The sequence below is a fragment of the Canis lupus genome, chromosome 10 (genome assembly GCF_011100685.1).
Source record: "Canis lupus familiaris isolate Mischka breed German Shepherd chromosome 10, alternate assembly UU_Cfam_GSD_1.0, whole genome shotgun sequence".
Lineage (NCBI taxonomy): Eukaryota > Metazoa > Chordata > Mammalia > Carnivora > Canidae > Canis > Canis lupus.
In genome coordinates this window covers 14,632,441-14,776,619 of record NC_049231.1, presented here as the reverse complement: position 1 = coordinate 14,776,619, position 144,179 = coordinate 14,632,441, and positions in this window count along the sequence as shown.

Genomic DNA, 144,179 nt, shown 5'->3' with positions numbered 1-144,179 from the left:
TTCAGTCTTTTGTTTACTAATGGAGAAACTGTTTTAGTTACCTTTTATGTCACTATTACAGAGGTTAAAAAATTAAACCACATTAGAACTGGGTCTTCCAAGAGCTAACATTCTTTGTTTCACGTAAATATATTAGGCAACTAAACAGATAGGATTTTTTTTTTGCTTTATTACTGAATTTGAAAAAGTGTAATTGTCTTAAAAAATAAAGAATTGTTTTAATTAAAGGAAATGAAAGTAAATATAATTTCTATGAGAAGTAAAATATTTAGCATTACTTTATAAATAATAGTGATGCAATTTTTAAAGCCTCAGCAATTAAAACATGACTAAATTAGGGGCGCCTGGGTGGCTCAGTCAGTTCAGCATCCAACTTTTGATCTCAGCTCAGGTCTTAGTCTAAGAGTTGTGAGTTGAAGCCCCATGTAGTGCTCCACATTGGGCTCCATGCTACATAGAGCCCACAAGAAAAAGAGGAGAAGAGAAGGAGAAGGAGAAGGAGATGGAGAAGGAAGGAAGGAAGGAAGGAAGGAAGGAAGGAAGGAAGGAAGGAAGGAAGGGAGGGAGGTCTTATTTCTTCCTTCCCGTTCTTCCTTCCCCTCTCCTCCCTCTCCCTCCCTCCCTCCCCCTCCCTCCCGCCCTCCCTCCCTCCCTCCCTCCCTCCCTCCCTCCCTCCCTCCCTTCCCTCCCTCCCTCCTCCTCCCCTCCCTCTCCCTCCCTCCCCCCTCCCCCTCCCCCTCCCCCTCCCCCTCCCCTCCCCCCTCCCCCTCCCTCCCGCCCTCCTCCCTCCCTCTCCCTCCCCCCCCTCCCTCCCCTCCCTCCCCCCTCCCTCCCTCCCTCCTCCCTCCTCCCTCCCTCCCTCCTCCCCTCCCCCCCCCCCTCCCTCCCTCCCCTCCCCCTAAAGAAAGAAAGAAAGAAAGAAAGAAAGAAAGAAAACTACATTATATGAACAGGAAATCCACAAAATAATAAATATAAATTGTTAAAATAACATGCTGGTGCGCCTACATAGCTCAGTCTGTTAAGTGTCTGACTCTTGGTTTTTTTTTTTTTTTTTTTTTTTTTTTTTTTTTTAAATTTTTTTTTTTTTTTTTTTTCTTTTATTTATTTATTTTTTTTTTATTGGTGTTCAATTTACTAACATACAGAATAACACCCAGTGCCCATCACCCATTCACTCCCACCCCCCGCCCTCCTCCCCTTCTACCACCTCTAGTTCGTTTCCCAGAGTTAGCAGTCTTTACGTTCTGTCTCCCTTTCTGATATTTCCCACACATTTCTTCTCCCTTCCCTTATATTCCCTTTCACTATTATTTATATTCCCCAAATGAATGAGAACATATAATGTTTGTCCTTCTCCGACTGACTTACTTCACTCAGCATAATACCCTCCAGTTCCATCCACGTTGAAGCAAATGGTGGGTATTTGTCATTTCTAATAGCTGAGTAATATTCCATTGTATACATAAACCACATCTTCTTTATCCATTCATCTTTCGTTGGACACCGAGGCTCCTTCCACAGTTTGGCTATCGTGGCCATTGCTGCTAGAAACATCGGGGTGCAGGTGTCCCGGCGTTTCATTGCATTTGTATCTTTGGGGTAAATCCCCAACAGTGCAGTTGCTGGGTCGTAGGGCAGGTATATTTTTAACTGTTTGAGGAACCTCCACACAGTTTTCCAGAGTGGCTGCACCAGTTCACATTCCCACCAACAGTGTAAGAGGGTTCCCTTTTCTCCGCATCCTCTCCAACATTTGTTGTTTCCTGCCTTGTTAATTTTCCCCATTCTCACTGGTGTGAGGTGGTATCTCATTGTGGTTTTGATTTGTATTTCCCTGATGGCAAGTGATGCAGAGCATTTTCTCATGTGCGTGTTGGCCGTGTCTATGTCTTCCTCTGTGAGATTTCTCTTCATGTCTTTTGCCCATTTCATGATTGGATTGTTTGTTTCTTTGGTGTTGAGTTTAATAAGTTCTTTATAGATCTTGGAAACTAGCCCTTTGTCTGATATGTCATTTGCAAATATCTTCTCCCATTCTGTAGGTTGTCTTTGAGTTTTGTTGACTGTATCCTTTGCTGTGCAAAAGCTTCTTATCTTGATGAAGTCCCAATAGTTCATTTTTGCTTTTGTTTCTTTTGCCTTCGTGGATGTATCTTGCAAGAAGTTACTATGGCTGAGTTCAAAAAGGGTGTTGCCTGTGTTCTTCTCTAGGATTTTGATGGAATCTTGTCTCACATTTAGATCTTTCATCCATTTTGAGTTTATCTTTGTGTATGGTGAAAGAGAGTGGTCTAGTTTCATTCTTCTGCATGTGGATGTCCAATTTTCCCAGCACCATTTATTGAAGAGACTGTCATTCTTCCAATGGATAGTCTTTCCTCCTTTATCGAATATTAGTTGCCCATAAAGTTCAGGGTCCACTTCTGGATTCTCTATTCTGTTCCACTGATCTATGTGTCTGTTTTTGTGCCAGTACCACACTGTCTTGATGACCACAGCTTTGTAGTACAACCTGAAATCTGGCATTGTGATGCCCCCAGATATGGTTTTCTTTTTTAAAATTCCCCTGGCTATTCGGGGTCTTTTCTGATTCCACACAAATCTTAAAATAATTTGTTCTAACTCTCTGAAGAAAGTCCATGGTATTTTGATAGGGATTGCATTAAACGTGTATATTGCCCTGGGTAACATTGACATTTTCACAATATTAATTCTGCCAATCCATGAGCATGGAATATTTTTCCATCTCTTTGTGTCTTCCTCAATTTCTTTCAGAAGTGTTCTATAGTTTTGAGGGTATAGATCCTTTACATCTTTGGTGAGGTTTATTCCTAGGTATCTTATGCTTTTGGGTGCAATTGTAAAAGGGATTGACTCCTTAATTTCTCTTTCTTCAGTCTCATTGTTAGTGTATAGAAATGCCACTGACTTCTGGGCATTGATTTTGTATCCTGCCACGCTACCGAATTGCTGTATGAGTTCTAGCAATCTTGGGGTGGAGACTTTTGGGTTTTCTACGTAGAGTATCATGTCATCGGCGAAGAGGGAGAGTTTGACTTCTTCTTTGCCAATTTGAATGCCTTTAATGTCTTTTTGTTGTCTGATTGCTGAGGCTAGGACTTCCAGTACTATGTTGAATAGCAGTGGTGAGAGTGGACATCCCTGTCTTGTTCCTGATCTTAGGGGAAAGGCTCCCAGTGCTTCCCCATTGAGAATGATATTTGCTGTGGGCTTTTCATAGATGGCTTTTAAGATGTCGAGGAATGTTCCCTCTATCCCTACACTCTGAAGAGTTTTGATCAGGAATGGATGCTGTATTTTGTCAAATGCTTTCTCTGCATCCAATGAGAGGATCATATGGTTCTTGGTTTTTCTCTTGCTGATATGATGAATCACATTGATTGTTTTACGGGTGTTGAACCAGCCTTGTGTCCCAGGGATAAATCCTACTTGGTCATGGTGAATAATTTTCTTAATGTACTGTTGGATCCTATTGGCCAGTATCTTGTTGAGAATTTTTGCATCCATGTTCATCAGGGATATTGGTCTGTAATTCTCCTTTTTGGCGGGGTCTTTGTCTGGCTTTGGAATTAAGGTGATGCTGGCTTCATAGAACGAATTTGGAAGTACTCCATCTCTTTCTATCTTTCCAAACAGCTTTAGGAGAATAGGTATGATTTCTTCTTTAAACGTTTGATAAAATTCTCCTGGGAAGCCATCTGGCCCTGGACTCTTGTGTCTTGGGAGGTTTTTGATGACTGCTTCAATTTCCTCCCTGGTTATTGGCCTGTTCAGGTTTTCTATTTCTTCCTGTTCCAGTTTTGGTAGTTTGTGGCTTTCCAGGAATGCGTCCATTTCTTCTAGATTGCCTAATTTATTGGCGTATAGCTGCTCATAATATGTTTTTAAAATCGTTTGTATTTCCTTGGTGTTGGTAGTGATCTCTCCTTTCTCATTCATGATTTTATTAATTTGAGTCTTCTCTCTCTTCTTTTTAATAAGGCTGGCTAATGGTTTATCTATCTTATTAATTCTTTCAAAGAACCAACTCCTGGTTCTGTTGATCTGTTCCACAGTTCTTCTGGTCTCGATTTCGTTGAGTTCTGCTCGAATCTTTATTAACTCCCTTCTTCTCTTGGGTGTAGGATCTATTTGCTGTTTTTTCTCTAGCTCCTTTATGTGTAAGGTTAGCTTTTGTATTTGAGTTCTTTCCAGTTTTTGAATGGATGCTTGTATTGCGATGTATTTCCCCCTTAGGACTGCTTTTGCTGCATCCCAAAGATTTTGAACGGTTGTATCTTCATTCTCATTAGTTTCCATGAATCTTTTTAATTCTTCCTTAATTTCCTGGTTGACCCTTTTATCTTTTAGCAGGATGGTCCTTAACCTCCATGTGTTTGAGGTCCTTCCAAACTTCTTGTTGTGATTTAGTTCTAATTTCAAGGCATTATGGTCCGAGAATATGCAGGGGACAATCCCAATCTTTTGGTATCGGTTCAGACCCGATTTGTGACCCAATATGTGGTCTATTCTGGAGAAAGTTCCATGTGCGCTTGAGAAGAATGTGTATTCAGTTGAGTTTGGATGTAAAGTTCTGTAGATATCTGTGAAATCCATCTGGTCCAGTGTATCATTTAAAGCTCTCGTTTCTTTGGAGATGTTTTGCTTAGAAGACCTATCGAGTATAGAAAGAGCTAGATTGAAGTCACCAAGTATAAGTGTATTATTATCTAAGTATTTCTTCACTTTGGTTAATAATTGATTTATATATTTGGCAGCTCCCACATTCGGAGCATATATATTGAGGATTGTTAAGTCCTCTTGTTGAATAGATCCTTTAAGTATGATATAGTGTCCCTCTTCATCTCTCACTACAGTCTTTGGGGTAAATTTTAGTTTATCTGATATAAGGATGGCTACCCCTGCTTTCTTTTGAGGACCATTCGAATGGTAAATGGTTCTCCAACCTTTTATTTTCAGGCTGTAGGTGTCCTTCTGTCTAAAATGAGTCTCTTGTAGACAGCAAATAGATGGGTCCTGCTTTTTTATCCAGTCTGAAACCCTGCGCCTTTTGATGGGGTCATTAAGCCCGTTCACATTCAGAGTTACTATTGACAGATATGAGTTTAGTGTCATCATGATATCTATTCAGTCTTTGTTTTTGTGGACTGTTCCACTGAACTTCTTCTTAAAGGGGAATTTTAAGAGGCCCCCTTAAAATTTCTTGCAGAGCTGGTTTGGAGGTCACATATTCTTTTAGTTGCTGCCTGTCTTGGAAGCTCTTTATCTCTCCTTCCATTTTGAATGAGAGCCTTGCTGGATAAAGTATTCTTGGTTGCATGTTCTTTTCATTTAGGACCCTGAATATATCCTGCCAGCCCTTTCTGGCCTGCCAGGTCTCTGTGGAGAGGTCTGCTGTTACCCTAATACTCCTCCCCATAAAAGTCAGGGATTTCTTGTCTCTTGCTGCTTTAAGGATCTTCTCCTTATCTTTGGAATTTGCAAGCTTCACAATTAAATGTCGAGGTGTTGAACGGTTTTTATTGATTTTAGGGGGGGATCTCTCTATTTCCTGGATCTGAATGCCTGTTTCCCTTCCCAGATTAGGAAAGTTTTCAGCTAGAATTTGTTCAAATACATATTCTGGCCCTCTGTCCCTTTCGGCGCCCTCGGGAACCCCAATTAAACGTAGGTTTTTCTTCCTCAGGCTGTCGTTTATTTCCCTTAATCTATCTTCATGGTCTTTTAATTGTTTGTCTCTTTTTTCCTCAGTTTCCCTCTTTGCTATCAACTTGTCTTCTAGGTCACTCACTCGTTCTTCCACCTCGTTAACCCTCGTCGTTAGGACTTCTAGTTTGGATTGCATCTCATTCAATTGATTTTTAATTTCTGCCTGATTAGCTCTAAATTCTGCAGTCATGAAGTCTCTTGAGTCCTTTATACTTTTTTCTAGAGCCACCAGTAGCTGTATAATAGTGCTTCTGAATTGGCTTTCTGACATTGAATTGTAATCCAGATTTTGTAACTCTGTGGGAGAGAGGACTGTTTCTGATTCTTTCTTTTGAGGTGAGGTTTTCCTTCTAGTCATTTTGCTCAGTGCAGAGTGGCCAAAAGCAAGTTGTATTGGGAAAAAGAGAAAAAGAGAGGAGAGAAAGAAGGAAAGAAAAGAGAAAGAGAAAAAAAAAAAGGGAAGAAAAAGAAAAAAAAAAACGAAAAAAAAAAAAAGAAGAAAAAGAGAAAGAAAAAGAAAGGAGAAAAAAAAAGGGGGTGGGGGAAGGAAACAAATCAAAAAGCAAAACAAAACAAAAACAAAAACAAAAACAAAAACAAAAACAAACAAAAAAAGAACCACCGGGGAGTATCTTCTGATTCTGTGTTCTTTAAGTCCCTTGGCTTCTCCTGGAAGTTGTCAGTCTAGCTGGTGTTCTGGGGGAGGGGCCTGTTGTGCTGATTTTCAGGTGTTAGCAGTTGGGGGAGCTGCTGTGCCCCTGCCTGGTGCAGGGCTCGGTGGGGGTTGTTTACCCCGTGAGGCCGCAGGAGGAACAGCCCCAGTGGCGGGGCAGCTCTGGAAACCTGGAGTCAGCTCCGGCAGGAACTCCGTCTGCAGGGCCTGGAGGCTCCGGGGCGGGGCCGCTGATCTGCTCAGCTGGGGCAGGAGCGTCCTCGCTGTCCTGGGCCCTCCCGGCCTCTGCCTGTCCCGGGGGAGGCGGGATCCTGGGCTGTGTCCCGGCGCCCTGTGCTCTGGAGCCTGCGCTGGTGGATTCGCGCTCCCGGGCCGCAGGCCCCTCCGCGGAGCCGCCGCCCGAGCCCCTCCGAGCTGCTCCTGGAACCGCGCAGGCCCCTCCGCACGGATCCTCTTCCTCTGCCCGAGCCCCTCCGAGCTGCTCCTGGAACCGCGCAGCCCCCTCCGCACGGAGCCTCTTCCTCTGCCCGAGCCCCTCCGAGCTGCTCCCGGGGCCGCGCAGCCCCCTCCGCGGAGCCGCCGCCCGAGCCCCCCCGAGCTGCTCCGGGTCCCGCCGGGTCCCGCCGTGCGCGCTGCAGCCCTTAGGGAGCTCGGCGCACTCTCCTGGGCGCGGAGTTGCTGTTACTGTCCCGGGGAGCCCGAGGGCATCCCCGCCCTCCTGGGTCCTGCTCCACCTCCCTGGAGCCCCTTTCCCCCGGGAAGGTCGGTGCAGCTCCTGCGTCTCCGGGACGGGGCTCTCCTGTCCTGGGGACACTCGCCCCGGCCTCAGCCCGGCTCCTCGCGGGCCCCTCCCCCTTGGAGGCCTTTGTTTCTTTACTTCTTTTTCCCCGTCTTCCTACCTTGATAGAAGCGCGAACTCTTCTCACTGTTGCATTCCAGCTGGTCTCTCTTTAATTCTCAGGCCGAATTCATAGATTTTCAGGATAATTTGAATGTTTTCTAGGTAGTTTGGTGGAGACTGGTGATTTGGAGACCCTACTCTTCCGCCATCTTGCTCCTCCCTCTCTTTTTTTTTTTATTTATTTATGATAGTCACAGATAGAGAGAGGCAGAGACACAGACAGAGGGAGAAGCAGGCTCCATGCACCGGGAGCCCGACGTGGGATTCGATCCCGGGTCTCCAGGATCGCGCCCTGGGCCAAAGGCAGGCGCCAAACCGCTGCGCCACCCAGGGATCCCTGACTCTTGGTTTTGGCACAGGTCATGATCTCAGGGTCTTAAAAAATACATGCCATATACAGATAAAGGAATATGCTCATAATAATCTTGAGTGATAAATAGGACAAAAATAGTGTATCCCTCTGATCTCCATTTTATTGTGTAGAGATTTATGAATATGTATACACAAATGGTAACAAAAGCAAAAAATTGAACAAAGATAACTCAGGGGGGAGCATAGATATAGATACTTTTTCAAATTTTTTTACAGCAAAATTTGGAAAACATCTTACTTTTATAAGAAGGAAATTTCCCCGTAAATATAGCCCCTTCATAAACATCTGAGAACTATGTGGTATATGTATAAAATGTAAGGACTCTGAAAGATAAATTAAATTGGTGTTATACCAAGAGATTGAGCTGAGTTTACAGGTTCTGAGATGGAATAATTATTTCCACTAAAATAATTCATCAACAAAGGTTTTATGTACAGTGTAGACTTTTAATTGAACCTTAAAATTTAAGACTGAGGCACACCATAGTCAAAAGCAACAAGGCATAAACATATGTATTTTGGGGTAAAGATCATAGCTATTTTTGTGAGGCTAGAGCAGAGCTTACATGAAGGAAGCCCTTCTTTCTAAGGAACCGGAAATTTTCCCAGCAAGTGATGGTAATCTTTCATTGTCCTATAAAATGAAATGAATAAATAAAGGCTGAGACTATCTTCCGTTACCCGGTGGTAAAGTGAGCCCATTCTCCTTAAGTTTCTCAAGTCAACTATCCACTCAGTGATTGGTTAAATGAGTCATTGTCCAACTTCCTCCCCCAAGACAGGGAAGTCATGTTCCATGGTTATACATAAAAATAAATAAACATGAAAATTGCAAAGATTTCTTGAGATTAATTTTACTTCGCTTTGGGTAAATTCTAAGGCTGCAAACACTTTACAACCTTTTCTCTAGAGTCCAACACTTTTCTTTTTTTTAGATGTCTCAAGACATCTTTCTTCAAAGGATGTCAATCTAGACTATTTTCCATGAAACTACTCAAAGTTGCATAGACACTCCCTAAGAAAGTATTTTAAAATGTTTTTCTTTTTCTCCAAGATTACAAATAGTTTCTCTTCTTTCAAATTCTGTGTCAGAGGTTTAAAGACTCTAATTTAGGGAAAGTTGTGTAATAAGCTTTTTTTAGAAAATTGAAATATTCATATTCTAAACTGCTTTAGTATTACGCTTTGACAAACTTCAAAGGAAATATCTTCCAAAATCAAATGAGTTTCTGAATATTATTTTTCAGAATAAAACACCGAGATCGTTTTTATGGTACTATAAGATAATCCCCACGTTTCTTAGTTAGACCAGTTGATCGACATCCTTGGACTTAAAATAGCAGCACTCGACTGTTGAATTGATATACTGCAGATGTGCATTATTTCATAGTTTGGGGCATATCTGTAACATTCAAGTGATAACCAGATAATTAAATCCTCTGTCTAGTGTATTTTCTAAATTTAGAAACTTACTAAAGAGCTAACTCTAGGTGTCTCCATCAACATTCTGGAACGTGAAGGGAGGACTTTACAATCCTGACACAGAAACCAGTGATAGGACTGAAAGGAAAACAGCAAGAAGTTTGGAAACTGGCTGTGGAATCACACTGATGTCGTTTAAAGCCCATGTCTGCCACTAACTACTTATGTGACTCTAGGCAAATTTCTTGATCTCTCTGTGCGACTATTTTCCTCATCAGTAAAATGAAGGTAGAAATATAATTTAATTTAGAAATTTTGAGAATTTAATATTATGATACCATCTAAGCAGCTAGACACATACCTGACATGGAATAAATGCCCAATAAAAATATACGCTATTATTTTATTTTAAATAGTGGTATACAGAGAAAACAATACCTAATTCCATTGTTTCAAAAGAACACATATCTCAATGCTGAGCAATTTCTTATGAGACCTTACAGATATACTTATAGCTTTTTTTTTTCTCTATTGTTTCCTCTAGAGTTATTCAGAAATGCATTTCCTTTAAGCAAGTTCTAATGGCTGTCACTATGATTTAAAGCTTTCTGCAGAATCTTTCACATAGGGTATGGCTGCCTAAATTACTTTGGACCTAATTTTAGATAAACTGCCATAGCAAGTGTTGAATAAATGCATGAGTAAGCAAAGTAAAGCAAAACAGATATTTAACATTTGTGACTGGTGTTATCTTCCTGGAGTGTTTGAATAGAAGTAGTTTAAGTTGGTTAATTAGGTCCCCTCCCCCGCAATACACACACAAAACTTCACGTTCAGAGACATTACATTACATTCATCATCTTTCTGAAGGGCTTGTCACTGAATTACCTCTGGAAGAAAGAGAGAGGAAGAGAGAGAGAGAGAGAAATCAGATCAATTCCAGATGCATTTCCCTCCAAGACACCTCTCGTCTTCTAACACAATAACACTGAAGTAGAAGGAAAAACTCCATATTAAAGTACATTTAGTCCAGCAGGGATTTTTTTTTTTTTTAGCAGAAAAGCTCCATAATGTAAATTATGTTGTCTTGGTAAAATGAATTTCTATTCTATCATCACGATGTACATTTTGATTATACACATTAGTTACTGAACTGAATGAACATCTTAAAAATAACATGAATTTGATACAATTAATTTGACAAGGTGAAAAATGGAAAGAATGACAAAATTCTACAACTTGTAGTTGACTTTTAAAGACAGCTGAATATATCATGGTGATGAAAGCATGGACTACGCAGGCAGAAACTGAGGCCCCTGCCTCCCTTACAATTCTTCCCCCTGGACTACCAACAAGCATGGAGCTCTCCTTACAGAGCTGTAGCTAGAAATGTAGTATAAAATAATTTCATCTGAGCAATATTATCTTCAAAATCATTACTTAAATAACCTTTAATTAGTGTATGTGAATGATTTCCTCTTCATCAGCTATGATTTTCTGTAGGCGGCCCTAGCAGGTAACACCAGACATCAGTCTCCAAAACTTCTCCTTAATACTCAGTATTACAAGTGTTTCTACTGAACTGAATGCAAACTTCAAATGCAGAATTGACCACATGGTGAAATCAATAACGTGCACCCAAATGCTAAATGAGATCAAAGAAAAAAGCCATAAGAAAATAGACAAATCAATAAACTGATGAAAGATGGCTAAATGCAAAGTTATTATTATCAATCATAAGCGCCAAACTCACTTTTGAAATGTCAAGAGGAAAGTTGAACGTCTAAAAAAAAAAAGAAAAAGAAAATAAGTGCTTTATTAATTAAAAAAGCATAGTTCTCTTGTCTGAAAAATTGAATACTTGCAACTTTAGGGTATTCTCATAATTACGAAAAGGCCTTTATTGATAGTTGAATCATTTAAAATTCTTCCTACGTCTCTTTAGTTTATATTCAATCACTGCAGATTTAGTGGACTTCCAACACGGTGAATATTTTCATACAGTTTTGGGAAAATGTTGTTCTGAGCCCTTGGAAAGTCAACTACTATGAAAAAGCGTGTGTCCTGACAACCCACCTGGGTATTAAACCACACTTAACGTGACAAAATCAAAGATATTTTAAATCCGGCCCTCTGGCTCGCAACCACGCATTTTCAGACCATCAGAGCCAACTGCTGCCACACAGTCGAGGTAATTCAAAAGGATGCTCTCTGCCAACACAGTTTGCTAAGACTGTATCGCTACTCTTGTTTGGCCGCCCAGTCTTCTCCAGGCCTTGTGACTGGTGGCAGCCTTAGTAGATGAGCTGCAGATTTTCTGCATGAGCACGGACACCAGTGTTTTCCCAAAGCATCCCACAGTTCCAGTTTCTGTCCTGGCACTTGTAGCGGCATCCTTCCTGGCTCTTGCTCCTCTTGGTAACTTTCTATGTGCATGTGGATTCCACTCTACAAGAATGCCTGCATCCTTTTCACTCACCAGGCAGCAGCTACCACAGTCTTAGAACCATTGCGCGCAGGGTGAGGGTCACCGTGGCAGCTGGGGTAAAACATTTTGGTTGTTCAGTTCCTTGCTCCATGAGAACTTGTTAGAAATGCAGGTGTATCCCACCTGGACCCACTGAATTAGGATCTGCCTTTTAAAAACCCCCCTGGTGATTCAGATACACACATTACATGTTTTTGAAATGGTCAAGCTGACCCAGTTCGTTCAGCTGGGAAAGTAAGATGGTTCCCTCTCTTTATTCCCTCGTGTTGGTGTAGTTGGAGGGAGGTGGATGGAGAGAGCATGAGTGAGTCAAGGTAGGCCATTCCCCTCCACTGCCCAGACCACAGATGAAAAGGGCTACACGAACACAGGCCGTTGAAGCACACTAGCTACCAAGCAGTCCAGCTCTCCAAAACAGGTCTCCAACAGTGGGGTTTTATCTCCCATGACCCATGTTATTATAATACATAAATATATGAAGCCGATATGATACTAAAATCTTCTATAAAATGTGTGGTAAGTAAGCATTCCTAAAAACAAGCTTCATTTTGGGAAAACCTACCAAACTATATTTCACCATTAACAGTACAGAAATCGTGCTCTCCAGCCAAGTGAACCCAGAAGACCCAGGATAAAGGAGAGAAACATATTTTTAGAAATAAAAAAGCTGGGAATAAACACACTTCTTTTTTTTTTTTTTTTCAGGAAGCAAATATCTACTCCTTCCATTATGTATGTGAGTGTGTGTGATGTTTTTAAGACCGTCTCATCTTCAATGCTATGCACTTTCAGCGTGCATGCAATATTTAGGGAGAAACCTACTTCGAAATATAGTTCAGGCTCAGAGGCTGAAAATTTGAAGTCTGTCCCCATCTGCACCACTGATTCCATCTACAAAGCAATAGCAACTTCACAACAAGGGTACAAAGGCACTGTATAAAATATGTGTAGGGCATGTCTCCCACAATGAAATAAAAAGGCTATATTTCAAAACATGGCAGTCCATTTTAGTAAAGGTGTACACTGCCATCCTTAAAATAAATGCTCTGTGCCATGGATACACCTCGCATAGGCATACAGCACGTGTCCACACTACAGGTTTGATAGAATAATATTATTTTTCACTGTTGGTTCACAGTATACACAACTGTGTAATTTTCCTATTTATATAAAAAGGCAATAAATATAAACTATTTTCCAGTAAAATCCAACAAAGGGATTTTAAGTTGTAAGAGTAATAAAAATTTAAAAAAAAAAGTAATAAAAATTAATCCAATGTTTTTCTTTATAGGCATTTGCCTGGATTATTATTAAAATGTTTAAGCTTCATTACTAACAGTTCTATTCATCACTGTTTCTTTGGAAACTTCTTAGAACAATCCCTATTTAAAAACTAAAGGATTCTTCTGAACTCTCTGATATGAAAGATAAATAGTGTTTCCATATCCTTGGGATTTGATCTTTTCTCTCTCTCTCTGAGTAGTACATTTTTATCATAATTCCTAGAGGATAATTGTAAATATTGGAATTACGACTTACTCCCCCCACAACATGCACAGAGACTAAAAATATTCTAGATCAATATTGCTTTTTATAAAATCCATGGGTCCTTTAAAACCTGTTGTTGGGGATCCCTCGGTGGCTCAGTGGTTTTGTGCCTGCCTTTGGCCCAGGGCGTGATCCTGGAGTCCCGGGATCGAGTCCCGTGTCGGGCTCCCTGCATGGAGCCTGCTTCTCCCTCTGCCTGTGTGTCTGCCTCTCTCTCTCTCTCTCTATCATAAATAAACAAAAATAAATCATTAAAAAAAGAATTTTAAAACCTGTTGTTGTTGTTGTTTTCTGAGGGAGGAAAAAGTCCTCATTCTTGATTAAAGTACTATTCTTAAAATTTTCCAGAACTTCTCTAAACATTTGGCTCATAACAATGGGTTCATAAACTATGTGTAAATATCTCAAACTTGACAGATAAGCAGATTACATATGGAAGTTAAAATCAGACATTTTCTAAATAGTTACTCAGCTAAGGAGTTCTACTTTCTTAATCTATATTGTAAATACTGGTAAAATACTACAAATTCATATAATATGTGAGGTTATGAATTCTAAAGTTGTTTGTCTAGTGGTACAAATCCGTGTCCTCCAGACGAAAGGCAGAGATCCTGATCCCAGTGTAGCTGCTGATTGATGCTCTCCTACACCATTTTGCTCCCCAGTAATGAAACCTGTCATGATGGGCTAATGGTCAGTATGAGCTCGTCAGTTTCTACTCCTGTAGAAAATGAAGGTTCCGCTGGACATGGTCTGTAATCAATTTTATTCACTTCTAATAGCACGGATACTTGAGAAATTATGAAGGAAGCATTCTATTTCTGTTATAAGATCTAGTGGAGGAGGGGCACTGGGGTGGCTCAGTGGATGAGCGTCCACCTTGGGCTCAGGGCATGACCCCGGGGCCCCAGGATCGAGTCCCACATCGGGTCCCTACAGGGAGCCTGCTTCTCCCTCTGCCTGTGTCTCTGCCTCTCTCTCTCTCTGTGTCTCTCATGAATAATTAAATAAAATCTTTTTTTAAAAAAGATCTAGTGGAGTAGAAGCTCAAAGCACCTGAAAAATAACTGAAGTGTAATCCTCCAAGAATAAGGGCTAGCTGGAGCTTTGCTGCTCTGTGTGAACTACAGAAAATAATCTGAGGGTCAACATGTTATAATGAAAGCAACACAACAAAAGCTTTCATTGTGGGGAAGGGAAGGCTCCTTGTGGCCCTACGCGCTGATGTCGTAGTGCCAGGTACTAATGCTGTAGGCACCTACACTTAAAGGTGGGGGCAACTGCCCTTTCTACCCTAAATCCTCACCAAAGAAAAGGACAAGGACAGGACAACAGGCCAATAAGGAAATGCCTACTCAAGATCTCAAGGTTTCAAGATTTCAAGGCAATAACATGATGCCATGACATGTTTCCTGCCCTGAAGATCTGGATGTTTATTAAGTTTGTAGGGAGACGGCACCTACGGAACGCAAATTGAGGTTATGTAGGATTTTATAGATCTTTGGCCATTGATTCAGATTATTACATGCAAATCTTACACATTTGACTTTCAAACACATTTTAGGCATAAAATTAAGTACAGTCTTGAAAATGTACAAGAATTAGGGGAAGCCCTAAATTAACTTCCATAATTTTTTCATGCATATGCTTTCATTTCTAAGTGGTATAAGTAATTTCCCAAATAATCAAAATTGATGAGCATCTGCAGTCCTTCTGAATAATATTTGGACTGCAGAGCTATCATGTATTAATCTTTTGTGTTATATTTGCAGTATGCAAAAGTATAATCACCGCACATTTTAGTTCAGCTCTGTTCTCCCCAAGAGGACGTAACACAGCAGTGTAATATAATGATTCCGTGAAGTCGTGCTACTAGGAAAGCACACTGGATGGATCATATCCATGTCCTTCAACAATGATCGAGGCTGACACAAGAAATATCCACATACCAGTCTCAGCACCTGACATTTAACATGTTGATGGATCCAAGGAGCAGCTTCTGGAAAAAATGATGAAACAAAGTCTTGAGAAGCATGAGGTGCTTTGTGTCAAGTACAGTCAAACGCAAAGAGAGATGAGGATGGAATTGAGGGAGGAAAAGCTGCAAAGGAAAGCGAAGGTCCATACTAAGCACTTAATCTAAAGCTCGGAATACAGAAATAATAGTGAGAGAAGAAAGCAAAGTACGGCACGTGGGTAACCCAACATTTGAAGGAATTGAGATAAAAGTCTGTAGCACCTTTTCCATATCCTGTTCCAACTGCTCCATGTGGACAATTTAGTCCATGGTCTCTCTTTCCCCTGTGCATCAGTAATTCTTTACATTTTTTTTGTCCTCATGTTCTGTTCCTTTGCCTTCTTTCAGCCCTTAAATTATGTCCCTCCTTTCTCAAACCTAATCTTTCAGTCAGACAGCAATTTCTGCAGGCCTTGCTCATGCCTCAAGAATAATACTTAGGGATAAAGGGATTGTTGTTCCAGGTCGCTCAGGAGCGGGGTGGGAGCTGGGAAATCATGCCTTACAAATAAAAGCTTTCCACAAATCACTTTATAAACTATTTTAATGATGAAGACGGTGTGCTGAAATCATTCCAAAAAAGGAGGAAATCATTCTAAAAAAAAAAAAGGAAGCCAAATGTTTCCATTAAAATTATAAGGAGAAGCTAAAATACAATATAGAATACATTATAAACCATCGAGGGATAGAAAGTAAAAAAAAAAAAAATACTATTTTAAAAAATATAAGTTTTTTTTTTTTAAATAAAATTTTTAGAGGAAGCTGTGAGTGAATTAAGGAGAAAAGGATACTGATGAAGGGAAGCACTGGACAAATCAACAGGCCGAAAGCCCCCCTAGAAGCCGGTAACCCTGCGCTGTGCTGGGGGGATGATGACGTCTTAATAGACGTCAGAAACTCTATCTTAGCAAAGAAAGAATTTACTTCAAAAAGTGGATCGTGATCCACATAGTTCTAAAGCCTGTGGGGACATCAAATGTGTCCCCAGAGACCCAGAAGTAAAGACAAAAATAATGGAGCTGCCACCCAGTCCTGAGCAGCTTTAACCGTCACTTGAGAAGACCCCAAGATTCCAGGATCAGGTAGAGAATGAGAAGGGAAAAGGGGCCTCTCTTGACCAGCAGGAAACAGCAAACTTTGGGTCATTTTGGGGGGAAGTCAGTCCTTTCTCTTTCCAGTGACACAGATGCAGGCATAGCTATTAATCCTCAGTGGTTCTGCTCTTTGACCCTGTGATACGTGTAGGGAGTCGGAAGTAAGGGAATGAAATATTTCCCTTACGCCCAAAGACCCATTTTCATATGGCTGAGTTTTATGTGATTTGATTGCTCCAAAGGCTGGTTTAGAATTATCGTCGTCATGTTCAATATCTGACCTTTGGAGGACTTGCCAGTGGCCTGAAAACACAAAACACACTGTATTACATTTTCCCCTTACCTGCGCTGTCATCTGTCACCGTGGCACTTGTTGAGAAAAGAAAGAAGGGAAAATACAGGGAGAGTTTTTTATGTATGACAAGCACCACTTTTCAAACACCAGTGTTTACCATACACCACGTAGTGTCTAATCAATGCTCCGGGTGGTTGGAGATCAATAAACAATTTTACATTCTTTGTTTTAAGATCCTATTGGCTTGTTTGGTGTGCCAGGCTTATAAATCCCAACTATGCCAAGTTTCTCAGCCTCCCTGAGCCATAGATTAGCGATCTATCGAATAGGGACAATCTCTATCCCTGTAGGTTTTATAAAGATTAAATGAGATTCTCTAAGTATACAAAGTTTGGCACATTGTAAAAGTGCAATAAATTGCAGCATTGTTTTTACGACCGCTATTGTTGTGGTTGAGATTCTCAATTTTTATCCCAGGGAATCCGCACACCTGCGAGTAAGCGTGTGCATTAATGTATACGTTTAAGACTTTAAAGGAAAGATTTCAAAATACGATATACAAAAGGTATATTTTGATTTAGAGAAAAAGATGTCATAACTGTACAATGAAAAGAAGACTTCCCCCAATGTGCTTATCTTGTATACACTCTGTGGGTTCAAACTTTTTATTGCATTTGGATTTCATTAATTTGAATTTTTTACCCTTTCTGTGTAAAACACGAAGGGAAAAAGAAGATATTGAAATTCTTATGTCTCATAATAAAGTAAAAGCTATAAACACTTCGATATATTTCTTGGTTTAAAAAAAAGCACTCACTCCCACACTTCTTGCCTTGATCAAATACTGCATTTGTGACCTTGAAAAAAAATCTTTTAACATTTAAGTCTTAATATTTTGACCTATAAAATCAGGTCAAAGAAGTTATTTCTGATGGTATTGATTGGAAACTCAAATTAGATGATTTATGGAAAAGTGCCGTGCCACTTAAGAAAGTTCAATGCAAACACTTGCCCTTCTCTAAAGCTGAAGAGGAGGAAATAGGCTAAAAATTATTACATGATCCCTTAGATCTGTTCCACCTTTCATATGGGGAGGCCATTTTTATGTATAATTTGTGAATTTATTTGTTTAGAAAGTCCATTACAATGGCACTATTTAAATTTCTGTGTTCCAGCTGAAGGAGTTTGGCCAGGCACTCAATGTAGTAGTAAGACACCTGCTGTCAGAAGGGTCCTGGTGGCCCACAGTCAAAGCCCATGCCTTCCCCGGGCCTCTGTCCCCCCGCCCCCCGCTCCCTGGGTCCCCCAGCCTCTGCTTCAGTCTCCTGAGCTCATTCCCCAGATACCCAGGCTGCTCCATCATCCACTCCTTTTCAGCTGCTGCTGTAAGCTGCTCCACTGGGAAGACAGGATGATCCTCAATCAATTCTAGGCAAAACTCAGACCTTCTTTTACCTTATACAAGATAGAAGTGTACTATATGGAAATATATTTCTACACTGGACCACTTATTATTTTTTTAAAGATTTTATTTATTTAGTTGTCAGAGGGAGCAAGCAGGGAGAGCTGCAGGCAGAGGGAGAAGCAGGCTCACTGTCAGGTCCCCCTGGGATCATGACTTGAGCTGAAGGCTGATGCTTAATGACTGAGCTACCCAGGCGCCCCGACATCAGACAATTTCAACAAAGATATGTTGTTCCTACTTATTCTCCAAAATTTTATTTTACTACTGATAGTTTTATATTAAATCGAAACTCATACAGTTGCAAAGAAGAGTGACCTCTATGTTTGGACCACTTCAAACCGTCCCACATCCACTCAAATCACTTGAATTCTTCAGAGTCGTTCAGATTTTTCCCCCTTTTCTGTGTAGAAATAGTCTCAGCATTGATTTTTTTTTCAATTAAAATGGAATGATTTTCCTTGTTCTTACCTGTACCGAACTGTGACATAACCGAGTTGTACGCAGTTCTAAAATAAACAAGAACTCTTTCATATCCTACATCTCTGAACACATAAAAATATCTTTTCCTGTGTGAATACTTTTAGTAACTCATAATGAATGCAAAGGGAAACTTCTGCAAACTCTATTTGGATAACTTCGGCAAGTTTAACTTCCGTGCCCAAGAAATAGATGCAAATCCCCAAGGAATAGTAATTCCCATGAACCAAATCATTTCACCTAAAAATCGGCAGCTGTTGACACTGTAATACCTTGCAAGAGTGTTTGTAGCTGTGCATGATGATCATTATTAATATAAATGATTGCAATATAATAATGAGTTGCCTAGGTGAAAAAGGAAAGATCTAGAATAATTACAAACACATAGCATGGGAGTCTGAATTGCTAGATTTAAAACGGAGTGTCATTCTGCCTAATAAAAATCACTTTTGAGAGAGGTACCAGATTATAGAACAACTAATTATTATCGGACCATATCCAAGTAAGAATAAGTATTTCAAAAACACCCAGCGGCATATACAGTCATCAGCCAAAAATTGATTATTCACAGGTGGATTGCCCACACTGCAGTCTCCAGGCGCAGCAGATTTCCTTGCTCAGCTGCTTCATTTCACCTCAGGCAAACTCTGCTCTCCAGCCCAGCATTTCTACTGCTCAGTCAGGCTGCCCTCCCCTTTGAAAATTATACAAGGTCTTGGACAGCCCAATACTTGTGCCTCAGCTTTAAGAGGTCCAGTCGGCACCCCCCGGCCTTCCACTGCCTTTTCATTCTCAGGTGGCTCTCCCAGGTCCACAGGTAAGTGCATGCCTCCAAAACATTTCTACTTTGCCTTCCATTAGGAGGCACAACCATTTCCCTAGAGTATTACACACAAATATAAATCTCTTTCCAAGCCCCTCTCATCCCTACTTCCCTGCACAATATCCACTGCAGGGAATTGGGAGGGTGTAAACTGACCCGGAGACATTTTTAGTTGTAGTAAGCAGTTCTTAGAGGCTGCCTGGAAAGCTCAAAAATAGCAAAATAGAAAACCAGAAAGCCTTTATATCACTACGATTGGGACCCCCAGAACATTGGAGAGACACATGTGCTCTTGAGGAGTTTAATATTTACATAATGACCACATTTTCAAGAACAATTATAATCAGGCACTTATATTAATTTTCCAACTACTGTATTAAGGCCTTATAAAACTAAGGACTATATATATCCATGTTAACCCTGTATTCCCAGTGGTTAACAAGATGCCTAATACAGAATAGAGCTCAATGAATAACTATTACTTGAAAAAAAAGTGTTATGTAGAGAAATTATTTAGGGTGCCATTTGTTGATAGTTTATGAGAAATTCTAATTTGACCCAGTGAAAGAAAACGTCAACTGGTTGGTAGTAGTTAATAAAATACTTAAAGTGGTAAACATCCCCCCAAAATAACTCCTCTGAATCACTTCCTGTAATTTATGGAGTTGATTGAAATGCAATTTGATTCCCCAATTGGGATGAAAGATTTAAAAATATCTTGCAAACTTTACAGTGAATTTCTTTTTCTTATAAGGTTAAGTTCTCTTTCATGTCATCACTGGTGGGGGCTCTATCCTTTCTCTTTTAATTCTTTCTTCCTTTTATCTTTGCCCCATTTTATTCATTCGGTATCTACTAAGAGTCAACTCCATGCCAGGTACTAAGCAAAAACAAAATACTCCCGATAGTCAAATTCTCAATGTCATAAAAACATCAAAATACAGGGAACATGATCTATTCTGGGACCTCAGAAAGGCTGCCCGGAATAAGTGACATTTAAATTGAGATCTGAGAGATCTAAGAGATACTGCTCTAGATCAGATTCATCAGAGCACAGATATTAAGATGAGTATCCATGTGCAGGTGATGGATTAAGGGAGCACTCTCCAGAGTGGGAAAAGCAGGAGAGGAAAGGAAAACAAGTTAAACCAATGTGTGATGTGGGGCAAAGCCACAAGTACGAGAAGACTGAAGGCAGACCTTCGGGGAAAATATCAGATGTGGGCTCCTAGATGCAAAAGCACAAAGAAAGCAGTTGGGGAAGCATCCAGAATTCATAAAAGGAGCTCCTAGGAGATCTGGACAGACCAATGACATTATCTGCCACTGATGCCTGGAAGTAAGCTTTATGGAGTAAGTAGAGAACATTGCAGGCAGAAGGAATATTATTGCTAAAGTCCTCTAACAGAAGCATTCAAGGAACTGGATGAAGTCAAATGAAGAGAGCACAGGGAGACAAGACCAAGCAGCACAAAATGAGGCCACAAGCATGAAATGAGCTAGACCATTCTAGGCTATGAAGGCAATGTAAGCTAGACTAACCCTAGCTGCTCAAATGCGCAAATCCCCAAACGTCAGTGGCTTGGCATAAGCTTATTCTTCATTTACCTGAAGTCCAGTAGAGCTGTTTGCAATCAGTGAATGTGTTTTGTTTTGTTTGCATGGGGTGATTCATGACCCAGCTGCTTCTGTTTCATGATTTTGCCCTCCCTGTCATCTGGCAAGTTGTCTATATCTACAGAGACGATTGAGAAGCTCCAGTGACTACATAAAACCCCGACCCACAAGGGACAATTATTCCTTCCATTTATATTCCATTAGTGAGAACTCATTGAAAGAAAAAAGAAAAGAAAAGATGGGGGAAAAAATGGGAAATGCAATCCCTCCTAGGTAATTGCCTTGACAAATCCACACTCTGGAAAGGGAAACATGAAATTTGTTGGACAGGTTAACATTCTTCCCACCTCAACTCTATTATGAGTTTAAGTGTTTATCACAAAACAATGGAAATATTCTTAAGCAAAAAATATAACCAACAGTAGGGAGTGCTGTGAATCACTTTAACTGACATATAAAGTATAAATTGGCTATAGACAATAATGTATTTAAAAAAATAAATGGAGTCAAGGGTTAATAACAAAATGATGGTCGAGTAGAAATAAAAGATCATTAGATTCAAGAGTTTTAGTGTTGAGCGCCGGGTGGTATTTGTAAGTGATGAATCACTAAATTCTACTCCTGGAATTAATATTGCATTATATGTTAACTAAGTGGAATTTACATAAAAACTTGAAACATAAAATTTTCAAGTTAAAAATAAGTTTTTAAGAGTTTTTAGAAGATAAGTGGGCTTTAGTAGAATAAATGAGACATGAAGAAGACAAATTATTACAAATGAATTCTAGGCTTTAGCCTATATTACTGTATGAAGAGCATTTTCATTCACTGTCATAAGAAATATGGAAAAAGGACCATACTCTTTAGGGGCTGTATATGGGTATTGTAAATTTGTCTATGTGATTCTTGAGATTGAGATATCTTTGGTACACCCATATTGAAAAATCGCTTTTGTACCTTTGCTTGGCAGACTCTTTATATTTGAAAATAATAATTAAAATGTCTCTGTTAGGATATTATAATATCAATAAATGGCACTCATCTCCTCAATTCTCAAATTCAGATGCAACTCATAGAATGGGAAGTCAGACAAATGGAAATCAAATTTCCTTTCCTTACTGTTAAAGGTAACTGGAAACGTGACTTGACCCTGAAAACAAATTTTGTTTGCTACTTCTACATCCCAGAACTGAACATACCCATTAGACATAGACAGACTGCACAATTGTAGGCTTCTCCATACGGTCTTATCCTACAAAATGTCAAGGCATGCAAGAGCAAGGAATGCCTTCCTTCTGTATGTGAACTGTACTGCTGAGTTTTTTCTGCCAAACTAAGATAAGTCAATCCTATTTCCATGGAGAGTATGAATAAGAAGAGAAGTTGAGTAAAAAGCCAGCGGGAGGCCAGAGGAGCACTGTTGCAACTCTACTCATTTGGAAATATGAGGTGTTTTTTTTCTTCCTCAATAGTCATTTAATATTATTACTAAGCCCTGTTTTATTGTCCTCTTATCACTTATTACCACTTAAAATTATTTTATGGTTTTTACCTGTTTATATCTTTTTACCCTACCAGATTATAAACTCAAAGTGAGCGGCATTTTTTAAGAATTTTGGCTACATCTAGTCCTCAGATTCTAGAATAGTACCTGGAAAAAGGCAAATGCTCAATAAATACTTTCCACATAAAATAATATAGATCTAGAGCTCAGTGGGAAAGAGTATAGAGTGAAAAGATGAGGTCTAAGGCAGACTGTGATAATAATGGTCCCCGATTAACCACGCCTTCCAGGATTCATGGTCTTTGGTATTTTGATGGCACCACTCCTCCTATTAAGAGGTGGAGTAGATTTCCATATCTCTTTGGAATGGCTGGCCTCCTTATTATTTGTTTTGATCAACGAAATTTGACTTTACACTATGCGAAGAAGTATGAGCAAAACTACTTAGTGATGAGAGACCATGTGGAGAAAGCGATCTCAGAAACACACCTTTCCCTGACAAGGTTCTGGACATGAGAATGAGGTCATCTTTTAGCCTATAGACCCAGGCTTACCAGATGAATAAAGACGCGTGAGTGAGCCCGGATGAGACCAGGAGAACTATCCAGCCAACCCACAGAAACATGAGAAATAATAAATGATCACTATTTTAAGACATTAAATTTTGGGATGGTTTGCTTTATGCATAATTGAAACAGGGGCTTAGGACCAAGTTTGAGATTTTCCAAAACCCAATAGCTAGATAACATTATGGTGTTAAGCCCCATGAAAAATCCTGAATTAGGAAATGAAATATGAGTGTTCATCATAATCTACCATAATCCTTTAAACCAAAATCTCTCATGCCAGGAAGTGTCTGCATTTGGGCTGCTCATTGTTATGCAATCCTATTGTGGATTCTAATGTTCTTTTTTAAAAAAAGAAAATTTTAACAACAATCCTAAACTTTGTTGATTGAATCACCACTACTCTCTTATTTACTACTACTCTTATTGTTTCCTTGATTGGCTTAAGTTGGGTATATATGGCTATAGTAAATGAGCAACATGTAGTAAACTCTGAGTAGACACAAGGTTGAATGTTGCAGTTAAACAAAACTTACAGCCAATTTAACCTGACATTGCTGATTTGTATGATCATTATCACACTGTCAGATAATTAGGCATAAATGGTAAAGAGTTTCCCAAAAGAACTACAATTAGTATTACCTTTATAAAATAAAATATTTCCATAATCAGCTCTGGGTCAGGAGGCTTTATGGAAAATAAGTAAGAATAAATAAGAATACATAAATAAGAAGTCTTCTTTAAGATACTGAATCCTTACTATTGTATCTAGATTTCTAAAATCAGTTTGGCTGAGTGTGAATGAGGAAAATAGGAGGTTTGAAAAGCAATATATAAGGAATGATAAGAAATTTCCCGTGGGGACCCCATGGAATGCTCCTGGATCCAGAGGACAGATGCACTCAGAGCGCAGGTCTCTTCCTCTCGAAGTTTTAGACATGATGTTAGCCTTCCTTTTTGTTTTGTCTGACAGATATAAACACAGTGATACCAGAAGGCATACAGCGCAGACATTGAGAGCCTACAGATGCCAAATTTGCTGGGTTTGATCCATTACCCAGTGACTTGAATTGAGCACTTACAAGCCAACTCCCTAAACAAAAACTTGGTTTCAGAGCCAGAGAAATAGGATACAATTTCCACAGCCAAAAGGTTGGTACGGGATAATGAAAACAAGTCTGTTAGTAGATTAAGGCTTGCCAGAGTAAGTTAGGAACAAATGAGGAAGGCAATGTATGACTTCCTATCTCGTCAAAAATCTCACAAGTATGTGGTGCACGTGTGCTGAAATGGTTAAATGTATAAGATCAAAAGCCACATGATATTAGAAATACAGAAAATGGAATGAGATGAGAGAGTATTATGGTAATAACAAATGATAGGCCTTGGAAAGTATTAAATGTGAAGGGAAAGAGAGTGAAAAACTCTGCCAGAGTTCCAAAATGCCAAATATATGACAAAAATAATAGTGGTTTATTAATAGAAGAAGAGAACACGAGAAGAAGAAAACGATTTGAGGGTAGATGATAAAGAAATTCAGTTTATCAAGTTGTATTGGAAATGACATCAAAGCATGCAGGACAAATTTCCATAAATTTTGTGAGTAAACAACGAGTTGGAGTTAAAGAAGGAGTTCACAAGTAGAGATGCAAATTTAAGGATTTTTTGCAGTAGAAGTGGTAGTTGGAAGTTACGGAAGTAGACGAAAAGAGAAGAGAGCTAAGGATGAAAATAGACAAAAAAAAAAAAAAAGCAGTAGTGAGGTGTGGTTGGAGAATCAGAAGAATCACAAAAACGTATTGTTACAGACCTCAAAAGGTCAGGGTATTTGGCGTTAACTGCTAACAACCTAACTTCAAGATGTAAATGTCTTAGATTTTTCTTCCTAAATACTGGAATCTCAATCACCGTTGCACTTAATTGGTTAATACAATTTATTACGCAGATCAAATGGCTTATTTATTTCCTCTGTAATTATTGTGTTAAATAAGAGTGGGAAACATCTCTGTATTTGACTAGCAAAGTGCTGATTTGCTTTTCCTTCAGTCAATATTAATTTTTTGTTCCTCTTTGTATTTTCTATCACCCAATTACATCTGTAGTAATCTGTAAAATATGGCTCAATGGGGAACAGTAATTGTACTATTATTTGATTCCCTTTCCTTTATGATTCTCTGGTGAGTCTTGTTGGAAAGAACCTAGCAACACTGTGCATATTACTAACACATTGCTTTTCTTGTGTCTTCCCTTGGTGTCTCTGAAATCATAGCCCAAATGTTAATAGAAATTTCTGTATTTTAATAGGATGCTCTTGTCTACAAACTCAGTATCAACTCAATTATATATTCCAAAGCTATGTACAGTTTTAAACTTAATGCAAATCAGGAAATTTAATTTAAAGCCTGCAAGTTACTTAACAGTAACAAGAATTCCGTAAATAGAAGATGACTTTTTCATCTAATAGATATGAATTACCCATCATTTTAAATTTATGCTAATTCTAATAACAGTATTATACCATGAAAATGAACTTGGAACTGATGAACATTATCATTGGAGGCATCAAGAAAATTGGTTGTTAACTTCTTACACAGTTGAAATGGCTTTTATTATTGCCAATAGTCTGTTCTGCACCCCATCACCAAAATCCTCCATATTCCAGCAATGAACCATTTTAATGATTTTATTTAAAAATTCAACCAATGATAAAGAAAGAATATCCCTAAATTTAGTTAATCAATCTCCATCCTAGAAATATTCAGTAGAAAATGAAACTGAAGAAATCGCCGAGGCACTTTCTTTTTTATTATATGAATCTCTTTTCTAATTAGCAAAGAAATATACATATATATGAGAGGCTGAGAAAAAGAGAATATTTCTAATGTCGAGATTTTTATGGTAAATGTGAGAAATGTGTGGGGAAAAATCACTGCCTTTTACAAGGATCAAGATATTCATGCCTCAGGTATCTTTGGTTTGATTTGAAATTGAGTAAGCCCAGGATATTTATTTTTGTGCTATTTACTAGACCAAACTATTTGGTAGAAATGAGAGGAAGAAAAAAGAGGCACAATAACTAAAAATGGGGAAAAAAAAACTGTTAAAACACCTAGCTATTTATAGTAAAAGATTGGAGTGTGATTCCTACTTCTAAAATCTATCTGGAGAGCATATGTTTCCCTTCTTGGTATCTCAAAATCTCTCTCTCTCTCTCTCTCTCTCTCTCTCTCGGTTCAGTAGGGCTGGATGAAAGAAATGCATCCAAAAAAAAAAAAAAGAAAGAAAGAAATGCATCCTTGTCACCCCCAAATAAGAAACAGCAAGGAAAATTGTCACTTGCACTAAATATTTTTAGAATGATAATTTCTTAGCCAAATTTTGATATATTAGGTAGTAGTGAGCTTCCTTGCTCAAATATTGACTCATTACAGTGTAGAGCTTTTTAAAAAAATGCTAAAAACGTGGAGTTGGTGTCAAAGAATAAAAAAATCCTTCTTACTAAATATGGTACAGAGAATTAACAAAATTAACGTCTCCTTAAAATTATTAAGGAGAACTTCTATTTTGGTGACAAAGTTGGAGACAAGTAGAAGAAATTCATAAATTTGCAAAAAATATGCTTAAATGAAAGAATATGAAGATAAAAATTATCTTATGTGGTGAGCTTCCGAGGTAGCATAATTTGCTTCCCATTCTGTGAAACCCCAGTATAACGAGGCAGGGGAACGGGAAGGGGCCAAGGAGCCCTGAGGAGGAGATCTTGAATGGGGTCTACCTTGGACTGGGAAATCCGCATGTACTCTGTTTAAGAAGATGCCATAGAAAAACAGAGAGCACCCACCGGATGCCAGAGGTTTTCTCCTACAACACTGGGTGATGCTACACCGGGTAGGTTTTCTGTTCAGAACCTAATACTTAGGAGAAAACCTCTAATCCAGAAAGATCAAGACGGCCTGTTCGGTTCTCTGATCTGCTGTGGACACGAAGTTAGGAGGTGACCTACACTCTGTGAAAGGAAACTGTCTACTTACAAACTGTTTATCAAATTCTCGGTGGTTTGTGTGTCGTCTAAGTCACCATTTGTAAGTTCTCCTAAAAAAAAAAAAAAAAAAAATTCCAAAATGATGAACACTATGTAATACCAATATGGCTTCCAGGGAACTCTACGAACCACATGTTTTTTAGTACAATTGTGGATGGTTAACAAAATCATAAAACCTTAGATTCATAAAAGTCCTTAGAATTGACTTCTTTCATGTTACAGTGTCAAGGAGCAAGAATTCTTATCCCCTTTGAGGCTCCTTCTAGCTGGGCTAAGATTCAGATTGACAGGCAACAAATCAACAGGGGAAAATGTAATGGGGACGCATACAGGAAATCCACGTGGATGTGAAAATCCCTAAGACGTTGAGGCAAAATGAGGTGTCTATGTCATCCTGAAACAAGGTGAAGGGGCTGGAGACCCAGAACTTCGGAGGAAAGAGCAGATAATTTGGTAATTCCATGTTAGTCCTACCAGCCAAATGAGTCACTCAGATAAAACTTATCTCTGCTAATAACCCTTTTTTTTTCTGGAGAAGACTCCCAATTTAGATTCTTCGATATAGTTCAGAGAGGGGCAAAAGTTTCTCTAGAACCCACAGGTCTCAGTTGCCTTCACCTCAGAAAATCATGACAAAGTGGCTCATCTTGGCTGCCTGACTTCAGCCAAATGAGAGAAAGCCAAAAATGGATTAAATCAAATTAAATGAAGCCAAATGAAAGGTAGGCATTCCCTCGCTCTGCTATACCTGAAGGCTTTATTTTTTTTTAAGATTTTATTTATTTATTCATGAGAGACACAGAGAGAGAGGCAGAGACAGGCAGAGGGAGAAGCAGGCTTCCTGCAAGGAGCCCAATGTGGACTCGATCCCAGAACCCCAAGGTCATGACCTCGGCCAAAGGCAGATGCTCAACCTCTGAGCCCCTCGGGAGCTCCACCTGAAGACCTTAAAATAGCCAAAGTTCCAGTCTCCTGTTATACCTTCAGCGTGGGTTTAATATAATGACCCAGCTGCTGGAAGACTAATATGTTAATGAAACCCACACAAACTAATGAATAAGCCTTCGAAGGCAACCCATGCCATTTGAGATAAGTAGTTTACTAAAATCAGCTCTTTGACAAATATGTAGGGGCAGATGGAAGCTTTACTTTTGTTAATAGCATACGCCTCTTTTTAGGTTACAGTCAAGATAGTTTTGTTATCCACCATAAAATTCCATACAAATGCCTGTAAATAACAGATGGTTTTTTAAACAAACATATTTCCCACTGTATCATCAGCATAAAGTTAGATACAGATTGCTTATTTTTGCTCTGATGCAGCTTCAGTGAACTCATCATTAGCACATCTTTGTTAAAATCAGTTTTAATAATAACTCAACTGCATCTTCAGAGTGTAATGTCAGAGGTAAAAATGTTGCGGCTAAAAAAAACCCATTAATAAGCCAATTATTTGTCTTCATTTTGTCAAATTTTAAATATAAATTCTGTTTTGACTAATGCAGCAATTAAATCTGTTCAAACTGTAATCTAGATACAAAGGTGCATTAGCATAAATGTGCTTCTAAAAGGTATTATCTGAATGTTAAAGAGTGAAATGTAAAAAAAAAAATGTAAAAAAATAAAAATAAAAATAAAGAGTGAAATGTAACTCAGAAGTCCCTGCAGACGGTCCCGTCCTGCTGCCTGGGAGGTCTCTAGCTCCTCAGCTATTGGAGAATTCAACTGTCTACTCTCAAGCTGAAACTGTAGCCCTCAAACCGTAAAATCCACTTTTTTATATCATGTTTGCCCTGTGACAATGACCACTAACCACAGATCTTTTCTTTTTAAAAATGTTTATTTATTTTAGAGGGAGAACGAGAGAGAGAGAGAGAGAGAGAGCATGGAGGGGGAGGGCAGAGGGAGAGAGGGTCTCAAGCACAAGTCCCCACTGAGCACAGAGCCCCACGCAGGGCTCAGTCTCAACTCTGAGATTAGGATCTGAGCCAAACCAAGAATTCCAGACTCAATCAACTGTGCTATCCAGGTGTCCCCTCCTCTTATTATTATTTTTTTTAAATAAAAAGGCATCAGGCAAGAATCTAACTTCATTCTTTTGCATGTTGAAATCTAGTTTTCCAAACACCATTTATTGAAAAGACTGTCATTGCCATTGACAATCCCATTGATAAGGATTTTGGAATCCTTGTCAAAAATATTTTGACTTTATATGGGTCTCTTTCTGGGCTCTCTATTCTATCCCACTCTTCTCTATGTCTGCCTATATCCCAGTACCACAAAATTTTGATTTCTGTAGCTTTGTAGTAAGTCTTGAAATCAGGAAGTGTGAGCTGTCCAACTTTCTTTTTTTTTTTTAAGATTGTTAGGGCTATGTAAGGCTAAGCTGCATCAGAGCAAAAATAAGCAATCTATATCTAACTTTATGCTGATGATACAGTGGGAAATATATCCATATGAATTTTAAGATGATTTTTTAAAGATTTTTGCAAAAAATTGTTGCAAAAAACAACATCCTTGGGTTAAAGACAGGGATTGCAATAAATCTGTAGGTAGCCTTGGGTAGTTTTCACATCTAAATAGTAAGTCTTTTAGTCCATGAACATGGACTATCTTTTCATTAATTTGTGTTTTTAATGCTTTAAGCAATGTTTTCTAATTTTCATTGTACAAGTATTTCACCCACTTGGTTAAGATAATTTCCAAGTATCTTATTCCTTTTGATATTCTGTAAGTGTATTTGTTTCCTTAATTTCTTTTTTTCAGATTTATCCTTACTAATATATAGAAATGCAACTGACTTTTGTGTGTTGACTGTGTATCCTATTTTTCTGTATTTATTAGTTCTAAGTGTGTGTGTGTGTGTGTGTGTGTGTGTGTGTGATATTTAGGCTTTTCTTCATATAAGATGATATAATCTGCAGACAGAGATGATTTTTGTTTTGAATATTATGTTTCCAATTTAGATATCCTTTATGTCTTTTTTCTTGCCTAATCTCTCTGGCTAGCACTTCCAGCATTGTGTTAAATACAGTGGTGCAAGAGGGCATCCTTGACATGTTCCTGATCTAAAGGAAAAACTTTCAATCTCTCACCACTGAGTATGATGTTCACTGTGAATTTTCATATACGGATTTTATTATGTTGAGGTAGTTTCCCTCTATTTCTAGTTTATTGTGTCTTGATCATGAAAGGACACTGCATTTTGTCAAATGGTTTCTGTGCATAATTGAGATGACCCTGCGTTTTGTCCCCCCTTCGTTTTGTAGATGTGGTGTATCACACTGATTGATTTTGCACATGTTGAACCATCTTCACATTTCAGAAAATAATTCCTTTTGATCATGGTGCATGATTCTTTTAATAGTCTGAATTTTGTTTACTGATGTTTTTAAAGGTATTTTTTACATTAGTGCTCATAGGATACTGGTTTATAGTTTTTGTTTTTTATTTTTTGTTTTGTTTTTTTTAATTTTTTCTTGTCTTCATCTAGTTTTGGTATCAGATAATGCTGGCGTCATAGGTTCAGTTAAAAAATATTCCCAATTCTTTGTTTTTTGTTTTTGTTTTTGTTTTGCTTGGAAACAGTGGTGAAAAACTGGTAATAGCTTTTTAAATATTTGGTGGAATTTATGGGTGAAGCCATCAGGCTCTGTGCTTTTTGTTGTTGTTGAAAGATTGTTGATTATCAATTAAATCTCTTTACTGGGGATGTTTATTCAGATTTTCCATTTCTTTGTAATTTATTCTTGATAGATGTAGTGTTTCTAGGAATGTTTCCATTTCATCTAGTTTATTCAATTTGCCAGTGTATGATTTTTCATATAGTCTCTTAACTCCTATTTATTTTTGTAGAATCAATATTAATCTCTCCCACTTTCATATCTGATTTTAATAATTTCAGTTTTTTTTCTTAGTGAATCTAGCCAAAATTTTCTCAATTTTGTTGATCTGTTTGACAATCCTAACTTTGATTTCATTGAATTTTTTTCTATGGTTTTTCTATTCTCTTTATTAATTTAATCTTACCCTAATCACTATTATGTTCCTCCTTCTCCTGGCTTTTATGCTTAATTTTTCTAGTTCCTTAAGTTCTAAAGAATGCTTGATTTGAGATCTTTCTTCTTTTTAATGAGCTTATAGCTATAAACCTCTCAGAATTGTTTTTGCTGTGTCCTATAAATTTCGGTATGTTATATTTTCATTTTCATTCATTTCTAAGTATTTTCTGTTTTGATTGTGATTTATTTTTCTCGTTGGTTGTGTAAGAGTTTATTGTTTAATTTCTGCAAATATGTGAATTTTTCAGTTGTTTTTCTGGTTTATTTTATCTCTAACTTTATTTCATTATAGTTGGAGATACAGTTTGTATGATATCTCTTTTTAAACCCATAACAATTTAATTTGTATCTAGCTTTGGTATCAGAAAATGCTGGCATCATATATATGGCCTATCCTGGAAAATATCCCATGTGCATTTTCAAAGAATGTGCATTCTCTTGTTATTGGGTATAATATTGTGCATGTTTCTTAAAAACTAGTTGATTTATGGTGCTTTTCAAGTTGCTTTATATATTTTGGTGGTCTGTTATTAGGTACATTGATGTTTATAGTTGTTATATGTTCTTATGAATTTTTTATTAATATATAATGTCTTTGTGTTCTTATAAGCTTTTTATTTAATGTCTATTTTGTCTGATAGCAGTATAGCTACTCCTCCTCTCTTTTGTTTACTTATTTCCATGGTCTGTCTTTTTCTATCTTTTCACTTTCAACCTGTTTATAGCTTTGACATAAAATGAGTCTCTTATAAACAGTATATGATTGTGTCCTGTTTTTATAATCCATTCTGCCAATCTCTATCATTTTATTGGAGAGTTTAATACATTTACTTTTTAAAAAAAGATTTTATTTATTTATTCATGAGAGACACAGAGAGAGAGGTAGAGACGTAGGCAGATGGAGAAGCAGGCTCCATGCAGGGAGCCTGACGTGGGACTCAGTCCCAGGACCAGGATCACACCTTGAGGCAAAGGAAGATGCTCAATCGCTGAGCCACCCAGGCGTCCCAATATATTTACTTTCAAAGTAACTACTGATTTAAAAGAGTAAGTAACTACTGATAAAAAGGGACTCATTTCTGTCATTTTTCTATTTGTCTTATACATTCCTTATAACGTTTTTGTTCTTCATTTTCTACCACCTTTTTTTATTGATATATTTCAGTGAAATGTTTCAATTCTCTTTTCTTCATATTCAATAGCTATTTTTTAGGTTTCTACAGAGATTATATTTAACATGCTGAGGTTATAAAACTCTAATTTGAATTTATATAAGCTTAGCTTCAACAACATACAAAAACTCTACACCTTGGGGTGCCTGGGTATGAAGTCAGTTAAGTTCCTGACTCTTGATTTTGGCTCAGGTCGTGATTTTAGGTTGTGAGATTGAGCCCCATGTCAGTCTTCATGCTCAGCCTCAAGTCCAGTTAGGACCCTCTCTCTCCTGCCCCCTTGCCCCTGTCCTCCACATGCTCTCTCTCTTTGTGTCTCAAATAAATAAATCTCAAAAAAAAAACAAACAAACAAAAAAACAAAAAAAAACCTGCTCCTTTACAATTCTGTCCCAATCCCTTTCATTATTTTAGACGTCACAAAACTATATCTTTATACACTGGGTGAAAATGTACTAATTTTAATGTATTCGTTTCTTAAGTTGTGTAGATAACAAAATGTGAAGTTACAAATTAATGTTTTAATAATATTAGTTTTTAGACAAATACTTGCATGTTCTCTTTTAATATACTAGTTTCTTAATGGAAAAAAAGTAGAGTAACAGGCTATTGTTACAATTATAGTAAATGTATAATTGCCCATATGTGTACTTTACTGACATCTTTATTTCCTCATACAGCTTTGAGTTACTGTCTAGTTACCTCTTATTTCAATCAGCAGGACTCCTTTAACATTTATTGCAGGGCATGTCTAGAGGTGACAAACTTCATTATCTTTTGTTTATCCAAGGATGTCTTAATTTCCCCCTCACTTTTGAAGAGCTTATTTGCCAGATATGGAATTCTTGGTTGATGCTTTTATTTTTCTTTTACCACTTTTGACTATATCAACCCACTGCCTTATCACCTCCAAAGTTTTTGATGAGAAATCTGCTAGAAATCTTATTGAGAATCTCTTGTATGTGAGGAAGTCACTTCTCCTTTGCTGCTTTCAAGATTCTTTGTCTTTCAATACTTTATAATGCGTCTTGGTTTGAGTCTCTTTTTGAGTTCAACCTACTTGATTGTATAGTACTACTTGTATATGATTCATGAATAATACAGACGCAAACATACACACACATAAGAGTCTCAAAGGATTAGAGTAGTTAGGTGACATGCAAATAAAAGAAGCTAAGAAGTAAAACAGATACTTGAACCCAAAATTTTTAACTTACATCTTCCATGCTAGAACTGTAAAATCTTGAAATCCATGATCATATCCTGTTTCCTCATTTGTTCTACATGACTTTATTCATTCAATGTGTCAGCAAATTTATATATTCAAGGCTAAGCATCATCACCTCCTCTGTCAAATCCCAGTCTTTCATTGTGTTTCTGGCACACAACTCTGTTATCATTTACCACGTCATGCTGACTTTTTTTTTTTTCATCTCTTACTCCTCACACTGTTTTAAGGTTGTAAACGGAATTGATATTCAAAATACTTAGAAGCCAGTTCAATAATATAAATTATAATAATATAATTAAAACAAAATTTTGAAAGCAGCAAGTATACGCTGCTTAGTAAGTTTCTGGCCTCAGCACAATCCTTGAAACATGACAAGTTCTCAACAAGATGTGAGGAAGAGAGGATGGAATTATGGCTGGGATGGGAAACATTTGCTTGGTAGTAAATTAAGTTACAAAGCTTGAAATTAGAAATAAGAGTATAGTGTTTAAGGACAGTGATGCCAGTCTGGATGGAATAAACAGTTTAGGAAAACAACATATGGTCTCATGTAATATTTAATTCAACTAGCAGAATTGAGTAATATAGAAAGCTCTAGTGAGTGTCAAAAATTGTAATTTATGATTTCAATCAGTTTAAATCACTATATTTAAAGTACTGCCAGAAGGAAGAACAGTATGCATCATGTGAAATCCAGACATTAGTCTCTATGGGTAAAATTATGAGTAAATTGATTTCAACAAATCCTAGGTCAGTACATTCTAACAGTTGTCACAAAATGGACTACCCTGTCATTTCATTCCTTGCTCATCTTTGGAAGTATTCAAGAAAATTTCAGGCGACTCCTTACCTGAGCAGTTCTATGAAGAACTGGGGACTGCACCAGATATATCTTTAATGGCTCATCAGGAATTTCATTTTTTTCTAAAATAAAATACCCATAGATTAGGGAGTCAGGATTCAAGGCCATAGGATTGCAGATTCCGTGGTTATTTCTATGTTTTCTATGGACAACAGACAGCAAAAAATCTCCAGTATGGATTTGAAGTATTTACAGAGGTATTAGGTGTCTCACTTTTCCAAGAGTCTGTGAAATATATTGAAGTTTTACTCTTTACTGAATATAAATTAAGCCATTTACTCAAATGATTATGGCATTAAGTTCTATTTTTCAACAAAAGTTTACTTTGCAAAAAAATGGAATATCTTTGGATATTATACTTTTAAATATTTTTTAAATTTGTTTTTAAAGAAGAGGTCAAGACATAGTCAGTGATCCAAGTCCAATTTATTGCCTGTTTTTATAAGTAAAGTTTTTTTTTTTTAAGATTTTATTTACCCATTCATGAGAGACACACAGAGAGAGCGAGAGAGAGAGAGAGAGAGGCAGAGACACAGGCAGAGGGAGAAGCAGGCTCCATGCAGGGAGCCCAATGTGGACTCAATCCCGGGTCTCTAGGATCACACCCTGGGCCGAAGGCAGGCGCTAAACCGCTGAGCCACCCAGGAATCCCCCTATAAGTAAAGTTTTATTGAAATATAGTCACACTTGTTTATTTGCATTGGTATCTGTAGTTAATTCTGCACTTCAATAGAAAAGTTGAGTAGTTGCAACAGAAGCTATGTGACCAGCGAAACCCAAAATATTTACCGCCTGAATCTTTATAGGAAAGGTTTGTTGCCCTGTTTTAGAACTGTTGTTCACAAACAAGAGATCAGAGATTCATTTCTTATGAACCATATCAGATTGACCTGGGAAATATCAAATATCAAATATTACAACTTCTATGAATGGAAAGTTGACATAAAATAGTAAAATTACCAATTACACAAATATATATAATTATATATATAATATATATTAATATATAATATATATATATATTTCTCTTATTTAGCAAACTCACTTTTCAGAGATATACTAGCCAAAGTATAAAAAAGGCTATACTATTCACTGTAGCACTATTTGGATTAGTACAAGGCTGGAAACACTCAAATACCATTAAAAGGGTACTGGTTGGATTAACCATGAATATCCACACAGTGATGTACTATGCAACACTATTAAATAAAGAGAACTGTGTACTATGAAGGAGTGATATCAAGCTATGTTGAGTAAAACATTGGAAATTAAAGTGTATACTGCTGTTTAACAATATGAGAGGTGTATATATATATATATATATATATATGTATATATATGTTAACATATATAATATATTTTACTAAATAATAAACCAATGGGATAATGCACCATAAAAAGACTATCAAAACATGTGAGAGTCCATTGAATAGGTTCTAATGATCAAAATTAGGAAAATTTGAGCATTATTAAGAATAATAACTGCCATAGGGCCCCTGAGTGGCTCAGTCAGTTAAGCATCTGACTCTTGGTTTCAGCTCAGGTCGGGATCTCAGGGTTGTGACATTGCGCCCAGCACTGGGCTCCACACTCAATGTGGAGTCTGCTTGAGATTCTCTCCCTTTCCCTCTGCCCCTCTCTCTACTCTCTCTTTCTCTCTCTCTGTCTCTCTGCCCCCCCTCTGAAATGCATAAATAAAATCTTAAAAAGAATATTAACTGCCATGGATTAAAACACATCAAATATCTACTAATTTGGATGTATTTATAATTATGTTGTGAGATGCCCTCTCAGTTTTTATATTGGCAATGAGCAAAGTCCAAGTTTGTAACAAAATTGGAAATGATCCAAATGTGGTTTGTTCACTGGTTTTCAGATATAAAATGTGGGCTAACTTAAGAAGATCAGTCAAACTTACAGAAATTGTTTGGTAAATGTTTGTTTTCAAGTATGTCACATCATTAGGCTATGTTGTCCAGGTACGGATTCCATTTTAATAATTAGATGCCAGTGCTCACTTCTACACAGTTTCAAGATCTTATAAGTAATACTTACTTCCAGTGATCTTAGTTTAATTAAATGGTCATTATCCTAAGAAATCTGTTTATTTATTTTTTTTATTTTTTAAAGAAATCTGTTTATATTCAACCATTTTCTTATATGAATTTTTCTCCATAGATTTGAGTAAAAAGATTAATTTCTGCCTAACCGGTCTTTATTAATAAAAATTCAGATAATAAAGATTTTGCATTATTTTGAATTAAAATTATTTGGAACTATTTCCTAAAGGAGAAATAGAAGATTTTGTACAGATACTAGTAGTTTTTTAAAATAAAATTATTCGGGACACCTGGATGGCTCAGCAGTTAAGCATCTGCCTTCCGGCTCAGGGCGTGAAACTGGAGTCCTGGGGATCGAGTCCCACATCGGGCTCCCTGCATGGAGCCTGCTTCTCCCTCTGCCTATGTCTCTGTTTCTCTCTCTCTCTCTCTCTCTCTGTCTCTCATGAATAAATAAATAAAATCTTTAAAAAAATAAAAAAATAAAAAATAAAAATAAAATTATTCAACATTCTATCATTTCAGTAGGCCACTTATATTTGCCAGAAGATACCTTATGCCATCAAAATTCAGTGAATAAAAACTGCTTAACCATTAAACAAAAAAACTCAAAGAACAAACAAATAAAAAACACAATTGGTCATCTTATAAATGTGGTAAAGAACTGATTTGAAATTTTCAAAAAAGGTAAGTAAATTAAAATAATCTGAGACCTACCTTTTCTCTCCAACCGTACCTCTGTGTAACCAAGTAGTAAATGAGGCAATGTTTGCATTTTAGACATATTCCAAGGAATAAATGGAGAATTTTGTTGGAACATCACAATTTTACACCCTCTAGGTCATATCCAATATAGAGGAATTTGGAGAGAAGGGCACATTTTATAAGACAACGTATACATATAGTGAATAAAATCTAATGCTATGAAATTCTGTGGAGTACACAATTCTTTCCTCAATGAATAGCTTACAAGAAAAAAAAATAGAAAATAAAAGAGTTTGAAGGGAGGTAAAAAAATGAAACTTGTACATCAGTTTCAATGCATGTTACCTAATTCAGATCCTGATTTAATCAGCAAGCTGAGAGGAAGAGGAGGGAAAGAGAGAGAGAGAGAGAGAGAGACCAAAAGAAAAGCCAAAAAAAAAAAAAAACACCTTTATTAAGTTGAACATTCATGAGATAATTGAGATCTTACAGAATTATTTATTTTCAGTGTGATGAGGGTATTATGGAAATTTGGGGGGAAATAATTTTTGGAGAAACATATCCAAAGATTTATGGGAAAATGAAGTAAAGCCTGTTACTGGCTTCAAAATAAACTTGAGTTGAGATGGTACCAGGTAGGGATGGGCTGATACTGGATAGGGATTTGATCGTGGAGGAAATGGATTGTGGTAAAATAAACAAGATCGGTCATGCTGATTCTGTTGAAATTGACTGACAGGTACATGCAGGTTCATAATACTTTTCTCTCTATTTTTGTGTATATGTTCGAGTCTTTTCATAATAAAAAATTAAAAGAAACAGAAAAGTAGAAAAATCACTGCGGTAAGATTTTTAAACCACTACTGAGATATTATTTTTAAAACTCTTCTAACAATGCCTTTTCTTACAGTCAGCCAGATATGAAAAAAAAAAATTCAGAAACTGTTATTTTTTAGAAAAAAAAAGTTTTAAAAAGCTTCTGCTTTCTTAGTTCCAATAGACATAGTCACCAGTTTTATCCTCAATTATAAAATTGCTATGTAATGCATAATAAAATAATTTGAATCTATAATTGTCTCACTCTACTTTCCACTGCTCATGTGCAGCATGTTCGCTTTGCTCAGTAAAACTCCCAACATTCTTTTTTTTTTAGTTATGAGTTATTCAGAGGAAGAATTAAATATAGATAATTTAAGAGGTCTTTCACTGGAAGTTATCAGCCCATGCTAGCAGGCTTGCCTAGGAAACCCCAGGATGTACTCTTTTTAGAACTGCCCCAGGATCTGTAAGTTACAATTGCAAAACAAAGAGACTAAAAAATGTTGCTTTTCTTTGTATTCAAGACTGTCACTAATGGTGGGATTTTCTTTTGTTAGAAATAGAAAATCTATGAGGATTATTTTTTTTCCTCCAGCACTCATAGAAAATATGATAATATGTTTTTTTTGTCAGTCATGAGGGAAATTGGGTCCTCTCTCTTCTTTGATGATAGTTTTCTGAAACAAACCAAATAATCCTGCTATTCCACGAGATGGTAAAATAAGAGCATCCCCACTGTTCAGGAGCTGCCATCAAAGCCGAAAATAGATAATGTGGATTGTAAAGTCTGTTTATATTCTAACTAAATCAATTAAACTCTCTCCTTCCACTCAAAAGAGGGAGATTTATGTTCTAACATCCTGATAAGCAAATAATACTAGAGTCGAAATGAGCATTTCTCGTAAGAAAAAAAAAAACTCTATGATCTTTATTTTTGTTGAAATATAGTCAACATATAATATTAGTTTCAGATGTGCAACATGGTAGTTTAACAATTCTATACATCACACAACGTTCACCACAGTGTGTACTTCTTACAATATAATTGACTAGACCTCTAGACTGTACAGTACATCCCCGTGACTTATTTATTTTACGACTGGAACATTGTACCTCAGAACCCTCTTCCCCCCTTTTCACCAATCCAACCAACCCCTCTCCTCTGCCTTCTGGCAACCCCCAGTCTGTCTGTATTTAGGAGTCTGTTTCCATTTTTTCTGTTTCTTTGTTCATTTGTTTGGTTTTTTAGAATCCACATATCAGTGAAATTATATGGTATTTGTCTTTTTCTTTTTGACTTATTTGATGTAGCAAAACACCCTGTAGGTCCATCCATGTTGTTGCAAATGGCAAGGTCTCTTTTTTTTTCCCATGGCCAAGTAATACCCCAGTGTGTGTGTGTGTGTGTGTGTGTGTGTGTGTATCACATCTTTATCTATTCATCCATTGATGAACATTTGGGTTGCCTCCACATCTTGGCTATTATAAATAATGCTGCAGTAAGCATAGGGGTGATATATATACATATCTATATCTATAAATAGATATAGATATACATATAGATATAGATATATAGATATAGATATATTTAGATTAATGGGTTTTTGGTTTTTTCGTTTCCTTTGGGTAAATACCCAGCAATGCAAATACGAGGTCATATGGTATTTCTATTTTTAGTTTTTTGAGGAGCCTCCATATACTGTTTACCATAGTGGCTGCACCAATGTACATTGCCACGGTGCATGAGGGTTCCCTTTTCTCCACATGCTTGCCAACCCTCGTTATTTCTTGTTTTTTTAACACTAGCCATTCTGACAGGTGTGGGGTGATATGTCATTTTGATTTTGATTTGCATCTCTCTGATGGTGAGTGATGTTGAGCATCTTTTCATGTGTCTGTTGGCCATCTGGATGTCTTTGGGAAAACGACTATTTAGGCTCTCGCCCCATTTTAAAATTGGATTATTTGTTTTTGTGTGAGTTTTTGAGTTGCACGAGTTCTTTATCTAGTTTGGATGTTAACCCCTTATTGGATATATCATTTACAAACATCTCCTCCTATTCTGTTTTGTTGGTTCCTTTGCTCCGCAAAAGCTTTTTATTTTGATGTGGCTCCCAAAAGTTTACTTCTGCTCTTGTTATTCCTGCCTGAGGAGAAATATTCAGCAAAGTATTGCTAAGGCTGATTTCCAAGAGGTTATTGCCTGTTGTCTTTTAAGAGAAAGGGAGACAGAACGTAAAGACTGCTAACTCTGGGAAACGAACTAGGGGTGGTAGAAGGGGAGGAGGGCGGGGGGTGGGAGTGAATGGGTGACGGGCACTGGGAGTTATTCTGTATGTTAGTAAATTGAACACCAATAAAAAATAAATTAAAAAAATGCTAAACATATAAAAGCATAAAAAAAAGAGTTGTATCATTTCAGGTCTCAGATATTTAATCCACTGTGAATTTATTTTTGTGTGTTGTGTAGGAAAGTGGTCTGATTTCATTCTTTTGCTTGTAGCTGTTCAGTTTTCTTAGACCATCTATTGAAGAGATTTGTATATTCTTGTCTCCTCTCTTGTAGATTAATTGGCCATAGAAGTATGGGTTTATTTCTGGGCTCTCTATCCTGTCCTATTGATCTATACGTCTATTTTTGTGCCAGTACCATACTCTATTGGTTACTATAGTTTTTAGTATTGATCTGGGATTGTGACATCTCTAGTTTTGCTCTTATTTCTCAAAATTGCTTTCGTTACTCAGGGTCTTTTGGTTCCATACAAATTTTAGGATTGTTTGTTCTAGTTCTGTGAAAAATTCCATCAGTATTTTGATAACATTGCATTGAATCTGTAGATTCCTTTGGGTAATATGGATATTTTAACAGTATTAACCCTTCTAATCCATGAGAATTGTTACCTTCAATTTTTTTCATCAATGTTTTATAGTTTTTAGAGTACAAGTTTTTTACCTCCTTGATTAAATTTATTCCTAGGTATTTTATTCCTTTTGGTGCTATCGTAAACGTGGTTTTTTTAAATCTCTTTTTCTGCTACTTTGTTATTACTGTATAGAAATGCAAAATATTTTTGTATATTAATTTTGTATCCTGCAAGTTTACTGAATTAATTTTTTTGTTCTAAAAAATTACAATATGATATGATTTCAGTCTTCTTAAATTTATTGAAATTTCTCTCATGGCTTAACATGCAATCTATCCTGGAGAAAGTCTAACTCTTAACAAAACACATAACTTAATTTACATTTAGGAGGAAATTTGTCTTATTGGAATACCTCTGCCAGATCTTGCATTCCATTTTCAAAATCCAAGTTTAAAACAGGGGGTAGGAGAGAAATTAAAAAAAAAAAATGTCTTACTATAGAGAAATTTTCAAATTATTCATTCTTAATTTATATTCACCTATATCCAGAGAAGCTTGAAAAAGAATTCTTAACATAAAGCAGAACTGAGAAATAATAGACCATTGAAAGTAATTAAAAATCCTGCTTATGGATTTCAAGGGAATATCCTCTAAGACTCTCTGCCTTGATTACTCTCCCATAATAATGTTACAATGGCAAAGTGACGGATAGAACACCCAACAGGTGATGCATTAAAATGAGAAGCTGAATCCTTTCTTTCTTCTCTCTGTGGAAGGATTCTTGGTGGAGAGCAACAGCCAGAGACTCTGTATAACTTGAAGAGAAAGAACAATTCACTGAAAGCATGTCAGGCAAATAAATGATAAGAATTAATGGAAAGACTCATAGAAAACATAATACAGAATTTTGTGGAAGTTTTTTTTTTTTTTCTAGTTACAAGGAAATGAGGTCATGTTGCCTCTTTGATATTAGTTCAATTAAAAGCCAAGTCATCCTGCAGTTCCGTGAGATCATAAAATAAGAGCCTTCCTAGAGTTTAGATGCTGCCAGAAAAAGCTGCACTAGGCTCAGACCCAGGTAGGAACCAAGCAAGAAGCACTGGACAAGAGTAACCCTGTTATTTTCTTACAGTGGGAACCGACTATGGAGGGTTGCCACTGTGAACACGTTATCCTTGGATGCTTGGCACCACTGTCTGCAGAGCTCGGTTTCCTCTGGTATCACTGAGAATAATGTCTTAGCTATCTCTGTTGTCTGTGACTTTACATGGGAAAATCTGGCTGGTTTAATAAAACAGGATGCTCTATGGTTTAATGGTAGAAGATGGGTCACTGCCTTGTTCTTAGGTTCACAGAATGCCCCTCAAAACAAACAAAAAAGCAAGCAAACAAAAAACAGGAATTTGTTCAGATTGCTGCCCTTGCAGCGTGATGCAGCCAGCAGCTAATTCCATGCCTGGTCACAGACAGGAGCCTCACTCCCATGGCACCACTCCCATCGCTCTTTACATACCAAATGTTTTACTTAACAATCTGTCTTTCAAAAGGAACTGAGTGACAAAATAACTTAGTGGTTATGAAGAAAAGCTCTATAGTCAGACCAGCTAAGATTTCCAGTTCTAGCTTTTTCATTACAGAATGTGAAACTTGGGCAGGTTATTTAACCCCTCAAAGACTTGGTTTTATTTTCTATGAAATTTGTTTGGAAATAGCATTCATTCCAGTGAGTAGAATCACAATGAGCACATAGTCATTCTCAGCACACAATAAGTATTTGGAAAAATATACATATTATTATTGCTACCAGTAGTAATAATGCTATGAATTTTTTAAAAAAAAAGACATTTTTAAGATTGCTGCTGAGAGGGGTACCTAGCTGACTCAGTAGAGCATGTGACTCTTGATCTCGGGGTTGTAAGTTCAAGCTCCATGTTGGGTGAAGAGATTACTTAAAAATAAAAAATAAATTAAAAATTACTTCTGAGAACTATAAAAGGTCAGTTTTCATTTTATCAATGGTTCTTCTTTGCTAAGGCACTTCTCTGTTTCCTCAAATTTCCAATGGACTCCTATACCCTGAGCAGAACCCAAAAGACACCTTCAATATGGGCAAAGTCGCCTTTCCTCATAGTCCTTCAGAGGTTGACTAGATTATTTTGATAATCTGAAAACCAGGAATATAGTCACAAATTTTCATTACACCTGATGCCAAACACTGAGGAAAAGTGTAAATTGCAAAAATTTAAATGAATAGAGATCACGCTATATTCCACCCAATATGAATGCTTCCTTCTTGCCTTTTCTCCATCAGCCAAATCAACTCTTCAATTTAGTATAAATATTTGTAACCTTTCCTTACCAGTCCTTTATCCTGACTCTGAACAGAGTTGATGACTCCTTCTCTATGTCATACTACTAAAAATTTTAGATATTAAAATTTCTTTTTTAAATACTGAATTCTCTAATCCCACCTGTTGAAAATAGCAGATATTTATTAAATGTTGAACAATTAATTAATTAGCTAATTAATTCCATACAGTAGGCTTCAGGCTCAAGTAAGATTTTTTTAAGTTTAATGTTAAAATGCAGTTAATGTATGTTACACTTATAAAAATTAAAAATTCTATTGAAAATGAAAGTGAAGATTGAATTTGTTCCCTTTGCTGCTTTAATACTGAAGAGACTACTGAAAACAAAAATCACCATTAATCATCTCATTGAATTTAATTGAAATAATGTAAATGAAACTGCTTTGTAAACTGTTACAGTATATACAAATAAGGTATTATTACTAGCCATCTGTTCTACCATATGATGTTATAGCTTTGATTATGCAAATAAAATTTTACTGTAAAAAAATTTTAAATAGTAGAATCCTGTAGAAAGAAAGTGTAAAATGGTTTATGTTTGGTTGGATAAGAGATTATCTATATTCATTTTAGATAGATTTAAATAAATTCATTCGGACCATTTTCATTTTATTTATTTAGTATTTTAAATAGATATTCATTTTATTCATTTAGTATTTTAAAAGTCAAAAAGCCAAAATGCACATCATATTAAGAAGTTGTAACCCCATAAGAGATAAGTAAGATATTAAAATTTCTATTTCCTAAATAAGAAATTTCCAGACTCTCATAGGTTAAATTCCAGCCACAGGACGTACATTGATATATGTACTGATAGAGCCATATTTCATCAAAAAGATGAAATTAAATGACTGAAGTTCTATGAATTCACTATTATTTGTACACATGCTTTTAAAGATCAGAATAGAAACTCCCCTCTTCCATTTTTTAAAGCTTATCTCAAATAACTCTCTTGTGATTAACCTACATCTTCATCTAAAGTATTACTAATAGAATACAAATGAGATTTACCTTCAATTTCCATAATAATCACATCACTTTACATAAAATTTACATAATAACAATCATAATTAAGTGGCGTTATAGTAATTGTTATAAAAACAACCATCATAAATAGCATATACTGACAGAAGTTTGAGGGAGACAGGAGCTTTAAGCTATATCCATATTTATTTTATTGTCTCACTTTACTGGAAATGTATTCATGCCACTAGTCTCTTATAATACTTGTGTTTAACTTCAATACAGAGCTGTAGGGGTATATTGCTTTTTTATTTTGAGAATAATATGATGTATTCTGATTGTCTGAAAACCTGGAAAGAATTCACTAATTTTCCATTTGTGGCCAATACCTAGAGACAAAGTCTGAGTGAAGGAATTAAACAATCACCTTTTTTGTTAATGGACCATTGTACTATTATTTATTTTTTCCATTTCTTTTACTCCTTTCAGTTCTTCCATTATTATTTTGATCAGTTTTGCCTTTCATCTTTTCACCTCACTATTTCTTCCAAAAAATGTTCTTCCACTCTGACATTCTTATTCTGTTTTTCTTTTCCTCTTCTAGAACGATAAAATCATTGAATATGCCAATATAGGCATAATAAATAGGTAGCTTGACATGTTGTGACAGGAATTTTTCCTTATACAGAGGATATATTATTTAGGACTACTGATAAGAAAAACTCTACTAGACAAAGTTAAATAGGAAAGGAAGACTATATTCAAGACAATTGTAATAGAGAAAGGAGATTGAATATAACTTTACTAAAACAAAAAACAGAAGAGTTTTTAAATACAGGAGTGAGCTAGATGGAAAAGTATGGAAGGATATTTTGAGGAGATTGGTCGGTGTGACCAAGTCATCTGTGTTAATTAGTGTTTATCAACATTAGGATCCTATCCTTTCATAGAAACTGGGAGAAAAGAGTGTCATCTTTCTTGATTATCTCAAAGGAATGGCTCCCAGGTCCTTAAGAATGACTTCCCTTGGTTGTAAAACCAACAAAAGGCAGGAACCCTTTTTTTTTTTTTTATTATTATTTATGATAGTCACACAGAGAGAGAGAGAGAGAGAGAGGCAGAGACATAGGCAGAGGGAGAAGCAGGCTCCATGCACCGGGAGCCTGATGTGGGACTCGATCCTGGGTGTCCAGGATTGCGCCCTGGGCCAAAGGCAGACGCTAAACCGCTGCGACACCCAGGGAATCCCAGGAACCCATTTTTTAGGAGGAATGCTCAAGCAGAGGAAAATTGTAAGCCTGTCTTGGTTCATTAGGTTTGGCTACAAATATAGAAAAGTCCAAAATAACTATGACTACATTAGAGTATAGAAATTTGCATTCCAGAAAAAAATGTCAACTCTGCCCTAAAAAGCCTTCAAAATTCAGATTTCTTCTGGATCACCCATTCCCCTATTTAAGGGGTGCTCATTTTCTTCATAATCCAGCGGCATTCCTATTTATATTCCAGGTAGCAAAATGGAGAAAGGGAACAGTTATAAAAGCAGATGCCTTATGTCTGCTTATGTCTTGAAGGAAGATTCTAGAAGCTGCCACAGGACATGCGCTTTTACATTCTATTTTTGCTCAGACAGTCTGTCGCAGTCCAACATTTTGGACATCTAGGTAACTGTCCACACTTTTCTTTCCACATATACAACACCCTTACTCTCTCCTCAAGGAATTCAATCCAATGTTGCATCTAATGACTGCGTGTAGTTCAAAGTTTAGGAATTCTGGGTGACATTTTGTTTATCATGTCAGGGTATTATAGCTTCTCATGGAACACTAACTTATAAATTAAAAGACAAGTTACCTATGTGTATCTTAGGATAAAATGGCAGAGTGAGAGCAGGATAACATCAGTGAAAACTCACATTTTGGGAAAACAATAAAGGGAAATAGCAGTAAGATGGCCATTGAAATTATGAAATCCCCCCTAAATAGGAATTATGAAGCCTCTCTGATAGTTAAATAATGTCTTTGATTTTTCCAATCTGGTAGCACCCAATTCTGATCTTTGGGAGGAAATATATTGTTTGTTGTCTTCCTTGACCACCTTGATGACTGTCATTAGGGTCCTTGTTGGGAGTTCAGACTTTCATAGCCTACTTCTTGCTGGTTCAATCTTCAGGACCTATGAGTTGCTTAGTTGAATAAGCACAGACTCCACTGATTTCTTTGACAATATGACTCCCTCAGAATCTCAGTAAGCTTATGCTTAATTTCATGTGTAAGTAACCAGAGCCACAAATCTAATCTAGACAGAGCCTTTAAGTTTAAACTTTGGTCTGTTCTACTATCCTCTGTGTTTTGCTCATTCAACTGTTTTGATGTAATGACGGCTCAGTCAAAGCCATCTATGACAATGGTCCTCAGTGTGGAAATAGCACAGTTGATCTCATCTCTGTCAGTTGGCTCTTGACCTTCATATGGCAAGGCACTTGACTTATCTCTTGTTAAGACTTTCATTTGGAGGTGCTTTGAAACTGGAAGGTTTCCAAGTCACCAAAATTTTTGTGAACTTGGATTGCTTGCCACAGGCAAAGCGTGCCATCTGTAGAGTAACCATGTCTCTTTTGATTTCTGACATACTCACGTTCATTTCATTTTTTAGGAATTTTGAGAAAGTAACAAAAGTAGTCAAAGCACATCAAATTTTAAATTTGTCCTATTAGCTCTCCTAATACTATAGTTTTATCAGCCCATAGCGTCTTAAGAAAATACAGGAGATAATATCACAAAATGCATTGCAAAAAAAAGACTGAGGTTGCTTTTCAAGCTTGCGGTGTCTGAGTCATTGCCACATGAATAATTCAGTTAAGTTAGTGAACAAGGTGCAGTTTTCACTAATCTAAGCATCTCATTGCTAGTACCAAATTCTTTTTTTTTTTTAGCATTATGTTTAGCAGTTCGTAACAGAAAAATCTAGAGTAAAAGCAGCTTTAAATAAGGGAGATTTATTTTTCACCTGCACAAATATCAGAAACTGTATAGTTCAGCAGTAGAAAAGTCGTTGAGGGACTCCAAACCCTTCTGCTCACCTCCATCAACTGTAATGTGCATTTGCAAGGCAGCTTGAGCAGCCTGGAAAACAAGACAGAAGGGATAAAGAAGAGATTTCTGAATGGTTTGTTCTAGATGTCTCTTAAGGAAATTCCTGGGAACCACTACAGACCTCGTATGTTTTTGCATCCCATTTGGTTAGAACTTCGTTGTCTACCTTTAAGATACTTGGGGGATAAATAAGGTCTTTTTTTCCTAGACACACACGTGCCTGGTTAAACATGTTATCATTTTGGAAAAAAAGAAAGAAAAATATGGAGGGAAATGGGCAGTCTGTGACACAGGGTGATGCCGCCAGTGCTATGCTACTGTTACAACCTCGTTAACAATTTAGACATCTGGGCAAATTCATTCATTCATTCATTTGACAAATACTTATAACATACAGCTTGTAAACAGCCATATGCACCAATCCTTGGAGCCATCCAGTGAGGTAAGTCAGCAGACTTGATAACACATACTTTTAGAGATGAGGAAACAGAGGCATCAATAGGTTAAGTGACATCCTGAATGCCAGAGGGCTATAGATTTGTGAAGCCCAATGAGTCCCTCACTCCATTTTTGCCCCTTACCAATCAGGTCTCCACCGAGCAGCCAGAGTGAGTTCATAAAAATCCATTTGATTATGTGATTATGCTACTTACATTACTTTGATATCCTTCTGTTATCTTTGGGAGAAAGTCCAAAATCTTCTACGTGGATTACAAGGCCTTTTCAAATTCTAGGCTCTTCTCATGTATCCAGGAACTTCCTCCTACTGTGTGTTCCGTCTTTCACTTGACCTCAAATCTATGCTCAATATACTTAAGCCCTTAATATAAGTGAAACTTCTCTTACTTCCAAAACACCTAACTAGATGTTCACTCAGTAAGACATATTTTCCTTCTTCAGCTGGCACTCACAATTCCTTTGTCCAGCTTAGCCCTGCTCTTTCTTCTCATTTTTTTTTCTAAATTGGGTTATAACACACATACAATAAAGAGCCTGAACTTTGCTAATCTTAAGCGTACAGTTTGCTAAATGTTTACACCTCTATCTGCATTGCCACCGGCCAAATCATGCTATAAAAGATTTATCCTCCCCCAAAAGCACTTCTGCTCCTTCCTGGTCAATAGCTACCGACCCACCAGGGAATCATTTTATGACTTTCAATTACCATCAAAGACTGACAGCTTTGTGGGGTGTCACCTGGCTCAGCTCAATTACATTCCCCGAAACTCAGTTTTTATTTTTATTTATTTTTATTTATTTTTTTTTTTTGAAACTCAGTTTTTAGTATGTTTGTAGATAAAGTAGCCTACAGGAGATGTGCTCCAGTGACGTCGGGCCGAAGGAATAGAGCAGCCATTTTGTAGCCTCTGAACACCTTCTCTCAGTCATTCAGTTAAATACTAATCTAATTATTGCTGTGGGAAGGTTTTGCAGATATAATTATAGACCCTAAGTAGTGGACTTTATGTTACCTTACGTCATTCTGACTTAATCAGCCAGAGATTCTTTTATTATTATTTTTTAAGATTTTATTTATTTATTCATGAGAGAGAAAGAGAGACAGAGACAGAGACACAGGCAGAGGGAGAAGCAGGCTCCATGCAGGGAGCCTGATGCAGGACTCGATCCGTGTCTCCAGGATCAGGCCTTGGGTTGAAGGCTGCACTAAACTGCTGAGCCACCCAGGCTGCCCAGCCAAAGATTCTTTTTTTTCTTTCTTTTTTTTTTTTTTTTTTTTTCAGAGATTTTTTAAAAGAGAGTTTAGGTCTTCCTTGAAAGGGGAGAGAAACTTCTGCTTGTAGAAAATAGACAAGTTTCAGACCTGCCTGGCTTCCAGCTTGTTCCCGATGCTGCCCACGACTGCATGACCCACAGACTTTGAACTGGCCTAGGAAGCCCCTCCGGTTACACAAGCCAATTATAAACAGATAGAGTCTCCTGTGGTTGAATCCTGTGTAACTGGTAAAACTTCTGTGCCTGTCGTTGAATTTCATATAAGGAGGATCACACGGCGTGCACTAAAGAAGCAAGTGTTTGCAGACTCTGTTTCTAAACATAATCTCTGTGAGACTCATCCATGGTGAACATATCAGTAGCTGAGTTGTGTTCCACTGTATGAATCTAAATACAGTAATACAATTGACTTATGTGTTTTCCTTTTGTGGGGCATTTGATTTTTTTTTCATTTTTTCATATTATAAATAAAACTGCTATGCATATTATTATGCATTTTATTAAACATATACACACTTATGTTCAAAAGCCTCAAATGTACGTCTGCTTTCTTTTCATTTTTCTTACTGATGTGAAGGATTTTATATTTCCAATAGGAGTCTTTTGTTGGATTTATTTGTTTTAAACGTACTTTCCCCACCTACAGCTTGCCTTTTATATTCCCTCCATGGTGTATTTGATAAATATATATTCATATTTTAGTAGAGTCCAGTTTACTGATTATTTTCTTTTATATTTGATGCCTTCTGTTCCATGTTGAAGAACTAATTTCCTTCCATAAGACAAGAAAGATACTCCTTTCAGCTTTCTTCTAGAAATTTTATTTTATCATTTTGCCTCTCACATTAAGGCTATGATCCACTTCAAATTGGTTTTTGTTGTTTTGTTGTTGTTGTTGTTGTTGTTGTTGAAAGGATGAGTGGCAAGAATCAAAGATCACTTTTTTCTTATACAGACACTCAGTGAGACCAATACCATGTCAGGAAAAGATCACTGCAGTGGTACCCTTATTGAAAATCAAATGACCACCTAGTTGCAGGCTTATATCTGAACTCTTTTTTTTTCTTTTTTTTTTTTTTTGTCCAGTTCTATTTGCCTATTTTTCTGTCCTCATAATAATCCCACAGTATCGTAAGTAATATAGCTTTGCAATATGTTTTGAAATCGGATACCAAGCAGTATCGAATACTAATCAATAGCCATTTTTTAGAGTTTCAGAAACTCCAGGTTCAAGACCATTTGAGCATACTACAGAGATATATATCCCAGTTTGTAATGCATTTAGGAAAATAGAAAATATATTTTATTTCAAATAGAAACTGTAAAAGACACTTAAATCAAAAACTGCCTCCAGAATCTGTAATCTTGATAATTTTCAATATTTTTATAATTAAATTTAATGATCAGTAAAATGTAGACATCAATAGTTCTCTACTTTGTGATTTTGCTGCAAGGATTAATTGAGATAATGTATGTAAATCATTGAGAAAAGTGGCAAATTTTCAGCATTCAATTAATATATTAACTATAATTATTGCTATTTATAAGTTGTGGTAGTTTAAAGAACATCAGTGCACTAATAAACCAATCAATCACTTAAATCAAACAGAAATGAAACAAAACTTGTGTAAATGGGAATTAAGTGAGTGATATATTTCAGGTCAGAAGGAAAAGTAGATCATTTAATAAATGGCATTAAATTTAGAGCTGTCAATTTAGGAAAAAAAATTAAGTTAAACCACAACTTTAAAAAAAAAAAGATTTGTATTTATTTATTTCAGAGAGAGAGAGAGAATGCACAAGGGCAAGAGAGAGAGAAAAAGGAAAGAGAACATGAACAGGAGGAGGGACAGAGGAAAAGGGAGAAGGAGGGAGTCCCATGTGGGGTTCGATCCCATGACCATGGGCTCTTGACAGAAGCCAAAGGCAAAAGCTTAACCGACTGAGCCACCCAGGAGCCCTAAGTTTTAAGAAAATCTTAAAATTTATCATAATAATTAATCCTTGATGACACAAATTCATACATCTTTAAAAATAAGAAAATAAAATATAGGTAAGTAAGTGTATATTTTGGATTAAAGAGAAATTCTAAGATAAATGGCTTAAACTGCCCCTAAGATACAAACATTAAATAAGCTATGCTCATACTAAAATAATGCAGAATATAATAATAATGTATTCTCAATTTGGGTTATAAAGGGCCACATTAAAAAAAAAAAGTAAACAAGAAAAGAAAAAACACACATAAAAGAAAGTATTGACAATTCTGAAGTCCTAATGAAGAGGTGAGAAAATTTGAGCTCTTACACTCAGATAGAGAGCTTGGCATTATTTAGTAAGAGCAAGGACGTGCCTGCCCTATTACACATCAGCTCCACGCACACACGCACAGAGAGACCTGTACAAGGATGAAGATGTAGTGAATGCTATAAAATTAAGATATCCATCATGTTACCAGAAAACTTAGCAGTAAAATAAATATGAAGGAGTTTATCTCATGCAGCGAGAACAGGTTAGAGAGCCCAGGGAACTACTGAAATGCAGTGAGGCCATTAAGGAATCAGGCTTCTTTTACTTTTCTTCTCCATCATCCTTATTTAGCACATGGTTGTCTTCCTAGTGAATTTAAGGCTGCCTTGAGGCACTGATTGGATTTTAAGAAGTAAAACAAGAAACAGAAAAAGTAACACTATAAAAGTTCTCTTTATACTTTATTTCCATAATTGGCAACTCTCAGCTGCAAAGAAAGCTGAATCTAGGTTTGGTTTTGGAAAAAAAAAAAGAAAGAAAGAAAGAAGAAAGAAGAAAGAAAGAAAGAAAGAAAGAAAGAAAGAAAGAAAGAAAGAAAGAAAGAAAGAAAAGAAAGAAAAGAAAAGAAAAGAAAGAAAAGAAAAGAAAGAAAAGAAAAAAAGAAAAGAAAAGAAAAGAAAAGAAAAGAAAAGAAAAGAAAAGAAAAGAAAAGAAAAGAAAAGAAAAGAAAAGAAAAGAAAAGGGATCCCTGGGTGGCACAGCGGTTTGGCGCCTGCCTTTGGCCCAGGGCGTGATCCCGGAGACCCGGGATCGAATCCCACGTCGGGCTCTGGGTGCATGGAGCCTGCTTCTCCCTCTGCCTGTGTCTCTGCCTCTCTCTCTCTCTCTCTGTGTGTGTCACTATCATAAATAAATAAAAATTTTAGAAAAAAAGAAAAGAAAAGGGTAAAAAAAAACCAACTTGTGGAATATTCCTCTTTTTCAGTTTGTAAATTTGTTTTGGAATAATTTTAGATTTACAGAAAAGATACAAAGATAGTCCAAGAAGTTCCTTTAGGCCCTTCACGAAGTTTGCCACAATGATAGAATCTTACATGATCATGGTAGAAATTGATATTGGTGCAAAAAAGAAAACAAAGACTTTATTTGGATTTTCCAGCTTTTCTATCATTGCCTTTTTTTGTTGCAGTTAAAGGATCCAATCCGGAATACTTTGTTGCACCTAGTCATTGATCTCTATAGTCTCTTCTGATTTTGAAGAGTTTCTTAGTGTTTTGTTTTGTGTTTATCTTTCATGATCTTAATAATTTGAATGGGTTCTGGTTAGATATTTTATAGAATGTTCATCAGTTTGGGCTTTTGTCACGATGATACTGGGACTGTGGGTTCTGTGGAAAAATACCACAATGAAGTGTTTTCTCATCGCATCGTATCAAGGTGCATGCAACCGTGTAACATCACTGTTAATCCTTACCTGTTGGTTAAGGCATCCCCTGCCAGGTGTCCACTGTAGGTTTCTTTACCTTTTCAAACTCTATCCTTTGGAAGCAAGTCCTTCAGTCCAACCTACATTCAAGTGGGGGTAGAAGAGGGGGTTAAACTTTACCTCCTCCTGAAGGACACAGTTTCTACTTATGTAATTTAGAATTCTTCTGAAAGGAAAATCTGTGCATTTCCCTTCGCTTGTCTGTTTCTTCAGTCATTCATTTTTATTGGTAGGATGGACATCTTTGCAGTTGTTATTACTTTAGGTTATAATCCAATACAGTCCTACTTATTCTTGCTCTAATTGTTCCTGCTTTGGTCCTTGGGAGCTCTTGCAGATTGTTTCCTACCTCACTGACATCCCCCCGTCTTTTGTGTTTGAGTACTTCCTCATTTTCTGGCGTATAAGATGCCCCTAATTCAGCTTGCGTCTTCCGTGCTCCAGCTCTAAAATTAGACATTCCTCCAAAGAAACTCTGATTCCTTGTACTGGAGAATGTTATGCAGAAGCCAGTATCTGGGCACTTGCCATGTCATTGCTTCTAGGCCCTTTTAGCAGACAACTAGGAAATGTGTGTATGTGTATCAATGCAGGCATATGCATGTATTTATGTTTATTCCTACATCTATCTGTTCACATGTTAAAATAATCATAAGTTTAGCCTGATATTGTAGGATAATCTTAGGATAATATCACTATAAAAGAAATCAACCAGGACCTGACTGGGTGGCTCAGTCTGTTGAGTGTCTGCCTTAGGCTCATGTCATGATCCTGGAGTTCCCAGATCGAGGCCTGGGCTCTCCTTGTTCTCCTTGTTCTGCCTCTCCCCCTGCTCATGCTTTCTCTCCCTCTCTCTCTTTCAAATAAATAAATAAATAAATCTTTTTTAAAAAGAGAGAAATCAATAAGGACAAATAAAAGTATAGTACTGAACAAAAAAGGAATATCACAGTAGAATATTTATAAGTGTATATTTTTATATATCATATATATTTATATATAATATATTTATAATATAATTTATAATACTTATGATTATATTTGTAATCCTAATATATGCGTAATTATACCTATACATTGATACCTATATCTATAATTTTAAAATAGGCCCACAAACTCTTTAATACCCCACAAAGTGACTGGGTCCCTCCTCTTAGACATGGGTTGAATTTAGAGACTTGTTTCTGATGAGTAGAATACTAGAATGTAGTGGAAATGATGTCACGGGATTTCTGGAGCAGGTTAGAAGAGGACTGGAGCTTCTAGCAGACTCTCTCTTGGAATCTCACCTTTGAAACTGAACCATTAGATCGTGAGGAAACAGGCCTCTTGGAGAGACGACATGTCTGTGTTCCCGTTGACACCCTAGCAAAGGTCCCTAGCGAAAATCACTTTACATGATTCCAGACATTGAGCTGAACTACTGGATGCTAAGGGGAGCAGAGATGAGCTACCCTCATGCAAATCAGCCCAAATTGCAAACTCAGAAGCAAAATAAGTGCTGCAGTGGGGATATGACTTTTTGTTATATTATTGTATACATTTCAGTATCATTGAAGTATATCCTAAGAAGAAAAATAGCTAATTTGCCACCTGAAATGAAAGCAAAATTCTAATTTCAGAAACAATGCGGTGTAATGGAAAATGGAACGGGAAGAAGGTCAGAATTAGAAAATTTGGTTTTTGGTCTATGGAACCGTGTGAATGCTAATGGCTTACCACCAGCAATCATGTGAAGGATTAACACTGGAGACCGAATACGTATCTAAAAGCATCATGTATTTTATTACTGATAAAACCGGGTCACACATTGAACAGAGCCTGGTGTTTCCAGCTCTGCCTCTGGGCCTCAGGACCCCAAGGGCCTGGTCTCCTCCTGAAGCACTGGAGAAAAAAGATGGAGCCAATTAAGAAGACCGCTTAGACGGCTCCCTACGCGAAGTTTCATAAGCAACACTGTGTTTGACTTTTGATTCTTCCACTTTGTAGTTTTGTGACCTCACACAAGTTATTTATACAGTTTAAGCTTGAATTTCCACATTTAGAAAATGAGGCTATTTACATCCGCCTTGCAGGGGTTTATGAGGATTAGAGATAAGGTTCTTATTGTTTAGGACAGTGCTTGGCACGAACACAGACACCCGATGACAAGCAGTAGTTCTTAATACTGAAGATAATCTCTCTTGGAACAATTTCTAAGATATTTGAATCCTTGTCAAATCAGAAGGATACCTATTCATCTTATGGATGATTATTTTAAATGGATCATACAAACATATATGTATTCAAAGTAAGTGGGAATTATCATCACAGAGATACCATAGAAATAAATCATGACTAATTTTTTCAATAATACAGTTTCAGTAAGCTCTGGAAGTATTATTTATTGTGATTTTAAACACAAGATGTATTGCCCACTGTGATCTGTTTGACTTAAAATCATACATAACCCAATTAATGGGAAACAATTTTTTCTAATACTTGCTCAGAACAAACATGAATATAGACCATTGCTTAGGAGCACAGAAGTTGTTGGAATAAGACTGGAGTAAAAATAAGAGCTGATGACTACTGTGGATACATGTTAGCACAGTTTTAGGACGAGTGGCCTTACCAACCAGGGTAATCTGCCAAGCGACAAGATGGGATTACTTCCTAACAAAAGGATATCTACACAGTCTTCTCGGACTCAGGCTAATGGGAGATTTCTGATTTTTTTTTTTTTTTTTGTAACAAAGAGAAACTTTTAATGAAAAGATCATGAGCTTTCTGATCATACACATAGAGACTTTTAAGTCTGATTCCATCAGTTACTCCTTGATATTGGCTTCCTAGTGTATGAGCCCAGGACTAGAAATGCCTTTTCTTGAGTGTTGCTTGGGGAATTAAACGAAATGGTATAGGTCAAAATATATAACACAAAACAGCTGTGCAGTAAACACCTGTTCCCTTGACTTTGTCCATCATTTTCAAGGAATGTCCTATTTATGCTCAGATCAAGCTCAAAATAAGATGGAGTGTTACTATCAGGCCCAGATACAGATCGAGCAAGTATGCGTTAGTGCTAAGGTGACTCAGCTGCGCACAAGAACAGTCACTTCTTTGATCCGAAGAGTTCATAGAACAAAACCGGAACATTCTCTCACCTCATTAGGAGGAAGTTTTTTAGGTCCCTCCTGGGAATTTGGAGACACATTTACGGAGAGCAAAGGGAATGTACCAGGCCTGGGAAACAGGAGATTATAACCACACACAGGAGCTAGAGGAGGACAAGGCCATTGCTGGGAGCTGACTACCTGGACATGGAGGCTACTTCAGGTGTCTATTCCCCAGAACCCACTCACCCTGATGGCAAACAGAGACAGTGGAGCAAGGCTTGCAGTCAAGCTCTGCCAACAAAACGACAGCCACCAGACATGTTACGGTGAAAAGATCCCTCCCCTAGGGACTGTTGAAGTTTCGCTGGGGAGCGCTCAGTGAGAAAAATTATGGGGCTTGGGTTGAGGATAATTTGTCGTTGAATTCATTTGCATGCCAAGAAGAAAATTGTTGCCAGCCCCTCGGCTCATCCTCTGGAAAAAAAGGTTTGCAGGTTCCCAGATGAGAAATATGAAAGTTGTGAAAGTAACTACATTTCAGAGTAAAAGTGTTGCACTTCCTCATGTCAAATGAATGGGTGTGCCGTCCGTCTCTAACACGGGAGAAGAATTCATAAGGACGTAGTAAGGCCTCGTTATAAAATACGGGGAAATTGTGATTTTTCTAAAAAGGGTGTAATGGTGGAACAAATAGGGGGCAAGAAACCCTAACAAGCAAACAAGCAAACAAAGCCTAGAGTAGATTAAACATTCAGAATGAGTGTGCTATTCTACTTTGGAAAAACAGACTGGGAATATTATAGAACTAAGAAAGGAAAAACCAAAAAACAAACAAACAAACCAAGGGATTATCAGACAGAAGTGAGCAGATGGTAAATGTGAACCAATGGGACCTTGCTTGCTGATCAGCTGAACTAAATCAGCTGTAATAACGTGACACATCCCTAACACAATACGTCATCGTAGATACAGCTCAGCACACTGAGCCCTTCTGTTGTGTGTGATAAGAGCAATCATCCTATTTCCTATTGTTCTTTAAAATATAAACAGAGCTAGGACTGGAACCAACATTATCAAAGAGACCGCCAAAAATGTGCTGATAAGTAGGATGCTTCACGGCTGTCACAGTTAGGCCCCCATTAGACAAATAATCCAAAACAAACCAATAAGCAATGACAGATTATGCCCGCACTACGCAACCGGAACTGATATTGTGGATACATAAGGCAATGCATAAAAAATGAACTTTTTGAAGAAGCTCTAATGCCTCCATCCTAAGCGTTTTACATTTCACCAATTATCCCTTCGGAAAACTTATATTAAAAGGCCAGTCCCTTTCTTCCCCTCAAAATTATCCTTTTAAAGTCTGTTAGAGAATGAGAATTAACCAGAGGTTAAGGTATGGGGAGGTTATGACCTGTTTGCCATTTCGTTTCTTTTTCCTTTTTTTTTTTTATATTTTATTTATTTATTTAACAGAAGGAAAGAAAGGGAACCAGAGTGCACAAGTAGGGGGGACAGGAGAGGGAGAGGGAGACACAGGCTCCCCTCTGACCAGGGAGCCCCATGTGGGCTCCATCCAGGACCCTGGGATCATGACCCGAGCTGAAGGTGGGCGCTTCACCGACTGAGCCACCCGGGCGCCCCTGCCATTTTGCTTCTAATTTTGGTCTAAATTAAAACTGGCCAAGATCTGTTCGATGGAGTAAGCATTGCTTTGTTGAGCTCGTGTTGTGCTTAGATGCAAGCCCCATCCGATGTGCTTCTGCGGGAAACCAGTTGTGATCCACAGCAGTTTTAGAGAGCTGAAAAAGCTTCTAAATCGATTCTGCAATCTAACCAACTTTGACATGGTTTGAGTAGATGTTGTCAAGAAAAAAAAATCTATTTTTTAGGAACTAAAATGTAACTTTCTGGAAGACAGGAATGTTATCCTTCATTCTTTTCTTTTTCTCTGCATAACATTCATCTACCTGCCTACAAGGGGCTAAAATAATGTTTACTTGGCAGAGCTGATATTTATAATTTTAAGTGTCAGGTCTGGAAAATCTAAGAGGCCCAAGGTCGATTGTTATTGGTAATCCAAAATATGAAGTCTCTTCTTACCTTCTACTCTTTCTTTTCTACCAACTTCTCCTGACTTTACCCTTTTGCATCTCTTTCTTGTACTCCTCCTTTTCTAACTATGTCTTTCTGTGATAAAAACAATGGCCTCAGTGACTGTTCCGTCGTCCCGCTGATGGCACTCCATGTTAACAGGGTTCCCGACCACTGTCCTTTCCTGGGAAACAAGAAAGCGATACTGAACTGAGCCAGCTTCACCTGAAAAGGCACACATTAACCCCTGGCCAGAGGGCAGGTGAAATAAAGGCTCCTGCTAAAAATAGCTCCTTTTCCACTTTAGTGTCATTCATCATTTTTAATAAACCAGAGGAAACCTCTTCATCAGTATCAGTGCCTCCAGTTCACTTCATGACATTATCATTTATTGAATTTTACCATGTAACTCAATAAATTCATTTTTACTCAAAATGCAATTTTTAAAACAGATAAATGTGTTTATTGGTTCCCTTGCTAGAAGCCTTTATCATCTGAAACAGAAACCTTTTCTTGCTCGTCTTTCTCCAGCAGCTATATTAAACTGGGTCTTTTTAGAGTTTCTTATACTCCACTTACTAACATCTGTCCAAAGGGAAAAAGGTCTAAAGAATTTTTCAGAAAATAAGGATTTTTCTGAGTTCAGTGTTTTCTTGACAGGGAGAGAACTTACAAGTATTCACCAATATAACGCATAAAATAAGGACTTAATTAAAGCCATCAAGACTGCACTTTGGAGAGTTCTCTTCTACGTTGGCTTTTAGATTCTGACTAAATAAGAAGAAACTTTGAAAGGGGTAAAATCTCAGATACACTTGAAGTACCCAAGTTTTAAGGAACCTATTTTAGAGAAAATGAGAACCCTTGCTGATTCTGGTTCATTTTTAGAGACACATTCAAACCCTAAGCTTTTGTTATTTCCAAAATAGGTTGTTAAGTGATTTTCTTTTATTTTCTTTTCCCTTTCTGCCTGAATGGATTCCACATCTAAACACCCACATAGGTTTATGAGGACATTTCTGGAAAAATGAAGATCAGTTATAAATTCACTCTTTTTTACTAGCAAAATACATCTTTATATGGGTTTTTTTTTTTTGATCCTAGTTTTATGCATGTCAAGATTCTAATTGTTCAAGGAGGTATAATACACAAACACCAATTAACTAAACTAAGTTTTTGGGTGCTAATCAAATACAGCACTTGAAATTCTGAGCTGTGATTTCTTCAGGCTTCTGTACAGACTTCTGGGAAATGACACGCTGGATTGGATATCGCAACAAGAAACAGGAACATGCAGATCGTAGAGAAAAGGTCATCATTCTGTTGAACTACATTTACCTTGTGTTCTATTTCTTTGCATCACTAACAATGGGTGTTTTAGTCCAATTGTGATAATATTCCTGCTGTGAACATGGACTTCCCTGTATGAAGAGGACAAAAAGCAATTGACATCGGGATGTCATTGGCTTAGAAGGTAACCTATATACCTAAGCAACTCATACAGAAACAGAAAAAAAAAAAAAAAAAAAAAAAGCTTACTATACCTGGTGTGGTGATCATCTATATCTTAGGTGGGATGTAAATCTCACATTTATCAACATTAATTTTTTTCTTTTCTTCCTGATACTTTCATTGTAGCTCAGCTAATAGGAAGAATCATCAGAACTTTCAGGGACGGGATCCCTGGGTGGCGCAGCGGTTTGGCGCCTGCCTTTGGCCCAGGGCGCGATCCTGGAGACCTGGGATCGAATCCCACATCGGGCTCCCGGTGCATGGAGCCTGCTTCTCCCTCTGCCTGTGTCTCTACCTCTCTCTCTCTCTCTCTCTCTCTCTGTGACTATCATAAATTTAAAAAAAAAAAAAAAAGAACTTTCAGGGACAAAGAAAGGAGGTCAGTAACTAAAAGTTGAACTTACTCAACTAGAATATTCTTAGATGAGTGTTGTGACAATAGGCAGCACAGACCAATATATTGTATTAGCCATCGACATTCATAAGGAAAAAAAAATAATCATTCCACACTGAGAAATGTCCAAGATTCAACAATACATTAAAAGTGTTTTTATTTGTTATAATTATTACCAAGGTTCATGAAACTAGCCTTCATCTCCTTTTTTCTCAAGTAACATAGTATGGAAATTATTCTAGTAGATTTCCACATTCGTTGTTTATATTAAAATAACTTACTTTGATGAAATTATATATGAGTCAGTCAATGTAATTAAATAGAAATGTCTTGGGAATTCCTGAGTGGCTCAGCAGCTTAGCACCTGCCTTCAGCCCAGGGCGTGATCCTGGAGACCCAGGATCAAGCCCGCACGGGGCTCCCTGCATGGAGCCTGCTTCTCCCTCTGCCTGTGTCTCTGCCTCTCTCTCTCTCTTTCTCTGTATCTCTCATGAATGAATAAATAAAATCTTTAAAATAATTAATTAATTGATTGATTAATAGAAATGTCTAGATGATTAATAAAGCAGATTACTTTGGCCTTGAATGAAATCCTACTGCATTTAGTTTGCTGTTTAATGTGTAGATTCAAGAATTCAGATATAGCTTCTTGATGCATCCTTAGGTAATAAGAAGTTATAACCAGGAAACTCCACTCCTGGGGAAGTGCAAAAGGCTATTAATAGGTATAGACACAGCTTATAGAATTACTGAGAAATACTCTTGGATAGACTTCCAAAAATGACTTTTAATTCCATGTGGCACAGAGCCCCTCAGACGATCTCATGTCGGAGACCCATGCCAACCACTGGATGCCCCAAACATGCTTTTTTCCCTCAGAACTCAGGTCCAAGCCAAAATATGATACTAATATATCTAATCTGCCAGACCTAAATCACATCCAGGACTCCAGCCACAAAGAAACTCTGCATTCTGGGAAAATAAAAGGATTGGGATGTATTTTGAGAGAAGCCATATCCTTTCTTCATGTATTGCATTTGGAAACCAAAATATTTATGAGTAAGAGCTAAGTCGATCAGGATTCATCTCACTGAAGGCAATTTTGTTTTACCGTGGGGCACTATCACATACCACAAAAGAATCCCGCCTTTGCATGATTTCTGGCCAAGAGGAACAGATCATCAGAAATGCATCACCATTCCTTGGGGGGGAAATAACCCTAATATTGCTGATGTTCCTGTTTACCCAGAGAGAGTCAAATGGTCATTTTCGTTTATAAAGATGTGAAAATCACGCTTATGAGACAGAGCATTAGTTAATCTCAAATTAGCTGCAATTTTATTTTATTTTCAGCTTTATCGAGGTAGAATTAATAAATAAAATTGTAGAATATTTTACACATACAGCAGGATGATTTGATACTTATATATACACAGTGAAAGGATTTTCCCCATCCAGTTAGTTAAACCTCCATCATCTCATGTGATTTACCTTTCTTTTTTTAGTGGGAACATTTAAGTTCTACTCCCTTAGCCAATTTTAATTATCCACTACAGTGTTTTTAATGATCATCACTGTGTCATATTAAATTCTCACATCTTTCTTATCTCATAGCTGAGAGTTTGTGCCTGTTTACTAACAGGTCCCTCTTTCTCCAATCCCTAGCCCTTATCAACTCCTTTTCTGTTGTTTCTATTAGTTCAACTCTATTATTCTTTCTTTTCTTTTCCTTCTTTTTCTTGTTTTTCAAGGATTCCACATAGAAGGGATGTCATGTAGGATTTGTCTTTATCTTATTTCACTCAGCATAATGCCTTCTGGTTCATTCATGTTGTCACGTAAAAAGGGAGGATGGGTGGATGCATTTTTCATTTCCCTGTGCATACGTGGAATGACCCTTTTAGGTCTTCTTCTGTGAGAGGCTCTCTTAGACTTCATCTCCAGATGACCCTATCATAATCCCACAGCTTCCAGGTTTAAGATCGAAACTTATGAACAATAGAATTTGGCGGAAAACTTGCAAATCAAAGTGATCTTTGACATTTATATATCATATATATGATATTACCTTTATGATATTTATATATCATATAATATATATCATAATATATGTCATATATCATATATATCTCAAGATCTCTATTTTCACAGTGTTTAATTCTCTGTAGTTACTTCTCAATTTAGTGATATTTTTCATCAATGTATTCTACTTGTTTTCAGAGAGGGCTATTTTCACTATGTACTATGCCATATTACCAGAAATATAGTCACAAGTGCAGAAATCTCTTAATTTTTCTATCAAAATATTTATATCTTGCTTTTCCAGGTATGATTTCTTTTCCAGGTATGATTATCCTGGACAACAGGCTTTGTGGACATATTAGAGTCAGTGAAACTCTGTCACATGGGAAAAAAAATAGACTTATTTTGTGAAACTTGAAAAACAAAGTAAAAATGCTTTTTTCGTACATTGAAAAAAATGTTTATAGTTCACATGCACCATGCCCATGATATTCTGTTTTCTATGACATGAACAGTTGGAAGTAATACAGAATTTAATGTCAAATCAGCATGAGGAAAAACGTTTGAAAAAATGATTCCTCTTCAGGTTCCAAATGTCTGAAATATTTTTTAAGTTATCTTTAATCATTTCAATTTATAAATCAGGCATTTATTCAATTAAATTATTCTCAAATGATGTAATACATTTTCTAAACATATCTTGAACCTATGTAATATTGAATTTACTCTAAAAAGCCAAGACATACATAGAGTGATTTCATCATTTTTGTTATATTTTTTCAAATGCTTACAAGTTTTAACAATTTAAAGATTTCCATATTAGGAATTTTTTTTCTTTTAATTTGTCAGGAAGAAGCATGATCACAAATTTAAAATAAAAATAACTTCAATTCCATCATGTTAATATTGAGTAGAGTTTGATAACTAGGAGGAACCAGTATTCAGTTTTCATAAGTGTTACAAATGAAACCACTGATCATATCAAATTATGAGCAAACATGAAGATATAGGATCAAAGAATAGCCCAAGTTCACACATTTACTCTTTAATAACCTTGTTGTATACTTTACAAAGTAATTACCTATGAAATCGTCACTTTCTGTAGAAATCAGATGCCATTTGTTTCTTGTACATTTTTGTTTGTTTGCTTATGTTTTTTGTTATGTTTCAGAAAAACCCATTTCATGCTTCTTGCCATAATGTGTTCCTAGAAACCAAGTCATAAAATAAAGGCATTATAATTGGATATTGGGCTCCTAACTGAGAATTCCGCATTGAGTAAATCTTAGCCTGAGCAAACATGTCATAAAGGCAAAGACATAAAAACCCATACAAATCTATAATCACATAAATAATCAAAATGATGCTGGAGTATCATTAAAAATAAATCATCACATGAAATAAAGCATCATATAAAGTAAATATCAATGCAGTATTACATTATACAGGAGGAGAAAACCTACAGCATTCTAACACAAAACTATTTTATCAGAAATTTGACCTAAAACTATTCACTTAGCTAGAAGAGGCATCAGACATTCAATTAAAAGTGGGTTTGCTTTATCTTCTTAGAATTTAGAAGAGTAGGTACAGGAAGATGGTCCTGATACTTTAGAAAAGTTTAAAGGATCTTTTAGTCATGCTTTTTTTTTTAATCCCTATACATTTGGCATAAACTTCCAAAAGTCATTATGCTGACCTTGTAAGCGTGCTTTAATATTTACTGCTTCTAGTTTTGTTTTTCCCACTGAAAAGCATTTAACGTGTGAGGTGCTTTTACCCATCTCTAGAAGGGAGGCAGTAGTTTTGTCCATCATCTTCAGGATTTATTTTGTCCCTGAGGACTCACAAGGCTCCCTGATTCAAATGTTTATTTCCCTTTTTCCCTTCACAGCTTTTCAACTTTCCCACTCCAACTCAGCTCTCAGTGTCTTTAAATACAGTAAGGGGGGAAAAAATTGAATTTTTTTTTGTAATGCCCTCTGGTTGTGGATTGGTGATTTAATCATGTTGAAGATCACTGGTATGAAGGTTATATCTTAATAAGAAGTAACATTTATCAAATAGCTACTCGGCATCAGGAACTATACTAGCACTTTATATAATTTTGTCTCTAATCCTCACTCTTCGGGCCTTGCAACCAAATTTTATCATTTCTATTTTTGCAGATGAAGAAATCAGGTGCAGAGAACATAACTCATTTTTTTCCCCAGGATCACAAATAGAGTGAATGGGAAGCTGGCATTTGAATAGTCAATCTCTTAAAGCCTGTGTTCTTAAAAATTATAGTTGACACACAGTGTTATACTAACTTCAGGTGTACAACACAATGATTTGCCCACTCCATACATTATGCACAGCTCACCACATAAATGTAGTTATCATCTGTTACCATACAGTATGTTATTATTGACTATATTCCTTATGCTATACTTTTTATTTTTTTTAGAGGGAGAGAGAGAGAGGTGGGGGGAGATGGGGAGATGGGCAGAGGGAGGGGAAGAGAAAGAATCTTAAGCAGACCTGCATGGCCAGTGTGGAGACCAAGGAGGGGCTCCATCTCGCTACCCTGAGATCATGACCTGAGCCAAAATCAAGAGTCAGATGCTTAACTGACTGAGCCGCCTGGCTGCCCCCTATGCTATACTTTTCATCCCCATGATTTATTTATTTTATAATTGGAAGTTTGTACTTTTTAGTCCTCTTTTTCTATTTTGCCCATTTCCCACCTCTTCTCCCTTCTGGCAACCACTAGCTGGTTGTCCATATTTATGAGTCTGTTTCTATTTTTTGTTTGTTCATTATTTTGAATTTTAGGTTCCATGTGTAAGCAAAATCATACGGTATTTATTTATTTTTTCTGTCTGACATATTTCACGTAGCTTGATACCCTCTAGGTCCAACCATCTTGTTGCAGATGGCAAGATCTCATTCTTTTTTACAGCGGAGTAAATTATCTTTATACACAGACACCACATCGTCTTTATTCATCCATCTGTGGATGGACACTAAGGTTGCTTCTGCATCTTGGCTATTGTACGTAATGCTGCAAAAACATGGGGGCACTCATAGCTTTTCAAATTAGTATTTTCATTTTCTGAAGCTAGATACCCAGCAGTGGAATTACTTGATCATATAGTATTTCTATTTTAAAATTTTTAAAATTTAATGCTCAGGGAGGGAGGCAAAGGGAGAGGAGAGCAAGAACCTCAAACAGACTCCCCACAGAGCAGAGCCCCATGCAGGCCTCCATCTCACTACCCTGAGATAATGACTTGAGCTGAAATCAAGAGTTGGACATTTAACCAACTGAGTCACCCAGGCACCCCCTATTTTTTTATTTTTTAAGATTTTATTTATTTATTCATGAGAGAGAGAGAGAGAGGCAGAGACACAGGCAGAGGGAGAAGCAAGCTCCATGCAGAGCCCAACGTGAGACTCGATCCCAGGTCTCCAGGATCAGGCCCTGGGCTAAAGGCAGGACTAAACCACTGAGCCACTTGGGCTGCCCTATTTTTAATTTTTCAAGGAACTTTCTTACTGTTTTCCATCATGGTTGCATCAATTTACATTCCCACCAACTGTGCAAAAGAGTTCCCATTTCTCCACATCCTTGTTAACACTTGTAATATCTTTTTGACACTAGACATTCTGACAGGTGTGAGGTGATGCTTCATTGTAGTTTTGAAATTTCCCTGATGATAAGTGATTTTGAGCACCTTTACATGTGTCTATTGGTCATCTGTATGTCTTCTTTGGAAAAAGGTCTGTTCAGGTCCTTTTCCCATTGTTTAATTAGATTTTTTTTTTTTTTTTTTTTGGTGTTGAGTTGTATGCGTTCTTTGTATATTGGATATTATCCCCTTATTGGAACTTATTTGCAAATATCTTCTCCCATTTAGTAGGTTGCCATTTCATTTTCATTTGATATTTCCTTCACTGTGCAGAAGGTTTTTTTTAGTTAGATACAGTACAATAGTTTATGTGCGCCTTTGTTTTCCTTGCTTGAGGAGACATATCCAGAAAACTATTGCTTATAAAGTACCAATCCCATTCATGAGATCTCCACTCTCATGACCTAAGCAGGCTCCATCTTCAACAAATGAATTTTGGGGGTAGACATCAGCATCCAGTCTATGACAGTAAACTGTATGCATCCTGATTCTGTTTTCAGTACCAGGTCCAACTAATGTTCACATTTACATATAAAATCTGTTAATCTTTGTCTTCCTGTAACACAGCAAACAACCTTGTGAAGGTGATTTCCACAGTGTGTTTTTCCTATGGAAGAAGTTTTCAGAGAATCATCAAATAGATAACTTCGGCTTTAGCTGCATTTAAAAAGTAATCTGATTTGCTTTGTAAATAAACAGTACAAGGTGGGGGTGTGGGATATTGTTGTATGATGTCAACCTCTCAGGTTCCCTTCATTTGCCAACCCACACAGCTTAAGCAAATTCTAGTGAGAATGTTTCCTGATGGGCATATACATATTGAATCACAGACACCACTGGGATTTCCCTGCTGAACTACAGCCACTAGATAAGCTCCCACAAGTTAACCAGTCTCAGTCCAGAGATTTTGGAGTTTAGCACTGTGTACATGATTGCTTCCAAATCCATTCTGGATGTTCCATCCAGCATTTGTATTCAATGATTCAACCAAAAAGTAAATTAAAGGCTGAAATAAACTCAATATATTTGTTGAGCTCTTTACTCCTAACCAAAGCAATTGTAACACTGTTTACCAGGCCATTAACTGAATTAGGTTTTATGCTGGTTTGTTTGTTTATATGCCTGTTTGTTTCTAATTCAGCCAACTAGGCCAAGTACGAACTAAATCTACATATTTCTCTATGTAACAGGTACAAAAACAATATATGCTATTTTTCTGAGTCAAATTTAAACCAAACTGGTACTTTATTGAATCCAAATTCATGACAGAAAACAGGAAGGGGCAGTGCTACATCGGCTTCACAGATGGCATTGCAGTGACTTGAAAACACACTTTCGGTACTAATCATCAATACCAAATTTCAGCAACTCGTCCTTCTGGTGCTGTTACATCTGACTTACCTTTGATATTATGCTAAAATTCTTTTATTTGACTTCTTTTTTCACAATCCAGATAACCAAAGTAAATTCTCATGTACACACACATACACATTACAGCTCTACTTCCATTACTCCAAAAAAAATAATTATTTGCCTCCTTAACTAGGTACACATTTCTCACCGTGATTTTCAAGATCTTTAATAACATGGCCTTACCATATCCTTCCAGCATCATTGTCTAAATTTCTCCTCTAGAAATTCTAAGTGACCACAAAATAGAAACAACCACTATGGCTAAAGCAACCATAAATTTTCTATCTCATTGACTTTGTTAGTGCTGTTCCTTTTATCTGCATTCCCTTCCTACTTTTATGGGACATTCTATCGTTAAGACTTTGTTAACCCAAGAATGATCTGTGGACTAACAGCTCTTATCACCTGAGAGCTGCCGTTAGATATTCATCTCACGCCTGCTCCAGATCCACTGAATCAGAATCTGCATTTTAGCAAGATCCTAAGTGATATATAAGCACGTTAAAATTTGAACTATTTCAAATGATAATTTTTCTGTGGCTTCTGACTGATATTTTTAATGAGCATAATTGTTTCCTCTTTTGAACTTCAGGTCCATATATTAATTCATCATTTACATCTACAAGTATTTAAGTGGCTACTGTATTCCAGGCAAAACAGAGGAGGCAATTTCAAACCACAGAAATTTCTTATGTATAGATATGGAGCCGTGGCAATGAAAGGAGTTTAATGTGTCCAAAGGGTGGATCATCTGTGGGAAAACAGTGAAAAATAGGAAAGGTAAGCAAAGGCCAAATTTTAGTATGACTTTCTAAGGAGTACTATATATGATACACCCTGAAGCATTTGATGTGAGGCAACAATTGGCATATTTGATAGATTATTTTCCCTAAAAATGAAAAGGAAATTAGATTATTAATAGAAATAAGATGAATAGTAAAGAAACTAGATAGAAAGCAGACAATGCTTCATATAAAGATTAGGAATTTGAACTAAAGAGTGATAGTAGAGACTCATTCATCCATTCCACAGGTATCTGTTGAGATTCTTTTTAAATGCAATCAATTGTAAGCAAGACAAGTACTACTTATTCCTCAGCTTTTGCACTTAATGCCACAAGTTTAACTATATTGCCTGTTTGCTATCCCGGAAAGACTGTGTCATCAAAAATTCTGCTGCACATGGGTCACCATTTCTAGACTCTTGTAACAGCTACTTTGCCACCAACTGCCAAGATCCAAAGCCAAAGCCACATGTTATATATGCTTTGTTAGAGCAACACTCAGTTCTCTAGAAATGTCTCCACAGACAGCCCCCATACAGTTCATTAATGCACCCAATAGTGCTTGTGCTCAGAGCTCTCTCCAAGCACAGCTCTGCCTTCACCAGCGCTCTCTCAAGCAAAAGCAAGGGCACAGAAACTGAACAATCCTCCATCTTTTCCAAAAAGCATCCAGCCTCATATGTAGAAGTTACTCAATAAATTCTTATCGAACCAAATCCATATCCTTATTGTTACATATTTCTTTGTTATACTCTTAACTCCAAAAACATTTACAGTAATCTTAACATTTGTGTGTATATGATTATACTTCTGCTTTACAGTAAAAATTTAATCATCTTTAAAAAGTGAACTCAAAGTAGCATTTACCATTGAATGTGGGAAGTAAATGGACAGTTGTTCATCGTCATTATAACCTCTGAGGCTCACTTGGAATCCTCCTAGAGAAACAACTTCAAGTGTGATACAAATATCTACTACCGGGTTATCTAATACCTGTCACCAACTTTTATTATTTGAATATAATAAGAAGAAGGGTTATTTTCTGAGCGGTTATGTGTCAGGCGCTTTTATCCATTTGGTTTAAAATTATTTTATTATCACAATACCTCTATGAAATAGTCATTATTATTATTCAGATATAGCAGATTAGAAAAATAAGGGATAGAGAGGATAAATATCCTGTCCAAGGTCATACACATTATAACTAGTAATACTAGGATTCAAAAACAGAAAGCTAGATTCTTTTTTTTTTTTTAAGATTTTATTTATTTATGTATGAGAGACCCAGAGAGAGGCAGAGACACAGGCAGAGGGAGAAGCAGGCTCCCTGCGGGGACCCGATGCAGGACTCGATCCCGGGACTCCAGGATCACAGCCTGGACTAACAGCAGGCGCTAAACTGCAGAGCCACCCAGGGATCCCAGAAAACTTGATTCTTGAGCCTGCTTTTAGCACTGTATAATATTTCCTCTTTAGAATGTGGAAGTCTATCATGCTAGAACCAAGATGTGGAATTTGCATTGAACAAGAATATGTGTTCTATATTGGGATTTCTCAACAACAGTGCTATTGACATTTGGGGCTACAGAGCTGTTTTAGGGGCCGTCCTGTGCATGGTCAGGTGTTGAGCAACATCTAATCTAATGGCCTTTACCCACTAGAATCTAGTGGCAACCACAACTCATGACATTCAAAACGGTTTCCAGATGTTTCCAAATGTGCCCTGCAAGGGCAAAATCACCCCCCTGTTGAGAACCACTGCATTTTTGGAAAGTGAAACTATATTTAAATTCTCATTAGTCATTGATGTACCTTTACAAATACTGTACAGTTAGATGATCTTGCTTCATCAAGACATAGCCTAAATTAAGCACATTTTATTCTGGGAGCTCACTATCTTGTTTTCACATCAGGATGTCTTTTCAGAGACAAAAGGTGTTTTTAAAGGTCGTTTTGTTAGTCCTTTCACTCAATCTTTCATAATATCCATCAACCGAGAAAAAAAGATCACAACGGACTAAAGTATCTGATGAGAAGAGATGTTTCACGAAGCCCCCCTTCTCCTGAAGCTATTGCAAATGAGCCATTATGTGCAAGCTCTCAAGGAATAGCTCTCAGGTAATAATGACTTTAAAAAAAAAGTGAATTCTTGATACCAGCTCATGAGAATATAACTAGATGCAATTGCTCTTCATCAGCTCTTCAGATAGCCAGTTTTATACAGATCAATTATATTAAGAAAGTTCCAAGGCAATGAAGGGATTGTTAGTAACTTTTTCCCCCTCAAATCACCACCATTTGTGAGCCATGACTGCTATGGTTTCATTAGTGTCAAATTTAACAGCCAAATTTTCATTCCTTCTTGTGTAAGAATGTATCACATCATTATCAAAATCAACTAACATTATCATAATCAACAACCACATCATTATCTATTCACATATAGTCATGTGGGGACGGGAAATATGTATAGAGCAGATTCTACTGAATATTAGATAATTTTCTCTAAAAATTGCTGTAATCCACCAGCCCTTTTTTATGAACTCCCAGACTTAGACACTGAGACTTGGTCTTCCGCAAACCAGGAGAGGAAGCATTCGTAGAACAGAACATTTATAATTTCCCATTGGCCATGTGAGCACCTACCTAAATGGCATGAGCATTTGAAGGCAGAGCCATGTGCTCAGGTAAGACAGGACATTTTGCATTTTAATCCAAACCAACAGGCCAGGCAGCCCGGGTGGCTCAGCGGTTGAGCATCTACCTGTAGCCCAGGGCGTGATCCTGGAGACTCGGGACTGAGTCCCACGTCGGGCTCCCTGCATGGAGTCTGCTTCTCCCTCTGCCTGTGTCTCTGCCTCTCTCTCTCTCTCTCTCTCTCTGTGTCTCTCATGAATAAATAAATAAAATCTTAAAACAAAACAAAGCAAAAAAAAAAACCCAACAGGCCAAAATTCTAAGTGGACATGTTACATTAGAGATTTAAAAAAAAAAATCCCCTTTAAAAATATCCTTATCTCTTAACAATTTATTGTGCAGAGACAATATTGTGTAAAAACCGGTCAGCTTTCTCACTGTCCTTTTTTCCTGTCATGTTTTAATGATTATTTCATAAGCTAAAACAAATCAGTTTAATTACCACTTTAATATTGACTAGTTTCAAAGTGAATATATAAATTACCATTTTTATTGCTATTTTGTCAAACTTGAGTTTGTCAAATCTTCAAAGTGTTCTTCTTGACTTTAATAGCTTTCCTATAGAAAATGAAATTTCAGTCATGGTTGCAGGACTATAAGGAATAAGTTTCTCTGATGAAGTATTAGTCCTTCTATATCAGTTTTCTGTTGCTGTATAATAAAATGTCCCCAAACTCTGGCTTATAACGGCCACTTTGTGTGGCTCGGGGATCTGTGGGTTGTTCCTTGTCGGGTCTACCGGTCTTGACTAGACTCATTCATGCAACAGCAGCCAACTCATGAATCAACTAGGAACTGGCTGGTCCAACATGGTCTAAGCTGAGCTAACTCAGCTCTACCCCCCATAGCTTCTCATTCTCCAGCATTCACAGCTTATTTACATGTTAGTTGAGTACTGTTCCAAGGTGGTGAGCAGAAATGCTCAATCTCTGTTGAGGACTAGACTTGGAAATGGCACATCATCCCCACTTCAGTTTACTGGCCAAAGTTGGTTACAAAACCAGTCCAGATTTAAGAGGAGGGGAAGTAGGCTTTGCTTCTTTTTTATTTTTAAGATTTTATTTATTTATTAATGAGAGACACAGAGAGAGAGAGGCAGAGACACAGGCAGAGGGAGAAGCAGGCTCCATGGAGGTAACCCTATGTGGGACTCCATCCCACGACCCCAGGATCAGGCCCTGGGCTGAAGGAGGTGCTAAACCGCTGATCCACCCGGGTTGCCCAGGCTTCACTTCTTGATGGAAGGAGCTACAAAGTCAGTACAGAGGATGTACATAGGAAGCCATGACTATGACTTTTATTTTTTAATCTACCATAACTCCAATAATGGCAATTTTGACATTGTGAATGTAAGTAAATGAGCCTTCTGTATGTCTGACTGTGTTGTCAAAATGTCGGAACAGACTGATCCTGTCTAGCAATTTTATGACTGTGAAGTTGATTAAGCTGACCAGTTTACAGATCTAATATAGTGAGTACCTCTTCTTAGGAAATGGGTTGAAAATTTTATGACTTATGCCAAAACCCTTTCTTTACTAATAAAGATTATAGGACACACACAGCAGTGAAGAAAAATTCGAATAGTGTCTTTAAAAGTTTAGGCCTATCTTGGCAAAGTTCGTGTAATGCAGCACCTTATGGATTATTATTTTCTTAAGCCTATAGGATCTCTGTGCAGAGATGGGATGTGAAGCAGATGAAAATGAGGCACAATGTTCTGTTCTTTAATGTGGAAAAAAAATTGTAATGAGCACACATTCCATTTCAATAGAAAAACCCCATGCAAATGTAGTATTCCAAGCAGAACTAAGACTCACTATAATACCGCCTAGTAATATTACTTTTAAAAAGCTATCATAATGCTTAGCTGGATTTCAGTAGTCTTGTTGCTCATGAATGTTCAAATTGCAGGGGAAACATATTTAGAATAATTATCTGTTTTAAGCCACAACGAAGATATTTTCTTTTGTTCCTACTTACTGTGGAATGTGTACTGAGGTTTAAGGGGAAAAACCAAAATTTAGGAAGTAGAAGAAAAACATCACCTCTTATAAAATTGAATTAGATGGGAGTTACATTAAAGGTCTATGCATTTTTTTGACCTGATCAAATCTGGTAAATTCTATCAGTCCTTAGGAAGACCATCTGTTTGCTTTGGCACATGACTTCTGATTACATCTGAGGGAGGGATGCTGTGAGCTAAGGTTAGTTATAAAAAAAAAAAATCATGGGTGTATGACACTTTGCAAAGTGTATTCACTTAATTTATGATCGTGCTATTTCATCAAATCTATAAGCAGTACAGGACATTATAATTATGCATGTTATATGAAAACACGAAGGCTTAGGGAGGCGGACAATTTGTCAGATGCTGCACTGCTCACATACAGAAGAACGTGGAAGAAGCATGGGTCCTCTCATGTCCAGGGCTCTTCTTCATATACCCTGATGCTGTTGTCAGACAGAGATTGCATCATGATGCCGCTTGTAAGTCTGAACGCCAAAGAGGAACAGAAATGCCTCTGGGGTCATTATTTAAGTGTAACTAGGTTCCATGTCTAACAAACTTTCAAGATGGTTTTAGAAGTCTAAAGGACACCCCCAGGAAAAACTGAGGCTGGGGAGAAAAAAAAAAAACAAAAGGTAGGCATGATGGATGTGATCGAGAAAGAAAGTTTGGTTATTGAGGAGATGTGATAGTTCTGAATGGTGCTGATCGCTTCAATTCATCATGCAGATTAATGGATTCAGGCCTGGGTCCTAGGGAGAGAACAATAGGACTGTGATTAAGAAAACGAAAAGGAATGGTTTCAATATGTCCTATAAACTTGGTGCCCGACCTTGACATTAGACCCTTTTACACAAATGTAACCTAAAAAATAAAAAAGTATCGCCACCTACCCACAGTGCCAAAAAGTCCCCTAACAGCTTTGTGCTATGGTTGACTCTCAGTGAGCCACTGTGTTGGTTGGTTCCATGGAGGTGACTAATGGGGGCTGATTTCTTCCTGGGCAGTGGTGATGCCCCACAGGAGACCTTTGTGGTAGCAAAGCAATAAGATAAGAAGATGAGTTCAGAAGTAGAGTGTAACAGGACTTTATACACTTTGTCTCAGATTTTTTTAAAATATAACTTTCTCAACCTCCTAAAATGAATACAACTTCCTAGCTTCAGGCTGCTTTCAGCCAACCGTTGTCCCTGTCCTATTCCAAGATGTTCAATGCGGTCAAACGATTCATCAGATATATGCAAATGACTGTCCACCTCACAGTTCAGGAACTAGGAGGAAAACATTCAGTTCATTATGAAACTTTTCAACCACCTAATTTCATCCCTTGCTATTACCCTTCTCTTCAGGATTTAGTGCATTCTAAAATCCGGGGAGGACATAGACTCCATGATGGCCTCCTGGTGAAATACGTCATTCCACGTGGACCACAAACTCCAGTGTCTGTCTGTGCTCCATTCTCTGGAATATAGAATATAGTTTGGCTCACCTAATATTCCGCGTTTATGTTCATTTTCATAACCATGGGCCTTGCCATTTTTGCCAGTTAGAAGTGCCCTCACTTGATCCTCTTGTCCCCAAAACCAAATATTTCGTGGACTGGCGCCTCTTCACACTTCCAAAACACCAAAGAGGTACAGGAACTCTGGACTGTCTTCACTGCACCATGCTGAGGAGGTCAGGACTCTGTGAGCTTTTCCACAGGCACCACCTAGACTCACCCATAGACAATGGTTCTCTACTCTCTTCATCCCGTAGGGGACATGACGCCATGGTGAACACAGATTTTTTTACTTTTTATTTTTTTAGAAAGTTTTTAGTCTCCCAACGATACATCCATGGAAATGGGACACTCGACCTAATCTGAATGTTTCTACACTTCCATCTTTACCATCACCATCTCTTCTCTTCCTGAGTCTTTCTACTGGGAACTTTCTCTAGACTGAAGCCTAGTTTTTCCTACTCATTGATCATTATAATTCTATGATACACGTATTTAGAATTGGCTATTAATAATCAAAACTTAACTTTGAGGTTCCTAAGAAAAATCTTTTCTTTCTCAATGAAGTCTAACTTTCCCTTCATGGGACTTAGAAACATGGATTTTACCAAAGCAATGCTCTCTTTGCTCTTGGCATTATCCTCACCTCCCCACCAAAAGCCATAAAATGTCTCTTCTTAAAAAGATGCAGAGTGGTCCAAAGCAGCCAGGAAACATTAAGGTGTAACTTGGAATAAAGCTTTATTGATTTATCATTTTATTACTTTTTCCAGTCTTATTGAGATATAACCAACATATAACTTTGTATGAGTTGAAGACATACAACATTATGATTATACATATATATATATGTATATATATATATATATATGATAACCACAATGAGGATACCATCACCTTATGTAATTAGTTTGTGTGCGTGTGTATGTGAGTGTGGTGAGAACTTTAGAGATCTACTCTTAACAACCTTCAACTATATAATACAGTATTGCTAACTATATATTTAGTAGTATGATTACTTATTTTAAAATTAGAATACCCAATTTGTAATTTGTAATTAACAGATGTGATTTATTTTGAGGTGTCCTATAAAATTCACTTGGAGAGAGCACCAAGATCCTTGATTAAAATGTTGGGTGACTAGGCCAATAAAAATTGAGCCATTGTTCGTAATGAAGAGTCAGTTGTGTCCACAAGCAGAAGTCTGAGAAACTAAAATTGCAAAATTTTGCTCTGTGGTGATGGATGCAGGACCTATAGAGCTTATTTAGCCTAGCGATTTTCAAACTGTGTCCCACGGTGCCATGCAGGTCTGTGGAGTGGTTTCTAGGGAAACCAGTTGTCAATTAGAATATTTATATTGTTTTTACAAACTAACACTCTAATTAAGATTTCACTTGAAAGAAGTTTCCATTATTACAAGAAGTTATATAGATAGAGGATAAATGCAGTCACAGAGATATGGAACAAGAGATGATAAATAAACAGACAGATGAAAACCTCTGTTTTAACTTTTAAATTAGGGATCTATGGGTGGCTCAGCGGTTTAGTGCTGCCTTTAGCCCAGGGCGTGATTCTAGGGTCCTGGGATTGAGTCCCTCATTGGGTTCCCTGCATGGAGCCTGCTTCTCCCTTTTCCTGTGTCTCTGCCTCTTTCTCTGTGTCTCTCATGAATAAGTACATAAAATCTTTAAAAAAAATTTTTAAATAAATTATTTAAATGCTTTCCTGGCCCGTAAGCCCATCTTGGTTTATGGTGACACACCACAGTTGGTGGGCAAGGAGAGCTGACTTGGTTTTCTTTGATAGAACACTTACTATTCCAAGCACAGTACATGCTACTTTCATTATTTAATTCATTCTCTCAGGAGTCATTTGAAATGGTATCATGATCTCTATTTTATGAATGGAAACAGGCTCAGTGAAGTTAGGAAACTAGTTCAGAGTCAGTGAACTTGAAAGACAGAAGTGGTTTTCAAATTAACTCAGGTTTGCCTGAACTAAAAGTCTATATTTTACACCTACACCTACTCCTAGATTATCATGATGCCTATAACATGGAATTAAGTGGTGCAGAGTGTAGACACAGTCACCTTGGGGATAACACGCGGAAAGATGTGCAGATTCCATTTGCTCCTGCAATCACCATGGTCCAAGCAAAGGGGATCTTTCATTTAAACTGTAGAATGAAAATCAGCAAATTTTTTGTATCATAAAGTTTTAATGCAGATGGCTCCACTTCAAAAGTCATTGTCTAATTCCTTAGCTTTGAATAGAATTCTGTTAATCAGTCTGTGTCAAAAGATACAATCTTATACCTGCTTCTCAAAGTGTTCTGCTCTCAAAATTACCTTTTTATTTATTCCCCAAATATGCATATTTTGAGGAAATGTACTGACAAGAAATCCACTACATCATGTCAATCATTTTTAGACAAAGATTTGATTTTTACTTTCTTTTAACCCTATATTATGCCTCAGTACATTATTCAAGAAAGGGATCTCTATCAAATTTTCTCCCTAACATGATGCTCCAACAATGTAAGTTAATATATTTATTCCATTACATGATCAATTCCATTTAACAAGACGTGACCAAAATGTTAGTCAAAATTCATTAGGTACAGAAACAAAACCAATGAAATAGAAAAACAAATTAAAAGCTGACTACATGCTTTCACTAAAGGTATTAGGAAGCGATATCCTAGGTGAGAACAATAAAGAGCACAGTACTCATGAGGAGGAGCAGCTCTATTACAATTACAAGGAAGAAACGACTTGACAAGAGATGATCTAAGTTCAAGTCCCAGATACGCCACATGCCAACTAGGTTAACAAGCGACTTAATGGGTGTAATCTTCGCTTCCTGTATCTAAAGTGCGGATAATAAGGTCTATCTCCAAAAGTTTTTATGATGGGTGAATAACATTGCATGGAAGAAACAGGCTAAGATATAGAATGCTACACAAATAAAAGGTGAAATTATTAGAAGTCATTTTTCTATTTCAGATGAAACTGACCCAATTGCCCAGTTGCCCTCCCACGGGCTCACAGGTACGACCCTGGGAGATAGATGCGGGCCCAGGCTCCTGGGAAGAATGGAGCCGTAACAGGGAGCTGGCCTCGCTGCACGTTCCAATTATACTGTCTGGCTTGGTTTTGTTTCTTACCAAAGATGCAGAGGTTTTCCCAGATTCCTTTCCTTGTCATCCAATCAGCATACCTGAAACCTTCACACTTGGCAGCAGTCAGCTTTTTATGCTTTGAGCCGGGGTTTCTTCCTGTCAGTGGATTCTCTGATCCACTCATCAGTCACCTTCTCGACAATTTCTTGGTTCCAGGAATATTTTAGGTGGTAGGGTATTGAAAATGACTGACCGTTTGTCATGGAGATTATTCAATAAATAGTAAGTGGTGAGCAATAAGCAAGCAAGACATCAGATTTGTCAGAGGGTCTAAATGCTACAATGAAAAAGAGAAAGGGGATGATAGCGGTTCTGAGCAACCGTTTGACAATGGAGAGGAGTTAGTGTTGAAGAATCTGTCTCACAGAGAACCCCAATTCAGTTGCTGGCTAGTCTTAGCACTTTGGAAAACTGCTTCACCTTCCCTGATGTTAGTTCCCCCACCTGTAAAACGAGGACAAGAATGTTAATTACTGTTTTGAAGGGCAGTTGGGAGGATTAGATGAAGTGTTACATACTAGGTACTGAGGACGCGGCCTGGAATATCCTTTAGACTAAGTAGTCAGTACAGGCCTTTCTGACAAAATAATAGGGTAAGACCTGGATTATAAGAAGGAGATGGCTTTGAGAAGCTCTGTGAGGAACACTTGATGCACAGAAATAGCTTGTATGGAGGCTCTGATTCAGAAACCAGGTTTGAGCTGTTAGGAGAGGAAAAGGTCATTGGTGTAGGCATAGCGTGATGGGTAATTTTATGCACCGGCTGGACTGAGCTAAGGGACACCTGCACAGCTGGTAAGACATTATTTCCAGGTGTGTCTATGAGGATGTTTCTGGAAGAGAGTAACATTTGGTTCAGTAGATAGTAAAGATTGCCCTCACCAGTGTGAGCAGGCTTTCTCCAACCTATTGAGGCCCCTTGCAAAACAAAAAGGGTGATTCACTCTTCTCTTGTTGAGCTGGAATATCTACCCCTTCTTACCCTCAGATGTCACAGCTCATGTTTCTCAGGCCTTCAGATTCCTGGACTCACATCATCAGCTCCCTCAGTTCTCAGGCCTTTGGCCTTGGACTTAATAATACCACCAGCCTTCTTGGTTCTCCAGCTTGCAGATGGTAGATTGTGAGACTTCTCAGCCTCTGTAAGCACATGAGCCAATTCCTATAATAAATATCCCTCTATCTATCTCTCTCTCTCTCTCTCTATCTATCATCTATCTATCTATCATCTATCTATCTATCATCTATCTATCATCTATCTATCTATCTCATGTTTGTTCTGTTTCTCTATAGAACCCTGATGAATACATATGGTAATATGGTGGTGCAGTGGAAGGATGCTGGATCTTGTAAACCTGATAGAGGTTGGATTTATTTTACATTTGATCAGTTGTCCTCTGTGGGATTTAATTAGGGGAGTGAAAGGATATGTTTGGCACAGGGAGTCATCATAGCATCCAATAGTGAGATGAGGATGGTTTGGAGTAGAATAATAGCTCTGGTGGTAGAGGGAAAGAAGCAGACACCAAAGCAGAAAGAAAAGTCCCAAAAATGGACCATAGGATAAAGTTGTGAACAAAGAAAGAGAAAATTATAAAACATGGTGTCACAACAGTCAAGAGAACAATGCACTTTGAGTAGGAAGGAATGTTCAACTATCAAAGGTTGCTGAAAATGTAGGTGGGTAAGATGAAGGCAGAGAAAGAGCCATTGGTCATTTGATGATGGTCACTAGATATTTTGAGCAGAAAAGTTTTACAAAAATGCTAGAGATAAAGAACTGAGTAGAACAAGGAGAGACTGTGAGGCAATGAAGTAAAGAGAGCACTTAATAGACAACTGTTCCGAGAAGTTCCTATTATAGGAATCAGGATTGGGTGGAGACGACTGTAAGTTCAGAGGCTTGGTTTTGATGTTTGGTTGTGTTGATATTGTTGCTTTGAATAAGGGAAATGCTAGAGTACTGGCTTTCATTTTCTCAAATGATTTGTAATATCTGGTCAGCAAATATACAAACAACTCTCACCCACTCACCCTCTAGCTTGTTCTTTCCCAGTTTTGTTCTGACTTTGAACCATTCTATCTGTAAACATTAGGTACAATTTCCAGAAGTTAGGGGCAGGTAGGAGCAGAAAATATCTGTGTTCAATATCCTGACTCATTTCTGATTCTGTAATTATCAGAATACTGGAATTAGGAGGTCAGTGATGATGAGGGTCCTGCCCTCTCAATGCGTGTAGTTAGAAAAACTAAAATCCAGCTCAGAAGATGATAAAGTCTACAGTGCACCTTCCGCTTTGACTTGCATGGATTTCAAGTCACTCAGCTACTTCAGCGTTGGTTTAACTGTTGTTCTTCCATTCATACGTACTTTGTATCCCAGTGCTCATAGGTCCAAATAACTCATAATGTGCATCATTCTATCTCTTGAATCAAACATGGTCCCTCAACCTCCCCACTCTCGGGCCTCCCAGTGCTCGTTGGATGCATTTCCCCTGAGCACTTCACTCCCAGTACAGCGTCTCAGAGGGCATCATGCCCCAAACGTGACACACTGAGAAGACAGCATCACGTAAGAAGCACTTTCTTTAGAAACATTTAACTTGAGTCTGAATATGAGGAAATGATCAGACAAGTCGAGAGTGAGAGTCAGTCAGCGAAACCACCAGCCCGAACTCTACAAAAACCCACTGTCTTACAGACAAATAGAAGGCCGATGTGCTGTTCTGGGCTGGAGGGGACGAAAGAGAGGTGACTGTGAAATGCAGGGTGTGATTGCTGATTAGATCTTTGATTTAAAAAAAAATAGCTAAAAATGGCAGCACTCAGATAATTGGGGATATTTGAATATGACTGTATATTAGATAACAATTTTATATCAATGTTAAATTCCCTGAGTGTGGTAATTGTGTAGTGGTTATGAGGAGAATGATCGTGTTTTTAGGAGATACATGCTGAATTATTTATGTGAGTTATTTTGTCTTTCTCCAATTTATTCTTAAGTGCTTCAGAAGAGGCAGATGGGCAGAGAGAGAGAAGAAATAAAGCAAACAAAATGGGCAAAACTTTACATTTCGTGCATCTAGGTAAGATATACAGATGTTCATAACACAATTTTTGCAACTTTCGTGAGGATTAGAAAATCTCTGAGCAATGACTCAAAATAAAATATGAGTAATAAACACATATATAAACTACTCTTATTCTACTGTCCATATTTAGAAATTTAATATGCACACAAATGCTGACAATATTCACTGTCTAATAATACTATAGTTCAGTTTTGCCCACAGAATCCCAAAATCCTTCTGGGCATGAAATAAACTATATTCATCTTTATCAAAACACTAAACTCTAGGGGAAAAAATGATTGCACAAAACTGAGACAGTAAATGTTTACTAACACAAGACTATAAAAATGCTAAAACTATTGAAGCTGCTTAAGAAAAACATTTAGACATGATAATGGAAAAAGTCTATCCTCTAATACTTTTTTTTTATGTTCCAGTAACCATACTTTAGGTCAGATGATTAGTAAAGAGAGAAAACCATCATCACAGCCTAGAAATAAAACTGTTGATGAGTGATTATACAAATCATTAAAGGCTGCTGCTGAAATCATTGTTCAAATACAAGGATGAACAAAGCCTAGACTTACAAATTAATATTATAGGATATATATCAATATAAATAATCAAAATTCAAATAAAATTTTCTTAAATCAAAGTAGCCATTTTAGCCCCAGAAAAACGAACTATTTCATTTTTGAGAGGAAATAAGAATCTACAGAAACATGTAATGCCAAGCCTTTTTGTTGTCAGTAAACCAGCTCCAGGGTACTTTTAAGAGTTTAAAAAATTAGGTATCATCAATCTGTAATTTTTCCCTTTTGTCACTCTGAAAGGACCATTTATGTAAGTCCATTTTTGGAGACTTTATAAAAAATCTTGGATTGCATAGCAAGGTTGGAGAAGGTTGAAACCAATCATTAGCATTGGTTTCAATACCTACCATTTCAGTCTTCATCTACTTATAAGGTTCAAAAAATAATCAATATAAAAAAATTCATCAGGCTTTCAATAGGCGTTTTTTCAATAGGCATCAAAAGCTTTATGCTATAAGGTGTAAAGTAATGTGGAATTAGAGTGTTCCATTCATGCATGGTAGAAAAATGAAGGCCTGAGATATATAATGACCATCTGTGTGAAGTCACAGATTTCTATTGGCCAAATTTCATAGAATTCCTCGTTATTTTCTATAGAGTATCTCATTCACCCTCAATATCACCTCTTCCAATGCCATCCCCATTTATCCTTTCAGCCAGTTAATAATTATTGGATGAAAAATGAAGTCATGATCTCCCATAACCAAAAGAAAATTTAGAAAATATACTCTTGTCTGAAATGGAGAAATAGCTTTGAATCTTACAAAACAGATTCCTTTGACATTTTGTTTTGATTTGAGCTAGCTACTCTTAGTTTTTTTTTAACAACTCTATATTTCAGAAGCTCTGTGTTAATATACTGCATTAAAGTACACTGTAAAAAAATAAAATAAAATAAAAAATAAAGTACACTGTGCTATACCCTCCTGTAAGACTAGGCTCAGAGAGACAAAAATGGAGGTAGGAAGACTTAACAACTGAGGCCACGCTTAATAAGCTATCAAAAAATAAAAATAAAAAAGGACTAAAACATGTGGATGTAGGTGAAACTTTCTTTAAATATATTTATCCCACAAAAATATGTTAAAGTGATCAAGGGTTAATAAATCAACATGGGAAAGGAAGACTCTTCTACAACTTATGTCATATTTAAAATTCTCAAGAACATATATTGAATTATCAAAATTCTATCCTACATTCTAGAATCCTTTCACATATATGGAATGATATAAATAAATAAATAAATAAATAAATAAATAAATAAATAAATAATAAAAATATTTTTGAAGTTATCTTTGCTTCCTGTTTTTATTTTATGTACTCCTGAACTATCACTACTTTTCAAAAACTGCCACCTCTGCCTTCACTTTGAAATTAATTTGACTTTTTACTTTTATTTATTTATTTATTTATTTATTTATTTATTTATTTTTATCGTTGAAGTATAATTGACATAGAATGTCAGTGGTGTCAGGTGTACATCATAGGGATTCAACAATTCTGTACCTTTCGCAACAATCACCGCCATTAGTATAATAACCATTTCCCACCATACTATATTATTAGAATGTTATTGACTGTAGTTCCCAGGCTGTACTTTGCATCTCCTTGAGTTACTTATCCTATAACTGGAAGTGTGTACCTCTTGATCCTCTTTATTTTACCACATACTCCACTCACCTCTCCTCTGGCAACAGTTTGTTCTCTATATTTAAGAGACTGTTCTCTATATTTAAGAGACTGAAATATATTTTTTTAAATTAGTGTTTTCATTTTCTTTGAGTAAATACCCATGAATGGAATTACTGGATCTTATTATGTTTTTATTTTTTAATTTTTTAAGAATATTTTATTTACTTCTTCATAAGAGACACACAGAGAGAGACAGAGACACAGGCAGAGGGAGAAGCAGGCTCCATGCGGGGGGCCCGATGTGGGGACTCGATCCCAGGACCCCGAGGTCATGACCTGAGTGGAAGGCAGCCGCTCATCCACTGAGCCACCAAGGTGTCCTGATAGTTTTATTTTTATTTTAAGGAACCTCCATACTTGGTTCCATAGTGGCTGCACCAATTCACATTCCCACCAACAGTGTAAAGGGTTCTCTTTTTTCCACATCGTTGCCAACACTTGTTATTTCTTATCTTTTTGATACTAACTATTCTGATTGGTGTGAGGTGATATCTAATGGAGGTTTTGATTTGCATTTCCCTGATGACTAGGGAGGAGCATCCTTTCACGTGTCTATGGTCATCTGTATGTCTTCTTTGGAAAAAAAAAATCTGTTCAGGTCCTCTGCTTATTTTTTAATTGGATTGTTTGGGGATTTTTTTTTTTTTTTTTTTGGTGTTGAGTTGTATAAGCCTTTTATATCTATTGGATATTAGTCACTTATCAGATTATATCATTTGCATAATTTGATTCTTTTTAGAAGCCTCTAACCTTTTAATTATGTATTATATAATATCTTTACACATTTCTTCTCATTTTGTGTTTAAAATAATTTTTCTTTTGATTTCAAGTGATACTCCTAGATCAAATGAATATCAAGAGATAATTTGATAAGGCCTCCTATAACACAGGTTTGTTTTTTCACTGTTGTTCAAAAAGTTGCTCATCTAAACTACTCATCTACTTATGCTTGATATTCTCTCCCATTCTTTGAATATCAGAAATGCTTTACCTTGGGTATATTTAGACTCACCAGTGTACTAACAGCCAGCAGGATGAGAATGGAAATTTCATTATCTAACCATTAAATTCATATGCACAAAGATATATATATATATATATAATCAATTTGTGCATGCAGTATATATATATGTGTGTATATATATATATATATATACACATATATATATATTTCAGATATTTTAATTTCTCGGTAAGATATACCTTTAAAGAGGGACAGTTTTACTTTCTAAAAAAATAAACTGAAAAATTATGTGAACACATTTTTCAGATTTTATCCACATCAATCTTCAGGTTTAACAAACAAATAAATTTCTATTTTCAACATATATCCGTAAACTAAGTGTCAATTTTCTAAGTGTAACTTTTTGTCTATATGTTTGGATCTTGTTTTACCAGTTCCTAACATATAAGCTTCCTTCTTTAGGAACTTGACCCCACATGCACACCTACACACACACACACACACATACACTCACACACACACATCCTTCCCCCTTCCACACATTGCCATTGCTAGAGATTTGAATTAAGGCACAGCACTACTCTACTGCTCTCCTGGAGAACAAACACATAGTATTTAACTGCATATTCAGATTTTGAGTATCTTTATAACATTGCCATGGAAATCCCCAAACAGCTTTTACATCTGTGAAAATGAAAGGTCCCAATATGACACGGTGGGCTCTGAAGAAAGTGCAAGCCTTTTATTCCTATGAGTCCCTTTATAGTATGTGATGTTATTGGAGCAGGGACTGCTTAGGGCAAGGGAGAACTAGGCCAAATTTAGAATGAGCACGTTTACTCATTTCCCTTTATGTTCACTGATATACCACTTTCCGTAATAAAATCTTTATTCTATGTTTTGGCACTCGAAGTTATGAAATTAAAATGACTATAAGGAAAACATATCGTAGGCTGTTTATCTTTGAGAGGTAGATGATTTCGAATTGTAAGTTATGTGTTTAAACCAAGAAAATTAACAAAAACTATGCACCTCTTGATTATTGTTGACTTAATTCTGGGTTTATGATATTTACTGAGACATTTTTCAATAATGCAGTTAGAATATATATAATTTATTCAATGTAGACTGTTGAACTATTGAAAAACACTAGTAGCTATGAATCTCTAATGAAATAATAATACAAAGAGTCTTATTCCAGAACCCATAAATTCCTTGCCATGTAGACCACTATTTCTAATCCTCTTAAACTTTCCCTAATGTAGACTATTAAAAACCTCACTCCGGGGGTAGGTGCATGGCTCAGTTGGCTAAGTATCTGCCTTTGGCTCAGGTGATGATCCCAGAGTCCTGGAATTGAGCCCATGTCCTGTGATTGAGCCTTGTGTTGGGCTCTCTGCTCAGCAGGGAGTCTGCTTCTCCCTCTCCCTCTGCTACTCCCTCTGCTTGTGCTTTCTCTGTCTGTCTGTCTGTCTGTCAGATAAATAGATATTGTTTTAGGTAAATGAATAAGACCTCACTCCTCAGCAGAAAAAAAAAAAAAACTACAAAAAGTATGCCCTATTCTTATTCCTCAAAAACACATATGCTAACTTCCAGTTTTAGCTTAAGCAGGTAAAGAGCTTGGACGTAATCACTCCCATCTGTAGAATTAGGAGAAAAAAGAAGGCTGAATAAACTAAAAATCGAATGTTTTTCCTGAACTTGGGAAAAAACTGTGGTCATACGGCAAATGGCTACTCTAAAATCTGGAGAAATAGGCAAGTACAGAAGTACAGCTAGATCTGCTTACCTAAATCAAAAGCAACTGAAAACATAGACTTCAAGGAACACGTACAGGATAATTTTGATGAATTTCTCCTGGCTGATTACAAATTAACATGAGGATGAGAACTCCAGAAGGACAATTTGGGGAGGACCCACACATTTTCAGGGATTTTAGCTGAAAAAAAACATTATGTTCTCAAGGGGAAGAGAGATCCCTCATAGCTTTAAGGAAGTGAGGAGGTAAAGAGGAGAGTAATCACTGTGAAATATGGCCAGAATATTCCTCATACGATACTCTCCAAGGGAAAGACTTTACCAGAGCCTTTTTTCACCTGGAGAAAAGTCATTTTTTAGTTTCTATTTCTCTCTAGCCTTCAGTCTCACTTAAAAAGAGAAGAAAATAAAAGCAGCTAAGAAACACTTTTGAAGGTCACAGCACAGGAACACAGGCTCACTAAAAAATGATATTTAAACAAAAGAGTATATAACATTCACCTTCCTTTACAGCTTATCATCATACCAAGAGGACTCCAATTTATTAACATTGAGTAATAGCTGAATGAGCTAAAAGAAAGTTTATGTAAGGAGCAATTCTTGAGGAAGTCAAAAGACAACAGAAGATAAAGAGAAAGAAATAAAAAGGAAAGGAAAGGAAAGGAAAGGAAAGGAAAGGAAAGGAAAGGAAAGGAAAGGAAAGGAAAGGAAAGGAAAGGAAAGAAAAGGAAAGGAAAGGAAAGAAAAGGAAAGGAGGAAGGAAGGAAGGAAGGAAGGAAGGAAGGAAGGAAGGAAGGAAGGAAGGAAGGAAGGAAGGAAGAAAGAAAGAAGAAAAATGAGATGGAAAGAAAGATGCAAAAAAGGAAAGGAAAAAAGAAAAAGGATTTGAAATCTTTGACACTCATAGGAATAAAGAAATATAGAAATATTAAACAGCCCAATGTTAGCCAGAATAACATACAAACTCACACTAAAGATCTATTTATCTAGCTTCTTATTACTCAATAAATCATGTCTAGTTTTCAACATAAAAATTCCAATGCATGCTAAATGTCAAGACAAAACACACTCTGAAAAGCTAAAGGAACATATGAATCAGTATAAGATATAATACAGATTTGTAATTATCAGAGTATGTAAATAATTGTATTGAATAGATTAAAGCCTCTGCTGAAAAAAGCAGATAGTATGCAAGAATAAACTGGTAATAAAGAGATAGTTGGGAATTCTATGGAAAAGAGAAATTCTATAAATCTAAAAACCCAGTAACAGAAATGAATGCTTTTGATAGGCTCATTTGAAGACTGGACATGACTCAGTAACAGATCGTGAGCATTAAGACAGGTCGCTAGAAACATCTTAAATTGAAATACAAATAGAAAAAACAATGTAATATAAAATTAATAAGCCTTTAGATAGACTAAGAAAAAAGAGAGGACACAAATTACTAATATTGGAAATGAAAGAGGATACATTACTACAGATCCCATAGAAATTAAAAGGAAAAAAATATTTCTTTCTTCCTCATAATGTTGCTTTCATTAGGATTCAGTTAAAAATATTTTCTAAGTTCATGTGTGATTTCCTCTTTGACTTGTGAGTAATTCAGAGTTGTTTAATTTCCAAGTATTTGGGGATTTCCTTGTTATTCTTATTGATTTCTATTCAATACTATTGTAGTCAGCAAATGAAACTTTGTAATTTTCTTTTTTTAATAATAAATTTATTTTTTATTGATGTTTAATTTGCCAACATACAGAATAACACCCAGTGCTCATCCTGTCAAGTGCCCCCCTCAGTGCCGGTCACCCATTCACCCCCACCCCCCGCCCTCCTCCCCTTCCACCACCCCTAGTTCGTTTCCCAGAGTTAGGAGCCTTTTGTTCTGTCTCCCTTTCTGATATTTCCCACACATTTCTTCTCCCTTCCCTTATATTCCCTTTAACTATTATTTATATTCCCCAAATGAATGAGACCACATAATGTTTGTCCTTCTCCGACTGACTTACTTCACTCAGCATAATACCCTCCAGTTCCATCCACGTTGAGGCAAATGGTGGGTATGAAACTTTGCATTTTTCAATTTTAGAATGTATTGAGTTTTTTCATGGTCTACCATATAGTATATGTGTACAGGCTTAGGTTAGCAATTCTAATACTGTTACACATGTGTATTGGAGTTGAGGAGTTATATTGAAGGGTGGTAGATGGAGGGACCCAGTTTTCTCAGTGTTGGAACGGAAGTTTATAGGTAAGCAATAGGACAAGGCAAGAATGCCCCATGTGTTAATGAATTAGAGTGGGAGACATTATGAACTTACATTTACCTTAATAAAGATACAATGATTACATATAATTTTTTTAAAAAATGTGTACAGTCTATATGTATATATTCCTTACTCCAACAACTGAAAGGCTCTAGTAGAAATAACATGCCAGTAGCAATGAACAATGTACCCAGATCTTGGTTTCTGGGTTTTTAATACCATTCTGCATTAAAAGGAACCAAGGATTCTCAGCAGAAATTGCAGACTTGGAATGGGATGGGAAATGTACAAGATGAGGGTTGAGCAACTTTCAGTGCCAGAAAGTAAGGAAGTACAAAAAAGCACCTACTTTTAAAAACCATAATGACAGATGTAAGTTAAAAGAACAGAGAAAACGGGATCCCTGGGTGGCACAGCGGTTTGGCGCCTGCCTTTGGCCCAGGGCCCGATCCTGGAGACCCGGGATCGAATCCCACATCGGGCTCCCAGTGCATGGAGCCTGCTTCTCCCTCTGCCTATGTCTCTGCCTCTCTCTCTCTCTGTGTGTGTGTGACTATCATAAATAAATAAATAAAAAATTTAAAAGAACAGAGAAACCAAGTGAAAAACTTCAAATAACCAAATTTGGAACAATTTGAACAACAACAAATAGAAAGTAGTATTGGATTATAACCTGAAGTTTTAATAAATACTTCATGAGTCCAAACTGATGTAAATAAGTGATTGAGTAAATAAAGAGATGAGAGATAAGAGACAGCTCTCAAGAGGAGAAGTGTAACTCTCAGCACCTTGAATGTTGATGGCACACAGTAACTTCCCTCCAAAGAGTACAGAATACAAAGGAGAAAAAAGGAAGAAAACCTTATTATGGAGAAACCTGGCAAACACTACCTCATCCAGGTGATACAAGTCAACATCAATCATGATAAGTCAAGTTGATAATATGTGTCCCTCTAGGATGAAATAAGGCCACTTTAACACTGTGGTCTTCCTCTCCCAAGCCTATGATCCAGTCTAATCATGGAGAAAAATCAAACAAATTCCAATAATGAGATATTATAAAATATACCTGACTAATACTCCTCAAAACTGCCAGTCATCAAAAGTAAGGAAAGTAAAAATAAATAAATAAATAAATAAATAAGGAAAGTCTGAGAAATTGTCATAGCCAATAGGAGCCTTAAGGAGACCAGACAAATGAATGGAATGTGACATCCTAGATGGAGAGCCTGAACAGGATTTTTACATCAAGTAAAATCTAAGGAAATCTGAAGACAATGTGGATTTGATTATATGCTTCTTATTTAATAAATATCAAAATAATATAATATGTTAATAATAAAGATTACAGTAGGTAGAAACAATATACTTATTTACAATTTTTATGTAACTCTAAAATTTCTGAAGTCCATTTTAGAAAGATATAAGAACTCCTTCTCACAAAAATATATACTCACATTATTTTGTGTGGTTTGGGGGCTAGAGATTGCTCATAAGCACTAGGAAAGAGAGGCACTTGAGAAAAAATATGAGCAGCATCCATATGAAAGGTAATTATTCAATGAGTAGTTCCATGACTGGGTTGAGTGGACATAGTCACACTGTGCATTTTTAGGCCTAGAAACTGTTTGTTATTGGGGACTGGGAGGTGGGCACCAACAGAAAGAGCTAGGCATTTAGAAATTCTAAACAGATTGCTAAATAGATATTGTTCTGACCTTTATTCCTGTCCACGTCTCTGCAGACACTCATGCTTTCACTCCTTTCTTGCTGCTTACAGTCCAGCGTTCATATAATTCTCCTTGAGGTTGATGACACCAGAGCCTTAGGACCTATGATTGACACAGTGAAAAAAGTGGTATGCTTCACTAGTCAAGCTGAACAACTCACATGACCTGCGATGAACCCTGCATAGGGCCCCAGCAGGAGTTCTGAGTTAGATTGGGAAGACCTTTTTATAGCCCTAGACTCTTCATCCATGCCCTAAACAGAGTTACTCTGCATAAATGTATATGAAAATAAGAATAGATGTAGAAATGTTTTATTTGCATATTAAATAGGTTATCTATAAATCCGATGGCACTGGCCACTGAGGAGAAATTTGTTTTAGACAATAAGAAGACTTAAACCTCCAGTTAGGGTTTAAAAAGTAATAATGTTGGTTCAACCATAAAAATGAAAATAAACCGAACAAGTTACCAAACAATATTTTAAAATAAATCCAGAGTGAAGAACCCAGAGCAACCAAAAAAAGACCTCAGTGTAAGGACAGTATCATCACTATTTTCATCCCTGATGTAGCAGAAGGAAAATAAGATTCATCCATAGACTGAGGAGAGAAGATACCATATAAGTTCGTATCAAATTTTTTATGGCCATATGGGGGCTGACCTAATAATTTAGACTACCAAAGAGCCCCAGTCACAGAAAGCTGTATTCATCTGCCAATTCTTTTTTTTTTTTTTTTTAGATTTTATTTATTTATTCATGAAAGACAGAGAGAGAGAGAGAGAGAGAGGCAAACACACAGGCAGAGGGAGAAGCAGGCTCCAGGCAGGGAGCCCAACGTGGGACTCAATCCTGGGTCTCCAGGATCAGGCCCTGGGCCAAAGCCTGTGCTAAACCACTGAGCCACCCGGGCTGCCTCTTTTCTTTTTCTTTTCTTTTTTTTTTTTTTTCAGTTCTTTTGATAGATCAAGAATAGTACGCCAAAGACTAAGTTCAAGGTAGCATAACTGGGCGATCCTCCCAGAAGCACGTGGGGTCTTCCATTAAGACAAAGCAACATCAGGGGCACCTGGGTGACTCAGTAGGTTGTGTCTGCCTTCAGCTCAGGTCATGATCCCAGGGTCCTCTCTCTCTCTACCCCTCCCCGTCCTCCCACCCCCTACCCCTGGTTCGTGTGCTCTCCCTTGTTCTGTTCTCTCTCTGAAATACATTTTTTTTTTTAAAGGCAAAGTAACACCAGACTGAATAACGGAGTTGGGACAAGAAAGCTGAAAAAAAAAAATCCTAGAGATATTCTGTGCCTTAATCAAGTTTAAGGCAATAGCTGCAGAAGTCTAAAAGCACATTTGGACAAGTATATGCACTTTAAAAGATTATTGGCCACTAAGAACAAAATAATGGCAATGAATTGTAAGGTTTTTAGCATTTGAAGTAGTATAAAATAGGACAGGAGCAAAAAGGAGTAATGGTATCAATGAAATGATGCTGTTAGAAGGTTTATTCATTTACCATAAAGTCACATAATAGTATTTAAAGCTCAGTTGTGATGTTATAGACAAATATTCTAAGCTCTATAATAACCACTAAAACATAAAACATAAAGTATAGCTAAGAACATTACTCCTCCAACAGAGGAGATAAAATGAAATATTTTAAAAATGTTCAGCTCACTGACAAGAAGCCAAGAAAGAGGAAATAAACAGTGGACAGATGAATAGAATGTGAAACAAATATTAAGATGGTAGACTTAAATATATGCATATTGACAAATGATATTAAGTATAAATGGACTAAACACTCCAACTAAAGGCAGAGATCCTCAGACCAGTAAGAAAGGAAACTATGCGCTGCATATAAGAAGTACTGTAGACTTTCTCGTTTCGGTTCCAACATGCAAAGAACTACTTCCATCCAGATAACCAGAAAAAAAAACCCTGAAAATCAGTGAGTTTCTTGGGCCCATAAGAGATAAGAGATAGGAGATTGCAGAGTAAACTACCACCCCTAAATCTGGAGATACTGGTGTAATTTTAGGAAGCTGGAGCTGAAATCTAGTTAGCACTGGAGCCAATAAACTGGTAGGAACAGTTAGTGGGAACCTTGGCTAATTGGTTAATCTTGGCTAAGCTAATTAGGGACTAGCTGGAGAGTGAGAAACTCCTGGGAGCTGTAGTTCTGGGTGGGGTAAGATATACTCTCTTGGACTTTCCCTCCAGAAGCCTCAGCAGATTCTCCCAGTGAGGATCCAAGAGGTCGCCCTGGTGGCTCTAGCGGCAAAGGGCAAGAGTCGTCATTGTGAAATATGCTTGCGAGTCTTCTCCATGACACAGGCCTGGTCATCCTGGGAAAGGACTTGGCCAGAGCAGAAATCTGAAACCTTAGGAAAAGGACTCCTCCTTATACAGGGCTTTCAGGAAATAGACTAGAAACCCTGTAGCCCAGGGGGTAAGGGGGAAAGCACAAAGCTTTGCCCCTTGAGGAACGCTCGTGAAGGTCTTGCCCCCGAGAAACAGACCCATGGAAGGAGTAGTTTATTCAGAAGATCATAAAATGTTCCTGCCCCCTCACTCACAGCGCTGCTAGCCAGTCCCTGTATAACAGGAGTGTATCACTGCTGAAGAGCTACGAGACAGATGTTCTCTGAGCAGGAATATAGAGAGAATATCAGAGATAACAGTTACACAGAATGTATGACAGAATGTAGTAATTCAAAGTCCCCGGTACCCAGAGCTACCAAATACATGGCTTAAGAGGTTAACAGGAATCCTCAAACTAAGGGCCTAGTCACCTCTGTTCCTATTACCTAATGCAACATACCTGGCTCTCAACAAAAACCTAAGACCGTACCAAAAGGCAAGTAAAAACACACTCTAAAGAAAGGAAACACCATCAGAACCACACTCAGATAAGAGACAGATGTTGGAAATAACAGGAATTTAAAATAATCGTGGTTCCGATGTTAAGGCCTCTAATGGCCAAGCTCAGACGAGCAACGTGAGCAGAGAGATGGAGCTGCTAAGAAAGAATCGAGAGGAAATGTTTAGAAATAAGAACCATAGGAACAGAAATAAGGTACACTTTGGTGGACTCATTAGAAAACTGGACTTGGCCAAAGAAAAATAATCAGTACATTTGTTTTTTGTTTTTAATTTTTATTTATTATGATAGTCACACACACACAGAGAGAGAGAGAGAGAGAGAGAGGGGCAGAGACATAGGCAGAGGGAAAAGCAGGCTCCATGCACCCAGAGCCCGACGTGGGATTCGATCCCGGGTCTCCAGGATCGTGCCCTGGGCCAAAGGCAGGCGCTAAACCGCTGCGCCACCCAGGGATCCCTAATCAGTACATTTGAAGATAGGGTAAGAGAAATACCCTGAACAGGCCATCTACCTAATCTGTTTCTGCCTCGATCTTCTAATTTACAGAGTGGACACAGGAAGTCATAGAATTGTTGAGAATTAAATGAATCAAATGCATGCAAAAATACACACTGTGCCTGGCGTACTGTAAGGACCACACAAGTGTTAGTTATTTGTATTATGTTTAAATAAACTGAAAGACAGTTTGCTGACCCAGTCCCTGGGTCATTTCATTTAGGAAAACATTTCTTGGAGTCTCATTGCATCATTTGTGAGTGATTAGCTATGAGGTTCTATTTTCAGTGTAATTCTCACTCAGGACTTAGAAAGGTTGGTGACATATTGCCAGTTTTCCATGTCAATCTCTTTTTCCCTGTTCAGTTCCGTCGCTCCCTCTGCCACAACCCTCTCCTCTGTTTTATTCCATTAGCACAGGGTACATGTGTAGAGACTACAATTTTTTATCCTGTCTTTGCAATTTACTATTCAAATGACCTTGAACAAATCGCTCCTACTTCATGGTGTCACAATTCCATTATCTACAAATCGGGGATCATGCTTCCTGTTCTGCTCACGAGGCTGCTGTGAGCATCGCCCAATTAATGAAGTAAAAGTGCTTCAGAAAGCAGAGTGCCTTGTGCAATTCTCAAACTTCACGGCAAGGTGGTTCCAAAGTCAGTAAAATGCAACGTGTTTGTGACTGGCTGCATTTGGATCCTCTTCAGCCTTCCGGAAGTTGGGTCTATTTGGGCGTCCTACCTCACTTTCCTTCTTTCCCTCGTGTTAACTGATGGACGGGAGAAACTTCGGAGGCTTATTTTGCTTCGTCCAGAAACATCTTCTTTGGAAACGAGCTAAGAATGCAAAAGGTAGCTTTGCCAAAATAATGAGAGAGAGTAGATGGTGTTTGCATATCTTCCAGGCTCCGTAAAACAACCCAAGAAGGAATATGTAAGGTGTATTTTCTCAGACGTTCAATGATTAATTCATCTATGTTTGAGAGTTTGTAGAATAAGAGTTCTGTTTTATTTTTGTGGGTCACCACGGCTCTTCCTTGGTGGCGGCTTCGGGCACTTCTCCATCACATTCTTTTGCTTGACGTCTCCTGATTGGCATGCATTCTAGGAGAGACCGTGGTGCAAGACACAGCTATGGATCGGGGGACGTTGCTCATATCACCTCCACTGGAACACTGCTGTATCGAAAGATGTAAAAATGGATGCCAAAATCAAGAAGGGCAATGCTGGCATATCCAATTCTCAGGCCACGACGATGCTCTCTAGAGTAGTCACATGTCATTCATCACTCAGGGAGTTTTTACTGAATCCCTCTATCATCTCAGGGGAATATATATATATATATATATTCTTATGGCATAGAAACTAAAGCAGACCAAAATTTCTGTGTTTGGAAACTTGGAATCGAATGTGTACAGGGAACTGCTATTTCGCAAAAGTAGCCTGACTTGATTTGGGTTAGCCTAGTATATTCTAAACTCTTTCACAAACTCTCCTCATAGAAGAGAAATTAAAATATCAAGAGTATCCCAGTGTTATTGGAAACGGAATTCTGAAGGTGGTAATGAGAGAAAATCCAGCTGTTTTCAATCCATGTCTTTTATCTCTTTGTTATTTACCTGAGCTGATGATATAAAAAAAATGAATTTCAGGTCTGGTATATACTCAACCTGCACAGATTGCCTTGCAGATTTTCTACTTGGGCATCACACTTGATGTTTGTGAATTTTGAGTTATCACATGACCTCCCAAAGGATCTCAGGTTGTTACATTTAAGATTAATGAGCCATTGGATAGCCATTAAGAAGCTATTCAAGAATATGCATTTAATTAAAATGAATTATGTATATGAGTTAATACCATTCAACCTTTTTAATTTAGAGAGATAAATCATGGCTATTTTACTTCTGAGAAGGGTCCTAACATTGGCAAATTGAATATTGATGTTACAATGCCCAAATAATTAATGCTGGTCAGATTCATCCATAATGGGTATATCCTGAGACTTTGCCTAGCAAGGAATATTAAATATTTCTTTTTTTAGTTGACTATGTGTGTGTACTTGCACGTGTAATGAGCTGCAAAGTGTAGTTCAATGTTACTTACACATAATCTCTGAACACAAAGCAAATAGTCACATAGATTCTGAAGAAAATACTGACCAGCCACCGCCTACACGTATTTATCAGCATTAGTGACCCGGTATGAATGTCTCCTTTAAACATAAACGCTATTCACATGCAACACAGTCACCATCTATTGACTTAGTAATGTCTCCAGTCACAATCTCCCCAAAGGGAAATGATGCTAATATTTCAATGCTCCCCAGTGTGTATTCAGGACATTGTCATGTATCCAATGGGTACCCCAATATTGTCATGAACAGAAATTCTCTCTTCTCCACTCGTATCCCATGGCGCCTCTTGTCGGTAGGTGTTCTCTCCATTCATGGTGAGTTTGGTTGAATGAAGAGTGGAAGTTGTGGATAATAAAGCATTTACTTAGTGACGGAGCTGTGCTAAATACTCTACTCGACGTAGTTTATTAAATCCTTTCAGTAATCATGTTGGTTAGGTACTATTATCATCCTCCTCCATAGATGATGAAACAGAGACATAAAGGTCAAATAATTTACCGAAGATCACAGAGTTCCTGAGTGAGAAAGCCTAGATCCAGAGACTAGCAATCTGAGTCTCAAACAAGCTTAAAGTTTTGCCATTCTGAAGTATATATATATATTTTTTTGCCATTCTGGCTTAGTAAGTGCAGAGTATCTTACAGTGTTACAACATCTAAGAAATCCACAGTCCATGTCTTGGCTTCTCATTTACGCTCAATAAAGTTTGTAATTTTATTATATTTTATTTCATTTCATTTCTATTTATGTATTTATGTATTTATTTGTTTATTGAGGGTGCTTAGGGGAAGCAGACTCTGTATCCAGCATGGAGGCTGATGTAGGGCTCAATGTCACCACCCTGAGATCACGACCTGAGCCAAAATTAAGAATCAGACTCAAAGAACTGAGCCACCCAGGTGTCTCAAAGTTGGTAATTTTAAATCACCCATGAGAAAGCTAATCTGAGTCACACATTTTGGTTCTCTACACATTTCTTAAGAAAAATCTCATAAGCACTCATTCTTTGTGTATCACAATAAGGAAGTACACATAGGTTGAGGTGTGTGTGTGTGTGTGTGTGCGCGCGCGCATGTGTGGTGTCAAGCACGGTAGGAACTCAAATATGAAGATATGAAACTTTATATAAGCTCTTAGGTCTTTATAGACTCAGAATTATTTCCTTAAAAAAAAGAAGAAAAATAATATTTAATTAGAAGTTTCCTTTTAGAAATGGAAAGAATCTATTAGTTACCCAGGGGGAAGTAGTGAAATGTCAAGACTAATGTGATTACAGTTTCCTAAAAACATTTCATTTGTTTTTCAATCACAGCCATCACTCTGCAGCCATCTGACTACAAGCATAACAATAACCTTAAAAGGCTTATATCACATGGTTTATGCTGTACTTTCACCAAGAGCTTCACAGCAGTTTAATCAATAAAGCAGCACAAGCTGTGAACAATTATAATAAAACACCTTAAGAATGATCCACAATTAAAAGGTAGAGGGGAAAAAAAACCCTTCAATTTAGATAAACCAATCTGCCACTCAGTTTGATAAAGTTCGGTTGAAGTGTTCTGACACGCTCGCTCGTGGCATCTCTCTGTAGAAAGATCTGTAGCCTTGAATTTAAATTAACTCTTCAGGTTATAGGAGAGTGAAGAATTAGAAGCCTCCAGTGACACACACTAGAGCATTACCTGGAACCTAACAGCCCAACTCCTCTTGAAACTCCGCATTGCGCCTTATAAAGAGGTATCTCTGCTGATTTTAAGAAGTGGTTTGAAATAAATTCCTGAACTATGACAGCTCTTCATTTGAACATCTGAAAATTGATAGACGCAGGCTTGCGATCCATTTCACAACACATCCTGACCACTTATGATTTGCTAGATAGTAGGAATTAACGGCCAGACGTACTCATCGCTGTCGGGGGGCCTTGCATTCGTGTGCCCCTGGTTCCACATTAAACTTAAGGATGGGTAAGAAGGGAGGAAGGGGTGCGGGCGTGCACACAGATGAGCCAGACGAGGACTGGTGGGGGTGCCTGGAGCCTCTTACTCTTCAGAACTGCCAGTGGTTTGGGGGGAGAGGATGTTGTGTAGGAGAGTGGCTGGGCGGCCGATGTCAAGGTATCATAAGCCCGAGAGTGACATGATCTGGGTTTCCCACTGTGATTCAGAAATAACCCTCAGGATCCAGCGACAGGAGCAGATAAAAGAAGTAAAAAAGAGAGAATATTATGTTCTTTCAAAGTAGGTGTGATAAAGAGTTTGACGACTGGGCTATCACTTCTGGGGATGTGGGGAAGCGGGACTCAGAGTGCCTAGGAGAGGGCACAGGATAGGCTACAGGGCGCTTTGGCAGGGGACTCGTCAGGGTTGCCCTTCTCAGATTTGGGGCCTTGAGATTTGCTCACTGAGGGTCTGCTTCGATACCAGCTGCCGTGTGGATATACCTGCAAGCACTGGTCCTGGGGGTCCCCGCTCTCTCAGCATTAGGAGCTGGGAACACTTGTGGAATCTGTGGCTCATCCCAAGGATGGAGACTGCGGTGTGCCGCTCGGCTGGGTGAGCCCCCAGAGGTGGACCAGTGAGGAGAGTCCCCTGGGGCAGAGCAGAGGACGTGGAAGGTCGGTGGCCAGGGGGCAGCCCACAGGCAGTGATGGGGCCCTACCTGAAGCAGGTGGGTGAGGAGGCGCGGGGTGGTTCCGGAGTCTCCCTTCTGCAGTAACTGTGCCTGGCCCCGGGGAGCTCGTGGGTCTTGGAGCACCTGCCCGATGCACCTGCCTGAACCGGCCGTGGCCTACACTCCGTCTGCACAAACGCCCGCTGGGGATGCAGGTGCGCTGGCACGTGCTGACATTCAATGGCAGGTGCACGGAAATACGGTGGGGAGAGGACGCGTCATTTGCAGCCCGCCTAGCTGCGGGGGGATGGCTGGAAGCCTGGGGGGCAGGGGGGTTATTCTGCAAGTTAGCAGGACTCCGCGGCCTAGGGAGGAGGGCTGCGCCCCGACGGCGGGATGCGTGGTGAGATGCTGGCTGCGCGGTGGCCGCGGCCTGGGGACAGTGCGGCGCCCACCTGCTGGCGTCCTCCCACATCCCCGTTGGGCCCTCGGGTCCCGCACAGCCCTGCAGCAGGGACGACGACTGCGCATCTGGGTCTTGAGGCCTGTGGAAGGCGGGGGCAGTGGGCTGCGGGGCGGGGGGGAGGGGCGCAGGTGTGTGGATGCGGGGGCCCTGCCCGCAGGCCGGGGGTCGGACCCCGAGCCGGGGATGCTCTGCAGGGGCCCCTGAGGCTGGGGCAGGCTCCCTGGGCGGTGCAGAGTGGGCTCGGCGGCCCTAACCAGCCCGTTTGAGGACCCATCCCGCGCGTGGGCCCGGCTGCCGGCAAGATGCGGCCCACGGGGTGCGGGTGGGGGCGCCCGGGATGCGGGGGGCGCATGTGCCTGATGCCCTGCAGCCCGCGGCCACTTTGGGCCGCGTCGCGCACCTGCACGGAGGCCGTGGGCGCCCCGAGGGAGCACCTGTCCCCGCGGGAGCGCGTCCACCTGCCCGCCTGCAGGTGCTGCCCTCCCTCACCCCCAGGGGAGGCTTGCACCCGCTCCCCTGCCCTCGAGGCCTTCTCCCAGGGCCGCCGCGGCCTCTCGATCCCGGGATTTCCACCCCGCAGGCGGCCAGTGGGGACCACACATGCTCGCGGCCCGCGTGGCTGCTGCGACCTGCAGAACAAATGGTCATGGTGCAAACGACAGCGTCTCCTCTTTGCACGGACGGCCACGGGCGCGGGTCTTCCCCACAGGTGGATAGAACTGCGGCCACTGTGCGACCCGTGGGGTCCCACCGTGCTTGTCATCGAATTAACAAGATGCTGGAAAACGAGAGGTGGCCCAGGTGGCTCCGCGGCTTAGCGCCGCCTTCAGCCCAGGCCTGAGCTTAGAGACCCAGGATCGAGTCCCACGTGGGGCTCCCTGCGTGGAGCCTGTTTCTCCCTCTGCCTGTGTCTCTGCCTCTCTCTCTCTCTCTCTCTATGTGTGTGTCTTTCATGAATAAATACATAAAATCTTTAAAAAAGAAAAAAAAGGGATGCCGGAAAACAACCGGTTTTGGAATCTAGGGACAACAGATCATTAACATTAGGCTCCTCAAACCATTCTCTGCGGTACCCTGGAGCGTGGCCCCAGGACATGCACTGACCCCCTAGAGGGATGGCAATGAAACCCCTGGGGCGGCTCAGGTGGGTAAAGGTGCTGGGCTGGGGTCAGCACAGGTCACCTCTGGGGAGGTGAGGGTGAGCCCACCAATAGCCCAGCCGGGTCCCAGGCGCCCTGCGCACCTGCTGCTCTCTCTCCATCTCCCTCTGCTCCTCCCCTGCTCATAGTCTCTTTCTCAAATAAATAAGTAAATCTTAAAAAAATAAAATCCGAGGAAGATATGAAATAAAATCAAATAGTTTAATAATCATACCTCATGCAATTACCACTAAGATAAAAGAACTGTTTTAAATTACATTAATTCATATTGCTGACAAATTTGTGCCTTTAAGAACCAATTATACAATCGCTATATTATGTATGCAGTTGATAGAAATGCCAAAAGGCTAATAGTGCAAAAAAAAAAAGTGTCTAGAAATCTTTGAGGCGTTAAAGAAATATAAGCTGTCTCAGGATCGTTCTGCAACATTTTATTTGCCACATGGAAGTAGATAATGCAAAATGTTTTTTGGGGGTGTTGTACTCACCGCAGTTGTATCGTTGACATCTATTCCATCATACAATAATAGGGCCACGTTCCTCTTTACAGGTAGTTCTGAAAACTTTGTTTTTAATTCACATTCAGTGAAAGTCACTCTGTGGTATAGGCCGCTCTATGAGACCTGACAAATAGAGTCATTTACTCACCGGGTGGAGGGCAGTTCCCAGCTCCCCAGGTCCCCTGGCACCTCGGATCCCTCCCCGTGCAGCTGGTCTTCTCTGTGGACTTACAGTATCTGGGCCTATTGGATCTGGTTTCTCCTACTAAACAACATGTATCTGGGGTCCACCCATGTTGTCGCATGTATAATCGGTTATTTTACGTTGCCGAGGATTATTCTGTTGTTTATTTCTTGGTTCAGCAATTAAAGAAACGTTTCCATGTTCAGTGATTATTAAGAAACATACCGTAAGCCTTTATGTCTAGATTTTAGTGTAAAAATGAGTTTTTATTCTCTTGGATGGGTACTGAGGAGCGGGATTGCTGGGTTATAGGACAAATACATTTGACTTTATGAGAAATTTCAGAACCGTTTACCAAAAGGATTACACGATTTGCATTCCCACCAGCAAAGTGTGAGAGTCTGGCGCTCAGCAGCCTTACCAGCACTTAGTGCTGCAAGTTGATTTTCTGGTTTTTTAGTTTTGTTTTTGACCTTCCAATAGCTGTATAGTGGCATGTCGGTGTGGATTTAACATGAATGTCCCTAATAACAGACGGTGTGCGTCCATCCTATGCTTTCCTGCCATCCGTTTATGTTCTTAGAGTGTCTACTTCAATTTTTGGCCTGTTTGGAGAGAAGTGGAGGTTGTTTGATTTCTAATTGTTGACTTCTGAAATTCTTATATATCCTCATACACATCCTTCGGCAGATACTTTCTTTGCAAATTTTTCTCCTCCTAGTCTGTGGCTTGTCTTTCTCTTCTTTCATGACGCATGTTATAGAACTTTTAAAATTATGAAAAGGTTAATTTATCAGGTTTTCTTCTCCTTTATATAGATGGTGGTTTTGGTATATTCTCCTTTGCCTAACATAGATAACAAAAATCATCGCTTGTTTTTCTTCTAGAAATGTTATTGTTTTTCTTGTGACATTTAGGTCTATGTTAATTCTTGTATAAAGTGCAAAGTATGAGTTTAGTTTCATTTTATTCCATTAGGACAGTTTGAGGAAAAAAAAAGAAAAAAAGAAACTTATCTTTTCTACATTAGTCTTTTCATCTTTGTAGAAAGATTCAGATCTCAGGGTCCTGGGATCAAGCCCCACATCGGGTTCCATGCTCAGTGGCAAGTCTGCTTCTCCCTCTCTCTCTGCCCCTCCCTGCCCCCACTCTCGCTCTCTCTCAAATACATAAATAAAAATCCTTAAAAATAAAATAAATAAATTCTAATCTGCTTCACCAATCTAGAAGTTTATCACTTCATGGGCAGCATAATATCGTAAATACTGTAGCATTATAAGCATAATCTAGGTAGTAACATTCATTCAACCACATTCTTTATCAAACTGTCTCACTAATATTCTATTTCCTTTGCCCTTCTATATAAATTTTAGAATCAGTCTGTCAGTGTCTACAACAAAATCCTGCTGAGGTTTTGATGAGAAGTTCAATGACATCATAATAAATTTGAATTTCCAATCTATGGACACATTGTCTCTGTTCAAGTATTCCCTGTCTCATTTCATCATACTAAATTTATGTCTAAACATCCCATTCATACCTGGGAGTATTGTAAGTAGTCATTTTTTTATATCAAAGTTTTTCATTGTATATAGAAATAAATCTATTATGTACTGACCTTGTATAATATGATGATCCTTACCTGGCTTAGTTCTACAAGCTGTTGCATAGATTTCTTCATGGAGACACTTTATCAGTAGACAAGCATGTTATCTACGCATACAAATGACTTTATTTCTTCCTCTTTAAGCTGAATAAGTTCTGCTGCCCTATATTCAGGTTCACTGATTCTTTCCTTGACCATGTCAAGTGTATCAGTGAACCAGTCTTCACCTCTATTACTCTGATTTTCATTTCTAGCATATACCTTTGATTCATTATAGTTCCCGTCTCTCTGCTGAAATTAGTTGATCTTGCATGTTGTCCATATGCTCCATAAAACCTTTTCTATATTAATCATAATTATTTTGAATTTCCTCCCAAATAGTTTGAATATCCAGGTCATAGTTCTTTACCTCTTGGCAACGTGCTTGGCAGCGTGTTGTCTTTGCTTGCTTTTCTGTATGCCATATATATATATATAAATTCAAAGCCAGATAATCTGTACTGAGCAGTGGATACTGTTGGGAAGTTTTTATGTTCAAAAATTGGTAGATCTTTTATTTATTTATTATTTATTTGTTTGTTTATTTATTTATTTGTTTGTTTGTTTATTTATTTATTTATTTATTTATTTATTTATTATTTTAGCCCTTAGTGAGGGAGATTGAGGCAATTCAGTTAATCAGAAAGGGAGACAGAACGTAAAGACTGCTAACTCTGGGAAACGAACTAGGGGTGGTAGAAGGGGAGGAGGGCGGGGGGTGGGAGTGAATGGGTGACGGGCACTGGGGGTTATTCTGTATGTTAGTAAATTGAACACCAATAAAAAATTAAAAAAAAAAAAGAAAAAAAAATCACTGAGCAGAGTTGGGCTTTGTCATAGCGATCTTGACCCTCAGCTTCAAAGTCCTCCTGTGGCCTCATCTGTTTAGGGTGGAGACTGGTTCACAGACAGGTGTTTCTCAGCATCTACTCCGTCCTCAACCCAAATCAATCTTTTGCACCATACCTTAGAGAAGATCTCTCCATCCTCAATTCTTTCAGCAGTATTACACAGAAAAGTTTTACACAACCTTGATGTCGTGGGAGGTGGGGGTATTTGGAGGCATGTGATGGTTCTCGGTCTAATCAAGCCTGTTTCAGACAGATGGTGCCTCTCTGGTGTGAATGGTGTGGCCTGCTCAGAGCTCCCACCTCTCTTCCAGTGGTAATTCTGAGACAGCAAGTATTCCTATCCCTCCCCGAAAGTAAGGGTCTTTGTTTCTGTTGCCTTCTTGTAGACACAAAAGCTTTTCAGCAATGCCCAAGGAACCACGTATTGACTCTCCTCCTGCCTCTAGTTTAAAGCTTTTATTCTCTAGAGAAGGTGGCATTTTATTTTATTTTATTTTATTTTATTTTATTTTAATTTTTTGAGAAGGTGGAGTTTTAAACCTTTCCCCACGCACCTCTTCCCCTGCCTCAGGCATCTTGCTAGGAGTCTTGATAAATTTAGTCTGTGCACACCCGCTGTGAAGTTTGTGGCAAGGAGCAAGTGAATCAATGTCCCTTGTGTCTGCACCCTCCCAGGAGCTTTGTATGGTTTTCTTCTCCCACAACCAGTCTTTTCAAACATTATTAATGTTTCAAACATTGTTAACAATGTTAGTTGAATTCTTCCTCCTGCTGTGCAGCTGCTTCATCCCAAGGAAGCAAGAACTGTCCTTGAAAGGGCTTGTCTTTCCTTAGAAAGACTAAGTGAGTGGGTGACTCTGCAATTTCAACTTTCTGATGGCTTACAGTACGTTGTGAACTTGTAGTTTGACCAACTTCTCACTGTCGTTTGAAGTGTAAAAGCAATGGTGTTTCTAGCTTTCTTGATTCCAAATGGAAGCCAGAAATCTCAATATTTACTTTTTAAAATGTCAAAATACTAGACGCATATTCTGAAAATTTTATTAGCCATTACTTCTATTCCTTATTAAACAATATCATATTAATTAAAACAGATTTTTCCATTTTGTTTAGGATGTCTGGTGTCATGAGGTCTTGAAACAATTGCAAGGACAAAAAATAAAACAATAACCCAAACAAGTAAAAAGATTGATGTTACTCAGGCTATTGCAATAGGGAGCACATCCGATCCCAGAATCAGAAAGTCTCTGTGAAGTGGCTTGGTCCTGGACTTTTATAGAGAAGCTGATGTCAGCTTGATGATATCACTATGATTATGAAAATGAGTAATCTAAGTCATTATCAAAATAATGATTTCTCAAATTATAATATTAGCTTTAAAAAGTAGCAAATGTGTTTTTAAGGTGGTGCAAAATGATAGAGTTTTAGGAAACAATATTAGATTTTATGTATGGGTGTGAACATATGTAATTAAAGTATTTTAAAATGGCAGAGAAAGGATACACACTAACTTTAATAGCTGTTTCCTCTGGGAAAGAAGACAAATGAATGCAGGGGTTGAGCTTGAGACATATGCATAACATTTTATTTCTGAAAAATAAATCTAGCAAATATATGTTTAGAGGGATCCATTTTCCTTTTTTTATAATTTGTAAATATTTCATAACTTTTAACCTATCTTCTTCTTCCTCCTCCTTTTCCCTCTTCCTCCTTTTCTCCTCCTTCGCTCCTCCTCCTCCTTCATTCCTCCTCCACCTCCCCCTCCTCCATTTTCTTCAGAATTAATGTCATTTCCCCTGAGCCCTGGATTCTTAAATTAGCTAGCAGCAGATTTAGCACATATGGGAGCTGAGTTTATTTCCAGGTGAGGCTGTAGCTACGAGGGGATTATGAGAGGAGAAGATCTGAGATGAGATCAAGAGCCACTCCTCACCCTAATATATGGAAAGGGAAAGTAAGACCCCTGAAGGAATGGAGAATGTGAAGGCCTCTATAGATATCACCAAATGGGCCTCTCTCTCAGCTATAGGCCCACAAAATCATATAGAAAAAAAAAAAAAAAAAAAACCTTTTAGATACGTACCTTAGGGCACAGAGAAGGGGAACTAAGCTGCCGATGAGCAACACTCAGGGATACCCAGATGGGCCTATTAATGGACGAAGGCTTTGAACAGATTGTCCAGCTCTGTCCGCATCTTGGCATAGAGTAGATGCCACTGGTGTGCAATCCTGCCGAGACACATTAGATACCCTGGGCTGCCAGTCCGTAGCTCAGCTGTTCTCAACAATAAACTCATGTGAGTCAACGGGGTGTAAGGTATTTACATGTGGTTTATTTTGGTGAATCAAGAGTTATGTTTCCTGTCTCAAATGGAAGGGAAAGTGGAGTTACAATTAGGTGTGGTGGGAATACGTTGTGCATGTTGTTCTCATCCATCAAATGTGATAGAATAGAAAAAGACAAGACCCAAAGCTTGACTGATCATGGGAGGGATGACAGTGAGCTAAAGCTCCAGTGTGCACGCAGAGCCACTAGACTCGCAGCCCTTGAGTATATCATGCTGTTCAAGAAATCCCACACAACAAAACACATGCACGTGAGTTGACTGTGCAGAAATAACAATGCTGTTTTAGCCCACAAACTCAAAAATCCGTACAACTTAATGTTAGAAATTGTTAAATCAGAAGGGAAATTCTTAACAATAATGTTTTTTTTGCTCAAAACGCTTTTGAAACTCTTTCAGGATAAAGTGCATTATTTTGCTCATCTTCAGATGGCTAGTTTCTCTTTACAGGATGGATTTCTTTTTTTTTTTTTTTATCTTTATCATTTGTTAATCATGAAATATTTTAGGCATATTAGAAAGATGGAGAATAAGATAAGAAAAATCTAACAGCCACATATTATTTACTATCCACTTAGGTAAATAAACCAGGACACTGACAATCTTGTTTCTCAAAATCTCAGATAGCAATCTCAAAAGGTCCACAAAAGTTTTGATCCATGGAAACAATTCTCAAAAACATGTATTAATTACCACGTTGGCCATGCCAAAGGGCTTACCTTTAAATGTATTTTTCAGTATATATGGTTTAAAAAAAAGAGAGAGAGAGAAAACAGGATTTAGAACTTCATGACCACCACATATCTACTGTCTTAAGAGTCCAACAGAGCTACAGACAAAATTTTAGAGTTTCTCTTTCAGTATTTTCTGCCTTAAAAAAAAAATCAAAGCTTGCTTTATACATTATACATTAACCATTACAGAGAAATGCTGCACAATGATTCCATTGGTGAAATAAATTCTGAATTATTATATATTCTCATATTCAGATACTCTTCTTGGTATAAAACTTTATAACATTTTTCTGTAACATCAAAGGTTTAATTTCTGAGCTACCTGATATATTAAAAATAATGTATTCCTTCCTTCTTTTAATCCAACTTCCTGGAAAGAACAAATTGGAATGTCTTAATATATTAACTTTCTATTAAAATGCATACAGATTTCTCAGATGTGGGGAACCAATTTGACAGCCTTATGAACTTTATATCTACTAAAATGCCTCCTCCTACTTGACATAATAGCTTTAGGAGCCTGAATACGGGGATTGGAAGGAATCTGTCAATACATATTTTTCCATTTGAATCATTTCCCTGTGGAAATCTACTTGGGTCAAAGAGGAAACTTCCCATTTTAATGAATTTATCGTCGCTTTATCTTGATGGTAAATAGCAGCCCATGAAATGGCTTTGGTCTGTGGCCAAACTTATGGACAAAATGATCATTATGCTTTTTATTGTTTATTTCTATCCTTAAGATAGATATTTTAAACTAGCTAGAGAAGCCGTGTTTCCAATTAAAATTCACTCTGCACCTCCACATGGACCTTTCCGACCTCACTGAGATTATACATATAAGAAGACTATGGTTACGATGTCCCTCAATCCATAGTTAGACTCTCATGACTGATGGAAGGAATGCACAGACCTCCGTCCCACCGCAGTGGAAGACCTTGGTGCAGGCGGGCTCCAACTGATGTCAGTGCCCGGGGCCTGCACGGCCTGCTGCATGCTCGACCTGACTGTCAGCCCAGAAAGAAGAGTGCAAAACCCAACAGAAAGGACACTGGCAAAGCAACAAGACGCCTTAAGGAGGGTTCATGAGAAGGACGTTCACTTCCATGTTTATCCGTGTTTTCATCAATCTGGGTTATAATGCATTACAAAGTAAATCACGAGTGGAGCGAAATAGCAGAACTAGTTGATGTTTCACTTGTACACCTTGCATGGCAAGAGAAAGTACAAAATCCTGTCTATGCCCAGACAAATGAATTATTTTAATTTTCAAATCCTTTGATGACCTCCATGTTCTTAAACCATTCTGCTTGGTAGCATTCAAATAATTCCATCCAGTAATTTATTTTTTATTTTTTATTTTTTTAAGATTTTATTTATTTATTCATGAGAGACACAGAGAGAGAGAGAGAGAGAGAGAGAGAGAGGCAGAGACACAGGCAGAAGGAGGAGCACACTCCATGCAGGGAGCCCAACGTGGGACTAGATCCCAAGATTCCAGGATCACGCCCTGGGCTGAAGGCAGGCACCAAACCACTGAGCCACCTAGGGATCACCCAGTAATTTTTTTTTTAATCTCCAAAATGTGAAATAGGCTTTTTGGGAAAGAAAAAAAAAAAAAAAACTCCTTGGCTGGTATATGGCAGGAGTTGAATTGAATTGAATACATAAATGTATAAATTAAAGAATACATAAATGTATAAATTGAATGTATTGAATACATAAATGTATAAATTAAAGAAGGTTGTATAATTGTTCAGGTGCCTCTCTCCATGGTAAACTCTATTTCTTGACCAACTATTTGCACTTAAAATTTCAATTTCCACTACCTAACTGGTTCAGAATTACTTTCCTCAGGCCACAGTCTGCTCATGAGAGGGTAGCTAAGACACGATTCATGACAACAAGGAGTCCCCAGATTGTTATTAAAGAAAGACACACCTCACATTACTTCATATAACCTTCTGCTTTATGATCTTTTTATTGTGATTAACCCCCTCCACAGTAATGACCAATCCTTATATTTACAATTTATGATTGTGTGATTAATGTGAAAGATGCTGATGTTGGCCACGACGACATGCGAGGTCAACCGGTGCCAAGTCAAAGCAATCAATAGTGTTCAGGAAACATGATGGGCTGGTCAAAAGGTGCGAAACCTTTAGCTTTCCTGGATGCATCATTAAATTCAGTAAATCCATACGCATCTGAATCAAGCAACTATTTCCACACGAGCATTTTTTTTGTCCTCTTTTTCCTCTTTACAATATTTAAGAAAAAACATAATGCTACCTGGTAAATGCTATACAAGTGCTTCCATAATTGTGATAAAAGCACGGAGAGAAATAAATTCTGCAGGTGCTGAACAGAGAAGGATTTCAGAAAACATGTAAAGCGGTCACAGAATTTGAAACTAGCAATATTTGTCAAATCCACCAAAACCCAAGAGGGATTTCCAACAGCAAAAACATGTTATGGACTGACATAAAACAGCAGGACAGTGCGACTCAAGAAGTTATTGCACTGACCCCCCCACTGAATTCTGCTGTTTTAAAGACCCAGGTACTTCACCTGGAAGGTCCTCCTAACTCCGTAGCCCAGGATCTATGTTGCTGTGGTCGGAAATAGCGACATAAGACGGTCAGTTTATTACAAACTTTACCTCTACGTTCCTTCGGTTACGCTTCCCAGTAGAGCAACATGGCCAAGGGCAGAAATTACCAGATGACGGTGCGTCATAACCTGAGCTGGCCTCTCAGCAGTAGGAAGGGTGGAAATGCCAAAGCCAAGGGAGCAGTAGGAGTCATGGTCATCCAAGCCCGGGCCGATGCTGCGAGAGCCTCATACCACTCCAGGGTAACTGTCTGACACTTGGCTGCACGAATCATTCCTGAGAGCAAAAGGTTTCCCCTCTGCCCAGCTGAGAAAAACCCAATAAATGACCTCAACCGGAGGGATCTGCGTAGGTCTGTGCACACTGACAGTTGTCTCCTGATTGCAATCCCAAAGGCTTTCAACAGCATCCAGACAGATGGTGGAGGCCGAGGTCAGGGGTGTGGGAAGGTCATTAATGAGAATCCCCTGATCCTGCTTATTGGGCACGAACCAAGCAAGCAAATACTTCTCATGGGGAGAAGAATGAAGAATAACAGTGGTGGTGGTGGGAAGGGGGGCGGTGGGTAGAAAAGTATGGAAGAGCAAAGAATTTGAGAGCTTGCCCTCCAAGGATTATCCCCAAAAGCCAGAATGTAGTCTGAGCAGCTCATCCCTGGAGTGACCCCCAGATGTAGGGCTAGCAGAGGAGGAGGAAGGCAGACCAAGGATGAGGGGTGTGTGTACCGGGTTGGGGACAGGGGCAGGAGTGCCCACACGGGGCCTCAGTCTCGGGGAGGGCAGGCCCACAGCCCCCTGTCTGCCGGGGCACTCCCTGCCCCCCTCCTCCTCCCCCACGTTTGCTCAGTTGACCCGCAGGCACATTATTTCCCTGGAGGTCCCTTTCATGGTCACCTCTCTAAGGTTCCTGTTCCCCTGAAGGTGCTTCTACTTTTAATTTCCACAGTGTAATTACTGGAACTATAGGTGAGTGTACGTTATGGCTGAAATGTTCACAGACTGTGTTCACCTGCTTGCTCCTAACTTTCCATTTGGTGCGGGAATCCCTGCTGGGCACAGTCAAGGGTGGTTTGTTTTTTTTGCTTTTTTTTTTTTTTTTTTGACACAAGAGAAGACAGTGCAATGTGTACTTGACAATTTTCCTACTTGTTACGGATTCTAGACCTTGTACAGCCCAGAAGAGCGCATTGAGGTGGAACCTGTGGTTTTGTTTGCTGCTTTGTTTCAGTTCAGCTCCACGAAAGAGCCACACCTGTGGCTCATGATCTATATGGAACAATTTTATTTTTTCAGTTAAACACATTGTGGATGCACCCACTATATTACCTGGTCGCTACAAAAATATATCTCATCTTTATTTGTTCCTGGTTTGTGAGGGAGTTGGATGACAAAGACAACGATAGATTTCGCCCTTTAAATATTTTATTCATGGTCATGTAGTCCCTTGTGACTCAATATATGTCTTATGAACTTGAAAATTTTGAGGTCGGTAGTTGTATTTGTGCTGTAATATGCAAGATTTAAGAAAAAATATTCCTCCTATTTTTTTAATTAAAAGTAAAAATATCTCCATTAAGCAAAAAGGCGTAAGTCTTAGAAAGCAGCTAGTTGTATCTCTGTAGACTTAAAAAGTCAAGAATGCCATAAGTGGGGGATAATGAAAGCTGACGTGGTAAGGCAATTCAACTAAAATAAAAAGCTATGTAGCTAATTTACAGGTTTGTTTTTTTTTAAAGAAAAACTGTATAAAACAAGGGAAGAAATAGGTAAATGCAAAAGTCAACAAAGAAATCAGTGCAATAGAAGCAGTAAACTGTATTTGGTGCTGTAGAAAATGACATCAGTAAGGTGGATATATAGGGAATAGGGATAGATAGGTGGATAGGGAAAAAATAGAGATAATTTCAGGGATCCCTGGGTGGCGCAGCGGTTTAGCACCTGCCTTTGGCCCAGGGCGCGATCCTGGAGACCCGGGATTGAGTCCCACGTCGGGCTCCCGGTTCATGGAGCCTGCTTCTCCCTCTGCCTGTGTCTCTGCCTCTCTCTCTCTCTCTCTCTCTCTCTGTGTGTGACTATCATAAATAAATAAATATTTAAAAAAATTAAAAACAAATAGAGATAATTTCCTAAAGTGCGTAAGGAAACAAGACATGAAAACAGTATCAGTAATAGAACAGAAAATGGCAATTCGAAAAGAAGACAAATGGTATTTTTAAAGGTCAAAATCCATAATCCAACCTGCAGTGGAGAAACACTTTCCTGAGCTTATGGGACCCAGGATTTCAGAAGAGCAAGGCTTTCGAGTGTGCGTATGTGGCCGTCGGAAGTGACCGTCCAGGCCTGGCTTCCAGGCTGCATAGTCCCCCGTGGCATGAGGCCCACACATGAGCCGCAACAGGAATATTTTGATCTGCTAATAATTCACGTTTTTGCAACGATGCTCAGGGGTAGAGCTGGCTGTTTGTGAGCCGGTGGTCTCCTTTCTTCTGTTTGTGTCCAATTCCGTCATCAGGTATGCAGATCATCGTAGGAGACGGTGTATCTGCCCGTCTTTTCGCACATTCTCAGCCACCTTCCCCAACGTTGGAATGACCTGTCACTTGGAACTGTGTTTGAGATTTCCCGTAAGGTACCATGGGGCTTATGCCTTTCCCAAGGGCGAATCTTTAAAGACCATTTCCATTTTTTTTTCCCAAGCTTATGGCTCTAGACAGATTTCTCCTGTTTTCCAGGGTCTATTTTGGCAATCCATCGTTTTCTTCAAACTCGTTGCAGTCTAAAAATTTTTTGATAGGACGTTGTATACAGAGTTCTCTGGAAATGTGATTTTAATCTCCTCTGGACCTGCGGCCCTGACCTCTTTTTCTCGTTCCCCATACTCCCACTCTGGGCGGCCTCTCTTTACTTAGCTCCCGTGCGCACGTGCCACAGGCCTGTCTATCTTACTGATCTTTGCAAAGAACCAGCTTTTCTCCTTATTGGTCAGTTCTGCTGTTCTCATTTGCTTTTTTGCTACTCCATTAGTTTCGAATTTTAGCTTTAGCTCCTTTTCTTCCATCGTTTGGAATTGTAGTTCATTGTTCTCTCACTGTCTTTTTGAATTGAGGGTTTAGTTTATGTCTTTCTACTCTTCTTGTTTTGATTCAGTTGCTTTGATTCTTTAGTTTTATGTACTAAAAGAATATAGTATATAAAAGTATAGTTGCCCATGGAATGTGGGGAAAGGAGCGCATGGTGATTCCAAGCTGGGCTCCGGGCCTCAACTGCTTGATTTTCAATCCTAGCTCCACTACACATCTTGCATGTGAAGCTTGGTGCGCTAGTGCACCTCCCTGGGTCTCTAAGTGGGATTAATAACAGTACTAATCTCAGAGAGGTTTTAGGGGAGATTGGGGGGGCAAATATTTGAGAGTAACCGACATATTTAGAATAGCATCTGTACCCTGTCAAGTGCACAATAAATAGCAGATACTATTTCTAACATTGGCACGGTCATATAGACCCAGTTAATGATTCGCATTTTGTCCATAAACCCAGTTACTTAGACGCTATGAATTGGATTTTTTGATTTTTTTTTTTCCTGATCGAGGCATGTGCTGTCAGTTTTTTAAATCTCTGCCTTGTGATCCCTGGGTTGGACTTGCATGTCATCTACACTTCGAATGTTTCCGAATCTCCTCTTAAACACAGCCCCTTGGGGTGAACGTTGTATCGCACCTGCTTAAAAAGAATTTTTGCATTGGCTCATTTGGCTTTGAGGATCTGCTGAGGCAAAGGACCCACCGCTCACTTACCCTCTACCTCGCACACGTCACGCCAGTGGTACGAGGTAGGAGGCTTTAGAGAGCAGTGGCCTGGGGCCCCCCAGGGGCTCAGCAGTTGAGCGGCTGCCTTGGGCCCAGGTCGTGACCCCGGGTCCTGGGTTCGAGTCCCACATCGGGCTCCCTGCGTAGAGCCTGCTTCTCCCTCTGCCTGTGTCTCTACCTCTCTCTCTGCGTCTCTCATGAATAAATAAATGAAATATTTTTTAAAAAGCAAGCAAGCAAGCAAGCTGTGGCCTCCTCACCCCACACTCTTGCTAGGCTTCAGCCTGCTTGAGGCATCGGCCACGGCAGTCACTTCCCGTCTGTGTCCCGGGTGAGGGTTACCTCTGCAGTATTACATGTTGTCTGATTTTGGGGAATTAGTCATAGCTTCTAGGTCAGGGAGAGAGCCTGAGTCTGTGGGGCATTTCCTTGTTACTTGAATGTTATCTCGTTCCTAGAGATTTGGCCAAGAAGGGTGAGGATGAAGCATGTGTTCTGCTGTCTTAAGAGGGACGTGCACAATATGTATCCCTGAGATGCAACACTGTTAAATAGAAATGCAACGGCCAAGGGAAAAGCTCAAAGATTTGTCAGGTATGTGGCCTGAGAAGGAGAAAAAGGGATCCCTGGGTGGCGCAGCAGTTTAGCGCCTGCCTTTGGCCCAGGGCGCGATCCTGGAGACCCAGGATCGAATCCCGCGTCGGGCTCCCGGTGCATGGAGCCTGTTTCTCCCTCTGCCTGTGTCTCTGCCTCTCTCTCTCTCTCTCTCTCTGTGACTATCATAAAAAAAAAAAAATAGAAGGAGAAAGAAAGGTTATTAATACTAAGCTCAGAAGAGAAGCTGAATTAGAAGCAGTAAAACACCGTGGGTGAGTTTTTACTTTCCCAGTGTTATTATACGTATTTTAACTATTGTGAAGGATATCAATTAGTACATTCAAAGGTACCAGACACATAAGAGGAAATGTTCAAACTGAGGACAAGGTGACAGCAATGTCTATACTGACGGACTTCTCAGGGCCTAAGACATCAAGTTGGGTAAAAAATAGAATATAAAGTATCTGAGATAATGAGTCATAAAAGAGCTTTCATGTATACTTATTAAACTTTGATTTTTTTACGAAATTAATGATATATTTGCAAGCCTCCAATGCCTAATTATAAAAGTTGACCAAATATATTGCCACAGATGGTTAATGCATTTAAAAAGGCAAATCTTGCACAGCTGACAATATTGGGCCACAGTCAAAAATAAAACTTTGTATTAATTATAAATATTCAGCACCAGCCATTGCGGACAGATCTTATTCACTCCCTGTCTCCACAAATGCTAACTGATATCAAGTTCTGAAATACGAAATAAATAATTTACTCTATTATTACGATATTCTGTTTACTTGACTGCATGCGGGTTTTTTAATCAATCTGGCAAAAATTTTTGTTCCTTTATCTTTTTATTGAGCTATCATCTGTCACCCATGTATTTATTTAGAAGAATCAAGTAGTGTCTAATTTGCCGAAGCGTGATCCATGAACACTTTACTCGTTACCTGAGGAAGTGAATGTGGAAAACTTACTCTAGGATTTTCCACTGAGTCCAGTAGTATTTTTGTTTTGCTTAGAGTTCATCCCCGTGCGTGTCTGTCTTCCTGTTCTGGATCTCTGAAACCACAGTTACTGGTGAGATATGTTGTGTTGTTCTTAGAGAGAGGTGGTCAGGGTGTCAGAGGGAGAGGGAAAGGTCTCGAGCAAGCCTCATACCCAGCATGGAGCCCAAGGTGGGGGCTCCATCTCATAGTCCTGAGGACCTAACCTGAGCCAGAATGCTTCCCCAGGTGTTCCCGCCAGTGGGTTTTTATTTTTAATTTTTATTTTTAAAATTTTTATTTATTCATAAGAGACACAGGCAGAGGGAGAAGCAGGCTCCCTGTGGGGAGCCCGAAGCGGGACTTGATCCCAGGACCTGGGGTCATGTGCTGGGCAGAAAGCAGGTGCTTCACCGCTGAGCCCCATGGATGGCCTGGGTTTTAAATCCTATTTACCAGCTCCCCTTGAGCACGTGCTCCCTATCACTATCACTGTCACCTGTTGCACCTGCTATTTGAAAGTGTTCCCCCACATATGCAGCATAGTCATTGAAGCAGGTGATCCATGTTTCCCGGACCCCAGGCCAGGGCAGCCCTCTGCGATTTGCCCAGGAATGAGGCAGCCCAGCAGGCACAGCACCTAGACACAGACCCCAGAGTCAGGATGAGGGACTGAAGTGGGTGCTGCTCCCTGACTGTGCGTACTTGGGAGAGTCGCCAACACACATGGAGATCCGGAATTCCAGCATAAGTCGCAGAGTGTACCACCATCTTCCTGGTGATACAGTGCACAGGCTGCACAAATTAATTTGCATGAGATCCCTAGCGTGTAAGTGAGCTGGGTATAATAAAATTCAATAAAAAATATAGCTAATATTGCCGTTACATTTAGCACTCAGGAGTAAGAGCAGATGCACATATTTTCTGGGTAAGACTATACTCACAGACTCATGTATGATGGAATGAGTATATCAATGTACCTTTTACAGTGATTCCTATTCTTTTACACAGAGGGGAAAAACAGAGACCTGTGGTTTTTGATTCATAACTGAATCCTCGTAGTCCGAATACGTCCTCCCACTTATTCTCCTTTCTTTTTTCTTGAACATTTGTAATCAGAACATTTCCCATCTCCTCTTTCTTAGCTCAGGCTCTGTTTCTGAAAAAGAAGAGGCAAAAGAAAGCTCTCCTAGTGCCGTTCCCCTCCTCAGGTACATCTGTATGTGATGAACTTCCATGTGGGTGTTGGTGTGTGGAGGTGTGTTTCCACGTGTGTGCGTGTGCAAAAATACCAGGGTCAACTCTGAGACTTCCTAGATGTGAGGTGTGCTCCATGGATGAAAGTCCCTGGACACGTGAATAGGACCTCTCCTTACTAAACAAGTATTTTCAAACCAAATTATCACTTTATTTTAACAACTAAACCATCTGCACATAAGGAGCAGTGTTTGTTGATTTGTTTTATAGAAATTGTCCACTTTGTTAAGAAAAAAAATTGACTCCCTTAGTGAATGCATTGGTATCAGACTCATTCTCTGTGGAAGCTGATGCGGACTGGTTAATGGTTGGCATGGACGTAGCAATATTTCTTTTTCAGGAGTAGAATCGGTCCTGGTTCATGTCCATTGCACTTGCTAATGCTCTAATTGTCACCCTGGTGAGACATTTTCACCCATTGTTTTCCATAAGTGCAACCGTTTGTTGGGTTTTCAAGACAGAGATTTAAAGAAAATGAAAATGATATTATATTTTGTACTCACTAAATACTTTTAAAATACAGGAAAAATATAGGACTAAAAACTGATAATATAATAAGGCAAAAAATGAAAGTCTTCTTGGGAAATAATATGGGATAATTTATTTTTATTTATTTATTTTTTTTTGTCACAGTTAACCAAAATGGATTCACGGAAACATAGTCGATTTGTTGTATTGTCCACCAGGGTTCAGTTAGGGCTGCAGAACCTCCGAGAGTTAAGAGATGGCTGTTCTTTCTGGGGCCGGTGCTAGAGTTTGGAGTCTACAAGGTATGGGGTTAGGAAAAGAAAACAGAAAGTGGGGACCACGAGGAATGTAGAGACAAGCTGGCACCGTGAGGCTAAAGGGCAGGCACAAGGGTGGCCTGAAAACCCCTTTTGCCTCTGACTCCCTTCAAGTCTGCAGCTTTGATGGTGCTAATGGGGGGCTCTGCTGTGGGAGAAGCCTGGCCCTGCCTCTCGCACAAACCTACCCCCACCCCATCTGGAATGGGATGAAGCTGAAAGAGAATACCTGGCCAGGCTGGTAGGCCTAGCGTCTTCATTTTCTAGAAGTGCTTTAGCAAAGTGCTGCAAACTAGGTGGCTTATGACGACAGAAATGTATCATCTCACAGACTACAGGCCCCGAGTTCAAAATCAAGGCGTCAGCAGGTCATGCTTTCAGGGGTCCTCCAGGAGAGTGGTGTTTTCATGTTCCTCCTGGCTTCCCTGGGGTTCCTTGGCCTGTAGCTGTATCACTGCAATCTGTGTCCATGTCCATCTGTCCTCGGGCCTTATGAGGACATCAGGTTATTGAATAGAACCCATGCTAATCCAGTGTACGTCGTCATCCTAATTCGAATTTATGGGCAAAGACCCTGTTTGCAAATAGGTCAGTCCACTCATCTCTGTTTGGGGGACACCATCCCCCCCCTCCCGCATACCTGGCCTCTTCCCCACACTGAACAGGTAAAATAGCAAATGAACCAATGACAGTGGGGGAAGTGCCTCCAACCTCCTGAGAACAGAGAGAGAGGACAGATTCGCCCATTGTTTTCCATCCAAATCTTATGTAAAATGTAAATGTTGGCAGGGGCCAAGCCCAACTCAAAGTTGTGGGCACTGTCTCCACTGATTCGTAGTCCCGCCTCTGCCATCTATCAGTGGCATCTATATGGTCGGGGGTGCAAATCGACTGGACAGCTTTCCATTTGAATTGCTTATTTTCCATCAAGCTCTAAAAAGCTCCTTGATAATTCCTGGGGGGGGGGGGGTAGTAGTCTTGGATCCTTTACTCTGAAGGATGATCTTTAGGAATCTCAGTGTAATATGGAGCATGCCCTTTTGGAATCCCCGCTTTGGAAGACCCAACACATTGACTTCTGTTTCTCTGACACTCAAGGCCACTAAAACAGGATTTGTGCCTATCTGTGATCGGGAACTACCTTTAGGGCAAATGTGACCTCAGGATTCTACTCATCTCTCCAGGTTCCTGATTCCCTTAAATAAATCGATTTGGATTTATTATGGTTAAATGGACTCTTTTATGGTTAAACCCCTTTGGATTTATTTAAGGGAATCTTTTATAGTTAAATGGATCCTTTCTGGTTAAAATGATTTTAAAATACCTGTATCTAACTACTTTGATATTTTCAACAGAACAACTCCTCCCACTGATATAGCCCACCATTTTTGTAAAAATAGAAGTCACAACCTTTTTTTTTTTTTTTAAAAAAAGTAGATGCCACGATTTTAATGTTTATATGAATATATACATATAAAAATTCTAATGATGCTTTAGTAAAGAAGAAAAAGATCAGCTCAGCAATCCATTAAAATGAGTAAAGGATGTGAATGGGAAATTCACTCAAGAAATCACAAAAGGCTCATAAACGTATAAAAGGAAAAGCATAGACAATTAGCAAGCATCGCGAGCCTCATCTGGACTTGAAGCAGGACACAGAGGAGAAACCCAGAGCCAGACCCTCTGCTCAATGATGTCTTCCTGAGAGGATATTTAAGCTGCTTTTTAGCATTTTTATCCTAAGAACACCATATTCAACTCATAAATTAATGATTTAAGTGCCACATGTTTAAAACATTACATTCTTACTTCCCTGTTTCTCCATGTGTCTTTTCCTCGGAGAATCTTGCTCACACAGCACTCAGAACTGCATCCTTCAGGCCATTTCACAGCCACCTCATTTTGCATTTGCGTTTCCAGAAGTAAGATGTTAAAGCACAATCCATATACACTCGTATTTTTAAATGATCATCAATAACTTGTTTCTAGAAAATAATCTATGTGACTTAACAGCTTATATAACCAGTAATGGAAAAATTACCAAATAGCCAGGGGAAGATTTTAATTTCTCTTCCTGGAAAATATAGAAAGGGATTAAACTGATTTATGAACTAGATTAATATATTTGGGTGCAGTTCAAGGCCAATTGTTACACTGACTTTCATATAGCAATTCAAGATGCGAGCAAAGGATTTCTAAGGCTTTTCTCAATGTGCTTTTTCAAAACAAAATCAACTGCAAAAGGGAGATACACAATTCAAACATTATATACTTTAAACAATAGCCTACCCAAGTTTTCTTACCTGGGGCTGCCACATTTTGGGGTCGACCATTAGTCCCATCATTCATACATCACTAATGCTAATCTCACTTCAAAGAGAATGGAGAGAAATTCCAGTAAAGGAATGGTGACTTGTTTTACTTTTAACTCTTTTACTTCATTTTTTTTAAAAAGACTTTGATTTTGCACTGTGTGTCCATTAACACATCTGCAATCAAGAAAAAAATCAATATCACTTTTTTATTCTAATCACTCAGGGGGAGGAAATCTTTCTCTCTCTGCATCTTTCTCCACTTATAAAACAGAGTTTCTACCAAATCTCACAAATTCTTAGAATTAAAATTCGAAGCCACCAAAATGTAATGATTTAAATGAAGCAGAATCCATATTCAGTTGTTTATGACTTCTGTCCCACGTCTTCTTAACAGCTATTAATAATCACCAACTATACGGTACCTTCTCTCAGTCACCCATTATTTTCATTCCCCTTCACTCTCAGACACACTAATTAAATTCCTTGGGTGGCAAAGACTCCAGTGAATCATGTTAGTGGAGAGTTGGATGCTCATTTAACCACTTTTTTTGCCTTTGATTGGAAATTCCAAAATACATGCAAAGGCAGCCATATGTCAATAAGTTGATGTGACCAATCAGCTTTCTGTGATATTTAATTTCTGGAAACATCTTAGAAAGGAACCCCATAAATTGTGGGGTTATTTCTGTTGTTGTTCCTGTGGATATTAATTTCTACTGATGAATTTATGTTTTTAGCTAATGGGATTAAAGCAGAAGTCCCTGAAATACGTGAAGTGTACAGGTCAAAAAGTTGTCCTGATTTTACTCAAGCAATTATTTTCACCAGAGAATGGTTATGGATTAAAATTATCTCAGCAGTACATCTTCTGAGTACAAAAAATATAATAATGCTTGATAGTATGCATTCTAACAATAGGCATTCTTGCTACACCCCTATCACCCTGCAGGGCAGAAAAACAACCTAAAAGAGAGGGCTCAGGAAAAAAGGGACGTCTCCTGATAAATTACACGAGAAAAAAAAAAAGGCTCAACATCGGGTCTGTCTCTGTGACTCGTTCTGAGAAGTTGAGATTTTTTTTTCTTTACAAAAGCCAATCAGGGGATCCCTGGGTGGCGCAGCGGTTTGGCGCCTGCCTTTGGCCCAGGGCACGATCCTGGAGACCCGGGATCGAATCCCACGTCAGGCTCCCGGTGGAGCCTGCTTCTCCCTCTGCCTGTGTCTCTGCGCCTGTCTCTCTCTCTCTGTGACTATCATAAATAAATAAAAATTAAAAAAAAAAAAGTCAATCAGAACGCTTCTCTTCACCTCTGATTTCCAGATTTGAGCCCATCCTTGAAACTAATTCCTACTGAGAAGAGTGAATTAGATTGAATATTTCAAGTAGAGTAGCTGTTGGAGAGGCCATTGCTGGGAGCACCACCACACATGCAAGGACCTGACCTTAACCCTAAAGGACAGTGACCCTTTACTTCTGAAGACAAACCAACACCATCGCCGTAGTGGGGGGGCCTGGGTAACTCGAGTCCGGTCTACCAGAAGATCGAGTCTGAGGTGGGGGCCTCCCTTGGCTGGGGAGCAACAGCCATTGCATGACCCTTTTCTGAAACAACTTTCACCCCCGGTGTGCTGTTCCAGCAGTCTAGGACACTCTTCCCCCAACTCCTTGTAATTCTTGATTCTTAATAGTCTGGGTGGAGGCCTAAATGACATCCTCCTCAGAGATCTATGTGGAGGTCTCCCTCCTGCCTCAAAATTCCCGCAAACCACCTTTTTTTGATTTCCTTCATAACGCTTACTGTACATTTTGAATCGTGTATTCATTTGATCACCTTTTTATTTTTATTTTTATGTTTTGATCGCCTTTTTAGTATTTATTTTCCCAAGTGGATTCCAGGTTCCACGGGAGCAGAAACTGTATCCATTTTGCTAACTGCTATAGAATAACCCATACCACTGTGTGTAGCACACAGGTAGGCAGTAGCTAAACATGTGTTGAAAGAAAACAATATAAAAAATAAAAATAGGGACACCTGGGTGTACACCTGGGTGGCTCAGCAGCTGAGCACCTGCCCCTGTCTCAGGGCATGATCTGCAGTCTCAGGATCGAGTCCCACGTCAGGCTCCCTGCCTGGAGCTTGCTTTTCCCTCTGCCTGTGTCTCTGCCTCTCTCTGTGTCTCTCATGAATAAATAAATGAAATCTTAAAAGAAAGTTGAGGGGTGCTTGGGTGGCTCCATCAGTTAAGCATTTGCCTTGGGCTCAGGTCACCATCCCAGGGTCCTGGGACCTGGCTCAGTGGGGCATCTGCCTCTCCGTCTCCATCTCCTCCTCCTGCCCATGCTCTCTCTCTCTCTCTCTCTCTCTCATAAATAAATAAAATCTTTAAATATAGATATATATATCTCAGAGTCAAGAGTGTCCAATGAAGGACATGTAAACTAAGTATAATCTTATCTCCAGCCGATGATACCTTTTCCTTTTCCCCACTTCCATACTTGTGGGTCATTTGCCTTCCCTGTGGTTACTCAGGATCGTCCACACTTCTGACATGAATTGGGATTATTACAGCAGGATCCCCAGGAAGAATGAAGGGTCACTGCTCAGCTTTTGCCTCCAAACTCGGGTTGTCAAACCTTCAGTGGTTTTGAAAGCTCAATCTTTAAATCTTTAAATCTTTATCTTTAAATCTAAATCTTTAAAGTGTTGTATCTCAGTGAATTTCTATGTACAGCATAGAAAGAATAGTCAAACAGTAAGTACTCAGCACTCAGCACCCAGCAGATAAGCAGGAGGTCATCAGGGTGACCGCAGCCCCCTGGACACTCCCCACTGGGCCCAGCCCGGGAGCTGAGCTCTCCTGCACCTCAGTGGCTGCAGGAATCACCCATGTGCATTTTCTGCTTAGGACTATACTCACAGGGCCTACAATTGTGGTATGAACTGCAGGCGGTGAAGCACCAGTCGCCTACCTGATCCCGGCTCCTTCATCCTTCGCTGTGAGGCCGAGCCTGGATCCACACTCCCTGAGTTCCCCATGTCCCCACCTCCCTGCAGGGCACCTCCTGGGGGCTCCTCATTCCCCAGGCTTCCCACGCAGGGAAATAACCTGTGCAATAGGCCGTTTACACTCGGGATTCAATCCAGGAGCCACGTCCTCATTTCAGGATAACCTCTTGTTTGCCTAGGGCCTCTGCTGAGGGCAGTACCCTGGGAGCTGAGTAGGCCTCTGCTGGACAGCAGTACCCTGGGAGCTCAGTAGATCTGTGCTGAAGGGCAGTACCCCAGGAGCTGAGTAGGCCTCTGCTGGACAGTAGTACCCTGGGAGCTCAGTAGACCTGTGCTGAGGGCAGTAGTCCAGGAGCTGAGTAGCCTGTGCTGGATGGCAGTACCCTAGGAGCAGAGTAGGCCTGTGCTGGATGACAGTACCCAGGGAGCTCAGTAGACCTGTGCTGAGGGCAGTACCCCGGGAGCTGAGTAGGCCTCTACTGGATGACAGTACCCTGAGAGCTCAGTAGACCTGTACTGAAGGGCAGTACCCTGGGAGCAGAGTAGCCTGTGCTGGATGGCAGTACCCTAGGAGCTGAGTAAGCCTGTGCTGGACGACAGTACCCCGGGAGCTGAGTAGGCCTGTGCTGAAGGGCAGTACCTTGGGAGCTGACTAGACCTCTGCTGGACAGCAGTTCCCCCGGAGCTAAGTAGGCTTCTGCTGTTCAGCAGTACCTCAGGAGCTCAGTAGGCCTCTGCTGACGGGAAGGACCCTGGGAGCTCAGTAGGCCTCTACTCTATGGCAGTACCCCGGGAGCTGAATAGGCCTCTGCTGTACGGCAGTACCCCGGGAGCTCAGTAGGCCTCTGCTGGACAGCAGTACCCCGGGAGCTCAGTAGGCCTCTGCTGTTCGGCAGTACCTTGGGAGCTCAGTAGGCCTCTGCTGTACAGCCAGCAGGGCACGGGAACCTTGAGCACAGGACCTCGGGAAGAGGGACTCTGGGTGCAGGGGCCCAGGGGACAGGAAGGAATAGAAGCCGTGTGAGCACCGTGTCCCCGCCGCAGGGGCTCTGTCTGCTGCCATGTCCCCCGGGTCAGGCCAGCACCACCTGGGAAGGTGACAGGTGACAGGTGTGTTACTCTGTGGGGCGGGACACAGGGTGCCGACGTTCCACAGGGTGAATTTTCAAACCCTTGGCAGAGTCTTTGCGTAAGCCAGTGCACTCTCTGCCTGACTTTCATTACCCACAGGAAATAAGGGACCAGCAACCGGGTTTGGAGATGCAGGTTGGAGCAATGAGGTCGTTCTGATTGCACTTCTGGGTGTCACTTCCTCTGGGTGACAGTCACAGGAATGCGGACTGACTTCAGGATTCGGGTCGGAGAGGATCTGGTTCCGCCCCACGTCTACAGTAACCAACGCCCTGGGCTCCAGTCCGTGCTGCCTTTGGGATGTCTAGCTCCTCGCCACAAGCAGTCCCTGACCTCTGAGGGTCACACGGGGTCACGCACAGGGACACTGCCCGGTGCCCTCTCCCCGGGCTCCCTGGGGCCTACACTGAGGGTCCCACAGGTCACCCACATGGATACCACCCAGTGTCTTCCCCCTGGGTTCCCTGGGGTCTACACTGAGGGTCACATGGGGCCACCCACATGGACACCGCTTGGTGTCCTCCCCCTAGGCTCCCTGGGGTCTACACTGAGGGTCACACAGGGTCACCCACATGAATGCCTCCCGGTGCCATCCCCCTGGGCTCCCTGGGGTCTATACTTGGCCTTCGTGCAGCCTGTCCGCAGCCCATGGCCCTCCCTCACCCCAAGGTCATACCTTGGCAGGTCAGCCAGGCCCCTTTGTCCTCGTCACCTTCCTCTTCATTATCAGGAGGAAACAGTGGCGAGTCCCTGGAGCAAGGAGCACCTCGTCACCCGGGGCCTATACGCTGCTGTGACCCCTTTTTGTTAATCACGCTTATGTCCACAGCCGGGCTCACCCTTCCCCACATCCTGTGGTCGCTCTCTGGCAGGTGCCCGCATCCTAGGGTCACCTCCCTGAGCGCCTGTGCCCCGCGATGCAACTTTCCTCCCTGCCCCGTGCGAGACAACTGCTGACTACTGACTTGCTGCCGCAGCTGCCCGCCACTGTCCCTGCCATGTTGGCTTTGTCATCATCGTCTCGTTTAATTTTTACAAATCATCTCCGATTCTCAGGGCTTGATATAAAAATGAATAAAAGTCATCCTGGTACAGGATCCGGATCCGGTCGGTGCCGGGGGGCTCCCTGGGCCTCACCCCTGCACAGTGCTCCCTAACCTCGCAGTGGAGGGAGGACCGAGCACGCGACTCGGTGGCCTGTCCCGTGTGTTGCTATGCACACTGCACACCGCACCTGCACTCCGCCGTGGCATCAGGGCGTCTCACCCAGCTCCACCCAGTCGAGTCAGAACACACATATTGGTGATCAACAGTGTTGACGGTGTTAGTGACGTTTTTATGAACATGGTAAAGATCAGGACACAGGAAACGAGGAAGAACCAGAAACTTGTCCAGAGCCACACAGCTAGTACATGCTGGAGGCGAAAGTGAGATCGAGGCCTTTAGGGCTGCGGCAGATACAGGGTGTCTAGCCTCCTCCCCCACCCCGTGGCCCCTCAGTCCCCAGGCAGCCCCTTGCTCCTTCTATCCACTTGGTTGTACCCAAGAGGCACTTAGTAGAAAGCGGTTCTTGTCTGAGAGGAGATGGCTTCCCCATGGAAGCTCTCCTCTACTGATCGACCCGGTGGCGTGGCCAGCGGACCTTGCTGACTTAGACACTACCTGTATGCACCACTACCTTCACAGGGCCAGCAAACATTTATTAGGCACCGACCGCACTCAGTACCCAGAGTCAAGGGGGAAGTTGAGCGACATTGCGTACATTTCTTTACAGATTATCTCATGATAAAATATCTTGGGAAATATTCCAAACTAATCAAAGATGCTTCATCCCAGAACCCAGTGGGAGCAGACATCCGTAATACTGACAGCTATTCTCATGGACGAGGGTTCCTTCTTCGTGTTTCATTTTGCTGTTCTCTGTCTTTTCCTACATCTGTGTAATGTACTTGAGAGACTCGGGGTTTGCTTCCTGCGCCCAGACAAGTGTGACTAGACCAACGTGGATGTTGTTGGTGGTGGTTTCTGTCTAAAACAAAAGAAAATCACCTGTTTTAATATGGAATTCTTCTACATCCATGGAGTCAGAATATGTTTTGTGACATTTTTGGAGAAAAAGTGCAGAAGGAAGAAGAGTATGGCTTAGCACCTATTTCAGGAGATTTGTTGTGGCTGTTTTTTTAAAATTTAAAAATTTTTTAAAGATTTTATTTATTTATTCATGAGAGACACAGAGAGAGAGAGAGAGAGGCGGAGACACAGGCAGGAAGAGAAGCAGGCTCCATGCAGGGAGACTGACGTGGGACTCGACCCCGAGTCTCCAGGATCAGGCCCTGGGCTGAAGGCGGTGCTAAACCACTGAGCCACCCGGGCTGCCCATGGTTGTTTTTTTTTTTTTTTAATGGAACACCAGTGACCAAATATATATATATATATAATATATATATAATTAATTATATTAATTATATATATAATTTAAATTTGGGGATCCCTGAGTGACTCAGTGGTTTAGCACCTGCCTTTGGTCCAGGGTGTGATCCTGAAGTCCCAGGATCGAGTCCCACGTCGGGCTCCCTGCATGGAGCCTGCTTCTCCCTCGGCCTGTGTCTCTTCCTCTCTCTCTCTCTCTCTCTTTCTCATGAATGAATAAATAAATAAATCTTTTTAAAAATTTTAAATTTAAAAAATGATATAAAATTTCAAGATATAAGTAGTGATGAGGCTGTAGTTTGTAGTATTAATGTCTTAATGTAACAGAACATATATAAACACGTGAATTGCCTAAGTAGATACTTTATATTACTCTGTCTTATTTTCTGTGTTTAAAAATACAAAAAAAAAAAAAAAAAAGATCAACTTCGAAGATGTGAAGCCTGATAGGAAGCACAGAGGAGCGATGGTTGGTCTCTGGGGGTGAAGCCCTGTTCCCATGTGTGTGAAACGTGTCCGTAGAAGCTCAGTCTACCAAAGAAGCAGTGAATAGGTCTTGCTGAAAAGTTCCTCGGGCATAGCATTCAAAATCATAGACACTTTTTCTCCAATATCATTATTCTTGCCCGGAACTCGAATAGGCAGCTTTCAGACCTGCTGCTTTTTTCCAAATTCTAATAAATAAACGCCATCCTTATTCATGAGAATCTGTTCTAATTTAGGAGCCCCACCTTTGCATGCACCTTTCCCATGCAGGCCTCAGGGGAAGGTAATTAAATTTAATAGCCTCTATGAGTCCTAAACAAAGACATACAATCAATACAATGATGATGATAAAATTCAGGTATTTTTAGAAACCGATTCTTTTGGAAATTCAAGAGCAAGCTCCTATTTGTGGCACTCCGTTCTGGAGATCTAAGGGTACTTTGTCATCGGAATGATATTTTTTTCCCCTACTTTTGGAATTTTAATAAGTGATTATTTATTCACTGTTCTTCTCTCAGCCCCTGGAATAAGATACTATGGTAGCGAATATATATCCTCTGTGGTTATCGCGCTAAACTCAAAACTGATTTCATTATTTGTTCCCGTAAGCAACGCGAGGGTCCTCTTGTAACTACCCAAGAATCTGAAACGATAGAGGTGGTCACCCAGGGGGAGGCCGGTGCTTGTAAATAGTCCACATATTTTGCAAACGCACCAATCCGAAGCATTTTTAAGTTCTCAGTTTTTACAATCAGTACAAGAGGCAGACATACAGCTTCCAGAAAAGGCTGACATTTAAGGACAAATAAACACAAAACGATAAACAGATAAACGCAAACTGAAGCTCCACTGATACTCCCATTTTTTGACTCACACTGGCTAAGATTCAAAATCGTAAAATGATGTGTTTTGACATCTTTTCTTTGAAGCAGGCTTTCCCATGTGCTGCCCATGAGGATGTAAATGGGTCAATCCCGGTTGGAGGGCGGCTGCAGACATCTGTTAAGTTTGGCCAGGCATGAAATTTCTAGGAATCAGTCGATGCACGGATGTGTCCGAAGATGTACGTACAGTCATACGCTGTTTGTAGTGATTAAGAAAAAATTAAAAAGGCAACAGCCTCAAATATCTCTATCACTAGGGACTGATTAAATTATGGAATACTATGCAGCTCTTCAGTTTCGTGTGCTAATACAGAATAAGCAATGGGGGGAGTGTTGAGTGATTAAAGAAAAGGGCAAAAGAGTGTGTCTTTGAAAGCCTCCCCCTGTGTCAAACGTCTAAACAAAAATATGAAGGGATACACAGGATATTTCAGAAACTGGAGGGGGGAAAACCGTTGCTCTGGGGAAAGTAATTGGCTTGGGGAAAAAGATGGGAGGAAATCTTACTATTCAGCGTATGTGAGCATTTATAACCCGCACGCGTGAACATAGTTAAGAAAATAGTAACTTGGGAAACTCCAGTTGAACCGTAATATGGGAATTATAGACCAGACTATTCGATGATTGCTTTCTAGAAGAAACAAATATTGATATGTTGTGAGGCTTGAGGTTTATATTCAATATGAATCAATTTTACGCTGTTTCAGGAAATGTATGCTGCTAATGAGCCTAAATAATTGGAAAATGTGGCTCTTGCTATCCTCTACCCCTATTCCTGTCCTTTATATGGATTCTAATATTTGATTTTAGATAATGATGCTTCTCCTGAAATTAATCTTGTGCCTTTAATTATTCAAGTATCCTGCCTTGCTGAAATCATTCTAATTATGTTCATTGCTCAACCGTATTAGTAAAAATCACACTTAAGTTCAAAAATAATTTAAATGGGGCCCTAAATATTCCTACAAGCATTTAGCTGTTTTTATATTTTCACCTCTTGAGATAAGAAAATAAAAGTAAAACAGGATTTAATGTGGCCAGTATTAAATGATTCTGTGTTTTTATCGCTAATGCAATACCACAGAAGGTAGATTAAAATTAGCTTTGTCTCTCTTTGTTGATTTGTCAAATCCCACCTCTTGTATTACCTCCTCATTTACACTTTTAAAAATTTTATGATGCTCATATTCTTTTATTATCTGTTAGGTTAATCAGCGGACAGGCTTTTATGTACGTTTTCTAGTGCGTTGCCCTTGAGAAATAGAAATTATCATTCATCGTGAATAAATAAATACCATGTAGGTCTGCAATAGTGCATTTCCGACGACAGGCACTGCCACCTAAGACGGCCTGTCTGCTGGATTACGCTGCGTATTTCTTGAAATACATGCTGTGCGTATAGATATGCAGCAAACTATGGGGTATTGCTGCAAATACCATGTGGCATTCGGAAGACTAAAACCATTATAAATAATCTCCTGAATTACTTAATAAATAAGGTCGAGACTGTAATCCTCGTATTTAACGTGGCTTTGGGTGGGAGGCAAGGGCCCAGGCTAGCCTGAGAAGTAAGAATCAGAAACAGGAGCAATACGTGCACTCCTTTCAGGAGTGAGTCTTGAGATTTTTGATTTAGGTTGGATAAATTAAATTACTTTGGCCTGGGCTGCGTCTCCCCCACACGGCTGTGGTATTCCCCAGACGTTCTTCTCCGCCACCGTATGTGTGATTGCCACGATGGCATCCAGAGCCTCCGAGCCCCGGCTCTCCCTTGGTCAGCATGTACCACTTTTTTTTTTCCCCCTTTAAAAATGCTTTTATTTATGAAATATCTACTTAAGGGCAGCCCGGCGGGGGGCTCAGCGGTTTAGCTCCTTGCCTTTGGCTCAAGGCCTGACCTTGGAGTCCCAGGATCGAGTCCTGCGTCAGGCTCCATGCATGCGGCCTGCTTCTCCCTCTGCCTGGGTCTCTGCCTCTCTCTCTGAGTCTCTCATGAATAAATACATAAATAAATAAATAAATATTAAAACATAAAATAAAATACCTACTTAAACATAAACATCTCTAAATATGAACAACACGATTCACAGGAGACCCCCTTTGCTGCCTTCTGACCGACCCGCAGAGCCAGGGGGTCCACAGGTATCTCCCGATTCATCGGGATTTTAAGGCCAAAGGTGCACCAGGAAGGAGCAGAGACTATAGTGCGCTCTTAATTCCCTCAAGACAAAATTCATGGTTTTCTATTCCAAGGCCGACTTCGTATCTGGGGCAGAACTTAAGAAGGAGAAGCGTCCAGCTTAAAGATGAAGCCTCGTGGAGATTTCTGCTTGTGGCCGTTCGAAAGTTCTTGACCATGAATTTTCTGGAACGAGCACATGGGGAAGAAAAAAAAAAGTTCTGCATTCTAAAGCCTCTCTCAGTGGGGAAATGCACTGTCTGCTGTGGCCTTCGGAGGTACCGGGAGAGCCTTGCTTGGTGCAGTACTGGTGCCAAGCGGCGGTGGCACAGAGGCGACGGCCCGTCGGTGTGTCCACAGCCTGGGTGGAGGCGCACGGTGACCCCCAAGGGCTCTTTCAGGCCTGGAAATGTGTCCCCTGCTCTCTGCAGATGCCCCCTCGAGCTCCATCCCACCGTGGAGTCTGGGCCTGGGCCCTGAGGGACCTCCGGGAGGCTCGGAGCCCTGGGCCCAGCAGGGAGGCCGGGTCCCCAGCGGGGCGGACAGGGTGGCCTCCGACTGTGACAAGGCCAGCCTGGGAGGAAGCCTGGCCCGAGGGCAGCCCGGTCCTGCAGCCGTGCTCACAGTCGGGGCCCCGGGGCCCCCCCAGCTGCAGGTGCATCGCCTTCCATCGGGAGCGGAGGGCCTCAGCCACTGGCATGGGCCCCCCAGCCCTTGGCTCACCCCGGGCCGCCACTTAGGGACCTGCCCACTGGCACGGTGCCTACCGGGAGAGCCGGCTCCCTGAGGGGGCCCCACCGTGGACTTGACACTGTTGCAGGCGACACCATTGGCTGTGGGGCCACAGGCCTAGCCCCTAAATCCGGGGAGCATGACTCTGGGGCTTTTCTCATCCTGGGGAGCTGGAGCTCCTCACTGAGAAGCCTCCCCGCCTGAGGATCCCCGGGGACGCCGTCACGGAGGAGGTCCCGGGGCCCAGTCTGGGCACACGACCCGGGCCGGGTTGGAGCAGCAGAGCTGGTGCCCTGCCCCGGAGCCCGCCGGGGGGTCACGGCCCAGCCAGCAGAGCAGGGCGCAGCAACTGCGCCCTCGGACCGGCTCAGGGCCCCGTCGGGCCCACTCTGCAGCGCACCTCCTGCCCCTTTCCTTCCCGCGGGCATTGGCCCAGGTGTGAGTCCTGCCCCCGTCTGTCGTCGGGTGTCACGCGAGGCGTCATGACAGGCTGTCCCATGCGGCTCAAAACTGGGAGGGCTCGCCTGGGTGGTGGAGGCCGCGCACACCCCGAGGTCACCGGGCCCAGGGACGGCCGTGCGGGCGGAGCGGGAGGGCACCCGACAGCTAGGGTCGCCCGCGGGAGGCTTCCAAAACTCAGCTGGGGGTAAAGGTGCAAGGAAGCTGCCCCCTGACAAGTCCTGGGCCCGCGACGCCGCTGCTCTCCATCGCCCCCCGACAGGCGTACACGGGTTCCTGACCCGAGCTGTACGTCCTTTTGGGAAGCGGACCGAGCTGGGCGTGCTCCTGGCCGTGGGTCCCCCAGAATGTTTCGGCCACCAGGCCTGTAGGCAGAGGAGCCGCAGCAGGTGCCTGGAAACTCAGGGCAGCAGGGCCAGGGGCCTTCGGGGGTACCGAGCCGCGGGGTACCGAGGAGCAGCCCCCCCAGGGACACGACGCGCACAGATGCCCCCGGAGGGCCGGCCCCGACGAGGCCTCCTACCTGCGTGCGGGCCAGCTCGCCCACGGAACTCAGCGGGGGCCCTCGGCCTGCAGCACCGCCGCGGGGGACTGTCCCCGGCTGCAGGGACAGCGGCCCTTCCCCAGCCAGTCTGGGGTCCCGCGGCCCTTGCTGACGGGAACCCCTGGCCGCCAGGGCCCAACAGTGGCCACGTGGTCCCAGGGGTGGCACGGCCCATCTGGGTGATCCTGGGGCTCCCTGCGTGCACCAGTGACAGCCAGCTCTTTCCCACCCTCGACTTCCTACTCGAGACGTGTAACTCACAGATGTTTGGCCCAACACACGGGTGCAAATGCTCCAGAGTCACATCAGCGCCACTGCCCCAGACGGAAAGGAAGGACTTGGGGCTCAGCGTGTCCGTCAGCGCCTGGGTAGGGCTGGGATGGAAGGTGCTCCGGGAGGGGTGGCGGGCTTCGGAGCTCCCATCAACTCCCTCGCAGCTGCCCTTGGGCCCAGTACCCCCCACCTGGCCTCCCGTCCTTGGGCCCAGTCCCCCCGACCTGGCCTCCCACCCTTGGGCCCAGTCCCCGCACCTGGCTTCCCAGCTTTGTGCCCAGTCCCCCCCTACCTGGCCTCCCGCCCTTGGGCCCAATCCCCCTACCTGGCCTCCCACCCTGGGCCACAAGCGGGCCCCCCACCACCCTGTCTCATTGCTGTAACCCCTTCTTCATGGAGGAACCAGTAAAACTGGTTGAAATGCCAACCACAGCACCTCCTCGCCCGTGTAAACCCTTCGTGGCTGCTCCCCACACTTGAAGGGACCCCAAAGTCCCGGCCACGGGACATGTCCTGGCATGTGCTCCAGGCCTCAGGCTCCCCAGCTCTTCAGCGTCCACCAGTAGGCTGACCGAGGTGCAGTAACACTGGCCCCAGCCCTGCCTGAGTGGACGCCGCACCCTCCCGCTGTGACCCTTTGCCCTCTGTGTCACCCCCCACCCCAACTCCCGCCCCAAGAGTTGCTCCCCCCTTCCTTTCATCAGGCCGTCCCAGGCTCCCTGAGGATTGTCCCCCTCTTCCTTCCTTCCTGGGCCCTTGTGACCCTCCGGGCACCTGCCTGCCCCTCCCCACCCCGACCGGTTTCTCTCCATCATCTTCATCACAGCCTATTTGTCCTGTTGACGAATAATGCTTATTTTCGGTCACTCCCTAAAGATGCCCCTGCATGTTCTGTTCCTCCCAATTTTAATGATCTGTAGGATCTGTTCGGGTAGTAAGGAAACAGATGGCACAGAGGGGAGAGGCACGTGACATGGGAGCCACAGGCTAGACTGGAAGGCTGTCAGGCCACGTGCAGATCCTGGGGCATGGAGAAGCACTGTTAGGATGGGGGGAGAATGTTCTGGAAGGAAGAAGGACAATGGGACTGTTTTCTCCTTGGGCCGCGGTCATGTACGCATTTCCTTGCATTCATACATTTGTTTAAATGGTGGTTATTAAATTGTTTGTCCTCTTATTGTGGCTCAGCACTAATATCTCCTAGGTTTTTGAAACCCTTTTGGTGAGCCAGGCCTGCAGAAGCCTTCCCACGCACTTGTAACGGATTCGTAAAACATCTGCATAAAATTCGGTCTTGATTCTGAGAAGAACCGTTCTAGGACCGAGCTCCATAGGGTGGCGCATCCCCACTGCCCCCTGCACTCGCACCCCTTCCAAGCCTCCTCACCCTGCGGGGCCTGGGGATGCCTCTGCATTTATTTACTCGGTAACGGCGGGACCGTATTGTATTCCCTTCATCTCCCTTCCTGGAGAAAGTGCTCCACAAATATTTGTCAAATGAATGAATGAATCCGTTAATCGAGGAAATGCACCAAAGTGGAAGTGGCTTCTTCCCAGTGAAGCTGAATAAATGAGATCTCTTAGTCACTATAATCCTTTCACTCCAAAAAGGTCGTAGAATTAATCTTTTCTTTAATTATCCGTATTTATGTATGCAAAATGCTGCCCAATCCAAGGGGCTCATCCTTTACTAGTAAAGTAATAAAACCCTTTTACGATCTCTTCTATGGCCAAAATGAGTAATGAATATCTAAGTATTAATTGATAATAGTTGCCTGGATATTTATTATTTTTTTCCTGGTAGTTAGTTATCACACTTACATGAGCTTAACTTTTTTAATGGACTATTATTTACTCTTTCAAAGAAAAAGAGGGGAAAAAATAAAAAAAACAAAAAACAAACAAACAAAAAACAAACTAAAAGAGGGAGAGATTTTTGTTTTTGTTTTTGTTTTTTTAATTAATGACTATATTCCCAGTGCCTACAATAATACCTAGTATACATGACAATCACTCACAATTGAATTAATAAATTAATATGATTTATACATAGGCAAGTTCAGGGAAAGCCCTTTTCTAGGGGAGATATCCACCTATGTACCTGATTTTCATCAGATTTTATTTTTATCATAGATTTTTACCCAACCTCTTTTACCAAGCACATCAGGGAAGAAACAGCACCAGATTAGGAGTCAGGACCATCATAATTCTGGTGAAGGCCCCTCCTTATGCAACTGTGTCCAAATCCCTTAATATTATCCGGATTCTGTTCCCTGATTTACCAAAATAACGAAAGCAGTTACTTGACTCTCTAAGCTTCCCTTTCAGATCTAAAATGATATGTTTTCTTCAACCTCCACCACTAAAATACATTTTAATATACATCTGTTTTTAGAGACAATTTGCAGCCCAGTATATATTTTTGTCTCTTGTCAAGTATTATCGATAAGAAAGCCTTTCAATGAATCGAAGCCTTTTTTCTGAATTCCCCTTCCTTTGCTCGTCTGGAGTTAGGACTATATGGCATCTCCCTAATTAAGGGATCGCGACTGTAGTAAAGTTGTTAATTCTAATAACTGGGAGGACTAGACGATTGGACTTACAACTCAGGAGCTTTGTGCTGCTGAATAAAGAAAGAATTGGGTAAAACTCCCTGAGCCAGGTTCTGTTCTGCACGCAAGAGTTTACTCCTGGCGACCACTCTGAAGGCCAGTGATACACGGACATTGTGTTGTGTGATACGGTATTCACCTCAACTTAGAAGGGAATTTTGGTGCCATTCGTGCTATTAGCCAGCCGGATTGGTTACATTACTCAGCAATATTTTATTCAGTGTAGAATTACCAACACCCCTGCCAGTGAGTTGGAGCAGAAAGTGTTAGTATTTAAGTTCGTAAGGGCTCTTAACAGAGTTGTCAGTGGAAAAATTATATTCCTTATTATCCCTTATCTAAGAAAAAAATCTAATGAAAGAACAAGTGCACAAAATAAGAATGGTTTTCTTTTACATCTTAAATAAAAAAATAATTAAGTTTTTAATCTTTTTTTTAATCTCCAGGATGTGATCCATGAGGTTGGGATAAGAGGCACTGCAAGTACATGTGCTACTACAGAGGGCACAGAAAGATCAAGTAGTCATGTGACTTCCTCTGTGAAGCTTTCCAGGATGTTCCAAAATCTTTGGGGGGGGGGGGTTATTTTGTATTATCACCCCTAAACAATCTCTGCTGCCTTTTCTCTTCTTCCCCAAATGCGTTTATTAGAAATCATTCAAGTGGACCATTTCCGGGTGTTTACCTGCAGAATTATGTTTAGGAACTCGCCTTAGCACCCATGACAGTGGGGAAATGAAATCATATACCGCTCTGAAATACACATTAATTTAAGACAATCATGGCAGTCTGATTCTGTCTACCAAGTCATTAGTTTATGAATAGGCATCGGGTACGTGTCTGGCCCCTTTAATTTTCATTCATCTATTCGACAACCGTTTCTGAATGCCTAGCATTCTTCAAGGAATTGAAGATAGAGGCAGTTGCAAGAGGAGAGACACATGACTGCTTGCCATAGAGCTTCGATTTTAGAGGAAAGAGATAAAACAAACATAAATCAATCAAAAAATAGTATTTCAGGGAATGAACAGTGTTATGAAGAACACAGTGTTTTCTGAAGAAAAATAAAATCATGTTCTGTCTCCCTTTCTGATATTTCCCACTCATTTTTTTTCTCCATGAAAGACTCCTAACTCTGGGAAACGAACTAGGGGTGGTGGAAGGGGAGGTGGGCGGGGGGTGGGGGTGACTGGGTGATGGGCACTGAGGTGGACACTTGATGGGATGAGCACTGGGTGTTATTCTGTATGTTGGCAAATTGAACACCAATAAAAAATAAATTTATGAAAAAATATATTCTCATATAAATACAACTAAGAATAAAAGGAATTAAGCTTCAAAATAAAATAAAATAAAATAAAATAAATAAAATAAAATAAAATAAAATAAAATAAAATAAAATAAAATAAAATCGGGGAAAGTGATAGAAATGTAGAGAAGGAGAACACTATCTTCAGCAAATGTGTTTGGCAAAGGCCTCCATGTAAAGCGACATAGAAACTGTGGCTGAAAAGTCAGGGGAAAGAAATGAGAATAGAATTGGACATCACTTTAATGATGATAATGACTGTGCAATCTTAAGAGACAAGAATATATGGGGGCACCTGTGGGACTCCGTCAGTTAAGCATGTGACTCTTGATTTCAGCTCAAGTCATGATTCTGGGGTCATGGTATCGAATCCCTCTGCCCCTCACTGCCCTCTCTAAAATAATAAATAATAGGAGCACCTGGGTGGCTCAGTTGACTAAGCGTCCAACCCTTGGTTTCAGGTCAGGTCATGATCTCATGGGCTGCGAGATCCACCCCGTGTTGGACTCCGTGCTCAGTAGGGGGTCTGTGTGAAGATTTCCTCCTTCTTCCCCTCCTCCACTCATAGGCCCTCTCTCTCGTTCTCTCTCTCAAATAAATAACTATATCTTTAAAAATAAATAATACATAAATCTCTAAAAAAAAAAAAGACTCGTGAGTATATGAAAAGAATGTAAGATTCTGTTATGCCCCGTGATCTTTATATTCAGCAAAGATATTTGCATATCTCCAGAGACAGCAGGAAAGGACACTGACTCAGATGATATAACCATTTGGATAGAAGTTAAAGGCTCTAATCCCACTTAAAAATTAATTATAATGTTATTAAAAAATAATGGATGTCTCTACATGATCACATTTTCCTCTATATCACAAAGTCCTTCCTATGGACTGTCAACAAATTTCATTAAATTTCAGTCACTTCAGGCTTCAGAAAGCTAAGTAAGTGACCTCAAAAATTATTGGGAAAGAGGGCACCTGGGTGGCTCAGCAGTTGAGCGTCTGCCTTCAGCTCAGGGCGTGACCCTGGGGTTCTGGGATTGAGTCTCTCATTGGGCTCCCTGCAGGGAGCCTGCTTCTCCCTCTGCCTGTGGCTCTGCCTCTATCTGTGTGTCTCACGAGTAAATAAATCAAATCTTTAAAAAAAAATTATTGGGAAAAATATTTCAGAAGATTGTGGGATATGATATGTTTCTTATTATGTACAGTCATCTTTGAAACCTCAAGAGATTTATAATTTTTTTTGAGATTTATAATTAAGTGTAGAAATGTTTGCAACAATAAAATAAAACCTATTAATATTTTACATTATGAAACCTGTGCATACTTGGTAATGCAAACATTTGGTTGCACAAGTCATGTTAGAGAGAATTTGGCCTGTTAGAGTGACAAGTCCACCCTCTGACTTGTTTTAATATTTAAACTTCACTATATTTATAAGAATTATTTTACTCTGGAAGCATTTGTTATTTAAAGTAAATAAGCATAGTGCTTGAGCAAAATAAATATATAAAATTTGTAAATACATTAAAATATTAAAGAAACAGGTAATAATTAAGGTAATAAAAGGGAACAGATATTAATCAATGTTCTTTTAAAAATAATCATCGAAATGACTAACCTTACAAATGGAATAATCAAATATGTAAGCTGGATTTATTAAGAATGTGATATTAAGAGAGCAGTAACTTTAATAAATTGAACATTTATTTTAAAACTAAAATAAAGCCCTAATATTTAGTGTGCAAAAAAAAAACCTATGTGAACAAAATAAAACTTGTATTTTTCATTAAAATGGCTTTTTAAAATAGTATTTTATGTATTTATTTGAGAGAGAGAACCCGGGCGGGGTGAGGGGCCGAGGGAGAAGAAGCAGACTCCCCAGCTAGCAGGCAGTCCCCTGTGAGGCTCCATTCTGGGCTCCCCCCAGGACCTGGGGTCATGACCGGAGCTGAACACAGATTCTTATCCCTGCTGAGCCCCCCCAGACACTCCCAGTGAAGTGAGTCCTGAGCAGAAATCTGAATGCAGTGGGGGAGTAAGCACGAAGAAGGGAATAGTAGAGACAGGGGCCCGGGAGCAGGAAGCTTGATGTTTGCAGCCAAGTGTGATTCCTGGATTCGCTATGACCATCGTGTCCCCAGACCCGAGAGAAGAGAGCAGAGCCCGCTCTCAATGTGAGGTGGAAACCGCGTCCTGGAATACTCTCCCCATCTTCTTTCTTGTTTCTGTATAACAAACGCCCTTATTTTTTAAGCTCTTTGGATTTGCAGTTATCTGTTGCTTGCAGGTGAAAACATCCTGCACAATTCAAGTTACTATTTACATCCCTTTAATATTCTTCAAGCTGCCAAACGATGAGCAAGCAGCCTTTCCTAGGTGGATACACTAGGGAGCTTTATTTTCAAGTAGATATTCATTTATAGGGTAAGACGTTTTATCTGGACGTTACTATTTCATGACACACATATTTGCTGTTTCAAGTTTATTTATATTGTGTCTCTCAGCTTCATTCAATCTCATGCGAAGTTCTTATCCTCCTTTTAGAGAGAGAAAAGAACAAAAAACACAGACTCAACAGAGGTTAAAACCCACGAACATGAAAGCAGGGGTCCAGGAGCCATGCTCATTACTATTTTCATTTTTAACGGTTAAAAACTGGTCTTTGGCATAAAACCATAGGCCCACTAAAATTCTAAAGTCATACGTCCCAAGTGATGAATCTCCAATAAGAGATTTTTTTGGTAAGCTAATGGAGGAAGATATGATGGAGCAGCCTTCTATATGGAGTTGACAAGAACCATGCTGTGGCCTCATCTCTTCAAAGCTTAACTTTGTGTCGGAAGAGCCAGGAGCTTGTGTCCAGTTGGAAAGAGAATGTCTGTCATTTAGTAGCCGTGTTGGGATTCCGCTTCCCTATTAGCAACCCGCTGTGGGGAGTAACAAGTATGTAACTCCTAGCATAGTGCCTCGCATACAAAAGCAGCCCAGGTGCCCGTGAGAAGGAATTGCTCTTTAAAAACTTCACAAGTAGGGACCCCCAGGGGGGCTCAGCGATGGAGCATCTGCCTTGGGCCCAGGGCATGACCCCTGGGTCCCGGGATCGAGTCCCACGTCGGGCACCCTTCATGGAGCCTGCTTCTCCCTCTGCTTGTGTCTCTGCCTCTGTCTCTCTCTCTGGGTCTCTCATGAATAAATAAATACAATCTTAAAAAAAAAAGTAAAACTTCACAAGGAATCACAAAGGGAATGGCATTTTTTAGACTATTCACCAACCAATTATCCAGAACTTTGAAATTGCATAGGAAAATTAAAATCTGACCACGAAAGATTTACTAGTATGATTAACACATCCATTTGTCCGTAACTCCTATTCTCTTTGTCTTTGTCCCACCTGCACCTTCGTTGCTCATCTCTGTCTGATGCTGATTGGCATTTGTTAACATGCAATAATATGGTGAGAGTAAAATGAATGATTTCACAAAATCTTAGAGCATGATAGGAGAGATGAGGATCCAGCAGTTAGTAGGTTAAAAGCCAAAAGGAAAAACAAAACAAAACCATACAATGGGGGTGATGGCCTAGAGCATTCCTAAGGGGAAGTATTAAGATATTAAAGGATTAAAATGAGACCTTGGGAAAATCTATTAAACTCGCAAATATTTTCATAAAAATGAACCTACCTATAGTCAGACCAAGAAAGCCCCTCCCCCCCCAAAAAAAAACTAAGGATTCCATTAAATCACAATACCACCATGTATTTTCATAGAAAACATCCCTTGATTCATTTATTTATTCTTTAAAAGGATGTCACATAATGGCAATTATTTTTTTTTAAAGATTTTATTTATTTATTCATGAGAGACACACAGAGAGAGGCAGAGACACAGGCAGAGGGAGAAGCAGGCTCCCTGTGGGGAGTCCAATGCGGGACTGGATTCCAGGACCCCAGGATCATACCCTGGGCTGAAGTTGGCGCTAAACTGCTGAGCCACCCAAGGATCCCCCATAATGGCAATTATAAGAGACATTTTGTTAAAGATAAGATGAAATAAATTCAATAAAAATTTCAAGAGGTAAGAATCTAATTTTTTTTCACGATTTCCTGTGAAACTTTGCTTCGTCTTTTAAATGATTTTACTTTGTGTCCTTTGCCTTCATTAAGTATCTTCTTAGGATGGAATTTCCCGTAAAACAGTGTACCCTTTAAGTCCGATTTCTGGATTACAAGAGCAAACTGACGGTGTTTAAGAAAAAAAAATGCATTAATGAGGTGGCACATTAGTGATGGGGACCCATTATAGCCTGAGGAGGGTCCCAGAAGCCAAGTCCCTAGGGCAGGTCCTTGTCTGCGGCTTGAAGAGGGAGTAGAGCATGTTTAATGGCCTGGGCGGACACCCCTCAAGCCATCACCTCGGGCAATGATTTCACTCATCATCAGTGGATGTCACTCCACATTCACCGGCCCCAGGATGCGGGAGGACAGTGCAGCCTCATGGAGCTCATGCTGGGGAGGGGACAGTCCAGAAAGTCATACGTGAGGTCAGCATGTTTGCTGCTAATAGGTACCTTGGGGGAAAAGTAAGTAAAGTGGGTTCGGGGTACGTGAGAGGTTGGGGGGGGTGATTGGACATTTTAGGCCTGAGCAGAGAACCCTTCCATGAGCCCATGCTTTTGATGGTGAAATGTGAATGAAGACCAGAGGACAGCAGTGAGGATCCTTAGGAGAAGGGCCTTCCTAGCAAACAGGACAGCAGGTGCAAAGGTCCGGGGGCGGGAACGTGCCTGAGGTTTCCCAGAGCGGCTGACGGTGAGGGGGCCCTGGGGACAGGCATGGGTGGGGGTGACCCGAGGGGCCCGGGCCTCCTCCTCCATGTAAGGGTGCTGCTGCCTGGGCTGTAAGACGCGCAAGGGAGAGTTAGAGCACCTAGCGTGGCGCTGGCCGCCCCGGGCGAGCCTGCTTGTCCTGTGCAGGTGCCCCGACTCCAGGGCCTCTGGGACACCACCGGATTAGGGTTTCCTCCCCTGCCCAGGTTTGCCTCCAGACAGTGTTGCTGACGAGGCCTCGAGGCCTCGACAGCAGGTGCCGGCAAGAGTTCCTTCCCTTCCTCAGCCGACAGGTTTTCAGCCTTGGCACGATGAGCCTAATTAACGCGAGTGTACCCTTGAGAGACAGATCGGCTCTCATTCATTTTACTTGCAAAATCAGGTTTCTAATTCGGGTCACCAGATTTTTCTAACCATCGGAAATTCCCTCAGGCGATTCAGCTCAGTGATGCGGCCTCCTGGAAAGCGGGCGAGACTCTCGGCAGCGCTCAGCTCATCTCTTCTGGCTGGATGTTGCAAGCGTCTGATTGCCATTTCGCCTCACTCGGTCCTGCCACGGAGACCATCTCCTGGCAGCCTCTCCGGGTTTCTGTGAGTGTGCAAAACAGCTGCTACTGCTCCGATTTTAGAAATGCAAAACGGAGGTTCAAAGAGATAAAGAGACGGACCGGGGTTCTAGGCCCAAGTACTCAGACCTCTCGACATGTGCTCCTTCTGCTACTGAAAATAAGAAAAACTTGGTTTTCGTCTCGGATTGTCCGCTAACAGAAATGCCATCTTGAGATTTCCCTCCTTTTTAGGTTGCAATTTCCCTATGACCTATGATAGCCCTTCTAATACCGATGCCCTAGAATTCTAAAGTAATGGTGAAATAATCATATTAATAGATCATGTGGGGCAGAAACTCAACTGGACCAGGAATCAATGGAAGACTATAAATACATGTAAAACAGGAACAGAAACACGTCTGCTGCACATGCCTTACGTAAAGGAGGTAGGAGGAACAGCGGAACGCAGGTCCCGAACATTTATATTCAGCAAAAAAATGCCAGGCACTCCGACAGCTGCTAATTTTTTGTGTTTTTCCCTTGGAGTTATATCTTGGAAATTAACGAATTAACAAAATGCACCACTGAATACACTAACCACATTGATCAATAGAATGAATAGTCCTCAAGCAAAGGAAAGTTCAACTAAAACCTGCCCGAACGCTCCCAAAGCGTTGTTTTTGAAGAACATTTTTCAATTTCTTGTCCTGTAAATGGCCTGTGTCCCGGGCGAGGATCTCGCAGCTCCTCCGTCCTCCCTCCAGTAGTGCTCTCCTCTTCCCAGGCGCCGGGAAGCCCGCAGCGCCCGCCTCTCCATGTCGGAAACTCCTGTCTGTTCGCTCTTGGCTCACTGGTCTGGGTCCTCACTGGGCGCGTTGGAGGAGTCGGGAGAGCTTTGGCCGCCACAGCCCCCCAGCAATTTCCTAGCTTCTCACCTGGAAAGGGAACTGCGTCGCGTGGTGCAAAGTCACCCTCACTAGTGCGGGGAAGCGGCGGGGGGAAGGCGGGCAGCCAGCTCACCTCAACACATCTTCCAGAATATGGTCTGGAAAATGGCCAGCCTAGTTTTTACTTTTCCTAATGGACCCACACCAGCCACTTGAACACTGTAGAGATTTCAAGAGAGTACAATTTCCCTGTTCCACGCCAGGCCGACGACTTCAGCTAAATGCATGCATTCGGGGCAAGATAATTGAAATGATAACACATTAATTGTACTTGTTTCAAGCCAACGTGGGAAACTCTTTGGTATCCTATGCGTTAAAATGTCATTTCTCACAGCAAGTGCTCCGCTGCAATGAAAATCAGGTGAGGACCCTCTTGTTGTAGTGGGCGAGGGAAGAAAGAGAATCATTATTCCTGGGAGGACAGATGCCTCCATATCTGTACGTGAAGCAGCCTTGTCTTCTGGTAGCAGGCTTTTAGTTACATCCCAGGCGGAGAGTGACTTACATTGATTATTTACTGGTGGAATGCTGAGCGTATAAAAGAACATGATTCACTCCACCACAAAGAACAGCAGCATTACTGCCTGTTGGTGCTGGCATTTGAAGATTGCCTTCCTCCTCCTTCCCGGGATGCAAGATTCATTAAAGCATCATTTTAGGATTCTTGCTTTGGATAATCAAGACAGATTCTAAAGCATTCGTGTAATAAATGGGTCTATAGACACTACAGAAACTAAATGAGTCCTATCACTGGATTCCACTGGTCCATCTACTTCAGTGGTTTGCTAAGAATGAAAAGCTTAACTTTGGCCTCGGTTCAAATTCATATATATTATTTTAATATTTTCACTAAAACTGAACATCCGTGTATGTTAGCGTACCCGGAATTCTTCATTGCTCTCTTTATTATTCAAATCAGGTGAGAGCTGGTTTCCACTGCATTTTATTTAGAATGAGTGACTAATAATTCATTTAAGGTAAGATTAATTGACTTACTTAAGATAAATATGAACAAAGTAGGTACACGAAAGGAAGCTAGATGAAGACAAATTCCATTTGTATTTTTTTAAAAAGATTTATTTATTTATTTATTTATTTATTTATTTATTTATTTATGATAGACATAGAGAGAGAATGAGAGGCAGAGACACAGGAGGAGGGAGAAGCAGGCTCCATGCAGGGAGCCTGACGTGGGACTCAATCCCGGGACTCCAGGATCACGCCCTGGGCCAAAGGCAGGCGCTAAACTGCTGAGCCACCCAGGGATCCCTCATTTGTCTTTCATAACGATACCTAAGAGCAGACCAAACCACAAAACAAAAATATCCTGTAAAGACTTGAAAACGTGAGGAAAAGGAAATGCTAGCTACCAAGGTGTCAACGGAGCCATCAAAGGTACAAGTGACCTAATCAAATCTCACTTGCTCATATCCAGATGAAGGGAAGCTGCACAGGAGCTGGACTAAATGGGGACCCGGTATGTCCTGTGGAGCATCCACACACCTCTCCTGAAATCTTATTTTCAATACTTTTTAGAGACACCGAAAGTGTCTATCCCAGTGTCCAGCATGAAGCCTATCACAGAAGCAACTCAACGGAAATGAGCATTGAATGCCACCTCCTTTCTCTTCCACAGGGAGCAGGTCGAGCAAAGTGTCCTTTGGAAATGCCGCTAGAGAAAAAGGAATAGGATCCCAGAATCAGAGAATTCACAGTATCAGTGAATTTATAGTTGACGACATTTATCTGGACCACCTTCTGAATCGTGACATGTACAATTATTTGATGAAGCAAAGAGAGAGAAAAAGAGACAGAGAGAGACAGAGAGCCAAATATCACTTTTTTTTTTTTTTTAAGTTTCAATATTTAACTCAACTTTTCGGCCCAGGAGGGCAGCAGAACTGATTTTCTACCAAGGCTTCCTAAATTTTTTGAGATCAAAATTTTACCGTTGTTGGTTTACTAGATTATCTCCTTCCCCAAGAACGATCATGTGTAAAGCCTACTACGAATTCTTAGACAATTAAATCTATTTGTTTTGAATATTTGCAATTTTTTTAAGGCATCTCAAGAATCACAAAACCAAGATTAGGATTCGCTGTTTTACTACATTGGGACATTGATAAAATCTAGCTCTTTTCTACTTATCACTCCAATAGACCCTCGCTTCCCATTGCAAATATATTTGTGAGCAGTAGGTATTTAGTTCTAGACTGCAGGCTTTCCTAGGGATATGGTTTTTAGAAGACTGAAATAAAATGATCCCTGATTTTCTTGTCATTAAAAGCCTCTGTTCGCACACCGTAAGCCTAAAGGGAGCGAAGCCAAATGGAGAGAAACGTGCGCTACACAAGGAGCTTTAGCTCATGCTCTGGTCATTTAGACAAGATTTATGCCACAATTGATTTACGCCGTGTATTGTAGTTAAGATAGTAATTGCTGCATTACAGTTTATAGACTCTCTAGGACCTCTGAAAGACGTTCTTTTTAAAACATGACTGTACGCTAATAAGGCATTGGGCCATTACCGTTTTTGTTGTATATTATTGTTCACAAGGTATTTTTTTAAACAAAATGCAGTTGTCTTTCCAGAGTTTTAATAATGCCCATCCTTCTACAGAACCATTTCACAGACCCTGTAAAATTTAATATTCTAAATATGGTGTGATGCTGGTGTGTACCAAGTGCTACATGCCACAGAGAAGCCAGAAATTCATAAAACCTGAGCCAGGCCCCCAAGGAGCTGGCCGTCTCCTTGGCTGTAAGTACAGATACGTAACCAGGTGGTATATGCGATGTGACCAGCCCTGATGTAATGATGACAGTACAGCGTGCCATGGGACGAGTGGGAACCTCAGAAAGAGCTGTGCATTGACCACAGAGGCCTCTGAGAAGGCGTATTGATGAGAGGGTGCTGCAGGGTGGCAGTGAAGGGTATCCCTGCAACACGGAGAGGCCTGCACAAAGGCATCGAGGCAGTGAGCAGCAGGTCTCTTGGAGAGATGGTGCATGGCTCAGGTTTGCTGGCACCTGGAGCAGGATCCAGAAGTGCCATTAGATGGGGTCACAGCTAAGAGGGACCTGCATCTGAAAGGACCCGAAGTTTGTACTGAGATCTTTGCATCAGACACTGCTTATGCACCCCTGGAGATTCATTTGGGAAGATATGTCTCTGGGACCCCAACCGTTTTTTTTTATTCCAACTGAGCTGCTATTCCAGAGACCAACTTTACACGGGTTCAGAATAGCTTTGGGCAGAGGAACACAGATGTGCCCTGGGTGCCTTCCCTGGGCGCTCCTAGCCTCGTGTGTCCAGGGCAACTGAAGCGGGAGTTCGGCTCGCAGGCCCTGCCTGACGCCTCTGCATATGCAACCCAGAAATGGGGGGGAATTCAGACCCATCCTTCGAGGACAGGCGTACAAAGGGATGTGTCGCTCCATAAATCCAGATATGCTAGATATGGAGAACTGAAAATCAGCCTAACAAGCTGGTAAATAAAATACGTCCCATCATTCCTCTTAGATAGCAGTCTAAAAGACCAGTTTGAAACAAAAATTCTCAGGATCTTTGTAGTTTATGCATCAGTTATCTTTGGCTTTCATAACACATTGCCCCAAAGTTAGCTTACAACAAACATTTATTATGTCTCACTATGGATGAGAAATTCAGAGGTGGCACAGGCAAGTGGTGCTAGCTCAGGTGTGTCATGAGGTTGTAGTCGTGGTGTCAGCCAGAGACGCCGCCCTCTGATAGCCAGACGGGCCTGGAGGAGACACTGGGAAGATGGGCATGCTCACGGGGATTAGCAGACGTTCTCGTTGCCTTTGCTGGGTTTTGGCAAGAGAACTCCGTTTCTTGCCATTGGGCTACCTGAGTGTTCTCACAGCATGGTAGGGCTTCTCCCTGAGTAAGCGATCCAAGAAAGGAGTCGGGAATAAGCTACACTGCATTTTAGGTGTTGATCTTAGAAGCCACATACCATCACTTCTTCCACAACCCATCGACTAAAAGGGAGAATGGAGAAATACCAAAGAATTTGTATATTTTTTTGAATTTTGAACCACTGTAACATAAGAACAGTGAGACTTAGTCCATGGTCATGACCCCCTCCCCTTCTTTCTCTACAGTTGCCTTGGTCCTACACTACAACCGGTGGTGTCATATGTTACCTGTATGAACACCCAAATCACACACTGAAGCTTGGTCCACACACCCTACCAATAGCTGCTCCTCAGCCAATTCTCAGAGTCAGATGTGAAGACTCTATCCA